This window comes from Bufo bufo, chromosome 1, assembly GCF_905171765.1.
Source record: "Bufo bufo chromosome 1, aBufBuf1.1, whole genome shotgun sequence".
Lineage (NCBI taxonomy): Eukaryota > Metazoa > Chordata > Amphibia > Anura > Bufonidae > Bufo > Bufo bufo.
Genome location: NC_053389.1, coordinates 45,484,367 through 45,628,545, shown reverse-complemented (window position 1 = coordinate 45,628,545; position 144,179 = coordinate 45,484,367). Strand labels below are relative to the sequence as shown.

Below are 144,179 nucleotides of genomic sequence, written 5' to 3'. Positions count from 1 at the left end.
AATTTTCAATAGATGGTTCCGCATACGGATATTTGTGTTCCGTTTTTTTTTGCGGACTTGAATGGAGCCACGGAACGTGATTTGCGGGCAATAATAGCACATGTTCTATCTTTCAACGGAACGGAAAAACGGAAATACAGAAACGGAATGCATACGGAGTACATTCCGTTTTTTTGCGGAACCATTGAAATGAATGGTTCCGTATACTGAACGCAAAAAACGGCCCGTAAACGAAAAAAAAAAAAAAACGGGCGCGTGAAAGAGGCCTTTGGGCTCATGCACACGACCGTTGGCTGTTTTGGGGATCCGCAAAACACGAATACCGGGCCTGTGTGTTAAGCATTTTGCGGAATTGAACGGCCAGACGGCCCCTAATAGAACAGTCCTATTGTTGTCCGTAATGTGGGGCCGCGAAACGTGAATGGGTCCGAGCCGCAAAAAATGCGGATCGGTTGCGGACGGAAAATAAGTTTGTGTGCATGAGCCCATTATGTCTGTGTGAATTGCACAGGTCCGGAGCAAAGGACGAGCCGCTGCTGTTATATGAAAGGTATCTGTACTATGCCTTTAACCCTTTAACCCCAGCGGTGTTTGGACATTTTGCACCTCTTGTAGACAAGACAATTTTTGCACTTTTGACTTTGTTCAAATAAAAATAAAATTACAATTTAACAAAAATCATATCGACCTCCACCCAAATACCCATATACTATATCTTCTGGTACATTGTAAATATGCCATCCAGCACAAGTGTCTTCATGCCTTTTTTTTTATTTTATAAAAATGGCATAAAAAGTTTATATTATTGGTTAAAAGTGGGACTTAAGCAGTACGGTATACACACCACACCTACTCCAAATAAAGAGTTCACACATACCACTTAGACCTCCATTTACATGCTTTACATATCTTCCTAACATCACTAGAACATGAAATATGAAAAGTCTGGTTTTAAAGGTGAGATTTGGAGAAAAAAAAGGAACAACGTATACAATACATGGATGACATTCCTTGAAAAGTAAGTGCATTCCTCAATCCTATATATTTCCTGAAAGCAGACAACCTGATGATTGCAGTTGCCTTGAAGGACTGTTAATAACCCCGTCTACCTTCATGTAACTTTGTGACAAACAGGAATTATTTTAAAAAAAAGAGTTTATGTATAAAGAAGTTTACCCATACAAGCAATGAAAAAAAATAATATATCAAGGTGTGAAACTTGATATACAGTGCATTCAGAAAGTCTTCAGAATTTTTTTAAAACTTTTTCACATTTCGTTATGTTGCTCCTTGTGCTAAAATAAAAAAAAGTGTTTCCCGCTATCATTCTGCTTTCAATAACCCATAATGAGGAAGTGAAAACAGAATGTTAGAAATCTTTGTTACGTTATTAAAAGGCAAAAACTACAACTTTGCGTGGGCATAAGTCTTCAGACCCTTTGATGTGACACTTGACATTTAGCTCTGGGGCCTAACCCTCCTGATCATCATTGATATGTTTCTGCACCTTGATTGGAGTCACCTGTGGTAAATTAATTGTAAAATGTGGTAAAATTATTGTGTAGAGGTACAGAGCTGGAGCCGGAAGTTCTGGCCTCCATAATTCTTAAATGGAGGAAGTTTGGAACAACCAGGACTCTTACTAGAGCTGGCCACCCCAACAAACTAAGTAATCGGGTGAGAAGAGCCTTGGTAAGAGAGGTGACGAAGAACCCAATGGTCACTCTGGCTGAGCTTCAAAGATCCTGTGTGCATATGGGAGAATCTTCCAGAAGGTCAATCATCACTGCAGAATTTCACCAATCTAGGGTTTATATAAGTGGCCAGAAAGAAGCCTCTTCTAAGTAAAAGACACATGAAAGCCACCTGGAGTTTGCAGAAGAGCATCTAAAGGACTCTCAGATTGTAAGAAACAAGATTCTCTGGTCTGATGAAACCTAGACTGAACTTTTTGGCCTCAATTCTAAATGTTATATCTGGAGGAAACCAGGCCCTGCTCATCACCTGCCCAGTACCATCCCTACAGTGAAGCGTGGTGGTGGCAGCATCGTACTGGGAGACGGGGAGACTGGTCAGAATTTGAAGAAAATTGAGAACCGCACACTACTAATATTTTGGTGCCGATCAAGGGCTGCAAGCAGCCAATATACATGAAAGTAAAATTGAGGCACACAATTTTTGGTATTTGCAATTCAGGCGATTTATTCTTAGTATCATATAGTGATATCATCCATTTGCCCAATCTGTTTCATGATAGGAACATTTTCATAAACCGGACGTTTCGGTCGCACAGGACCTTCATCTGCGGTTTTATCTATAACATAATAATCAACATGAGCTGGATCATAGCAACTGTAACGATCAAGTTAAGTGCATATATACATATATAGTTTAATAAGTCCTAAGGGTATAGCAGAAAATATAGGATAGTCATGTATTGAATTTGGGGTATACGGAGTGTATATGTAGGACTGCTTGAAATGTAGGTGCCTTATAATACACGTCTGTGGGATTACTGATGCCCAATCAAGGCAGTGCTACATACATCTGCATATGTCCCCCAACTTCACATAAAACGTATTGGGAATTCAGTGTGCCGCCACCTGGTAAAGATGAGTAACTGCATTTGATTCCAGCCACATCATAGTCCCAGTAAACATTCTGTTGGTTGCATGAGTAAAATACAGCAGAACGTCATGAAGCATATATATACTTAGTATATATGCTTCATGACGTTATAGCTTTTTTTGCAAGGTTATACCTTTTTTTATTTTCAATAAATTAGCAAAGCTTCTGTTCTCACTTTCTCATTATGGAGGACTGAGTGCAGAATGATGGGGGAAAACTTTTTTTTTTGTTTATTTCAGCACAAGGAGAAACATAAAAAGTGAAAGGGTCTGAAGACTTTCCAAATGCATCATATTATGTATTCAGTACATCAACAAGAATGTGTGCTCTTAAAAAATGGAATGAGGCCACTCAATATTTGGCAGTCATCCAAAATGTGTTAAAAATGTATACAAACAGCAGTGTACAGGAAATGTAGATTTTGTTTTACCAAAATCTACATTTTCTAAGAGCACAGACTCTACTGTGTATAAAAATACATCCTAATTGACACACACAACCACCTTCATGGAACTTTGCAGTAAGCAGCGTTATAAGCAAAAATAGCACAAAAATCTAATTTACAACTAAAATGTGTACTTCATCACAGTCCTTATGCAAAAAAAATATACTCTGTAAAAGACTGTAAGATGTGAGGAGGCCACACCTGTCTACATTCACTGCTGCATGTGTAAAGAAAAATGCAGAAATGCACCAACCAACTTTTACATGCAAATATTGGGAATTATATAGGTATATGATTTTCCATCCCTTCATGCAAACTGTAATCCTAATTAAAACTGAAAAATCCCTAGACCTAATATAATGTGCTGAAAATTCACTCTCAGGGTCCATTCACCCATCCGCAAGTGTTTTGCGGTCCGCAAATCACGGACACCGGCCATGTGCGTCCCGCATTTTGCAGACTGTACATGGCCGGCACTATGATAGAAATGACTATTCTTGTCCATGGCTGCGAACAAGAATAGGACATGCTCTATCTTTTTTGCGAGGCCGCGGAACGGACGTTCAATTTGATGCCATGATCCGGATGCTGGTAAATGTCCGGGTCGTGGCATCAATAAATGGCGTAATTAGGTGCAGAGTCGTAATTAGATGAGCAAGTCATCATCTCATTTCATTTCTGGAAAAAAGAGCAAGCATGTTCTTTGATATGGGGGAAGGTGATAACATGCATAAAAGTCCATGTTACCCCTTCCCTTGTGGTCAGTTATACAGGGAGAGGAGGATCTGTGTCTCTCCTCCCCTCCCTGCAGCCTGTCGGCACCTACCCCACTGGTCCCTTGTCTCCTGTTCCATTCTGGCTGAGATCGAAGCCAGCTAAAGGCAGGAGGGGGCTGCTTCAGCGTGTTCTATCCCATACTGTATAGCAGCTAGAGATACGAGCCAGATCTTTTTTTAAAGCTGAAAATCTATCTGTGATACAGCTGGAAGTAGCATGATGAGAAACCGGGTCAGGAGTGAGAGCTGCAGGTATATACAGCTATCACTTCACCTCGCTGTATCTCCAGCTGCATTGTAGCTAGAACCACAATCCTGGTGATTTTTTTTTAAGCCTGAGATAGAGCTATTGGTAGCCAGGATGTATCTCATAAGTCCTTGGCTACAGAAGTGCCACCCTACAAGGAAGTATGAGATACATCGCAAGCAGTGAGCATATGTATAAAAGGGTTTCATATTATGTATGGTATTATTCATACTGTATAATCTGCATATAGCCTTCTGTAAATCGTGCCCTTTCCAATATGGCCCTGGGGGCCCAAGTTGATACGTTTGATTGGGAAGTACACGGCAGTGGCCCTTTTTAGCATGAGAATGTTTAGGCTTAAGTATGCTGTGTTCCTCACATGTAGCCTAGTAGCTAAATATATAAGAGGATGTTCTTCCTCCTTTGGGAAGTCTTTTTGGACATATGCCAAGATAATTTCTTCCCCCCATTGCCAAGCTGGGAGGAGACCGTCAAGATGCTGGCAGCTGGTGCTATGGGCATGCAGTCTGTTCTGCTGGATTCATTGATGGTCTGTGTGGCAACACCTGCCAAACAGTGACTCAAACGGGAGGAAGTGCTGGTAAGAGTCTGGAATATACGGTTGAGATACTCTCTGCACGACATACCAATGAAGAACCACATGGGAACCACCAGAGGCCGGAGCAGAGCTCCTTCACGGGCCACTTGTTGACCTGCCATTCTTCATTAAAGTTGACTTTTGTCGCGGCAACCACTGCGTCTACAGCAATTATTTTGCCACTTGGCCACATCTCACCTATATATGGAGTGTATATATATATATGTACATGTACAGTATATATGAATGGAGGTGTATATGTGAATGCTTGTATTTCAGTTGTGTTACCCGTGTATATATGAGTGCATACATGTCTCCTCACCCAGGGTGTATATATAATTGATGTGTGATGTATGCTTGGTGCAGCCAGGCTGAGGCCTCATTAGCGGCTGTACGTGGCACAGCACATCCCGCTCCCTGAGCTCCTCTACATTATTTATTGCCTGTGGCGTTGAGGAGATCCTGTCATACCCAGGGGAAGGGCAGCAGCATGTACCTGCCAGCTCTGCCCGCTACTTGGACATTCATGACTCACATGTGCCATATAAAGCTTGGTGTAATGTGGGGCACTGCTGCTGCACACAGGAAACATATCATTAATGCATTTATAAAACTACTAAGAGTACTTTTACACTAGCGCTTTTCTTTTCCGGCGCTGAGTTCCGTCCTAGGGGCTCAATACCGGAAAAGAACTGATCAGTTTTATCCCCATGCATTCTGAATGGAGAGCAATCTGTTCAGGATGCATCAGGATGTCTTCAGTTCAGTCTTTTTGACTGTTCAGGACGGAGATAATACCGCAGCATGCTACGGTTTTATCTTCGGCCCAAAAAACTGAACACTTGCCTGAATGCCGGATCCGGCATTTTTTTCCATAGGAATGTATTAGTGCCGGATCCGGCATTCAAATTGCCACATTGACGGACCCGGTATACCGGTCTGCGCATGTGCAGACATTTAAAAATGTGAAAGAAAATAAATACCGGATCCGTTTTGCTGGATGACACCGGAAAAACTGATCCGGTATTGCAATGCATTTTTCTGACTTATCAGGCATTTTTCAGACTGATCAGGATCCTGATCAGTCCGAAAAATGCCTGATCAGTCAGAAAAAATGACATGCGTTTGCATAAAGTTTGCCTTATCAGGCAGGCAGTTCAGGCAACGGAACTGCCTGCCGAAATCAAACGCAAGTGTGAAAGTACCCTAAAAGCAACTAGAATGTGGAAAAGAGGTGATTAACATTCACTATAATTATCAGATGAGCAGGAAGAGGATAAAAACTGAGAATTACACCCAATATACACTACAGGAGAAGTGGTACTGTGCAGTGTCCTTATATACAGGATGAGAGCAGATACTGAGGATTACACCCAGTATACAGGACAGGAGAAGTGGTACTGTGCAGTGTCCTTATATACAGAATTGTCACCGCCAGCTCTCTGAGAAGGTCTGGTAGACGTTCTTCTGTACCTCTTGCATGATGTTCTTTGTTTTGGTTTCACTTTCTCATCTCCTTTCCTTCTCCCAGCTGTCATCTATTTACACTGATTGCCTCCCTTTATATTCCCTCCCATACTGCCTCACTTTGCGGTTTATACTACTTCCTGGATTGTGTTCACTGGTGGAGGCTGCAACTGCTGATTCCTCAGATAAGTCTTTTTCCCTTTATTTGTGTTTCCTTGCTGGCTTGATTCTAGGTGACCCTGACTCCGTCCGTATTAAGTGCAGGGAGCCGGTGGTCGTGTCCCCTCACTATTATAGGGTTTTCAGGTGTCACACAGTCTAGGTACGAGCGCATGCAATCGTCTACCATAAAGACCTTTGCATGGGCATAGCAGTCAGGGAGAGCTCTAGGGGTTTTATAGGGCTCACCCATATGTTCCTTAGTTTGGGATCAAGTCAGTCGGATGTTTATTTATAACTTCCAGTTTTCTGCAACACCATCCGTGACAAGAATAAGAGCAGATACTGAGGAACTCTTTTAATTTTATACAAAAATACAAAAACTTTTCCATAAAATTTCCAAACAAGATATAAAACAAAGGTATAAAGTATATACACTTACCCTACTGGCCCAGCTACATGCATACTATCTCATTCATACCTACTAAATAGAGAAAATGAAAAGAGAAAAAGAAACCTAGCCTAACCTAAACATCCGATCCGGCTGAACCCTGACTATATACAAATTTATACAAATAGTTTATAACCGAAAATAAATGACAACTTATCACAAAAAAAAAATAATCAACACAAATGAAATAATCATAATAGAAATCATAATAGAAATATCAAATAACTTTTTTTTTTTTTTTTATAATAATTTTTTTTTTTTTTTTTTTATATTATTATTATATTATTTTTTATTATAATTTTTTTTTTTTTTTTTTAATACACACACACACACACATTTATGAGAAAACCTATACTATCCCTACCAATCTATCTATCCCATCACCTTCACCCAGGGCCAACCTCCGCCTCATGTCCTCCTATGTCCGCATAGTCCAGGGCTGGATGCAGGTCTCCCCACACAAAAATATAAACCCCCCCACCCCATCCCACCCAACCTAACTACACCCCACTTACCCTATCATACAATATATACATCTTATAACAACCATATCAATCTATACAAACCAATATTAAAATCCACCCGAAAGCCCAAGTTCAGTCATTTGCAAACCTTTCTTCAAAAACTCATCTTAAATACAAAACAAAAACCTAATGTGAAAGCCTCAGCCCAACACCAGGAAAAGTGCTACTGAGGCTAAGGCACATCAAAGGTGAAGCCTCTCCAGAGGTAAGAGACCCCATCCGTACCTACCTTCTCGCACTCAAGAGAGCGAACCTTCGCCAGGTCACCTAGAATGTTCCTACACACCTCTTCCACAGGGAGGACTTTCTGCTGGGTTGAAACTAAACACCGTGCGTTCCATGTGAAGTACCTGATCACTATGCTAACTATAAAAGCTGTGCATGGGTCCCTTCTTCCCAAACCTTTGAATGCTCCATAAGCCCATTCCGCATAGGAGAGGTTGGCTAGCCTAGGCCAGCCAATGGATGCACCCACCCGTTTGTATACCTCTGTATTAAAGGGACACTGAAGCAGGAAGTGCTCCATACTTTCCAGTATGTCGCCACACTCCTCCCGGGGACAACCCCTTTCATCAGAGTTCCTGTACTTCAAGTTGTCCCTTACATACAGCTTCCCGTGAAAGCAGCGCCAAGCCAAGTCCCAAAACTTCAAGGGGATCCTTGCTGAATTTAACAACTGTAACCCCTTGTCTAGATCCCAGCTTGGGCAATCCTTAAGGGCCAGGGGCTTCCAGAAGTGGGTCAACAAGACCCTCTCGTCAAGGGATCTCCTTGACTGGGTCTTGATTTCCCTCACTCCCAAACCCCACTGGCGGATCACCTTCAGAATCGGGGTGACATAAGCCGGAAGATATCCGTGAGGTGTACGCAAATCCTTCACTTCCCCTCCTGTCTCCCACTCCTGGAAGAAAGGCCGAAACCAACCCCTGCAAGAGACTACCCACGGAGGAGCCCTCTCTTTCCAGAGGTTTGCCAGGTTGATCTTAACAAAGGTGTTCACAAGGAACACCACTGGGTTGACCATACCCAACCCCCCTAATCTCCTCGTACGGTATGTCACCTCTCTCTTGACTAGGTTCAGCCTATTCCCCCATAACAGTTGAAAGAACAGACTGTAAACCCGAGTCCAGAGAGGTTCTGGCAAGACACATACACTGGCCAAATAGATAAGCAAAGGGAGAAGGTAAGTCTTGATCAGGTTCACCCTTTCCCTGAGGGTCAAAGACCAACCCTTCCACTGGTCAACCTTCTGAGCGGCGATCGTGAGCCTGCTGTCCCAATTTTGGGTGGGATAATCCCCATGGCCGAATTGAACGCCTAGGACTTTGGCTGACGACTGGGGCTCTGGGAGGGTGTCCGGGAGACCGAAAGATGGATCACCCCCTCCCAGCCAGAGACTCTCACACTTATCCCGGTTAATCATGGACCCGGAGACTTCCAAGTAGCGTTCTACCTCCGACATCACGTATTCCGCCTCCCCTCCCGAGGACACGAAAACAGTGACGTCATCGGCATACGCCACCACCCTCAGAGTGGCTTCTGGCTCCTCCAGACTCATCCTGACTCCCGCTAACGGTCCCCGATCAATCCTCCTAATAAAAGGATCAATCGCAAACACGTATAAGAGCGGGCTCAATGGACAACCCTGGCGGACTCCAGACCCGACCTCAAAAGGGCTGCCAGACCAACCGTTCACCAGCGGGAAACTCTCTGCCCCTGCATACAAGATCTTTAACCAATCGACAAACCCTCCCGGCAGGCCATATTTCAGAAGGACTGCCCAGAGGTACTCGTGGTTAACCCGATCAAAAGCCTTTGCCTGATCTAAAGCCAGCATGTACCCCTTCCAGTTACCCGCCCTACTCTGCTCCACTGCCTCTCAAACTGCACCAACCGTTTAAACAGTATCTTGGCCAGGATCTTTCTGTCCGTATTGAGAAGCGCTATGGGACGCCAATTCTCAATACGGCTCGGATCTTTACCCTTTGATATAAGGATCAGAGCTGACCTCCTCATTGACTTCGGCAGAGTACCCGAGGAAAGGCACTCATTGAATACCTTAGTCAAGAGGGGAACCAAGGAGTCCTTAAAGGTCTTATAAAACTCGGATGTTAAGCCATCCGGGCCTGGCGACTTCTTTAGGGCAAGCCCTTCGATCGCCAGGCTGACTTCCTCTTCTCTGATTTCTTCTATCAAAACGCCAAGAGAGAGGTCTACTCTTGACTCAGGGATGGTTTCAGCCAGGAAAGCCGAAATCCTGTCCCGATTCAGATCCTTCTTCCTCAAGAGGCACGAGTAGAAGGACTTGACGATTTCCAAGATCCCTGATCTGGACCTATCCAGAGATCCCGTACCATCGACCAGTCCCGTCACCAACTTACTTTTCACTGACATCTTACAGTTTCTGTAAGGGTCGGGCGAGCGGTACTTCCCGAAATCCCTCTCAAAAACCAAAGATGTGTGCCTATCGTACTGGCACCTCTTAAGCAAAGATTTCACCCTGGAGATATCCTCTCGGCTACCTCCAGTCGAGACCAGTTGTTCGAGTTTCCTCCTCAGACCCTGATACAAGCGGTACCTGTCCAAGGACCTGAGGCTCGAGAGCTGGCGGAAGAATTTTGCCACCCGATCTTTGAATATCTCCCACCACTCAGACTTAGTGTCACAAAGATCCAGCAACTCTACCTGACTCTGAAGGAAGTCCTTAAAGGATTGTCTCACCTCTGCTTCCTCCAGGAGGGCCGAATTTAGCTTCCAATAGCCTTTTCCCATTTGGGGGGATTCTGCAACATTCAAAGAGAACATAATTAGACAGTGATCGGAGAATTCCACCTCTACCACCTCTAAAGGTGAAAAAGTAGTCTCCTCCTTTAAATAAAACCTGTCTATTCTAGACCTAATCTGACTACCTCTATAATAAGTGAAACCACCGTGGCCTGGGGTGTGCCTAATGTGGACATCCACCAGGCGAGCCTCGCTAGCTATGCTATTCAGGGATACACTATCATAAGCCAGCCGGTTTCTGGCGCCTCCCCGGTCTTGGGACCTTGTGACTGTATTAAAGTCCCCGCCAAAGACCACCTGCCGACTCGTAAAAAGGAAAGGTTTGATCCCCATAAAGAGACGCTTCCGATCCCACCTGGTTTGGGGACCATAGATGTTTATCAGGCGAAGCTCTTGACCCTTCATGAGGACATCTAAAATCAAACACCTCCCCATTTCTAACTCAATCACTCGTCGGCTTTCTACTGGTGCGGTAAAAAGAACCGCCACTCCGCTATACGGCTCAGCCGCAAGAGACCAATATGATGGACCGCACCTCCACTCCTTTTTTGCTTTATACACAGCCGCCAAATCTGGCAGCCTGGTCTCTTGCAAAAATAAAATGTCAGCTTCAACCCGGCTGAGAAAATCAAAGGCTGCAAACCTAGCCGCATCCGATTTAATACTGGCGACATTAATGGTCGCCAGCGTCAACGGAGTGAGTGCCGCCATACAGAGTGATTAAGTTAGACGGCCTTCTTCCTTCCCTTCCCCTTCTTGTTCTTCTTCTTACCCCTCTTGGGGCTACCCCCTAAGGTGGCACGATCTCTTTTGAGAGAGACAGTGGTGTCCATCTCATTAGTCACCACCGCCTCCCCCTTCGCACCACCCTTGTCATTCCCATTCCCAGTGTCTGGACCCGCCCCACCTCCCGAGGACCTTGCATCCTCACCGGAGGGAGGCGCGGGCCCTTCCAGAGGCTCCTTCTCTTGCCCCTCCGGCCCCCCACCTTGAACCTCCTCCCCGGAAGAAGAGGAGGCGGAGATCTCATCCAAGGTGAGGTACCGGTTGGAAAGATCCAGGGGAAGAGAGTCAGGATTAGAGAGGTCCAGGGGGGAGCTGGCTTTGCCTTCCACAGGCACTCTAGTCGGGCTAGATCTTTTTTTGGTCAGACGTTTCCTTCTTATTCTTTTAGACTCTGTCTCACTCCCCTCTGTTGCACTCTCGTAGCAAGAGGACAGAGTCACCTCGGAACGGTCTAGTCTCCTGAGTTCCTCATTCCCCTCGATATCCCCCAGGGTCTCAGCTCTAGGAGAGGCATTCTCCTGGGAGGGCTCAGGCATCACCCCAGGACGGGGTTCCACCTGCCCCCTTTCCATTTGACGCCTCTCCCTCCGTCTCTGCTGGGACGGGCCGTCTTTTCTCTTCATCGACCCCACTGCCCTGTCGCCTTCGCCAGCACTCGCCTCGGCGGTGGGGGCCTCCCGGCTCGCCTCCGCGCGTGCACGAGCCACGTTGGCGACAGAGCGAGGGCAACGACTGAACGGGTGCCCTAGCTCACCACACAGGTTGCATCTAATCTGCCCACAAGATGCAGCTAGATGGCCTTCACCCCCGCACAACGCGCACCTCTGCACTTGGCAGCTGGCGCTGAAGTGCGAAGGGCTGCCGCACTTGTAACACAGCTTAGGCTGCCCCCTGTAGAACACCATGATCCTATCCCGACCAAGGAAAGCAGATGATGGTATGTGGGAAACCGACCCCCCTGAATGTTTCAACTTAATCTGAAACGTCCAGGCACCCGACCAGATGCCAAACTCATCCAGGTTCTTGCTAGGAAGACCCTGGACGTCCCCGTACCTGCTCAACCAGGTCAAGATGTCAACACAAGAAAGTGACTCGTTACGGGTGAGAACGGTCACCTTCTTGACCTCATTCTGGCGGGTTATCGCTTGCACAAAAAACCCCTGCCAGTCCGGCTGGTCTTTTGCCAGTTCATACCCAGACCAGAAAAGTTCAAGACCCTCTGGCCGGGCAAAACTGACATCAAACTCCCGGGTGCCATGCGGATGTATCAGGGCAAAGATGTCACATGCCCTGATGCCCATCCGAAAGAGAAGCTCTGCCACCCTATTTCTGGTAGGGCACGCTTCATTGCCTCTCCACTTCAGACAGACAACATTCCGCCTGGTTGACCCGGGGCCGGTTGTGGGTGAGGACCAGGTGGTCTCGCCCCCGCCTTGCTCTCGGAAGGCACGCAGGCCATGCCTGTCTATCCAGAAGGATAGATCCACCTGCTGCCCCCCTACTGTAATGGAATTCTCCCCTCTCCTAAGAGCCTCTAGAAGTTGCCGCTGCAAGTTACCGTCACCAGACATTGGTAATGGGGAGGACAATGGGGACCGCCCCTCCCCCCCTGCGCCGGCAACCACACCAGCATAACTTCTGCCAGGCGTAACCGACGCAGGAGGGGCAGCCGGACCGGGCCCACCTCCACCCCCCCCAGACCTATCTACAGCAGGTGCCACTCCAGACCCCTCTGAAGGGGCTACATGAGGCGCACCGGCCACTTGTACAGTGGGCGGCCGACCTCCAACACTCACCCCTCCATCAGGGCCCGGGGCAACACCACTAACAAAAACTGTATTTACACTACTACAAGTGACCACTTCTTCAGTGGCCACTACCACACTCTCCCCTCCCCCCACACACACTGCTGGGCCAGAGGGGACCGAGGTCACATTATTTGTTTTGTCCAGCATCTCCTTGCTGGACACATTTTTAACAGTCTTTCCTGATTTTTCAGTCTTTCCTGATTTTTCGGGCCGGCGGGCTGTAGAACCACTGGTCCCAGCCACGCCGGCCTTATCCACTTGACGGACAGTGCAGGAGGGAGGGGCGGTGCACACCACACTCGCATCAGGACCGCCCCCTCCCTCTCTGCCTACAGACACACTGCTTTGAGTTCCTTTGTGGATATCCAAAGCCCCACCCCCGACCACTCCCACTGCGCCTCCACTCCCCGCCGCCACGACAATACCAGCGGAAGGGACTGAGGTGGAGCAGACCGGGGCAGAGGAGACCGGAACCCCGGCAGGGATTTGGGCATACAACCTGGGAGGGGCGGAGGCAGCCACCTCGCACCCTCCTCCTGCAACTCCGGATCGGGACACCGCTGTACCCGCGGCCGCACCCCCCCCCACCCACAGCCATCTCCACCACCCCCAGCCCCCCGTCCCCCACCGCCATTCCAAAACCGACAGGGGGGACTGCAGGGCGCACGGGAGCGGCAAAGCAGACCGGGGCAGAGGAGGCAGACCCCAGGACAGGGATCCCGGCAACGACCTCTGCAAGGGGGGCAGTGGCAGCCACACCGCCCCGCCGCACCTCCACCCGGCACTTGTCCAGTGCCCCAGCAGAGGCGGGCGGAGCCATCCGACCACCCACCATGCCCCCCTCACCACCCGCCCCGGGAGCCTTCCTGTCTGGCCCCTCCTGCTTCTCCTCACCGCCCCCGTTACCGCAAACAGGGACGGCGTCCTGCGCCATCTTTGCCACATCTGTCTCCCCACTCCTACACACCGATCCCACAGCAGAGACCGGGCCAGGGAGGATGGTGGGGTTCGTGCCCTGAGCTGGCTTTGCAGCTGGCCCAGGGCACGCAGGGTGGGTCACATAGACATACCTCACCTCTGGCTTTAATGTCTTTGCCTTTCTCTTTTTTCCTATTGGCTCATCTTCAGGCAATTCGTCACCAAAGCAAATGTCCTCACGAATTTTGGGGGACTCCAGGTGGCGTATTTCGGCCATAAGCTGCCCCCCAACTCCGCTGTTCTCACTGAACTTGCCTTCCTCGTCAGAACTAGTGGGGGGCAGGCATACCTGCTCTGCGGTGATGCCAGTTTCCGCAGGCTGCCCCCCCATGTCCGACTCTTCCTCCTCACTAGAGGAGTCATCTTCCTGCTGCTTTAGGTTTCCAGCCATTTCATTAAACCTTTGATCATTCATGAGCTTTTCCTTGAAGGGACCACTGTTATCCAGAATGGCCCCCATTCTTTCCTGCAGCTCTTTAATCACTTCTTTTAAGACTTTTATTTTTTTTGATACTTCTGGCCTGTTTTTTCTGGCCGCTTTGTCCACCTTCCCCCTCTCAAGCTTCAGGTTCTCCCTCACCTTCTTGAGGGTCCTATTCGCTTCCTCGTACTCCCGGAGATAGGCTGTGATCCGGGAGCTGTAAACGGCGATTAGTTCCCGGGGCTTCATGTTGCCCCAGTCAGCCTCAACCGGAACCGGCCCATCCCCAGGAGCACTCCGCGTACCTCTTGGAGGGCTACTGTCCGCCCTCCTGGAACTGCCGGCGATGGACACGGCTTCACCTCCGGGGGCTGCAGGGGCCGCTGCACCACGACTCCTGCTGGATCTTCTGACCCCCGAGGAGGGGGATGGAACTGAGGCCGGTAGCTCACCTCCCCTACCTCCCGCCGGCCTACCCCGGGAAGTAGGATCCTGGGTCTTCTGTCGCTTCATTGCCCAGGACCCCACCACCTCCCTGGGGAGAGAGGCAGGGCCTGGGCTGGGATAGATGGAAAAATCCCTGGAAGCGGCTGGACAATCAGCAGGAGCTCCTCCAAACACGACCACACCCGTCCACTGACTCCTGCACACACGACCACACCCGTCCACTGGCTCCTGCACACTGATGATTACACCCAGTATACAGGACAGGAGAAGTGGTACTGTGCAGTGTACATATATACAGGATAAGAGCAGATACTGAGGATTACACCCAGTATACAGGACAGGAGAAGTGGTACTGTGCAGTGTCCATATATACAGAATAAGAGCAAATACTGAGGATTACACCCGGTATACAGGACAGGAGAAGTGGTACTGTGCAGTGTCCATATATACAGAATAAGAGCAGATACTGAGGATTACACCCGGTATACAGGACAGGAGAAGTGGTACTGTGCAGTGTACATATATACAGGATAAGAGCAGATACTGAGGATTACACCCAGTATACAGGACAGGAGAAGTGGTACTGTGCAGTGTCCATATATACAGAATAAGAGCAAATACTGAGGATTACACCCGGTATACAGGACAGGAGAAGTGGTACTGTGCAGTGTCCATATATACAGAATAAGAGCAGATACTGAGGATTACACCCGGTATACAGGACAGGAGAAGTGGTACTGTGCAGTGTCCTTATATACAGAATAAGAGCAGATACTGAGGATTACACCCAGTATACAGGACAGGAGAAGTGGTACTGTGCAGTGTACATATATACAGGATAAGAGCAGATACTGAGGATTACACCCGGTATACAGAGGTGGTACTGTGCAGTGTACATATATACAGGATAAGAGCAGATACTGAGGATTACACCCAGTATACAGAGGTGGTACTGTGCAGTGTATTGGAGGGGATAAGCGGCGCTCTGGCAGCCTGGCTGCTGATATCACTTCACACACAGATACGCCTCATTAGCTTGCAGGCAGCAGAGGAGATCTCATCAGACACCTGGCTGCTATGGTAACCAGTGACTTGTTCATATCCTCTAACAGCTTCTTACTGGAGGGGGGGAGGGGGATGGACGGTAAATGACACCGATTCTACCACCGGCTTGCGGGAAAACACTGAAAGGCATAAGTAAAAGATATAGGCAGTTCTATGGGGGTGCCGGCCGGGTGTATTGCGGATCTGCAATTTTCGGATCCGTAATACACTATGGATGTGTGAATGGACCCTTAAAGGGGAATATGGAGTAAAAATTTTATGTGTTGCCCGTAGCAACCAATCACAGTTCCGCTTTTATTCCATATTCTGCTCTTGAAAAAGGAAAGCTGTGCTTTGATTGGCTGCTGTGGGCAACATAGGCAGTATTCATAATTCTGTCCTAATGGAGCCGGGTACAGGGAGGAGTCACCTCTCTCTTGGCTTGATGGACAGGTTTCTCCTAATTTGCATATAGTCAGAGATGTGGACCCGCCCAGTGGACTCCTCTCCCTGTGCCCAGATCTACATTTTCTATGATATACCTCAGCATTTCAGAGTAAAACATAGTTCTTTGCTACAAATGGAGTCTGTCTCTATTTCACGTTACCCCTGCATACAACAGCAGGACCCTGGTGACGGGTTTCCTTCAAATAATAAAATTATTTCTGTTCTCAGCCACCACTAGAGGGAGCTACATCACTGGGCCCACTCCGTTTGGCTTACCAACAATCCAGTAGTGATGTCATTCATTGACTCTTGTTTAATTGACAGTGCTTGAGATTTTAGAGAAGGTAGTGATGACATAGGGTACACCAGGTGCACTAAAGAGAGTGACCCCACCCACAGTGCACCTAAAACTTTATTTTCAGGAAAATTAAAGAATTCAAGAAGCATTTATCAGTATTAGAGGATGTGATTTTGACAAAGAAAGGCATGTTTATGATTCCGGGCACCCACCGTTCATCTCGGTATGCTTTACTGATTTTTGAGGTGGCAGGCCCCCTTGAAGATAGACTTACTATTGAATTCAATGGGAATTGTTTAAATCTATACTTCCTAGACCACAACAGACAAAACTATTAGCCTCCTCACCTTCTTGATTAACCCACCCTGCACCCCCAGGAATATTATTGTGACCTCTTACAAAGTTGATGTGGGTCCACTGTGACTACTGAACAGATTTGGCTTTGTGTTACCCCCTAAGAGCAATATGTAAGTGGACCGTTTGGTCTTCACCTTTCACCCTTTAACCCCTGTACAGGGATAAGGATGCTGCCGCAGGGGAAACACCAGATCGCTACCTCCTGGAGTAGTCTCTGTTCAGTTCAGACTTCTGACCCATGGGGGGGGATCTAAAGGCACTGATACAGAGCACCGACAGATGAGGCAAATCCATAGTCAGGGAAAGGCCCGGGTCAGGGCAGGCAGAGTTTGTGCAATCCAAGAGTCAGTCCAAGGGTCAGGGTCGGTATGGTGATCAGGCAGAGGTCAGGTCAGGTAGAGAAGGGTCAAATCCGAAGTCAGGCAGGAGTCGGTACAGAGGAGATTGAACCAGACAATTAGCATACCTTTGCAGGAAACTAGAGAACTAGAACCTATTACTCAAGCACCTTCCATTAGGGAGGTCTTCCATTGGCCGGAACAGATTATGATGTGTGCGTGCTGGCTCGTAAACAGCCCAGGAGACCTACAGGCAAAGGGACGCTGCTCGTCAGGAAGTAGACCGCTGCCCGAGGAGTGGACAGAGCAGCACTATTCAAGCAGTCGGGACTATCAAGCAGTAAGAGATGGATGCCAGTGGGACTCAACCGCCGGAAGGGGTGAGCATGGTGGTGGTTGTGCCCACTGAAAGGAGCAGAGTGGCGGCAGGCACAGATCGTTAACATAACAAGACCACCAGAAATCCTGGGGTGCACCTAGCCTTTCTGCTGCCTGAGGCGAAAACTGAAACAGTGCCCCCCCCCCCCCCCCCAATGCCAATTTCTTAACCTAACCCCTTTGCCACAATGAAAGCGCCCATTGCCCATGGCCCTTCCGCTGCCCCCCTCTTGCCCCTCCCTGGTGCTGCCTGAAGGCCTCACCTGGCCTCATTGGTGGTGCACCCCTGCCTGGGTGTTAAGCACTTGCACTACGCTCACATCTGCAGCCAAATTCCTGTATTCTGTACCTTAACCTCCAGAGACATAAGTTAACTGTTCACCCCTTCACTACTCTAGACCACCATCGACAATACTGTCCACCCCTTAACTACTTTAGACCGCCATAGACATTACTGTTCACCAGTGGAGTACATAGAGAAGTAAGGGCCCCATAGCAAGGATCAAGCCAGGGCCCCCACACAGGACAGAAGGGTTTCTGCCTAAACCCTTTTCAATGACCCTTGGACCATTTCCCACTACTTTATTTGCTACAAGTTGTTCCTTTGGAGCAGGAATGCCCAACCGGCGGCCCTCCAGCTGTTGCAAAAATACAACTCCCAGCATGCTCTTATAGCTGTAGGCCGTCCAGGTATGCTGGGAGATGTAGTTTTGCAACAGCTGGAGGGCCGCAGGTTGAGCATCCCTGTTTTAGAAGGTAGAGTCCTGACCAAGTTTTTACCTTTAGGAAAAGAGGAGATGATCCCAACTAAGACTGGGCCCGCTCTTGCCCTGGGCCCCATAGCAGTCGCATGGTCTGCCGCTATGGAGGTTACACCCCTGCTGTTCACCCATTCACTACTTTAAACCACCATGGACATTACTTTTCACCTTAACCTAGTTTGGACCACAATGGACATTACTATTTGCCCTCAAACATACTCTAGAGCAGGGATGGCCAACCTGCGGCCCTCCAGCTGTTGCAAAACTACAACTCCCAGCATGCAAAGACTGCCTACAGCAGGGCATGGTGGGAATTGCAGTTTTACAACAGCTGGAGGGCCGCAGGTTGGCCATCCCTGCTCTAGAGTGCTAGGGATATTGCCAATAACTCCTACACTATTCTTAACCATCTTGGATATTTCTGTTCACCCCCTAAAACTCTAGACCACCAGGTACATTACCATTAACCAGTACACTATTCCAGACCCCTAGAGATAATGTAGTGAACCCGTAAAATTCTCTAGACCTCCATGGAAAGAAGTGGGCACACTTTGAAATTATTTGGGGGTGGTAAGATCGGAAGTAATGTCAGAAAATATTATTTTACTGAAAGAGTAGTAGTTTTGAACAAACTTCCAGCAATCGTGATTTGAAAGTCTACAGTAAGTGAATGGAAATCTGCCTGGGATAAACATATAGTATATCTATGCTAAAAGAAAAATGAGGAATAAAAGTGGAATACTATAAGAGTAGAATAGATATGGCTTCAATCTTCTGTGTTTCTATGATATTTTCGTTACCCTTTTACTACTCTAGGCCACCAGGGATATTCCCATTGAACCTTTGACCACCCTGAACCACCAGAGATAGTAAGTATTAACCCTGACACTCTCCTAAGCCTCCAGAGATATCAGTTATTAACCTCAAAACTGCCCTAAACCTCCAGAGATACTAGGTCTTAAACTACTCCAGACCACCAGGGATATTGTCCTACGTAGAAGGAGTGTAGAACGTGAGTATAAGGAGCTGGGGAGATTTGTCCATCCATCCAGCCCTGGTAGCCGTGGTGGCTCCTTCGCACCCCAATCCTGAGTCATGACACCAAGTGTGTGATTGCACTGGAGGACTGAACACTCATAGGCAGCGATGATGATCTGCGGCGACAACTCCCCGCAGAGCGGATCTGCTCCCGGCTTCACCCATTTATATTCATCTGCTCCTGGATTAAAATAACTGCAGATCTGAAATGTTTACGAGGCCAGCGCTGCGCTCGTTTATCAGCACGGACTTCCCCCGTCACACTGGAAACTGATGCTGAGGAGTCCCCTGTGCTCTATGCTGAGGGTGTAAACACGGCTCCGGCCTGGTGACGTACATGTGCCCCGCAGAACATCGCAGCCGCCTCATCTCTGTAATTACGAGAAAGAAGCGGCGGTCTCACATCTGCTCCGCGCTCCCCCAGGCCGCTCGCTCGCTCGCCCATTATACCGCATAAGAGAAAGAAGGATTATCCGGAGCAGACAAAGCTCAGCCGCGACCACGCTAATGAATAGCGGACTAATTAAAGGGGCAGCAATCTGCGCGGTCTGGTCATAACCTAAACCTATAGGTGCTGGATTATTAGTCTGGATTATCAGGTGATCATAGAAAGGTTATACCAGGCATGGCGGAGTCTTGCTACAATTGTATCCAGTCCAGACAATCCATTGTGAGCTGGATGGTTTGTTACATTGTATCAGTGCAGCTGATATGTCTGGGATCCAGGCTTTCTCAGCCTTTTCTGACTATTTCTAAAACTTCCTTAAAGGGCAACTACAGTTAGGCCTCTTACACGACCGTATGGCTTTTTCAGTGTTTTGCGGGCCATTTTTTCCGGATCCGTTTTTCCGTTTTTTTTTTTCTGTTGTGTTTCCGTTCTGTTTTTCCGTATGGCATATACAGTATACAGTAATTACATAGAAAAAAATTGGTCTGGGCATGAAATTTTCAATAGATGGTTCCGCAAAAACGGAACGGATACGGAAGACATACGGATGCATTTCCGTAGGTGTTCCGTTTTTTTTTGCCGACCCATTGACTTGAATGGAGCCACGGAACTTGATTTGCGGGCAATAATAGGACATGTTCTATCTTTTAACGAAATGGAAATATGGAAACACATTCCGTTTTTTTTTTTGCGGAACCATTGAAATGAACAGAAAAAACGTCCCGTAAAACGAAAAAAAAACAAAAACGGTTGTGTGAAAGAGGCCGTAGGGCTCGTTTCACACGAACGTGTGCTGCCTGTTGCTTTATTGCGGACCGCATTTGCGGATCCGCAATGCACGGGGGAACCGTTCAGTGTGCATTCCGCATCACGGAGGCGGACCCATTCACTTCGATGGGTCTGCAAATCCGGAGATGCGGAACGGAAGCACGGAACGGAACACTGCGCAGTGCTTCCTGGGGTTCCGTTCCGTGCCTCCTCTCCGCAACAGGATAGAAGATGCTCTATCTTTTTGCGGAACGGAGGGATCGCGGACCCATTCAAGTGAATGGCTCCGCGAGCCCCACGCGGCTGCCCCACGGACGGTGCTCGTGCATTGCGGACCGGAATTTGCAGTCCACAGCACGGGCCCTTATACTGAGGCATTGCTTTCCGGATTTGTGGCGCCGGGACTTCCCACGCATGCGTTATAGGGCAGCAGTTCGTTCATACGGCTCCATTCATTGACATTGAATCACTCAGCTTTCCTAGGGCCCTGCATGGTAAATGTGTCTATTTCTGAAGTGCTAAACGGTGGCCATCATGGTGGCCACCCAGCTTTTCCAAGTACAGATTTAAGAGACGGAGGAGGACGTCTGAAGGTCCTCCGTATACTGAGGATTGTTAGGGGGAATTCACACTTGACGGGGGCTTGCAGAACAACCCCATTCAGATGAATGCAGAAAAATCCTGCAGCGAATCTGCTTCGTATGAATGAATCCCTTGCAACCCCATAGAAATGGACTCATCATACTAAGATGTCTATCCTTCCGCCGCCGCCCCCACGAGAATTCGGCATGCCGTAGATCGTCTCCGACAGGGAGAGTTGTCGTAGTCTCCTCATCTCCTTCCATTCCAAAAGCCTCGGATACGTAAGGAACTTGGATACAGCAGGTAGTTTCCATAGCAACAGGCTGGATGGTCAGATGCCCGCGATTCCACAGCGTCCTTTTCATGCTGCTTCTGATTACTCAGGGCCTGGACATGTGAGGACGGGCGCAAAGACCCCTTGATATGCGGAGGGCGGCCCCTGTAACCCTTCTGAGACCAGGTCATAAATAACATAACAAGTATGCAAATAAATGTCTAAATCACAAACGGAAACGTAATCAGATGCAATAGGCATCATTTATTAAGACCGGCGTTTTAGACGCTGGCACTGAACGCGCCAAAGTTAGGCCTCTACATAACTTTGGCGCACCCACCGCCTGTCTAAATCTACGCTAGCTTCCTTGCTGGCGTAGACTTAGATCATTTTCTGCACCTAAAACAGGCTCAGAAAATGATATATGAGACGGGCCTGCTGGCCGCCCGCTGCCCACATCACGCCTCCGTTTTTAGGCCTGGCGTGAGTGGGGAAAAATCGCGGTAACTTTGCGACAGATATAAGGCAGAAAACTGGCGTATGTCTGATAGTAAATGACCCCCAAAGCCTCTACCACATCCTGCCCTAAAGTAGTGTATAAATGCATGCTAGCGACTTTGGAGTTATTGTTGGCGCCACCTTCTGGGAATTAGTGGAACTGCAGCTCCGGTATCATAGCGGCCATAAGCTTCCCATACCTGCAGCTCTCCAGCTGTTGTGCAACTACAACTCTCAACATGCCCTGCGGTTTGATTTTTTCCGGGGAAAGACGCAGCACATCCTCACAATTATACCCAATGCTTGACAATTTTTTTTAATTTTTTTTTTAAATATATGTAATCTATAGCCTGCAGGGCAGGACAGATGGATCGTCTGGTGGGCTGAGACCCAGACAACAGGGCCTATGACGTCTAGTAGAGTTTAGAAGGCAATGAAATGGGACATGCACTTGTTCCGTAAAGCTGGGAGGTGGTCGTCCTCTGGGGGGCTCATCGTGGTCGAAATCCACTCAGATACCTTGTATATAAAGGGATAAAGCAGTATATCCATTTCTGCCCTACGTAGTATATAAATGTCACTTAGCATGGTAATAGCAGGGGTATGTATATTGCCATCTGGTGTCCATTGGTGGTATTGCAGCGCATCCTTTTTTTTTAAAGGTAGGTTTTCCGTAACTTACATACTAACTAATGACCTATCCTCAGGACAGGTCATGAATATCTGATCGGTGGGGGTCTGACTCATCTCCTTCCTTTCCAAAAGCCTCGGATACGTTAGGAACTTGGATACAGTAGGTAGTTTCCATAGCAACAGACTGGTTGGTCAGATGCCCGCGATTCCGCAGCGTCCTTTTCATGCTGCTTCTGATTACTCAGGGCCTGGACATGTGAGGGCGGGCACAAAGACCCCTTGATATGCGGAGGGCGGCCCCTGTAACCCTTCTGAGACCAGGTAATAAATAACATCAGGTATGCAAATAAATGTCTAAATCACAAACTGAAATGTAATCAGATGTAATAGACATCATTTATTAAGACCGGCGTTTTTAGACGCTGGGACTGAATGCGCCAAAGTTATGTAGAGGGACCTCTTGACTGTATACCTAACAGCGCCGTCCATTGTATAGTGGCTGCGCTTGGAATTGCAGCTCAGTCCTATTTTTATTTTTTTATGGGACTGAGATCCACAAAGACCATGACACTGTGGCCCATTCAACCAGCTGATTGGCAGGAGTCGGAGACCCCTCTGATCAGATACTGAATTCCCAGAAAACCCCACAAAAAAAAGATGTAGAGACCTGTAACCCTTTCAAAACATGTCAGTGTAAACTCTTGCAGCAAGTACATCACGGTATATGCAATCCCTGCTCTCTGTAATGCACAAATTCCCTGCAGTATTAGGTTGGCATGTGCACCGCCTGGTGGCAAGTTTAGGTATTGCAATGCTTTATTTATTTATTTATTGTGCACATTTTTTCCATAGTAGTAAATAATCCATCTCCTATCAGAGCTTTATACTGTTATTATACCATCTATGTAATATTTTACATGTTTATTGTCAGCAAGGCCTATCTCCGATCGTTCCTTGCATCTGGCTCAGTCGTTTAGGCGATTACCGCCCGTGCAGCTATTTAATCAGATGTGAATTTACGAAATCCTCATCTCTTATTCACTGCTCCATCCCGACGAGGCTCCCAGATATCGTCCTCCTTCCAGCTCGGGAGACGCGACGACGACCTTAAGAGACTCATCGGTGGCAATTAGACTTGAACACGCGTCATATGACATCCGCGGCGAGGTCACCAGCTGGGATATCGAGCCCCGGGAAATGCAGCTATTGATCCGCGTCCTGCAGGTTATGACGCAGCCCTAAGAAACGGACCATGACGACTCAAGAAACCGTGCAGGACACTGAGCGGAAATCTCAAGAGCTTCGGTCTCTCCCTCTACGTATATAGCGCAGGTACGGTGGAGAATATACCTTTTATTCTTCATGGCGACCGCCCTTTGCCGCCAGGTGAGAAGAAGGGGCTGTGGTCAGAAAAGCTGTAACCTTGTCACGTGATGGCGAGGATTTTGGCGATCAAAAACGACTGGAAAAATCTGCATGTTTAAAGATGCAATGGCGGCCATGAGCTTGCCGTCCGTACACGTTTAACTCTTCGCCGTGATCTCGGCTCAGGTATACAGCAGGTGGCTGGCACCGATCTGCTTGTTACTATGGAAACCTGCTGGGATTATTCGACTGGCATGGTGGATGTAATCTGACGCTGGAAATACCTGTGCGCCTCCCGGCCTCCGAAAGACGCTACAGTCAGTATCAGGCCGCGCGCGTAGTGAATCTGAATCTGGCATCTGCAGATCTCCTCTTACCCTCCATTGCTTTCTGTCTGGAGACAGTTAACTCGTTCATTGCCGGGTATCCGGACTCAAGTGCAGTCCTACCCTGTTGCTCTTCTCAGCCCAGAATATTGCAGAACCTCACCGTGACAGAGGGCGTCCCCTTTCTGCATCCTATTTAGCGGCCTCCTAGTTAAATCTGGAGGACAACCAATACGCCTGCTTTCCTAGAATGGGAAATCCTCTTAGATATGTTCCCTGCCTGGTAGCGTTGCGTCACTAGGCCGTTCAGGAGGCTGAAATCAAGGTGGGTCCCCTCCAGCACGGCTGTTTTACAGGACTGCGGATAGGTCATTATTATCAGATTGGTAGGGGAATTGCCGCCGGCACCCCACCGACCAAGTGTTTCGGGTAGCTGCCAGCACCGAAACGATGCCTTCTGCTTCCGGCTGCATACACTGCGAAGTGGCCCTGCTTTGTACTGCAGCGCTTCTCCCATTCCAGTGAACGGGAGCTCAGCGGCACACAGAGGGTGGAGCCTTTTATATAATTTCCGGTTCAGTGAGGATACTGGGTGTCGGACCCCAATCAATCTGATACCGATGACCTATCTTGAGGAAAGCACCATCAAGGGCTCATGCAAACGACCATATGTATTTTGTGGTCCACAAAACACGGATCCGCCCCAAAAAACGGAAGACAATGTGACGTCCGTGATACATCCGTTTTTTTTTTGCGGATTCATTGTAACAATGCCTGTCCTTGTCCGCAAAGCAGACAAGAAGAGGACATGTTCTATTTTTTTCACGGAATGGATTTGCGGACATGCACACGGAGTCATGAATGGTTCCGCATACAGGCCGCAAAAAAACAGTACAAACACGGACAAAAAATAAATTTGCGTGCATGAGCCCTAAAGGGCATCTGTCAGCAGTTTTGTACCTATGACAGTGGCTGACCTGTTACATGGGCGCTTGGCAGCTGAAGGCATCTGTGTTGGTCCCATGTTCATATCCCGCATGGCTGAGAAAAAATCATGGTTTTAATATATGCAAATGAGCCTCTAGGAGCAACGGGGGCGTTGTCATTGCACCTAGAGGCTCTGCTCTCTCTGCAATTGCTGTGCCCTCTGCACTTTGATTGGCAGGTCTAGGTGCAGAGAGAGCAGAGCCTCTAGGTGTAATGACAACGCCCCCGTTGCTCCTAGAGGCTCATTTGCATTTATTAAAACATTTCTCTCAGCAATGCGGGCACATAGGAACATGGGACCAACACAGATGCCTTCAGCTGCCAAGTGCACATGTAAGAGGTCAGCCAGTGTCATAGGTACAAAACTGCTGACAGATGCCCTTTAACTGCACCCTTGCCAGTGGGGGCTGGAGAATAGCTTGCCACACATGCCCCTCCCCCTTTATGTCCTCTAAGGCGAGATCATGTCACATGACACTGTCCCGCAGCTTGGACAGGATGAACCGATGAACAGATCCCCCGACTGGCACTTTTGGGGTCGATTAAGTGAATGTGAGCTCAGCACCCGGTACGCACGGTCTAATGGGACGGATCTTCCCCGCTGCCAGGTTTTCTTTACAGTATTCTGATAATTTAGTTATTTGCAACTTTTTTTTTTCAGTTACTAAATAAAACCAAGATGAACATTTTGTACCGCGACGCCCCCTCGCCTGCTCGGTGAGTGACAGCTCCGGTGGTAGAGGGGGTCTGCCTCATGTCTGGTACCTGAGTGACTACATTAGAGCAGCTGATCTGAACCATCTTGTGTGTTTATAACAATAGTGTAGCGCGACGGCGGCAAAATCCCAACAGAAGGGATGAGTCAGGCCGACGTCTCGGAAAAGAGCGAGAGAATAAAAATAGTCGTCACACAGCGGCCGACGCTTTGATCAGCAGATAAGTGAGATCTGTTGAATTTGCAAATCTTCACATTCCAGCAGAGATGAGAAGAGGAGCGTCAGCGGGACAATATATTGTAAGCGCTAAATGAAGGAGCCCGTCTCGCCGACTCCTGAATGGACTGAACAGTATCCAAGTATTTGGAAGCGGACGCGCAGACCGAGGTAATGTTGCCTCTCTGTAGCGATAAATTTGCCAGGATTAAAAGAGCCACATGGACAACAAGGCCGTGTTACCCATGGCAACCAATCACAGCTCAGCTTTCATGGTTCCAGGGCAGTTTAGGAGATGGAAGCCGAGCTCTGATTGGTTGCTAGGGGCCACAAGCTTGGGTCTTGACAATAAGGAGTGATCCCATAATAACAACACAGAGAGCTCAGCTCCTCCTGCTACAGGAGAAATTTACTGCAGGTCGGCCTCAGAAGACTTTCTTAGCAGGGGTGGACTGGCCATAGACTCTACAGGGAAATTTCCTGGTGGGCCGATTCCCAGGGGGCCAACCAAGCCCTCCTCATGGCCGCCAGCCAGGTAGTTGTCCCTGCCTACTTCTGTTGTCCTGCTTTCTGACAGTTTGGACCTACCTACAGCATGGGGCCACTTTTAGGTTTTTTTCCAGGACCACTTTAAGTTCCCAGTCCTGCCCTGCAGAAAGATCCCATGATCAGACTAGGACTGATTGTAGGGACCACAGACTGGAGACGTCCAGAGACCCCCACTCTGTCCTCGGATCTGGTGCCAAAAAATCTGATACAGGAAACCCCTCAAATCAGTATCCATCTATCTATTATCTATCTATCTATCTATCTATCTATCTATCTATTATCTATCTATTATCTATCTATCATCTATCTATCTCATTATCTATCTATCTATTATATATCTCATATCTATCTATCTATCTCTCATATCTATTATCTATCTATCTATCTATCTATCTATCTATCTATCTATCTATCTATCTATCTATCTAATATCTATTTATCTATTATCTATCTATCATCTATTATCTATCTTTCTATATCTCATATCTATCTATCTATCTATCTATCTCTCATATCTATTATCTATCTTTCTATATCTCATATCTATCTATCTAATATCTATCTCTCTCTCTCTCTCTCTCTCTCTCTCTCTCATATCTATTATCTATCTTTCTATATCTCATATCTATCAATCTCATATCTATCTATCTATCTCTCATATCTATCTATCTATCTATCTATCTATCTATCTATCTATCTATCTATCTATCTATCTATCTATCTATCTATCTATCTATCTATCTATCTATCTATCTATCTATCTATCTATCATATCTATCTATCTATCTATCTATCTATCTATCTATCTATCTATCTATCTATCTATCTATCTATCTATCTATCTATCTATCTATCATATCTATCTATCTATCTATCTATCTATCTATCTTTCTATATCTCATATCTATCAATCTCATATCTATCTATCTATCTATCTATCTATCTATCTATCTATCTATCTATTATCTATCTATCATATCAATCTCATATCTATCTATCTATCTATCTATCTATCTATCTATCTATCTATCATCTATCTATCTATCATCTATCTATCTATCTATCATCTATCTATCTATCTATCCAGTAAATCTTCTGTGGTGATAGGAATGAATTGATACGTCACGCAGTGTTTGTTCACAAAATATCACTTTACTGAACACAAATCTCATGATACAAGATCAATAATCTTATTTTGATGCAGACAAAAATATAATAGTTCCTGATGCCGAATCCTCTGACAGCCAAAGTAAGAACCAAGCTGAATGAACAGAAGGCACGAGGGTGCAGCCGGACGGCAGCGCAGCAGAAGATGTACCAAAGTATACAAGTCCTGGTAGACATCATGTACATGACAGGATCAGTCAACAGCACATACAGCGGATACACCTTAGTTTACATCCAGAGTATAGCAGCTCATACGAGCGGATGATGCACAGTCACTAGTGGAATTTCCAAAGGGTTTATATAAATAACGCTTAATCCTGGTATATAGACTGCATACAAGTGTAACAAAACCTCAGCTGTAAGAAGCATTAGGTCAAGGCAAGTGTTCAGCCTCAAGATGTAGTCAAGAAGGTTTTCATACACTGACCGAAAGCAGAGATTTTGAGAAAGTTTATTACAAAGTTGTGGAAGGTTTCATTAAGGATTCAACTCTATTTACATAAAAATAAGGTACCCCATATATGGTCTCACAAACCGCATCGGCTTCAATGGGAAATGATGAGAGTAGTAGTTCACAAATTGTAACCAACTGCATCTCACAGACAGCATGTCAGCAGGTAACTAATATAAATGTCTCCCGCCCAACAGATGATGCTAGGGACCCTCATTGGTAAGAACAAGAGGCGTGGCCAGTGTCACATGATCTCACTGACACATGGCAAATACAGAAAGTGGGATTCAAGCATGGGGGGATAAGAGAAAACTGAAAATGAGGTAAATCATAAATAAATAAAAAAAATCAATCGAAGAAGGAATGGGAGCTAGAGAAATTTATACAAATACAATGAAAAATCACTTATGGCACAAACCCTTTAAAGGGGTTGTCCAAGTTATATTTATTGATGACCTATCCTCAGGATAGATCCAAGGAAGATACAGGCGGCACTCCGCTGTCGGCGATGCGGTGCGCGTCTCCAGGGAAGGTCCGCAGATACTTGTATAGAAAGGAACGGCACTCGCTTTGGTTATAATTTTCAAGTGATTTTAATGGTCACATACATGTGGTAAGTGACGCGTTTCGGCTACTATGAGCCTTTGTCAAACATGTTTGACAAAGGCTCATAGTAGCCGAAACGCGTCACTTACCACATGTATGTGACCATTAAAATCACTTGAAAATTATAACCAAAGCGAGTGCCGGTCCTTTCTATACAACTATCCTCAGGATAGGTCATCAATATCAGTTCGGCGGGGGTCCGACACCCGGCACCCCTGCCGATCAGCTGTTTGAAGAGAAGGCGCGCGCCGTGCCAGCGCCGCCTCCTCTTCACTGTTTACCTTCTCGCTGTCGCCTCTGCAGCTGTGAGTAGGTGTGATTACACCCAAGCTGTCCCATTCATTTCTATAAGAAGGATCGCTCCCATACACTTGTATAAAAGCGATCCGTCCCAAAGAAATGAATGGGACAGCTTGGGTGTAATCACACCTACTCACAGCTGCAGAGGCGACAGCGAGAAGGTAAACAGTGAAGAGGAGGCGGCGCTGGCACGGCGCGCGCCTTCTCTTCAAACAGCTGATCGGCAGGGGTGCCGGGTGTCGGACCCCCGCCGAACTGATATTGATGACCTATCCTGAGTATAGGTCTTCAATAAATATAACTTGGACAACCCCTTTAAGTGATGCTGTCATATTTAAAAGGGCTAAACCAGTGCCCACTGGTCCACAGCACTCTCAGCCATTGACAGACTGGGATCTCCTCAATTGTGCTGTCCAATTGAGAAAGTGAAGTAGAGTACCCCTTAAATCTGATACGGGGGGTAGGGCTGCACCGTTCACACATTCAATTGGAACAGCTCATGGGTGGCCAGTGCTTCACAACTGGCGAAATGGTGGTGGATCTGTGAAGACCCTTTAAGATGTAAGATGGATCCTTGGATCTGAGACCTCGAAACCTTAGGATCAGGTAGAGAACTATAAACTAGTGAAACTCCTCCTTTAAAAGGAAACCCATCACCCCATGCCCAGATGCCCCAATAACACTGAATTAGAGGGTAAGATTACTTCCCATGAACTGTCTACCATAAGGGGGGCGACAAATATCTTAGGAAATAAGTGTCTGCACTGAGGGATCACATGACTCTTACTGCCCTGACTCAACAGGAAGTGTCCTCCTTCTGAGTCAAAGAGGAGGAGCTAACAGTTAATCTCAAGGTGGACAGGATGCTTCTCCGCCCTCCGGCGTGACACATATACACTCGTAAGTGAAGGCATGACAATCTATCTAGAAGACTGACCTACAGAATTGTGTACAGGAAGACAGCTGTGTAGAATCCTACGTGAAGCACGTGGGATCAGAACGTACTAAAGCGCAAAAAGAGAAGGTAGATCTGATGTGCAGCTTAAAATACCGGGCGAGGCCCAACACTGAAATCACTAAAATCAACCCCCCTCCCCACGCGCAGAACCCGCCCCTCAAAAAACCATCACCCGAAACGCACAGACAACCAAAAAGAAAATATTTAATCGAGTAACTCGACCTCAAACACAAGAAGAGCCCAGGACCCCATGCATAGAGCTGATCCCACATTCCTGCAAGGTATATCCCCCTCCCCAATAAGGACACCACAGTAACTAGAATATCACTTGGCTGTTTAGACATTCTCACAGAGAAGACAGAAGTGGGCACGACTGGGGGCCACACATGTGCCACACACAGACCATGGACAGAAAACCTCCCTATAACCCCAGAGCTCACACTCTGCCACACACATCTACAAAGCTGGAAGACCCCCATACAACCGGGGATGGAGGTAAGTCACCAGAAACGGTGGGACAGACCACCATGAGCACAAGGAAGCATGCAAGGGTTGCAGTGCAGCAGACCACACACACAGAAGTACACAAAGTGGCGTAAAAAAGGTGTCCTGCACACCCACCATGGGGCAGACGTGCAAATGGACCCCGACTACAGGCAGATCTTGGTGGACAGCTTCCATGGCCCCTGGTGGCACATTTTTGCCTTTGTCTCCTTCAGGAAGACACCTACATTGCCTAGGCTGGTGGCAGCTCTGGCACCTTTATCACCGCATATGGTGCCACCTGTAGAGACTTCTTCTCACACCTGCCCTACTGAGAGCACTGCTAAAACTCTTCACAACACAGCCATACCACAACACACAGACATCAGGGTTGAGGTCGCCCCCACCCCATGGTCCCAGCAGCTACACGCTGTTTGGGTTGTAACACAAGACATTGAACTGCAAGTTTTCATCCCAGTGTCGAAGCAAGACAAAAAGCTGCTGAGCGGCAGACTTGACCGTGGCCAGAGTGCGCCCCTCTGGGATCTTCTGCTTGCCCAACCACCGGTCAGCCTTGGCCGCTAGTAACTCCCACTCGGTGAAGTAAGAGGCGGAGTTGTTCTCCAGCCAGGCCAGGGCTACGGCTGTGGCCCAGATCATGCTTTCTGGATGTGACCTGCGTTGCTCCTCAATGCTCTCCATCCAAGACTGGACCTCGGTACCATCTGACTCAGACCCCAGTCCGCTGTCTGTGTGAATGGAGGCAGAGTCTTGAGTGCTGTCAGGAGATGAAAAGCGCCGTATGGGAAGGACGGGGAGGGTCAGTTCGTTCTCTGACTTTGAGGATCCAGAAGGACTGTCCAAAGCACTGCTGGAGAGGTGGCGTGTTCGGGGCTGCTGGCAGACATCTTCACCAAACCCATTCAGTGTGGTGTGATGGTCACTGTCAGGGGCGAGCAGGTGTCCCGTACCTGCCGAAGCAAGTCCGGGGTCCTTACGTGATGGAGAAGAGCCATGAGACATTGGGCTCAGAGTGGTACGGTGACTCGTGAATGGAGATGTCCACTTGAGTTTGTCCATCGGGATGTTGGCCTCATCTGCAAAGGCCTTGTTCAGTAGAAAGGCTCCACAAGCCAACTGCAGAGTCACCTAGAGGAAGGGGGGGGGGGGGGGGGGCAACAAAACGAGGCATCATCACACCAGTGTTCAGTAGGTAAGGGGTCAGATTTTACTGGATTTTAAAGGGGGTTTCCAGTTTTATCTACCTACAGCATCATTATTGGAAAATGAAAAGTTCTGAACTTGCTAATACACTTCAATTCTTAACCATTTTAAGACATCTGCTTGCAGTCAGAGAACTGGTGGGCGAAAACCCATACGGAGCTAGTACGACACAAATACAGCAGCTACATCTTAAATGTCTCCCCTGTTACAACAGTTTGTTACTATGTATCAGTGCAAGTAAAATGTATCAGTTGGGAGTCTGTCTACCTAACAGAAGGCTGTCTACCTAACAGAAGGATTTAGATTGGCTACAATTGTAACAAACCTTCGCCTGTGAGATGCATTAAATTAGGATGGATTTTCAGTTCCTGGATGTAAAACAGATGCTTAAAACCTTCGACAGCAAGCAGAGCTCTTGATAATGGTCAGGAATTAGAGAGCATTGCAGAACTTTTTCTTATGTACAAAGCCTACCTATATATATATATATATATATATATATATATATATATATATATATATACACACACATATATAGTTGCTCTTTTTCCACCTTAACCACCTCAGCCCCCAGTGCTTAAACACCCTGAAAGACCAGGCCACTTTTTACACTTCTGACCTACACTACTTTCACCGTTTATTGCTCGGTCATGCAACTTACCACCCAAATGAATTTTACCTCCTTTTCTTCTCACTAATAGAGCTTTCATTTGGTGGTATTTCATTGCTGCTGACATTTTTACTTTTTTTGTTATTAATCGAAATTTAACGATTTTTTTTGCAAAAAAATGACATTTTTCACTTTCAGTTGTAAAATTTTGCAAAAAAAAACGACATCCATATAGAAATTTTGCTCTAAATTTATAGTTCTACATGTCTTTGATAAAAAAAAAATGTTTGGGTAAAAAAAAAATGGTTTGGGTAAAAGTTATAGCGTTTACAAACTATGGTACAAAAATGTGAATTTCCGCTTTTTGAAGCAGCTCTGACTTTCTGAGCACCTGTCATGTTTCCTGAGGTTCTACAATGCCCAGACAGTACAAACACCCCACAAATGACCCCATTTCTGAAAGTACACACCCTAAGGTATTCGCTGATGGGCATAGTGAGTTCATAGAACTTTTTATTTTTTGTCACAAGTTAGCGGAAAATGATGATTTTTTATTTTTTTTTTTCCTTACAAAGTCTCATATTCCACTAACTTGTGACAAAAAATAAAAACTTCTATGAACTCACTATGCCCATCAGCGAATACCCTGGGGTCTCTTCTTTCCAAAATGGGGTCACTTGTGGGGTAGTTATACTGCCCTGGCATTCTAGGGGCCCAAATGTGTGGTAAGGAGTTTGAAATCAAATTCTGTAAAAAATGACCTGTGAAATCCGAAAGGTGCTCTTTGGAATATGGGCCCCTTTGCCCACCTAGGCTGCAAAAAAGTGTCACACATCTGGTATCTCCGTACTCAGGAGAAGGTGGGGAATGTGTTTTGGGGTGTCATTTTATATATACCCATGCTGGGTGAGAGAAATATCTTGGCAAAAGACAACTTTTCCCATTTTTTTATACAAAGTTGTCATTTGACCAAGATATTTATCTCACCCAGCATGGGTATATGTAAAAAGACACCCCAAAACACATTCCTCAACTTCTCCTGAGTACGGGGATACCAGATGTGTGACACTTTTTTGCAGCCTAGGTGGGCAAAGGGGCCCATATTCCAAAGAGCACCTTTCGGATTTCACTCCTCATTTTTTCCTGAATTTGATTTCAAACTCCTTACCACACATTTGGGCCCCTAGAATACCAGGGCAGTATAACTACCCCACAAGTGACCCCATTTTGGAAAGAAGACACCCCAAGGTATTCCGTGAGGGGCATGGCGAGTTCCTAGAATTTTTTATTTTTTGTCACAAGTTAGTGGAAAATGATGATTTTTTTTTTTTTTTTTTTTCATACAAAGTCTCATATTCCACAAACTTGTGACAAAAAATAAAAACTTCCATGAACTCACTATGCCCATCAGCGAATACCTTGGGGTCTCTTCTTTCCAAAATGGGGTCACTTGTGGGGTAGTTATACTGCCCTGGCATTCTAGGGGCCCAAATGTGTGGTAAGTAGGTAAATGACCTGTGAAATCCGAAAGGTGCTCTTTGGAATGTGGGCCCCTTTGCCCACCTAGGCTGCAAAAAAGTGTCACACATCTGGTATCTCTGTATTCAGGAGAAGTTGAGGAATGTGTTTTGGGGTGTCTTTTTACATATACCCATGCTGGGTGAGATAAATATCTTGGTCAAATGCCAACTTTGTATAAAAAAATGGGAAAAGTTGTCTTTTGCCAAGATATTTCTCTCACCCAGCATGGGTATATGTAAAATGACACCCCAAAACACATTCCCCAACTTCTCCCGATTACGGAGATACCAGATGTGTGACACTTTTTTGCAGCCGAGGTGGGCAAAGGGGCCCATATTCAAAAGAGCACCTTTCGGATTTCACAGGTCATTTTTTACAGAATTTGATTTCAAACTCCTTACCACACATTTGGGCCCCTAGAATGCCAGGGCAGTATAACTACCCCACAAGTGACCCCATTTTGGAAAGAAGAGACCCCAAGGTATTCGCTGATGGGCATAGTGAGTTCATGGAACTTTTTATTTTTTGTCACAAGTTAGTGGAATATGAGACTTTGTATGAAAAAAAAAAAAAAAAAAAAATAAGCATTTTCCACTAACTTGTGACAAAAAATAAAAAATTCTAGGAACTCGCCATGCCCCTCACGGAATACCTTGGGGTGTCTTCTTTCCAAAATGGGGTCACTTGTGGGGTAGTTATACTGCCCTGGCATTTTCCAGGGGCCCTAATGTGTGGTAAGTAGGTAAATGACCTGTGAAATCCTAAAGGTGCTCTTTGGAATATGGGCCCCTTTGCCCACCTAGGCTGCAAAAAAGTGTCACACATGTGGTATCGCCGTATTCAGGAGAAGTTGGGGAATGTGTTTTGGGGTGTCATTTTACATATACCCATGCTGGGTGAGAGAAATATCTTGGCAAAAGACAACTTTTCCCATTTTTTTATACAAAGTTGGCATTTGACCAAGATATTTCTCTCACCCAGCATGGGTATATGTAAAATGACACCCCAAAACACATTCCCCAACTTCTCCTGAGTACGGCGATACCAGATGTGTGACACTTTTTTGCAGCCTAGATGCGCAAAGGTGCCCAAATTCCTTTTAGGAGGGCATTTTTAGACATTTGGATACCAGACTTCTTCTCACGCTTTGGGGCCCCTAGAATGCCAGGGCAGTATAAATACCCCACATGTGACCCCATTTTGGAAAGAAGACACCCCAAGGTATTCAATGAGGGGCATGGCGAGTTCATAGAAATTTTTTTTTTTTGGCACAAGTTAGCGGAAATTGATATTTTTAATTTTTTTCTCACAAAGTCTCCCGTTCCGCTAACTTGGGACAAAAATTTCAATCTTTCATGGACTCAATATGCCCCTCACGGAATACCTGGGGGTGTCTTCTTTCCGAAATGGGGTCACATGTGGGGTATTTATACTGCCCTGGCATTCTAGGGGCCCTAAAGCGTGAGAAGAAGTCTGGAATATAAATGTCTAAAAAATTTTACGCATTTGGATTCCGTGAGGGGTATGGTGAGTTCATGTGAGATTTTATTTTTTGACACAAGTTAGTGGAATATGAGACTTTGTAAGAAAAAAAAATAATAATTCCGCTAACTTGGGCCAAAAAAATATCTGAATGGAGCCTTACAGAGGGGTGATAAATGACAGGGGGGTGATAAATGACAGGGGGGTGATCAATGACAGGGGGGTGATCAATGACAGGGGGGGTGATCAATGACAGGGGGGTGATCAATGACAGGGGGGTGATCAGGGAGTCTATATGGGGTGATAACCACAGTCATTGATCACGCCCGTGTAAGGCTTCATTCAGACGTCCGGATGCGTTTTGCGGATCCGATCCATCTATCAGTGCATCCGTAAAAATCATGCGGACATCTGAATGGAGCTTTACAGGGGGGTAATCAATGACAGGGGGGTGATCAATGACAGGGGGGTGATCAGGGAGTCTATATGGGGTGATCACCACAGTCATTGATCATGCCCCTGTAAGGCTTCATTCAGACGTCCGGATGCGTTTTGCGGATCCGATCCATCTATCAGTGCATCCGTAAAAATCATGCGGACATCTGAATGGAGCTTTACAGGGGGGTAATCAATGACAGGGGGGTGATCAATGACAGGGGGGTGATCAGGGAGTCTATATGGGGTGATCACCACAGTCATTGATCATGCCCCTGTAAGGCTTCATTCAGACGTCCGGATGCGTTTTGCGGATCCGATCCATCTATCAGTGCATCCGTAAAAATCATGCGGACATCTGAATGGAGCTTTACAGGGGGGTAATCAATGACAGGGGGGTGATCACCACAGTCATTGATCATGCCCCTGTAAGGCTTCATTCAGACGACCGGATGCGTTTTGCGGATCCGATCCATGTATCAGTGCATCCGTAAAAATCATGCGGACATCTGAATGGAGCTTTACAGGGGGGTGATCAGGGAGTCTATATGGGGTGATCACCACAGTCATTGATCATGCCCCTGTAAGGCTTCATTCAGACGTCCGGATGCGTTTTGCGGATCCGATCCATCTATCAGTGCATCCGTAAAAATCATGCGGACATCTGAATGGAGCTTTACAGGGGGGTAATCAATGACAGGGGGGTAATCAATGACAGGGGGGTGATCAGGGAGTCTATATGGGGTGATCACCACAGTCATTGATCATGCCCCTGTAAGGCTTCATTCAGACGTCCGGATGCGTTTTGCGGATCCGATCCATCTATCAGTGCATCCGTAAAAATCATGCGGACATCTGAATGGAGCTTTACAGGGGGGTAATCAATGACAGGGGGGTGATCACCACAGTCATTGATCATGCCCCTGTAAGGCTTCATTCAGACGACCGGATGCGTTTTGCGGATCCGATCCATGTATCAGTGCATCCGTAAAAATCATGCGGACATCTGAATGGAGCTTTACAGGGGGGTAATCAATGACAGGGGGGTAATCAATGACAGGGGGGTGATCAGGGAGTCTATATGGGGTGATCACCACAGTCATTGATCATGCCCCTGTAAGGCTTCATTCAGACGTCCGGATGCGCTTTGCGGATCCGATCCATCTATCAGTGGATCCGTAAAAATCATGCGGACGTCTGAATGGAGCTTTACAGGGGGTTGATCAATGACAGGGGGGTAATCAATGACAGGGGGGTGATCAGGGAGTCTATATGGGGTGATCAGGGGTGATTAGGGGTGATCAGGGGCTAATAAGGGGTTAATAAGTGATGGGGGGGGGGGTGTAGTGTAGTGTAGTGGTGCTTGGTGCTACTTTACTGAGCTACCTGTGTCCTCTGGTGGTCGATCCAAACAAAGGGGACCACCAGAGGACCAGGTAGCAGGTATATTAGACGCTGTTATCAAAACAGCGTCTAATATACCTGTTAGGGGTTAAAAAAAACACATCTCCAGCCTGCCAGCGAACGATCGCCGCTGGCAGGCTGGAGATCAACTCTCTTACCTTCCGTTCCTGTGAGCGCGCGCGCCTGTGTGCGCGCGTTCACAGGAAATCTCGCGTCTCGCGAGATGACGCGTATATGCGTGACTGTGCGCAGCGCTGCCACCTCCGGAACGCGATCCTGCGTTAGGCGGTCCGGAGGTGGTTAAAGGGGTTCTCCATAAATTAAGAAAATGAAAATACCCAAATATTACTTTATTATAAATATATTCCCAAATATCCTTCATTAGTTATGATGGCTAATTTTTGTCTTGGGAGAAATCATTAGGAGAAAAAAAATGGCCGCCGCCTATTAAGACACACAAAACCTGTCCTAATCACACAGCAGGACGCAGCCATATCCCCACCTCCTCTCTGTACTTCATGTCTCCTCATGAACTCCGTTCCTTCAGAGATTCAGCTAAAGATCATATTAAACTGTATTCAGGACCATAACTCCTGACAAGCAGAGCAGAGAGGAGGATGAGGCAGCTCTTTACCTCAGTGCTCTGAAGTAACTTGTCCTTCAGTGTGATTAGGACAGGTTTTTTGTGTACTAACAGGACAGCGGCCATTTTAGTTCTCCTAATTATTGCTCCTGAGACAAAATGAGCCATTATAATTAATGAAAAGTATTTGGGAATTTATTTATAATAAAGTAATATTTACGTATTTTCATTTTCTTAATTCCTGGAGAACCCCTTTAAGCCAACCTCTAAGGGTCTGTTCACATAGCAGAACTTGCCAGCAAAATTTTAGCATGGGCACCATGCCAAAATTCCACCAGCAGTTGCATGGCGTCTTCCTCTCATTATTTTGAATGGGAGGCAGCGCTGCAGTTTTGCAGACTGATACTTTAAAGCCAAGACCGCACCAAGAAAGGACATGTCCCAGTGTCTGTCCACTCGTGGCGTAGTTCCGTTCAGTGGAGCTAAGTCAGGAGCGGGTCCGCGGCATTCAATGTGAACAACCGCGTCAGTTTCTGCTGCAGATTTTGACATCATAAAAATCTGCCATGTGAACAGGCCCTAAGTGTTCACAAGCCTCCTTTGTCTCCAAAAATCCTCTACAGTAAGGGCTCATGTACACGGCCGTGTGCTGGCCGTGTCCGTATTGTGGCCCACAAACAGCAGGTCTGCAATATATGGGCACCGGCCGTTTTTTGCACCGCATCACAGATCCAGAAGGTCCGTTGCGGAACGGAGGCACGGAACCCCACAGAAGCACTAGGGAGTGCTTCCGTGGGGTTTCTCTCTGGGCCTCCACACCACAAAAAATAGAACATGTTCCGGAACATGGCCTGGATCCGTCTGCAAAATGTGCACGGATCTTGCCTGTGCAAATCGCGGTCCCCAATGCATGGAACGGCTGAGCAAGGGCCCTGTGCACGAGGCCTAATGCTGTATATAGCAGACAGGGGGGAGCTGCAGCTGTAGTTTGCTGTGTATGAGGCTACATGCTGTGAGAGGGGAGAAGAAGCAGGAGAAGAAACATCTTTATCTCTAGCAGTCTGCCAGGAAGATTCCCCCTATCAGCATGCCTGGAGAGAGGACTTATGTATTTTGTACAGCTGCCAAAGGAGAGAATGAAGGAGCACATTACTTAGATAAAAGTAGAGCATCCCTTTAAATCTGCAGTTGATGCAACCCCTTTAGGAAAGGAGCCAGCTGAGGGAATCCGCAACCAGATGTGAGGATCCTGGTACTCACCAGGGGCAGGTAGTCAATGTTCTTCTCGTTCTCGCTTTCCTCGCTGCCTTTTCCAGGAGATTTGATCATAAATCCTTTGGCTGCTCGGGTCAGAAGCCTCGTCTTATTGAGGGTCAACCTGCCACAAGAGGACAAATAAGGATTCCTGCAGGAGCAAGCTCGATATCAGCATCGCTGGGCTCTAGTTACCTGGCGGCAAAAAGACTTTCTATAGACCTCTGAGAATGGGACGAGGAAACCGACGGACTGCGTGGGGCGGCTGAAAGACATAAGCCATACGGGTTTTGTCAATTGAAGGGCCAATGTAAACTGCAGCCACAGACTAATGGTAATCATATCTGTCTTCCTGCATGCTCATCCCTAGCCTTCTAATTCAAGAACAGAATGGCAGAACTTCGGTAAAGACTGACACTTTTACAAGGAGAGCATCCTACTGGCACCTTCACTTGATACAACAATCAGTCTGCGGTCATTATCACCTTGTGGAAAACTGCAGCGCTCCCATCCTGAGGACACTGGCGTCGTGCAGGGGGATATGGCGCTCTCTTCAACATCTGCCATGAAGAAGAAAGACCTCATTACCACACAGCACATTTATGTATCCCGCTCCTCCCTTTGCTCTATAAATCTGCCACATTTTACTCCAGTCTATCAAATGCCAGTCTTAGTAAATTCCTGCCATTCAGTTCAATACCAGATGTATGAATCCATGTGCAGTGAGCTCCCCCTAGTGGTGGCTGCTGGTCACCAAGATAATATCTATATGCTGTGTAACCACTCTGCTGTGCATCCTGTGACCTTGAGTCAAATAAGAGCAAAGTGTCATTGACTTACCCGTCTGCGCTCCCACAGTAAGTCCAGCCTCTTTAATAGGGCACGGCCAGCGTCACTCTATTACCATGGCAACCAGCTCAGATGACAGTGGGGCTGATTGGCCTATCAGGGGGTTGTCTCTCTCCTTTGGTGAGTGACTCTCAGGTTTTGACCCGTTTTTTCTGACCACTGCTTTTATTTAGATTAGGTCCTGAGCAGTTAGACTAGGGACAGTCGCCCAGTTGAGGACCGCTATTTAGGGCAGCTCGTCCAAGTAGGTCGGGAAAGTGGTCTGTTTGGAGTATAGGGTTGCACTGTTCCCTACCTAATGTGACAACACCAGGTTATTTACAGAACTGTCTGGACATTCCCTTTAAGACATAATAACTAATATCAGTTCTTACTGAAGAATCGATCGTCTGATGAGTCGGACACGCATGTGGATTGGGATCGTCCCAGCCCGATGGAGAATCCTCGCAGCCGGCGACTTCCGGAGCTTAAGCTGCGCTGAGATCCCTGTTTGAGAGCAGCACCTAGCAGGGAATAAGGGCTTCCTCCTCAGTCAGTGGGAGAGACCTCCGGACAAAGACAGAGAGAGAAAGAGAGAGAGAAAGGGCCAGACGAGAGACTCACAGTTAACACGACAGAAGGACGGGTCTCGGGAGACGTGGGGGGGACGGGATCTGGGACACAAACGGGAAGCAAAAAAAAGGATAAAGCCAAAAACAACAGAAAGGTCAAAGAAAACCTGGAGGAGTAGAGGAAGAATGAGATGCAGCAGGTAGAGCGGCATGTTCCTGCAGAGCTTTGCGCTGTTACCTGTGTTGGCGTACTCCACCACGCTGGGCAGGTACGAGTTGCTGCTGAGATCTACAGGAACGAACGCCGTGTACTTGCTGATGACATTACAGGCCTTGCTGGCGTGAATGGTGTTCAGCTGGAACCGGCGGCCAACGCCTGCAAGGAAAGTACAAAGAAAACGGTGACAGGGACCCACGGTGACACCATCAGGAATGACAGCCGCCTCCTAGTCACATATAAAGATCATTATTAATCATATGGCCGCCATTACAGCTCCCACAGGGGAGGTCACTCAGCTTTACCAGACTCCGGAACGGAAAATCTGCCTTAATATGTAATGTATCAGGGTTATCACTGCTGACTCTTCATAGTGACCCCATAACCACAGCTACAGTGAGCACCATAAAAACCACTACCACAGTGACCCTATAACCATACCTCCAGCGACCCCATAACCACAGCAACAGTGACCCCCATAACTACAGCCACAGTGACCCCCATAACCACAGCCACAGTGAGCCCCATAACTACAGCCACAGTGAGCCCCATAACTACAGCCACAGTGACCCCCATAACTACAGCCACAGTGACCCCATAGTGACAGCCACAGTGACCCCCATAACTACAGCTACAGTGACCCCATAATGACAGCCAAAGTGACTCCATAACTACAGGCATGGTGACTCCATAATGATGGTTACAGTGAGCCCCATAACCACAGCCACAGTCACCCCCCATAACTACAGCCCTAGTGACCCCAAGAACCACAGCCACAGTGAACCCCATAACCACAGCCACAGTGACCCCCATAACCACAGCCACAGTGACCCCCATAACCACAGCAACAGTGACCCTCATAACCACAGCCACAGTGACCCTCATAATGACAGCCACAGTGACCCCCATAACCATAGCAACAGTGACCCCCATAACCACAGAAACAGTGACCCCCATAACCACAGCAACAGTGACCCCTATAACCACAGCCTCAGTGAACCCCATAACCACCGCCTCAGTGACCCCCATAACCACTGCCATGATGATTCCATAATGATAGCTACAGTAACCCTCATAACCACAGCCACAGTGACCCCCATAACCACAGCAACAGTGACCCCCATAACCACAGCAACAGTGACACTCATAACCACAGCCATGATGACTCCATAATGATAGCTACAGTGACTCCCATAACCACTGCCACATTGACCCCCATAACCACTGCCATGATGATTCCATAATGATAGCTTCAGTAACCCTCATAACCACAGCCACAGTGACCCCCATAATGACAGCCACAGTGACCTGACCCCCATAACTACAGCCATGATGACTCCATAATGATAGCTACAGTGACCCCAATAACCAAAGCCACATTGACCACCATAACTACAGCCACAGTGACCACCACAACTACAGACCCAGTGACCTCCATAACCACAGCCACAGTGACCACCATAACTACAGCCACAGTGACCACCATAACTACAGCCACAGTGATCCCCCGGAGAGCCGGATGTTGCTGATCCTTGTCCTACAGGCAGTCTCATCCCATCCAGAATGGCTGATAACAGGGGGCAATAGACTGCATTTAATGACACAGCAGATGAAGACTAGGTAGTGGTGCTGAACCTCTGAGCTCACTCCTCCTCGCTCCGTCATGCACATACAGCTCTCCCTGGAAAATTTATACATCTTATTTTCATCCCTAGAGCCATAGCACAACAGTCACAGAGTTCTAGATGTTCCTACAAAAAGGCATCTTGTTCCTCCTCGGGATGTGCTGTGTACTCCCCTGCTAATGGAGTGACTCACCTCAGCAGGACGTCCCCCTCAAGGTAAAGAAATAAAATTGTGTCTATTCAATATAAAAATCTGGCTTCCTGAGCACCAAGGATCATGAATACAATACCAGAACTACAGTGAGGACTGACACATGAAAGACGTGAAGGAGGAATAGTAGTAGTGTAGAATGCCAGCTGACAACCTCTATGTACACTGTCACTACGGCCATAAGTGGGTGTCACTCAGCACCTGTTACCTGAGACCTAATATCTGAGAAAAGCATGAATAAAAGATTACAGATTTGCACATAAGAGGACGAAGCATGGAGGTACATGTCTGAGATCTCTATGTTATGGAGAGTAACGTGTCTACAGAGATCATAGCTTATTTTCACTGACACCAACACTCCGCCTCTGGAGCCCCCCGATCTTCACTGACACCACCACTCCACCTCTGAAGCCCCCAGATCTTCACTTACACCACTGCCCCACCTCTGGAGCTCTGGGCCTTCACTCACACCACTGCTTCACTTCTGAAGAACCATGTCTTCACTAACACCACCACTCCACCTCTTGAGCTCCAAGCCTTCACTGACACCACTGCTCCACCTCTAGCACCCCAGATCTTCACTGACACCACCACTTCACTTTTGCAGCCCCAGGCCTTTACAGACACCATTGCTCTACCTCTGGAGCCCCAGGTTTTCAATGATATGAAATTCTGCCCACTTACACCACCACTCCACCTCTAAAGCCCCAGAATCTCATTGACACCACTACTCCATCTCTGGAGCCCCAGGCCTTTATTGATACCACTGGAGACCAAGACTTTTACCAACACCAAGCTCCACCTATGGAACCCCAGGCCTTTACTGACACCACCGCTCCAACCCTGGAGCCTCAGACCTTTACTGACACCACCGCTCAACCCCTGAAGCCTCAGACCTTTACCGACGCCACCGCTCAACTTCTGGAGCCACAGACCTTTACTGACAACACAGCTCCATCCCTGGAACCTAAGGCCTTTACTGACACCACTGCTCCACCCCTAGAGCCTCAGACCTTTACTGTCACTACCACTTCACCTCTAGAGCCTCAGGTCTTTACTGACGCCACTGCTTCACCCCTGGAGCCTCAGACCTTTACTAAAGACTATCACTCCACCCAAGAAGCCTCAGGCATTTGCTGATACTACCACTCCACCCGGACACTACCACTTTACCTCTGGAGCCTCAGGTCTTTACTGTCACCACCACTTTACCTCTGGAGCCTCAGGCCTTTACTGAGACCACCACTACACCCCTGGAGCCTTAGGCCTTTACTGACACTACCATTCCATCCTGACACCACCACTTCACCTCAGGAGCCTCAGGCCTTTACTTTTGCCACCACTTCACCTCTGGAGCCTCAGGCCTTTACTGACACCACCACTGCATCCCTGGAGCCTCAGGCCTTTACTGTCACTACCACTTCACCACTGGATCCTCAGGTCTTTACTGACACCTTAGTACCACCCCTAGAGCCTCAGTCTTTTTTCTGGCACCACCACTTCACCTCTGGAGCCTCAGGTCTTTACTGATACCGTAGTACCACCCCTGGAGCCTCAGGCCTTTACTGACACCACTACAACACCCCTGGAGCCTCAGGCCTTTAATGACACCAGCACCACTCCTCCCCTGGAGTGGCAGATTTTTAATAACACTGCTTTAGTTTTGTAAACCCAAGGTTAGTCAAAGGTTGGTGTTTATGAAGAGGTCAATATGGCTCACCTAATTGGACTTAATAAGGCTTACTGAAGAAAGGTCCCAAGCTCTGGAACCCTCTCTATGAACCACTAGACACTGTTGCTTCATGTAATAGAGAACAGATTGTGTGTTTTTTTAGGAAATTGCTAAAAGATAGCTTCTACAACATGTTAGTAACTTGCTTTGGTACTCTAATGAATTGGGGTTGGGTGGGCAAGAGGTCCTATTATGATTCTTTCCCACTGGTGAGGTACTTCATTCTCATTACCATGCTCGATGTCACTTTCTCTCTCAGCCAGCTGCTCAAAGTCTCGGATGATGGACTTGGCCGCCAGATGATGAAAGGTCTCGTTCCACAGGTCGCTCTCATCATCATCTCTGCTTTCTCGTTCCCTGAACAGTTTCTGGATGTCGAATGCAATTTCCCACTGCACCGGATGATTGCCCTTCAGACCCCTGACCACAGCCTTACACATGGAGGGTGTGTGAGAAGACGGACTCTTGATCCCAGAGATATGTTCTGGTGGCATCTCCTCGGACACTGCCTCGGTTTCAAAGGTGAAACATGGGTGATGGCAATCTATGAGAGGACAGATGGCAACGATGACTGTATCAACCTCTGCTTTACAACCACTTGTATAAACATCTCATATTAATACACCTTAATGCTTGGGAGATTTCTTTGGCAGTGGAGGGGCCCTGACAACAAATTATGACATGACCTAGCTAGAGCATAACAGATCATTTCCAACAAGTCATTGTGTCTTTACGGCACTATCCACACACAGAGGAGAAGACAATGGAAAGTAAAGCAACAACCCAGGTATTTATGTTTCAGAGATGTATTAGAGATGAATTATTATAATTATCACATTCTGTATTATTATTACAGCTGCAGGTAGAGAGTGTATGCTGCTTGTTTTATAAAGAACCTATGAATGAATCCCCCGAGGAGCTCGGCTCATTCATACAATCCCGCTTTTAATAATGAATGGCCACCTCTCAGCAGGGATCTCCTGTGTGCTTTGATTCAAATCCTGCATTATTCACTGGAAAATGTGCAAATACAGAAGAATAGTCACAGCAAAGTGAGATTTATTATTCTTTAACTGAACCCACACAAACCCAGCATTACTCAGGTTATACCAGCATGCTCCATATCACTATATACAAGATGTATAACTTATACCAGCTGTACATATATAATTATATACAGGAGATACCCAGGTTATACCAGCATGGTCCATATCACTATATACAAGATGTATAACTTATACCAGCTGTACATATATAATTATATACAGGAGATGCCCAGGTTATACCAGCATGGTCCATATCACTATATACAAGAAGATGTATAACTTATACCGGCTGTACATATATAATTATATACAGGAGATGCCCAGGTTATACCAGCATGCTCCATATCACTATATACAAGATGTATAACTTATACCAGCTGTACATATATAATTATTTACAGGAGATACCCAGGTTATACCAGCATGCTCCATATCACTATATACAAGAAGATGTATAACTTATACCAGCTGTACATATATAATTATATACAGGGATGCCCAGGTTATACCAGCATGGTCCATATCACTATATACAATAAGATGTATAACTTATACCAGCTGTACATATATAATTATATACAGGAAATGCCCAGGTTATACCAGCATGGTCCATATCACTATACACAAGAAGATATAATTTATACCAGCTGTACATATATAATTATATACAGGGATGCCCAGGTTATACCAGCATGGTCCATATCACTATATACAATAAGATGTATAACTTATACCAGCTGTACATATATAATTATATACAGGAGATACCCAGGTTATACCAGCATGGTCCATATCACTATACACAAGAAGATATAATTTATACCAGCTGTACATATATAATTATATACAGGAGATGCCCAGGTTATACCAGCATGGTCCATATCACTATATACAAGAAGATGTATAACTTATACCAGCTGTACATATATAATTATATACAGGAGATACCCAGGTTATACCAGCATGGTCCTTATCACTATATACAAGAAGATGTATAACTTATACCAGCTGTACATATATAATTATATACAGGAGATACCCAGGTTATACCAGCATGGTCTATATCACTATATACAAGAAGATGTATAACTTATACCAGCTGTACATATATAATTATATACAGGAGATACCCAGGTTATACCAGCATGGTTCATATCACTATATATACTACCTGTCCAAAAAAAAAGTCGCCACCAAAAAAAAGCCTTTAGCTTTGATTATGGCAGGCATTCGCTGTGGCATTGTTTCGATAAGCTTCTGCAAGGTCACAAGATTTATTTCCATCCAGTGTTGCATTCATTTTTCACCAAGATCTTGCATTGATGATGGTAGAGTCTGACTGCTGCACAAAGCCTTCTCCAGCACATCCCAAAGATTCTCAATGGGGTTAAGGTCTGGACTCTGTGGTGGCCAATCCATGTGTGACAATGATGTCTCCTGCTCCTTGATGAACCACTCTTTCACAATTTGAGGCCGATGAATCCTGGCATTGTCATCTTGGAATATGCCCGTGCTATCAGGGAAGAAAAAATCCATTGATGGAATAACCTGGTCATTCAGTATGTTCAGGTAGTCCGCTGACCTTATTCTTGGAGCACATACTGTTGCTGAACCTTGACCTGACCAACTGCAGCAACCCCAGATCATAGCGCTGCCCCCACAGGCTTGTACAGTAGGCACTAGGCATGATGGGTGCTTCACTTCATCTGCCTCTCTTCTTACCCTGATGCGCCCATCACTCTGGAACAGGGCAAATCTGGACTTATCAGACCACATCACCTTCTTCCATTGCTCCAGAGTTCAATCTTTCTGCTCCCTAGAAAATTGAAGCCTTTTTTCTGGTTTTCCTCACTGATTAGTGGTTTTCTTACGGCTACACAGCTGTTCGGTCCCAATCCCTTATATTCCCTTCGCATTGTGTGTGTGTAAATGCTCTTACTTTCACTATTAAACATAGTCCTGAGTTCCACTGTTGTTTTTCTTCGATTTGATTTTACCAAACGTTTAAGTGATCGCCGATCACGATCATTCAGGATTTTTTTCCCGCCACATTTCTTCCTCGAATACGATGGGTCCCCACTATCCTTCCAGTTTTTAATAATGCGTTGGACAGTTCTTAACCCAATTTTAGTAGTTTCTGCAATCTGCTTAGATGTTTTCTCTGCTTGATGCATGCCAATGATCTGACCCTTCTCAAACAAACATCTTTTCCACGACCACGAGATGTGTCTTTCGACATGGTTGTTTAAGAAATGAGAAGCAACTCATTGCACCAGTTGGGGTTAAATAACTTGCTGCCAGCTTAAAGATTATCGCCCATGCGGTAATTATCCAATAGGAGGCTCATAACTATTTGCTGAGTTAAATCCAGGTGGCAACTTTTTTTTGGGACAGGCAGTGTACAAGAAGATGTATAATTTATACCAGCTGTACATATATAATTATATACAGGAGATACCCAGGTCATGGTTTGTATCATTAAATACAAGAAGATGGAGTTTTATTTGTGTGTTTTGGTTGCAGTCAGCCATAATTCACCCCTATCCCACACACATCTCTACATGGACTTCCAATGGATAGCCTCACCCAGATCTCCCGGGCTGCTGAAAGGCTGACTGTCCGAGGAAGATTTCAGAGAGAGAGAAGTCTCCTGTTGGGTAGAGGGACTTCCTGTGTTTGACGCTTGTGGACCCTCATGTGTCAGTGGGGAATCCAAGTCATGGCAGAACGAGAGGCAGCTCTGCTGAAGAAGAGATGGCCGCCTGGCGCCAGCTCCCCTAATTTTTGTGGTGCTGACAAATGGGCTGATGGACAGAGATGACTGATGGAATCCGGACAATGGATATGGGGGAAAAAAAAGATGGCGGAGCATTACTACCTTATAATTACTGGTGAATTTCTGTAATAACCACACTCCAAACAGAACAATGTCCCTTCTCTTACAATGTCCCCTAGTGGGAGAGGGTAGTCTGTGAGACCTTAATTCACTCGAGTATTTACCACACCTGACAAATATCTTCCTAATACAAAATTATTAACATGACCGATCATCTGAAAGAGCCCGAAAGATCCTGTGGTGGCGGTAGTGGTCAACTATTACCTTCTTAGAGAGGGTAAATAATAGGCTTGAATTGTTTGGGGTGGTTAAAGAAACAATCACTTCAGGCCATCGGCTGTTTATTGGTGGCTTGGATTAGGAAGAACCATTTCAAGTTGTAGGCTGCCTGGAGATGGACATTATAAGCCACAGACTGTTCATTCTTGGCTGGTTAAGAGTTGCCCTCTACAAAGTCCATTGTGGTGGTTGGTTTTGGGATGGTCAGAACAAAGTAAGGGATGCAGGGTTGGTTAGAGATGGTCAGTACATGGTAAGGGGTGGTTGGTTGGTTGGTTTAGCGATGGTCTGTACAAGGTTTGTATTAGAGATGGTCATTACAATGCCTGGGTTGGTGGTTGGTTCATAGATGGTCAGTAAAAATTGTGCTTTGGTCAGCACAAGATGAAGGGTGGGTGGTTGGTTAAGGGATGGTCATTACAAGGTTTGGGTTGGTGGTTAGAGATGGTCGCAACAAGGTGTAGATGGTGGTTAGAGATAGTCTTGGTTTGTAGTTGGTTTTGAGATGGTCACCACAAGGTCTGTGGTGGTTGCTTTAGAGATGGACATTAGAAGTTCTGGCTTGGTGGTTGGTTGAGTGATGATCATGACAAGGTTTGCGTTGGTGGCTGGTTTAGATATGGTCAGTGCCAGGTATGGATTACTGGTTGCTTTTGAGTTCGTCAGTACAAGGTCTGTGTTGGTGTCTGCTTTAGTGATGTTAGCTCTGGTTTGGTTGCTTGTTTAGGAATAGTCATTATAAGGTCATTGAAAAGCTTGATTTGTTTTGGGTGGTTAGTTGGAGACACAGTCATAAATTGTAGGACTTTTGTTGGTTAGGTTAGAGATGGCCATAGGCAGTTTATGGCTTCATTGACAAACGTCTAGTACATGGCATAAATTACTTGCTGGTGGCCTAACTCCACCGCAACCATGTGAGAGAAGGGAAAAGTTTTACTTGGTAAGGGTCACAATAAACTATGGGCTATTTATTCCTGGATTTGGATCTGAAGGACCATTGCAAGTTGCAGGTTGTTGATCTAGAGATGGCCATTATAAGCCGTAAGTTGTCCATTGTTGGTTGTTTTATAGATGGTTTATAAAATGTTTGGGTTACTTATTCATATAGAGGTGGCTCATACAAGGACTGGGTTTGTAGTTGGTTTAGAGAGGATCACTACATGGTCTGAGTTGCTGGTTAGTTTAGAGATTGTCATTACAAGATCTGGCATGGTGATTGTTTTAGAGCTGCTATTGCAAGGTATGAAATGGAGGTTAATTTAAAGATGACCATTACAAGGTGTGGGGTGGTGGTTGGATTGGACATGGTCAGAGAATGGTAAGAGATGGTCATTACAAAGTCTAAGTTGGTGGATAGTTTAGAGATGGTCAATACAGGGTCTGGCATGGTGATTGTTTTAGAGCTCATATTGCAAAGTATGGAATGGAGGTTGATGTAGGGATGACCATTACAAGGTCTGGGGTGGTGGATGGATTAGAGATGGTCATTTCAAGATCTGGGCTGCTGGTTGATATAGCGATCGTCATGACAAGTCTTGGTTGGTGGTTCTTCTAAACATGGCCTGGGTTTGTGGTAGAGATGGTCATTACAAGGCCTGCGTAGTGTCTTGGTACTAAAGTTGAAAGAAGGCCCTGATAAACCACAGGTTGTTCGCTGTTAGTTGATTTATAGATGGTAATTTCAATGCATTTTTGGGGTTTCGGTTTAGTGAGGGTCGTAGTATGGCACAGATGGGTTGTTAGTAGTCCTTGCCACGGGATATTATTGCTGGTGGTTTGTTGGGATGTTTAATTATGGTTTAGCTTATAGCTGGTCATTACAGGGTACAGGTTAGCTGGTTGGTAGTTAGTGGTTCTCATTTTATCTCAGTCTACCACCATGACTGACAATTCAGAGTCATCAAAATCTTATTTCCCTAGAGTAAGATGACCACTAATAGCATCCATGGGATGATGTAGAAATATGTTGATTCAAGGAATTGACTGAAACATTTTTATGGGGTCTAGAAAGATTTCGGAACACTTATTACAGCTTATAGGATACCTACAGTCTATTACTTGTGGCTCTCTAGGTGTTGCAAAACTACGACCCCCAGCGTGCCAGGTCATGCCGGGAGTCATATCTGTGCAAGAGCTGGAGAACACCTTGAAAAATCAGGCTCAAAGTATATTTTCTTCAGGAGGATACTTCTTCAGATGTGGTAACTACCTGGTGACAATTAATGGAAGCTTGTCTAACATATGTTAACACCACAATAAAACAATATTACCACGTATAGACACCCTGCACCAGTAATTATAAAAATAATGAAGAGACCAGGGTAGGAATCTGGATTTTTTTTCTAGTGCCATAAAGAGGCCTTGAAAAAAAATCCATAATTTACACTGATTCTTGTCATTATTTCTCTATAATGTGCCAGGCAGTCACATGATTCCTAACCTGCCCGAAACCTTATAAAACCCACTGATATTGTGTAACAATGAAACATATCTGCAAACCCATGTCAAAAAACATGGAAGCACACTGCACATTAAATATTGAACATTTACATAAAAAATACACAAAAGTAATAAAAATGCAGTTAAAGGCGTTGAAACACTCACCTTGTGTATAATGGATATATTGTAGCACCGTGCCTTGTAATGATTATATGCTGTCTGCCATTTATGTGGGATGTTTACTTTTAAAGTTTTGCTACTTTTGAAATGCCAGAAACAGATTAGGTTAGGATGGGGGCGCTGTTGCATTAATTCTTATAGAAAGTATTTATCATCTGTGGTGGTGAAAGTTAGTACTGCAAGCAATTCTAAAAATAAACATCTTGCAAAAATGGCAGAGTAGTCATGAGCAAGAAAATCCATAGCATATTATATTACAATAAAAATGTTCATATAAATTTGCACATTTAGTTTAAATCCAAGTTTTGTTACTTACCTTTTGTCAATTTAATAGCTAATAAACCATACAAGACCCTGTATGTCGTGTCTAACCACACCACCACCATCTAAACCACTGGACAGCAACCTGCGGCTTTCTTGTTGTTGCAAAACTACATCTCCCAGCAGGCCCTGACAGCCACAGACACAGCTGCTGGAGAGCCACAGGTTTCTGTGACTGCACACATCACCACTGACCCACCGATTGTCCTCCTTTCCCAGCTTCCTTTCTCAGGCCTCGGACAACATTTAAAGGCTATGTAACACCTTCGGGGGCAATTTTTTTATGATTGCACTTTTCTCATTTTGGGATAAAAATCTTTTTTTCAATTGGCATTTATTACAAATATTGAGCCGTTCTGTCAGAGAGGGTTAACAGTTTTTTTTAGCTGTGTGAATGGTACTTTCACTTTGTGCAGGTCATCTAATAACTCTTATCTGTAAATTACTATAAGGTCATAAACACTTATTTAAGCCACATTCTTATCAGTAAGATAAGAATTAACCTATAATGAATGTTTGTAAGGTAAGAGATCAGAGATAAGGAGCCCATAATCTCCCCGCCTAGCTACTAGATAAACTCAAAGCTGTGCAGGGAAAACAGCTCAATATTTTTAATAAAGACTAATTGAAAAAAAAATGTGCCTATGCAAATGTGTTTGTTTTTCTCTTTGCCATCTTGTTGCTCAGAGTAGTTTAGTCAGGAGCCATCCTCAGTCTTGGCTAGTGATGAGTGGCAGGGACAATATTAGAATTCGCGATATTTTGCGTATATTTTTTAGAATATTCGTCATATATTTGCAAATTCGATAATTTGTGATTATTTTCTTGATTGCGAAAACCGGCAAAGCAATATTAGCGTAATGCGCACGCAATACAGGCATGGGTCACTTTTGCTACATTTTCCAAGCTGCTAGAAGTTTCCTGAGACTGGAGAAAATGGTTGGCACGGCAGAACATTAAAAATGGCTTTATATGCAGATAGAGTGCTCCAATATATTCGCGATTGCGCTAATCGGCACTAATGATGCGAATATTTTGCCGCAATACGTGAAACTTCACATTTTAGCAGGTCTGACTACATATTACTGATTGGTGCTCTATGTATTGTTGTGACATCACAGCACTATGTCTGTAGCATGTATGTATGGACAGCAGAACCTATCACACTACCTAACACCCTGCACTGGAACCTACAGCTACACTATATCACTATCTACCCTACACTGACTATCTCCCACTAACTATCTGTATTATATATATAAGCTATCTAACTAACTATCTAATGTAAATAAATAAATAAAATAGTCTCTGGTACAATGCCTTTTTCTGCGTCGCAGGTCCCAATCGTAAAGTGGGTACAGTTCACATAAATCTCAATCCTTTTTCCAGTTGGACTGCGCTGCTCCAGAAGGCAGGAAAAACACCACTTTAGACTCCTTCCAATAATCCGTGGATATTCGCCTCTGTCAGACACCAAAGGATAGCCACAATAGTGAAATACCATCACATAAAGGGAATAACAGTATTTATTATACTCACAAAGTGAATAGAATACAAGCAGTAAAAAAATGCATACACCCGACCCGGGTTTCGCTTCGAAAAGCTTCATCAGGGGCATCTGATCCGCCCATTCCAGTGCGGTCTTTTTAAATCACAGGAGAGCGTATGCTCCACCTCTCAAGCCACAAAATATATAAAAAAAAACAAATATGTCCAATACATACATAAAACAAGTTGATCTACATTATATCATAAGACATAAAAATTGTATAAGATCATAAAATTGTACTAAAACTCCATAGTAATTTTCATTCATATAGATCCACTCCCATAAAACGCCACAACCAATCATAGACCGCTACCTCACAGGTCCCACCTACTTTCATTCAGAACAACGATTGCATCACAAACCACATGACCCCTCCCAGCCAATCAACTCTCATTTGCCTCCTCCTCTCAAAGGTCCTAGAACCAACTCATAGAACAACGATTGCATCACAAACCAATTTTGATTGGCTGGGAGGGGTCATGTGGTTTGTGATGCAATCGTTGTTCTATGAGTTTGTTCTAGGACCTTTGAGAGGAGGAGGTAGCGGTCTATGATTGGTTGTGACGTTTTATGGGAGTGGATCTATATGAATGAAAATTACTATGGAGTTTTAGTACCATTTTATGATCTTATACTATTTTTATGTCTTATGATATAATGTAGATCAACTTGTTTTATGTATGTATTGGACTTATTTGTTTTTTTAATATATTTTGTGGCTTGAGAGGTGGAGCATACGCCCTCCTGTGATTTAAAAAGACCGCCCTGGAATGGGCGGATCAGATGCCCCTGACGAAGCTTTTCGAAGCGAAACCCGGGTCGGGTGTATGCAATTTTTTACTGCTTGTATTCTATTCACTTTTGTGAGTATAATAAATACTGTTATTCCGTTTATGTGATGGTATTTCACTATCCTTTGGTGTCTGACAGAGGCGAATGAGTGGAGACTCTTCTGTTTTCTGTGGCCTTTTGCTTCCCTATATCCACGGATTATTGGAAGGAGTCTAAAGTGGTGTTTTTCCTGCCTTCTGGAGCAGCGCGGTCCAACTAGAAAAAGGATTGAGAACTATCTAATGTAATGAGTGGAAATCACAGAGCACAGCAATGTCACTGCCGTCTCTCTCAGAACTTTAAATAACTGTAGAAAATGGCTGCTGGGGAGGTTCTTATATAGTAAGGGGTAGGAAACTTTCCTATTGGTTGCTAGGGATGTCGCTAAGCTCAGACAAAGACATTGCAGCCTTCTTATTGGCCCACAAGCAAGAAGCAGAGAGGGATCATGGGTTCAGATGAAAAAAAATCTAGAACATTCGAAAATTTGAATATATATCACTATATTCTAAATATTTGCAAATTCTCGAAGTGCCAATATTCGCGATTTGAATATTCGTGCCCAAAACTACTGATGGCGCAGAATCATTATTTGGGTACTTTGTGCCAGGCGATGCTGTGATTCCTCTGGAGAAAGTCCCTCTCGTTGCTGTAAATGGCACTTAACTAATTACAAAAGGTACTTCAATATTAGGGAGGATTCACACAGGCCCCTTTCTATCAATCACAAGAGGCCAAAATGAAGGTTCAGTCATATAGCCATGCTGGACATGGAGCCTCTTAAAAGACTAGTGGTAGAGGAGATATCTAAACTATTCCAGCCATGCATAGATGGTTGGGGGATGAAAAGAAGTCTCAATGATCGTTGGTGATGTTGGCCTTAGGGGTTGTTAACCCTAAGGCCATGGCCAAATGTGCAAAAGAGGCACAACATGTAGATGCTATGTCCCCTGGAGAGAGGGGGCCCAACCATGTTGTTTGCATCCCTTATTTATGTTGTGAGAACCCTTACAGGGACCATTTCCTGATGTGTTAAGCATTTCCTGAGATAAGCAGCAAATATTTACCATGTTCTATTGCCCTAGGTGGTGATCCAGGTGCTGGTAGATGTCTGGGTCATAGTGTCAATAAACTGAATAATTAGGCACAGAGAGGTGATTAGATGGACTCATCTTCACACTCCTTTTATGAAAAAACAAAGACCCCCATATGCATGCAACAATTAGAGAGCAAGTATGCTGGCTGATTGATGGAGGGGATTGATAACATGCACAGAAGTTCATGTTAGGCTTCGCTCACATCTGCATTGGAGCCCCTGCCAGGTACTCCAATGAAAACCAGATCTTGTTAAAGTCAATGAGGTCTGTCCCATGGCATTCGTTAGCACCTTTTCCGATATTTCCATTATTCTGCTCCTATAATGGGGTAGATCAACGGAAATAAAAATGTGTGAGTGTACCCAGCCTTCCCCTTCCCCTGTGGTCATCTACAATTACACAGGGAAAGGAGAATCTGTGCCGCTTCTCCTCTCCCTGCAGCTTGTCAGCAGTTACCCACTGGCCCTCGCCTGCTCCTGCATGCTGGTTAGCTGAGGGGGAAGGGGGTTCAACCTGGCATATCTCAGGCTGTAAAGCAGTGGCTGTATAGCAGCTAGATATAAGCCAGGTCTTCTTTTAAAGCTAAGAATCTAAGCTTTAAAACAAGACTAGGATCATGGTGGTAGCCTTCATACACCCCGGGATAGAACCTTTAGAAAATGGTTTGGGAGTGAGATGTATAGGTATCATAACTCTAGCTCCTATACAGCCTGAGATAGAGCTGTTCGTAACAATCTTATCTCTTATATATCTTATACATCCTCGGCTACTGAAATTACCAGCAAATAATAGAGCTGTTACAAATCAAATACCAGCACTGGCCTCCTACTAGTAATACTACCTAGGCAGGTGGTTTACCGGCCAGGTGGCAACCCTAGGTCACTACCATTTTAACTTTTGCTGCAGAACCCCCTTACCTTTATGTATGTCCTGGCCTGCAGCTATATTATATGTTACACTATGTACAACCCACTGTTTTCTGCTATATCCAGCCATTTTAGGCTTGAAACGACCCTGAATGTACCGCCTCCCTGCACACATAGCATACTATGGCGTTTTAGAATGTAAGTGAAGGGGTGCACATACTTTTACAGTCTATTGCAGATGTGTGGTGGCCAGCAGTCTGTCCTACAGTGCAATGTTATCAAGCATTGTTGTAACGGTGTGGATACCTCTGAGACATGATGCGCCTTCTTAAGGCGTGAAGCCACTTGGTAGTTTAGTTGGCGACATTTTTAGAACATTGCACCGTAAGTCTCATTATCCTTGCAGCAATATTTACAGCTTCATATGGAGGAAACAGTCAGACACTGACACTGTGGAGGATTACACAAGCTGTTCTGGGATTTGTGCCCTTGGCACGGTTTGGGTGCCAGGCTCCTTTCTCGTTTGGGTCTGAACGCTGCAAATAAGATGCAAGGAATTCTTTAACCTGAGCTGCGTTTCCATGACGACTCGGAAGAAGATGGTTTATATAGCGGCCCAATTTCTGGGCGACTTTGAGGGAACGTTATATACTAAGACAACTGCAAAGAGGTGTCTAGAGACAAGACGGTTAGAATTGGAGAGGCGTCCAATTAATGTAACGGCATTTCCACTAGCCTTCATGGTTTCCCATCTCTACTGGGAGGTGGTTGAAATTAAAGACAGGGCGTGGAGATTTATGAAGCGGATCATGCAGTGTTCTGTGCCTCCCGCCTGGCTCGCCAATTCTCACAGATTCGTTTCCTTACCCTTTCACTGCCAGTGTGTTATCAGCGATCATAGATATGATACAATGTTGCCTATGTCAATGGAAAATGGGGTTAAATGTCGCAGAAGTCACACCGTCCGGGGCTAAACCCTCGTCGGGGAACACGTGTTATTAAAAATGAATTATTTAGAGGGCGAGAAGTGTCTTTCTAATACATACTAAATACAGACTCATCGTCCTAGGAGAAAACGAAAATTTCAATCAAAGACGATGGTGCGAAGTGAAAAAGAGCTTCCTCTGGTATATTGAGGACCAAGATATAGTGCGGTGATATACTGTACGCCAATACATAGGAAGGATCCCGATTGATTATGTGCAAAGCTCTGTCTCTTTATTAAATTGAAGGCTCCTTTTTGGTGATGTTTCCTCCTAACTAGTGATGAGCGGCAGGGGCAATATTCGAATTTGCGATATTTCGTGAATATTTGAGCGAATATTCGTCATATATTCGTAAATTTGAGAATTCGCGATTATTTTCTTGATTGCGAAAAATCGGCAATGTAATATGCGCGTATTGCGCGCGCAATACCGGCGTGGGTCACTGTTGCTACATTTTTCAAGCTGCTAGAAGTTTCCTGATACTGGAGAAAATGGTTGGCACGGCAGAACATTACAATGGCTTTATATGCAGATAGAGTGCTCCAATATATTCGCGATTGCGCAAATCGGCAATTAATGATGCGCATATTTTTGTGCAATACGTGCAACTTCACATTTTAGCAGGTCTGACTACATATTACCGATTTAAGTATTGTTGTGACATCACAGCACTATGTCCGTAGCATGTCTGTATGGACAGCAGAACCTATCACACTACCTAACACCCTGCACTGGAATCAGCTACACTATAGACTATCTAACCTACACTGACTATTTCCCACTAACTATCTGTATTATATATATATATATATATATATATAAGCTAACTAACTAACTAACTAACTAACTAACTAACTAACTATCTAATGTGATGAGTGGAAAGCACAGAGCACAGCAATAACACTGCTCTCTTTCTCTCAGAACTGTAAAAAACTGCAGAAAATGGCTGCTGGGGAGGTTCTTATATAGTAAGGGGTAGGCAACTTTCCTATTGGTTGCTAGGGATGTTGCTAAGTTCAGACAAAGACATTGCAGCCTTCTTATTGGCCCACAAGCAAGAAGGGAGGTTACTGATGAAAAAAAAAAAAATCTAGAATATTCACGAGTACGAATATATAGCACTATATTCTAAATGTTAGCGAATTCTCGAAGTGGTGATATTCGCGATTTGAATATTCGCGCCCAACACTACTCCTAACTATCGTCAAAATTTGAGTTTAAAAACCTGCAGTGCTGCCATACTGTCATCAGTGATTGGATGGTGAGGTCACACAGTCTTCTTGGCAGGTCATTCCTGGATTGGATGATGATTGATGATGTCATAGGGTGAGAGGTGTCAGGTCACACAGTAGACGGTTAGTCTGAAACTGGATGAAAATGTCAAAGGGTGAGGGTGGTAAGGTTACAGAGTTTATGTAGCAGGTCAGCCTATGATTGGACCTGATGTCGAAAGGTAAGAGCAGGGAGGTCATATAGTCTTCGTAGCAGGCAAGTGAAGTCACGCTGTCTATGTAGCAGGTTAGTCGTGACCGGACGATGATGTCACAGTGAGGTCACACAGTCTATGTGGTAGATTAGTCTGGGGCTGAATGATGATGTCACAGTGAAGTCAATCAATCAATGTAGCGGGTTATTCTGTGATCGGATGAGGATGTTACAGTGAGGTCCCACAGAATACGTGGCAGATTAGTCTGTGATTGGACGATGATGTCACAGTGAGGTCACGCAGTCTATGTGGCAGATTAGTCTGTGATTGGACGATGATGTCACAGTGAAGTCCCACAGACTATGTAGCAAATTAGTCTGCGACTAGCGGATGATGTCACAGCGAGGTCACGCAGTGTATGTGGCAGATTAGTCTGTAACTGAAGTTACAGAGTCTATGTGGCAGATTAGTCTGTGACTGGATGATGATGTCACAGTGAAGTCGTAGAGTCTATGTGGCAGATTAGTCTGTGACTGGATGATGATGTCACGGTGAAGTCACAGAGTCTATGTGGCAGATTAGTCTGTGACTGGATGATGATGTCACAGTGAAGTCACAGAGTCTATGTGGCAGATTAGTCTGTGACTGGATGATGATGTCACAGTGAAGTCACAGAGTCTATGTGGCAGATTAGTCTGTGACTGGATGATGATGTCACGGTGAAGTCACAGAGTCTATGTGGCAGATTAGTCTGTGACTGGATGATGATGTCACAGTGAAGTCACAGAGTCTATGTGGCAGATTAGTCTGTGACTGGATGATGATGTCACAGTGAAGTCTCAGAGTCTATGTGGCAGATTAGTCTGTGACTGGATGATGATGTCACAGTGAAGTCACAGAGTCTATGTGGCAGATTAGTCTGTGACTGGATGATGATGTCACAGTGAAGTCACAGAGTCTATGTGGCAGATTAGTCTGTGACTGGATGATGATGTCACAGTGAAGTCACAGAGTCTATGTGGCAGATTAGTCTGTGACTGGATGATGATGTCACAGTGAAGTTACAGAGTCTATGTGGAAGATTAGTCTGAGACTGGATGATGATGTCACAGTGAAGTTACAGAGTCTATGTGGCAGATTAGTCTGTGACTGGATGATGATGTCACAGTGAAGTCACAGAGTCTATGTGGCAGATTAGTCTGTGACTGGATGATGATGTCACAGTGAAGTTACAGAGTCTATGTGGCAGATTAGTCTGTGACTGGATGATGATGTCACAGTGAAGTTACAGAGTCTATGTGGCAGATTAGTCTGTGACTGGATGATGATGTCACGGTGAAGTCTCAGAGTCTATGTGGCAGATTAGTCTGTGACTGGATGATGATGTCACGGTGAAGTCACAGAGTCTATGTGGCAGATTAGTCTGTGACTGGATGATGATGTCACAGTGAAGTCACAGAGTCTATGTGGCAGATTAGTCTGTGACTGGATGATGATGTCACAGTGAAGTCACAGAGTCTATGTGGCAGATTAGTCTGTGACTGGATGATGATGTCACGGTGAAGTCACAGAGTCTATGTGGCAGATTAGTCTGTGACTGGATGATGATGTCACAGTGAAGTCACAGAGTCTATGTGGCAGATTAGTCTGTGACTGGATGATGATGTCACAGTGAAGTCACAGAGTCTATGTGGCAGATTAGTCTGTGACTGGATGATGTCACAGTGAAGTCATAAAGTCTATGTGGCAGATTAGTCTGTGACTGGATGATGATGTCACAGTGAAGTCTCAGAGTCTATGTGGCAGATTAGTCTGTGACTGGATGATGATGTCACAGTGAAGTCACAGAGTCTATGTGGCAGATTAGTCTGTGACTGGATGATGATGTCACAGTGAAGTCACAGAGTCTATGTGGCAGATTAGTCTGTGACTGGATGATGATGTCACAGTGAAGTCACAGAGTCTATGTGGCAGATTAGTCTGTGACTGGATGATGATGTCACAGTGAAGTTACAGAGTCTATGTGGAAGATTAGTCTGAGACTGGATGATGATGTCACAGTGAAGTTACAGAGTCTATGTGGCAGATTAGTCTGTGACTGGATGATGATGTCACAGTGAAGTTACAGAGTCTATGTGGCAGATTAGTCTGTGACTGGATGATGATGTCACAGTGAAGTTACAGAGTCTATGTGGCAGATTAGTCTGTGACTGGATGATGATGTCACAGTGAAGTTATAGAGTCTATGTGGCAGATTAGTCTGTGACTGGATGATGATGTCACAGTGAAGTTACAGAGTCTATGTGGCAGATTAGTCTGTGACTGGATGATGATGTCACAGTGAAGTTACAGAGTCTATGTGGCAGATTAGTCTGTGACTGGATGATGATGTCACAGTGAAGTTATAGAGTCTATGTGGCAGATTAGTCTGTGACTGGATGATGATGTCACAGTGAAGTTATAGAGTCTATGTGGCAGATTAGTCTGTGACTGGATGATGATGTCACGGTGAAGTCTCAGAGTCTATGTGGCAGATTAGTCTGTGACTGGATGATGATGTCACAGTGAAGTCACAGAGTCTATGTGGCAGATTAGTCTGTGACTGGATGATGATGTCACAGTGAAGTCGTAGAGTCTATGTGGCAGATTAGTCTGTGACTGGATGATGATGTCACAGTGAAGTCACAGAGTCTATGTGGCAGATTAGTCTGTGACTGGATGATGATGTCACAGTGAAGTCACAGAGTCTATGTGGCAGATTAGTCTGTGACTGGATGATGATGTCACAGTGAAGTTACAGAGTCTATGTGGCAGATTAGTCTGTGACTGGATGGATGATGTCACAGTGAAGTTACAGAGTCTATGTGGCAGATTAGTCTGTGACTGGATGATGATGTCACGGTGAAGTTACAGAGTCTATGTGGCAGATTAGTCTGTGACTGGATGATGATGTCACGGTGAAGTCACAGAGTCTATGTGGCAGATTAGTCTGTGACTGGATGATGATGTCACAGTGAAGTCACAGAGTCTATGTGGCAGATTAGTCTGTGACTGGATGATTATGTCACAGTGAAGTTACAGAGTCTATGTGGCAGATTAGTCTGTGACTGGATGATGATGTCACAGTGAAGTCACAGAGTCTATGTGGCACATTAGTCTGAGACTGGATGATGATGTCACAGTGAAGTCACAGAGTCTATGTGGCAGATTAGTCTGTGACTGGATGATGATGTCACGGTGAAGTTACAGAGTCTATGTGGCAGATTAGTCTGTGACTGGATGATGATGTCACAGTGAAGTCACAGAGTCTATGTGGCAGATTAGTCTGTGACTGGATGATGATGTCACGGTGAAGTCACAGAGTGTGCAGGTTTGTCTGTGATTGGATAATAAATCGACTATAATGTGACCTTTCTCTTGTTTAGGTAAGTTTTCTTGTGCATAGCTCTATACTGAGATGTCACGTGGTACCTGAGAGTCATGAATGTCAGAGCTTGTGTCGTCTGTACCCTGAAGTTCTTGGATTTGGATCCTGCATACAGGACTCTTCTCCTGGGCAGTACTGGGGTCGCTGGCTGTGTGGAACCTCGGCAAAGGTTGGTGGTCGGCAATCTGACTGGTGCTGTAGGCTCTTCGTTGAAAGCCAGGATCTGCTGGAAAAGCAAACAGGAATTATGGATCTTGATCACATGGCTATTATTGCCTCTCGGCAGGGATCTTCTGTCAGGAGTCTCCAGCTCAGTCTTATTCATTGACTGAGATAAAGTTGATGACCTTCTGTCTTACTTACCAGACTCACGTTCTCCAGCCAGATCCTCTTTACTGTCCAGAAATTCTGTGCTGTGTTCCGAGGAAAGACCAGTGTCTTGTTGACCCCTCGACCCTCCACTTCCAGAAGAGTCTTGGGACTGGAAAAATACAGAGCTCCCCGACTCCTGAGAGCGCATCATACTGTATCTCCTCCTCTTATCCTGCAAGGAAGGAAAATACATAAACACATAATGACATTTAAAGGGATTTTCCATGTATAAGTAATTTTTTTTTATTATTATTATTTTACAAAAAATTGGTTAGTACAGCGATAAGAGACAGAGGAAGTTGTGCCAGACTGGTTGCTAAGGAATTGCTGTCTGACAACCCCATTGAGAAGCATGTGGTTTTTGCAATGTATCTATAGCAACCAGACCTATGCTGGAGACATCAGCAGTGGCACCATGTCCAATCCCCATCTCAGCCTCTAAAAATAGGTAGAGATCCCCTTTAAGCATGTGTTGTCCACAGTCTACAAATGAAAATTGCTTTTTACTTGTTCACAGCTCTGAATGTATTTTATTCCTTCTATGCAACCGAAGAAAAACAAAGTGCACCAGAATAGTTGCTTATTTTCGGCAGGTTGACCATCCAATTTAAATGGTACCTTTAAGAAAGGCAAAGGTTTGAAGTCGCCGTCATGTTTGATGAAGAGATCATTAATCGACTTAAAAGAATCCCTAGAAATAAAGGTTTTGAGTTCTGCCTCGTTACGACTTATCCCGTTTCCATGGTAAAAGGCGAAAAGCTGAAAAGCTTCTACAGAGAACTGAACATCTGAAGCCTCGCGGCTTAAGGAAAATTAACTAAGTCATTGCCCAATGCCCAGTGTAGACTTGTTGAAGGAGGAAGCAAGGAAAAGTAGAAATCTTGTAAATGATCGGAGGGATTACAAGTCAAAAGGAGTTAAAAACATCTGACTGTTGTTGGACGCTACAATATAGCAAACACGGTGACAACTAAAATAAATTTCCTTCCTTAACTCCTTCCTGACTTTTTTTTTTAAATTTCTGTTTTTTGTGGAACAAGTTGTACTTTCTAATGGCACCACTTAATATTTCACATAATGTAGTGAGAAGCTGGAAAAAAAATCTAAATGGGGTGCAATTTGGAAAACAACGCAATTCTGCCATTGTTTTAAGGGTTCCCTAGGCAGTAAAACTGACCTGTGAAATTCATTCTTTGGGTCAGTACGAATACATCGATACCACAGTTTTATAGTTTTTCTTATGTTTAACTTTTTTATATTTACTCATTTTTTGTTATGGTTATTTTTTAGTTTTTATTGATTGACCATTTTCTGAGTATTATAAATTTTTGATCACTTTTTCTTAATTTTTTTCTTGAAAGGTGAATAAACAAAAAACACTAATTCAGACTTTTTTTTTCTGTTATGACATTCATCATACGGGATACATAGTTTTATATTCTAATAGTTCAGGCATTTTTTATGGTTTATTTTATCTGCAAAATGGGGAAAGAGTTGACTTTCTTGTTCTTTTTTTTTTTTTTTTAAATCTTTTTTTACCTTTATTTTTAGTACCCCAAGGAGACTTGAACATGCACTCATTGCATAGATTATACCATAGACTGTAATGGTTAACCATTGCAGTCTATGGGAACTCTATGGGAAAATCAGTGTTCCTATGAGGCATTTCCACAGGCAGGGCTTCACAGGCTGTTTAGTATGGCTGGCCTGGGAACCTTCATAAGGCCCAAGGCTGCTATAGTAACTGAATGGCTCCATCAATCTCATTGTAGGGGGATCATTCGGTTACCGTGAGTGCTGCGTTTCCAGTAAATAACCGTTCAGATGCCATAGTCTCAACTGACAGCAACTGAGGGGTTAAAAGTCTGTAATCATGGTTGTCTGTGATCATAGACTCTGCCACCAGGTGTCTGCTGTATAAAGCACAAGATCCTGTGCTTGCTGCAGTCATTATTACAAAGTCCTGTGCTTCCTGCAGTCATTATTACAAGGTCCCATGCTTCCTGCAGTCATTATTACAAGGTCCCATGCTTCCTGCAGTCATTATTACAAGGTTTTGTGCTTCCTGCACTCGTTATTACAAGGTTCTGTGCTTCCTGCAGTCATTATTACAAAGTCCTGTGCTTCCTGCAGTCATTATTACAAGGTCCTGTGCTTCCTGTAGTCATTATTACAAGGTCCTGTGCTTCATGCAGTCATTATTACAAGGTCCTGTGCTTCCTGTAGTCATTATTACAAGGTCCTGTACTTCCTGCTGTTATTATTACAAGGTCTGGTACTTCCTGTAGTCATTATTACAAGGTCCCATGCTTCCTGCAGTCATTATTACAAGGTCCCATGCTTCCTGCAGTCATTATTACAAGGTCCTGTGCTTCCTGCAGTCATTATTACAAGGTCCTGTGCTTCCTGTAGTCATTATTACAAGGTCCTGTGCTTCCTGCAGTCATTATTACAAGGTCCTGTGCTTCCTGTAGTCATTATTACAAGGTCCTGTGCTTCCTGCACTCGTTATTACAAGGTCCTGTGCTTCCTGCAGTCATTATTACAAGGTTTTGTGCTTCCTGCACTCGTTATTACAAGGTTCTGTGCTTCCTGCACTCGTTATTACAAGGTCCTGTGCTTCCTGCACTCGTTATCACAAGGTCCTGTGCTTCCTGCAGTCATTATTACAAGGTCCCATGCTTCCTGAACTTGTTTTTTACAAGGTCCTGTGCTCCCTGCAGTCATTATTACAAAGTCCCAGGATTCCTGCAGTCATTATTACAAGGTCCTGTGCTTCTTGCAGTCATTATTACAAGGTCCTGTACTTCCTGCTGTGATTATTACAAGGTCCGGTGCTTCCTATAGTCATTATTACAAGGTCTGGTACTTCCTGTAGTCATTATTACAAGGTCCCATGCTTCCTGTAGTCATTATTACAAGGTCCCATGCTTCCTGCAGTCATTATTACAAGGTCCTGTGCTTCCTGCAGTCATTATTACAAGGTCCCGTGCTTCCTGCATTCATTATTACAAGGTCCTGTGCTTCCTGCAGTCATTATTGCAAGGTCCTGTGCTCCCTGCAGTCATTATTACAAGGTCCCGTGCTTCCTGTAGTCATTATTACAAGGTCCTGTGCTTCCTGCAGTCATTATTACAAGGTTCTGTGCTTCCTGCAGTCATTATTACAAGGTCCTGTACTTCCTGCAGTCATTATTACAAGGTTATGTGCTTCCTGCAGTCATAATTACAAGGTCCCTTGCTTCCTGTAGTCATTATTACAAGGTCCCATGCTTCCTGTAGTCATTATTACAAGGTCCTGTGCTTCCTGCACTCGTTATTACAAGGTCTTGTGCTTCCTGCAGTCATTATTACAAAGTCCCATGCTTCCTGCAGTCATTATTACAAGGTCTCATGCTTCTTGCAGTCATTATTACAAGGTCCTGTGTTTCCTGCAGTCATTATTACAAGGTCACATGCTTCCTGCAGTCATTATTACAAAGTTTTCTGCTTCCTGCATTCGTTATTACAAGGTTCTGTGCTTCCTGCACTCGTTATTACAAGGTCCTGTGCTTCCTGCAGTCATTATTACAAATTCCCGTGCTTCCTGCAGTCATTATTACAAGGTCCTGTGCTTCCTGCACTCGTTTTTACAAGGTCCTGTGCTTCCTGCAGTCATTATTACAAGGTCCTGTGTTCCCTGCAGTCTTTATTACAAAGTCCCAAGATTCCTGCAGTCATTATTACAAGGTCCCATGCTTCTGCAGTCATTATTACAAGGTCCTGTGCTTTCTGCACTCGTTATTACAAGGTCCTGTGCTTCCTGAAGTCATTATTACAAGGTCCCATGCTTCCTGCAGTTATTATTACAAGGTCCGGTGCTTCCTGCACTCGTTATTACAAGGTCATGTGCTTCCTGCAATCCTTATTACAAGGTCATGTGCTTCCTGCAGTCATTATTACAAGGTCCTGTGCTTCCTGTAGTCATTATTACAAGGTCCTGTGCTTCCTGCAGTCATTATTACAAGGTCCCATGCTTCCTGCAGTCATTATTACAAGGTCCCATGCTTCCTGCAGTCATTATGAAAAAGTCGTGTGCCTCCTTCACTCGTTATTACAAGGTCCTGTGCTCCCTGCAGTCATTATTACAAGGTCCCATGCTTCTTGCAGTCATTATTACAAGGTCCTGTACTTCCTGCTGTCATTATTACAAGGTCCAGTGCTTTCTATAGTCATTATTACAAGGTCCTGTGCTTCCTGCAGTCATTATTACAAGGTCTCGTGCTTCCTGCAGTCCTTATTACAAGGTCCTGTGCTTCCTGCAGTCATTATTACAAGGTCTCGTGCTTCCTGCAGTCATTATTACAAGGTCCTGTGCTTCCTGCAGTCATTATTACAAGGTCCTGTGCTTCCTGAACTCGTTTTTACAAGGTCCTGTGCTCCCTGCTGTCATTATTACAAAGTCCCATGATTCCTGCAGTCATTATTACAAGGTCCTGTGCTTCTTGCAGTCATAATTACAAGGTCCTGTGCTTCCTGAACTCGTTATTACAAGGCCCTGTGCTTCCTGCAGTCATTATTACAAGGTCCCATGCTTCCTGGAGTCATTATTACAAGGCCCTGTGCTTCCTGCAGTCATTATTACAAAGTCCCATACTTCCTGCAGTCATTATTATAAAGTCCCATGCTTCTTGCAGTTATTATTACAAGATCCTGTGCTTCCTGCAGTCATTATTACAAAGTCCTGTGCTTCCTGCACATGTTATTACAAGGTCCCATGCTTCCTGTGGTCACTGTTACAACCAGCAGTTGGACCCCCAGCGATCATATATTTATCACCGTCCTATCCTGTTTGGGAGCCAGCCCTTTAACGGTATAACATTATGTGATTACTGGAAAGTCAGAGATATTAAGGCCAGCCATTCCCCAGCCTGACATGGCTGATAAAAGAGAGCAGTAGATTTCCTCCAATTAACAGCATAAAGTAGACTGCAATGTTTCCGCTATTTTTTATAAATATACCCCAATCACTGTCTGTATAATGAAATGTTCTGCAACTTTCTAATGGACTTTGTGTTTCAATTCTGCAACGCTTTTAAGACATCTGCTTGCTGTCAGTGAATGAGAACATTTATTTTTTTATATTTACATCTGAAACCTCAGATAGACCCTCACCAGCGAGGGTTTGTTGCAACTGTGTAAATTCCAGCCAATCCCCTGTGAGCTATACACAACCGCACACATTTCTCTCCTGTCCAGTGAGTTTGTTACAATGTATTAGTGAAGATAAAATGTTTCAGGCTGGAGCCTGGGATGATTAGGCTTCATTCACATCTCCGGCAGAGAGCAGCCTGCCGGATTTCAATGGGTCCAGCATTGCCGGCTTCTATAGATCCCCGCTGGATCCCCATTGACTATAAGTGGCTACAGGTTTCGGCCAGACAAAAAACGTTGCATGCAATGGTTTATGGTCTGGCCGCCAGCCGGCATTTGTGTCGGATCAGGCAGCCGGATCAGCTTGCTGGAGACGCGATTGTCTAGGCTGGATACAAGTGTAACAGACCCCCAGCTGTGGAAAGTATTAAGTCATTACTAGTTTTCAGAGATGATAACTTTTTTTTTCTACTCACCGTACGGGGGTTGGAGAGGAAGCGGGCCGTACTGCACACAACTCCGTAACCCACCAGACGATCTCCGGGGAAGAGGAAGCTGGAGCTGATCGGGGAGATCAGGACCTCGGTGCTTTCTGGGAAAACCCACTCCACGGTGACATCACTAAGAACCGGGGCCATTGACTTTTTCAGAGATTGCAACATCTGAAAAAAAACAGTTGTCTAGAAGGATGAGCCGACTTTTTGGAGATTACAGACAATGGTCTGCTATCCGTTACACCCTTTTCCACTATGGTTCAGAACGGATTTGAGCTACTGATTTCAGCGGTCAGCTATGGCGATATAGCAGCATCCTGGGAAAGCTGGGCACGGATAGCGGGATGTCAGACTTCAGACAATGATCTCTACTCAGCCTTGTCGATTGACTGACCTTGGGTTGTAGTCTTTCTCCTTCAATTAAAAACTCTGCGCTGCCCTTGGACACGCTCGCCACTCCCTGGACCAGTCGACGGCAGGCATTTTGGCCGATCCCGAAGCTGTAACATCTGCAAAATATGAACAACGTACATAAAACATTAAAGAGTTAGTGGAAAAATCTGTTCCCTTCAAAGTGATAGAGACCTGTAAATGTAACCTCTCCATATAATGCAATGGAGCAGCGCCATCTAGTGGTCAGAATATCATAAAAACATTCCTACGAAAATAATTTTACCTACAAAGCCAAAGTACCCCATGCATTCCACACCCAGCAATGACCTAGGATCGTAATAGAGCATTCATTTCCGTATTTCATCTCGAGTCTCCCAACCAGAGCCTCATTCAAACCTTGGCTTGCTGCCCTCGGTAGCTAAGGGTGGTTTACGTGCACAACTCGTAAAAAAAAACTAAAACTGTAAATGCAGCTCTGGATGTGACTGGGGTATACGTTTTGTAACTCAACATAAGTAAAGCAATGGGTGCAGAGGTGGCAGTGTACCCAGACGAAGGTGCCTGAGGGAGGCCTATCTACCGCATAAGAAGGCCCCTCATGGGTGGTGTGGGTAGGTTGGGGAGCTTTAAGTCACCCATGTGAACCTTGTGGTAGGCCTTTGGGCAGGATTTATTAGGGGGCCCCACATACAGTCAGGGGAACGGATGAGGAGCAGGGTAGATGTTTGCTCCATCAGTCATAGGGGTCACGGATGGTTGATGCCTGGAGACTTCCCCTGTTTGTCAAGCAAACATCACCCTTCGGTCGCTCCCATGAGACGGTCGCTGGGTTCCAGTGCTGGAAACAGTGAGTGCGGCCCCCTGTGACTTTCCAGTGGCTTCTATTATTAGAGACCCCCCCCCCCCCACTCATGTTTACCGAGTGAAGGACGCGTGATGACGGATAAGCTCGATGACTTTGCCGGTGTTGCTGACAGCTCCGTCCGTGAGCAGGAAGAGGAGACGTGGGTAACCGCGGCACACCGGCTGCCGGATGATCCAGTTCAGGGGCGATAAGATGTTGGTCCCCCCCATGTCGGCTCGAAGTTTCTTGATGCTCTCACAGGCAATGGCGAGGCTTTCCTGCAAGACACAGACACAACGTGGATAAGAGCAGCTAGCTGTGTGCTCATTCTGCTTTTCTTAAGTTTATATCAGTTGCTGAGAAAGCTGGGTGACAACTTTCAGAGTAGCCATTACAACTTCCCTTTGTGGTTGTTGTCACCCAGCTTTCCTAGGCTCTATGCAAATCTACACAGTTCTAAAGCATCGGGAAGGAAGGTCTAATGCAGGTCTCTCTAACCTGTGGCTCTCCAGGTCTTGGGAAACTACTACTCCCATTATGCACAGACAACCACTAATATAGTGGTCTCCAACTGATGGTTCTCTGGCTCTTGGGAAATAACAACTCCTAGCATGCTCTTAAACCCCCTAATGCAGGTGTCGCCAACCTGCTTAGAAACTACAACTCCCAACATATGCTGACGTCCACTAATGCAGCGGTTTCCAACTGGTGGCTCAACGGCTGTTGGGGAAACCACAACTCCCATCATGAGCTGACAGCCCCTAATGCAGTTGTTTACAACTTATGGCTCTCCAGCTCTTGGAAAACTCCAACTCTCATCGTGTCTTGACATCCACTAATGCAGTGGTCTCTAACCAGTGCCTCTACAGCTCTTGGCAGACTACTACTCCCATTATGCACTGACACAGTGGTCTCTAACTGGTGGTTTTCTAGCTTTTGGGAAATTACAACTCCCAGCATGCGCTGACAGCCCCTAATGCAGGTGTCTCAAAGCTATGGTTCCACAACTACCAGCATATGCTGACAGGTTGGAGACCCACAGTGGTCTCAAACCTGTTCTCCGGCTCTTGGAAAACTACAACTCTCAGTATGTACTGCGGCTACTAATGGTCTCTAACTGGTTGCTCTCTGGCTGACAACTAAAACTCCCAGCAGATGCTGACAGCCCACAATACAGAGATCTCCAACCTGAGAAGTTGATCCCAGCTTTCCCTGACAACCAGTAATGCAGTGACCATCTACTGGTGGCAACTCCCAGCATGTTGTGTTAGCCACTTACATTATACAGTGGTCTTAAACCCACGGTTCTGGCTGTTGGGCAACTACAGATCCCAGCAGACGCTGACAGCCAGTGGTCTCCAGCTAGTGGGTCTGTGGCTCTCGGGAAATTACAACTCCCAGCATGCACAGACAAACCCTACTGCAGTTGTTTCCCACCTGTGCCTCCTGCTCTTGGCAAACTACAACTCCCAGCATGCCCTGACATGCCTGCGACTGTAAGGGCATGTTGGGAGTTGTAGTTTCCCAACAGCTGGAAATCCAGAGGTTGGGAACCACTGCTCTAATACAATATATTACAGACCGGCCAGACAGACAGACAGACAGGTCCAGAGTGGCCGGATGGATGGAACAGCCTGTAAATTTCCTGAAAACCGCCGCCGCCAGTTTTTACGTTACTAGGCCGAGGGCGCTCGGTGGCACCAGGCACAGACTGGCACAACAGATTGTAACCTAATTATGGCAGGAATTCCCTTCCCATAATCCCCACTGTACGGATAATACCGCCGGAGATTAAACCTGGCTTTAAATAGAACAACGCGGCTTTCCTTAATATTCTGCACCAGACCAGAGATCTGCGATGACCTGGGGGGGGGGGGGTCAGGAAAGTTAACGAGTTGCCCTCATTAACTACCATTAAGAACGAGGCAATCTCATTAACTGCTCAGTGTCAGTGTCAGTCTTCACTGCAGCTCCGGCATCACTTGCCTGAATCATTCATTCTGTGCTTATGGGTAATTTAGGGAGATCTGCATTGATCCTGGAACAATGATGTCAGCGCCTGACAGGTGACATCACTGATATAATCCGGAGATGGGTGACTCAGGATTACTAAGGAGGAGGATCTCTTAAAGTGATGCACAAGTCCCATGAAAATATGTCCTTACGATACCAGATTAATGGCTATCACAGGAAAACTCAGCAAGTAAAGTACCTGAACACAACCTATGTGTGCGTCATATAACAGCATGGACAAAATGAGGTATTGCACGAGGGTCTCCACCAGCCCCCACAACCCAGTATGTAAGGCCTACTCCAAACTTGCTTCCTCTCGGCATATTAAATATGAATTTGGGCACTGTATGTCTATATGGTGGTATTATGCATGTACTGTATTATGTAGGCACTGTGCTGTAATATTTCTCCAACGTATAGCAGTACCAGGTATCCAATTTGTGGTAGTTTGTATATAAGGTATGGCAGTATTATCTAGGCCCTGTGCAGTGATATGATGTATGTATACATAGGTGGTATTATTTTTGTACTGTATGGTTGTATGACACAGATACTTTGTGGCGGCATTATTTATGCAACGTATGGCATTATTATGTAAGCATGACGTGGTGGTATTATTTCTGCACTGTATGGCAGTACCATGTCGGCACAGTGTGAAGATATTATTTCTGCACTGTATGGCAGTACCATGTAGGCACAGTGTGAAGATATTATTTCTGCACTGTATGGCAGTACCATGTCGGCACAGTGTGAAGATATTATTTCTGCACAGTATGGCAGACTATAACTCTATGGACATAAACACTCAACCCTATTTACTAGATAGAGCCCGACATGACTTCTAGAAAATAAAAAGCAGATTTTTCCTTCTAATGCTGTGCTGCCCCAATAATCTACTGTGAAATACAGTCAAACCAAGAATTAAATAAATCCTGCAGCCATTGTACAGTGAAATGATTGTACAGCGAGGGATTACTGTATGACTGCAGCCATTGTACAGTGAAATGATTGTACAGCGAGGGATTACTGTAAACTGCCACCATTGTATGGTGAAATGACTGTACAGCGAGGAATTACCGTATGAGTGCCCCATTGTATGGTGAAATGACTGTACAGTGAGGGGTTACTGTATGACTACCGCCATTGTATGGTGAAATGATTGTACAGAGAGGGATTACTGTATGACTGCCCCCATTATATTGTGAGAAGATTGTACAGCGAGGGATTACTGTATGACTACCGCCATTGTATAGTGAAATGATTGTACAGCGAGGGATTACTGTATGTCAGTGATGACAGACCATGTCTGACCAGCAGATGGCGATCTTCCTCGGCTCTGACTGCTGACATATAACATGTCACTGATACAATGTATATATGTATAGATACACTGTATATAATCTCTCAGAGAACAGGCAAACTTTCCTGTGAGAAGTAAAACTCTGATTCCTGTTTATTACTTCCAGAACAAAAATTATCAGCAAGAGCCAAAACCTGCAGCCATCAGCCCGGAGCCAGGATCCTCCTGCATGTGAAAACAGTGGAGCCGACCGTGGTGACCAATCAGATTGAGGCTCTGAAGGTTAACCAAATAGAAGCAGCGATATGATTGGCTACAGTGCACTCACCTCATTGTAGCTCTGGCTGCAGGGGAACAAGGACTTGAAGGTTGAACCAAAACCGATGATATTGAAGAGTGACGTCGGCATGAGACTTTTCAAAATGACAAGCATGGCATCCTGTGGGCACAAGAATAAAAGAGGGAACATAACTACCAGCATTTATGACTCGCAAAGTGAAAATGTCATATAAAACTCACATAGGAATACACATCTGATAAAAATCCGACTGCTAATGGGTATGTTCACCTTTGAGCAACCAAATGTATGTGATCTATAAAAATAGCCCCAAATAAAAGCCTGTATTATACTCCAGAGCTGCACTCACTATTCTGCTAGTTGTCATTTGAAGAACAGTGACTCCATCACCAGAACAGGGAGTGCAGCTCTGGAGTATAATACAGAATGTAACTCAGGATCAGTACAGGATAAGTAATGTATGTACACAGTGACTCCACCAGCAGAATAGTGAGTGCAGCTCTGGACTATAATACAGAATGTAACTCAGGATCAGTACAGGATAAGTAATGTAATGTATGTACACAGTGACTGCACCAGCAGAATAGTGAGTGCAGCTCTGGAGTATATTACAGGATGTAACTCAGGATCAGTACAGGATAAGTAATGTAATGTATGTACACAGTGACTCCACCAGCAGAATAGTGAGTGCAGCTCTGGAGTATAATACAGAATGTAACTCAGGATCAGTACAGGATAAGTAATGTAATGTATGTACACAGTGACTGCACCAGCAGAATAGTGAGTGCAGCTCTGGAGTATAATACAGGATGTAACTCAGGATCAGTACAGGATAAGTAATGTAATGTATGTACACAGTGACTGCACCAGCAGAATAGTGAGTGCAGCTCTGGAGTATAATACAGGATGTAACTCAGGATCAGTACAGGATAAGTAATGTAATGTATGTACACAGTGACTGCACCAGCAGAATAGTGAGTGCAGCTCTGGAGTATAATACAAGATGTAACTAAGGATCAGTACAGGATAAGTAATGTATGTACACAGTGACTGCACCAGCAGAATAGTGAGTGCAGCTCTGGAGTATAATACAGGATGTAACCCAGGATCAGTAATGTATGTACAAAATTAAAACGGTGAAGAGAAGTGGACATGGCCTTTAAGAACAATGCAGCTGTTGCCCCCCTCTGGCGGGTTGTTGCCATACTTCCACTTAACCCCTTTTCTTGCTGACTGGATAACAGCTGTGACAACATTTGTTTAAATGGCTGCATTGGGGATTCTTGGGTAAAACTAGGCCGATTTCTTTATGAATTATTTTCCCTTCTGTCACATTCGATTTTCCTGGTAACCGCGGCTGCAGCGATGGGAGACTCTTTAATGCTATGCAAATGAATAAAAACTGATGGATTATAAGTCCCTCTCGACAAAGCAATTAAAGAGAAGAAGCATTAATATGAGCAGAAGATAATGAGGCTGACGGGGACGATGGAGATTGGAGATCCCGGCAATCCTCGGCCCTATCTACTTTCCCTACCCATATGGAAATGGGCACATAGAAAACAGTGGGACCTGTCTGGTTCCTCGGTGATGGCACTATGCCATTATCTTCACATGAAGGGGGTTATTGATCTCCTTACTCATCTTTTGCAGAACAAAAGGCCCTTGTGGGATTTGGGCTGCTTTCCCTTTCCCATATATCTCCTGGTGGAGTGCAAAGAGTGTTACCTATGGAGTAGTATGGGCCATTTGGACTTGGGCCCCCTCCCTTAATGGGCCCTATAGCAGCTGCCATGTCTGTCAGATTCCCAATGGAGGGGTTACTGACCATGATTTTCACTTACCAGTCTGTCCTTCTGTTCACAGACAGACATGGTTGGTATCACCGATCCCCACAAGGGGGCGCTATTTCTCCATTCGGAGGCCCCTATGTACACTATGAATAAATATTCTGTGCAAGCAGTGAAGGGTTAATCCGCCTCACTATAGGGGGGGTCTGCGTTCTATTTCCGCAGACGCCTCTAACCTCCTACTTGCTCATTAATTGATTCCCCTGATTCCGCCGCCGCTTCAATAGTTGGTTACAGGAAGCGACACTGGGTGTTAATTATATTTTAGGCTTTGAATATAATTATACATTTAGTTATTGCCTGTATAATAAAGGCTGGGTGCAGACGATGAGGGGGTACGGGCGATGCCACGTTGCTGGGGGGGGATCTTTGTGTCTGACTCCTTACACGAATCTTCAGTCCTCGGCTCAATCAGGAGCGTCAGGCTGTCACCATGTATCTGCCTCGCCATCTCTCTCTCTCTCCTCGTATTCTTCTCCTGTCTTTTGATGTCTCTTTCTCATCCTGCGCTCCGTGTTTGCTCCACTTCCTAAGGCCTCATGCACACGACCATATGTATTTTGCGGTCTGCAAAAAACGGATCCGCGAAAAATACAGAACGGAAAGAAAATACGTTCGTGTTTATGAGCCCTAACAATGTCTCTGTACACATTGCAGTGGCGGTCAGATAGAAGAATGTAAATGACCCCCCACCGCCACCACCCCACCCCGGTTGGGTCCCTGAAAGTAAAAAATATTTAATGGAGCAGTAGGAAATGGAAAAAACAAAAACAAAAAAAACCTTTCTTAACCCCTTGGATACCTGAAGTTTTTTTGGTTTTTACGTTTTCAAGTTTTCTTCCCGGAGTCGTAACCTTTTTATTTTTCCGTTCACATAGCCGTATAAGGGCTTGTCTTTTTGTGGGACAAGTTGGACTTTCTAATGCCAGCCTTTTAATATTGCATAGGATGTAGTGGGAAGCGAGAACAAAATTCCAAATGGGGTGGAATCGAAAAAAAAATAAAATGCTATTTCGCCACAGTCTTTTGGGTGTTTCTTTTACGGCATCATTCACTATGCGGTAAAATTGACTTGTGCTCTTCATTCTCCAGGTCAGTACGAATCTGGCGATACCAGTTATGTATAGTTTTTCTTGCGTTTTATTACTGAAAAAAAAATTAAAACTTCGGGGGGAAAAAGTTTAAATTATTATATTTTTTTTTTAATTGCTATATTCTGACCCCCATAACTTTTAAATAGATATGTCTACTGAGCTGTGTGGGGGCTTATTTTTTTATTGATACCATCTTGGAGTATGTATGACTTTTTGTTCACATTTTATTCAATTATTTTTTGGAGTAAGAGAAGGGATGAAAAAAAGTCGAATCAGACATATTGATATTTTTTTCCATTATGCCATTCGCCATATGGGATGTTTTTATGTTTTAATAGTACAGGAGTTTTCTGATGCGGCAATGCCCATGATGTTTATAATTTTTATAATGTATTTATTTATTTTTATTTTAGAGAAAGGTGGGTGATTAAAATTTTTATATATATATATATTTTTTTTTTTAACTTTTTTGTAGCCCCTCTAGGAGACTACAATATGCAGTTTATACTGGATTTCCATAGAACTACAGTATAAGCGCCAATTGCTGTTGTCCTATGTTGGCATGCCACCTGCTGGCCAACAGAGAAAATGCAGCTCTAATACGCTGGGTCTCTTCAGAGAGACTTAGCATATTAGAATTATTGACCGGCTTCCCTGATGGCCGCACCGGGGAGGCGGTCTTAATCTGGAAGTACGTGTGTCCGAGGTTTTTCACCATTTAGATGCTGTGGTCAAGAACTTGACCACAGCATCAAGTGCTTGACCCCGGCATCTAAAGGCATTATTGCCGAGCGCAGACATCTGCTATTAGCTATGGCGCCCGCTGCACGCAGGAGTGGGTGCCATGTTTAAAGACCCTCCGCTGGGTGCCTAAGGGTCAAAAGGATTTGCCAGGGGTTGGATATTGATGACCTATTTTCAGGATATCAGATTAGTGGGGGTCCGACACCTAGCTCCCCCGCTAAACAGCTGTTTGAAGAGGCTGCACCGCTCCGATGAGATACCTCTTGGCCAAACGTTTATTTGGCCGTCTACATGTATGCTTGGCTTGGTCGAGCATGCATCTTTTCTGAATGAGGAGAGGGAAGAAAGTCACTAGCAGAGATCTCTGTTAGCGGCTTATCTGTCTGAAAACAAAAGGATTGGTCATCTCGGAATCCAACTGCCCGATCCTTATCGGAGTCGGGGGGCCCCCATACACAGTAGATAGCCAACAGTCCCGTCGGTGGGTTCATGCACATGGTCAGGGCTTATTAACAGCTCCGGGATCCAACAATTCCCCTAAAAGTACTACCTTCAATGTCATGCAGGCTTTAGGAAAGCTGTGTGGAAGCTGTAACGATGACCAGTCTGGATGACCCAGCTTTCCCAGACACCGATATACACGAGCAGGGCTTGTATTTACTAAGGAAATATTCATGTATCCACTGTATGGCCTCAGATGTATGCAACAAGCCAGACAAGGTGCGATCACACATCTCAGGAGAGCTTTCCAGTAATAATAGAGAAACGGAGCCGTGTCTCCATGGAAAAGCTGGGCTACAGCAGAGGGGACGCCCCCAACCGTCACGGGAAATGGTGTCACAACGACTGGAGCTGCGGTTACCCACAGGGATAGATGAATAGCTGCTCCTGTAGTATAAGGTCTGATCGCCCCCTTAACAGTGACCTCCACAGAGTCCGCCCCTTTAACAGTGACCTCCACAGAGTCCGCCCCTTTAACATTGACCTCCACAGAGTCCGCCCCTTTAACAGTGACCTCCACAGTGCCCGCCCCTTTAACAGTGACCTCCACAGTGCCCACCCCTTTAACAGTGACTTCCACAGCGCCCTGCCCCTTTAATGCTAGGGCTACACGACGACATGTGTCGCGCGACATTTTGTCTCAACAATTTTTATAATGATAGTCTGCACATGTGACATGCTGCGACTGCGACACGACAGTTGTAGAAAATCCATCCAAGATGGATTCTTCTGCGACTGTCGCATCGCAGTGGCAGCATGTCACATATCGCTGAGCAACACCATAGACTGCCATTATAAAAATTGTTGCGCAACATTGGTGCGACATCAATGTCGCGCGACACATGTATCAGTGTAGTTGTGCCCTATGTGTCTTGTGACTTATTGTCGTCCTGTAGCCCTAGCCTAAGGCCTCATGCACACGACCGTAGTTATGGTCCGCATTTGAGCCGCAGTTTTTGTGCTGTCCGCATCTGTTGCTCCGTTCCGAGGCCTGTCTACACTGGGCCGCCCATTCCGTTCTGCAAAATGCAGATTCGCGGTTTGCGGACTGCAAAAAACGGCACGGTCGTGTGCATGAGGCCTAAAGCTGACCTACAGCAGTGAAGAAAACTGGCTGGGTTGTTATGGAAACCTGTAGCAAAACTGTGTATGTGTTTACTGAGGGCCTGCGAGCTTCTATTGGCTGATAAGGGTCATGTGACCGTGTGTATGGCAGTTGGGATATGAAGAGAAAGACTTGCAGGCTTGTATTGGCTAATGCAGGTCATTTTTGGGGAATATCTCGGGAACGGTACGTCCTAGCCACCTCCGGACCGCCTAACGCAGGATCGCGTTCCGGAGGTGGCAGCCCTGCGCACAGTCACGCATATACGCGTCATCTCGCGAGACGCGAGACTTCCTGTGAACGCGCGCACACAGGCGCGCGCGCTCACAGGAACGGAAGGTAAGAGAGTTGATCTCCAGCCTGCCAGCGGCGATCGTTCGCTGGCAGGCTGGAGATGTGTTTTTTTTAACCCCTAACAGGTATATTAGACGCTGTTTTGATAACAGCGTCTAATATACCTGCTACCTGGTCCTCTGGTGGTCCCCTTTGTTTGGATCGACCACCAGAGGACACAGGTAGCTCAGTAAAGTAGCACCAAGCACCACTACACTACACTACACCCCCCCCCCCCGTCACTTATTAACCCCTTATTAGCCCCTGATCACCCCTAATCACCCCTGATCACCCCTGATCACCCCATATAGACTCCCTGATCACCCCCCTGTCATTGATTACCCCCCTGTCATTGATCAACCCCCTGTAAAGCTCCATTCAGACGTCCGCATGATTTTTACGGATCCACTGATAGATGGATCGGATCCGCAAAACGCATCCGGACGTCTGAATGAAGCCTTACAGGGGCATGATCAATGACTGTGGTGATCACCCCCCTGTCATTGATTACCCCCCTGTAAAGCTCCATTCAGATGTCCGCATGATTTTTACGGATGCACTGATAGATGGATCGGATCCGCAAAACGCATCCGGACGTCTGAATGAAGCCTTACACGGGCATGATCAATGACTGTGGTGATCACCCCATATAGACTCCCTGATCACCCCCCTGTCATTGATTACCCCCCTGTCATTGATTACCCCCCTGTAAAGCTCCATTCAGACGTCCGCATGATTTTTACGGATGCACTGATAGATGGATCGGATCCGCAAAACGCATCCGGACGTCTGAATGAAGCCTTACAGGGGCGTGATCAATGACTGTGGTGATCACCCCATATAGACTCCCTGATCACCCCCCTGTCATTGATTACCCCCCTGTAAAGCTCCATTCAGACGTCCGCATGATTTTTACGGATGCACTGATAGATGGATCGGATCCGCAAAACGCATCCGGACGTCTGAATGAAGCCTTACAGGGGCATGATCAATGACTGTGGTGATCACCCCATATAGACTCCCTGATTACCCCCCTGTCATTGATTACCCCCCTGTAAAGCTCCATTCAGACGTCCGCATGATTTTTACGGATGCACTGATAGATGGATCGGATCCGCAAAACGCATCCGGACGTCTGAATGAAGCCTTACACGGGCGTGATCAATGACTGTGGTTATCACCCCATATAGACTCCCTGATCACCCCCCTGTCATTGATCACCCCCCCTGTCATTGATCACCCCCCTGTCATTGATCACCCCTCTGTAAGGCTCCATTCAGATATTTTTTTGGCCCAAGTTAGCGGAATTTTTTTTTTTTTTTCTTACAAAGTCTCATATTCCACTAACTTGTGTCAAAAAATAAAATCTCACATGAACTCACCATACCCCTCACGGAATCCAAATGCGTAAAATTTTTTAGACATTTATATTCCAGACTTCTTCTCACGCTTTAGGGCCCCTAGAATGCCAGGGCAGTATAAATACCCCACATGTGACCCCATTTCGGAAAGAAGACACCCCCAGGTATTCCGTGAGGGGCATATTGAGTCCATGAAAGATTGAAATTTTTGTCCCAAGTTAGCGGAACGGGAGACTTTGTGAGAAAAAAATTAAAAATATCAATTTCCGCTAACTTGTGCCAAAAAAAAAAAATTTCTATGAACTCGCCATGCCCCTCATTGAATACCTTGGGGTGTCTTCTTTCCAAAATGGGGTCACATGTGGGGTATTTATACTGCCCTGGCATTCTAGGGGCCCCAAAGCGTGAGAAGAAGTCTGGTATCCAAATGTCTAAAAATGCCCTCCTAAAAGGAATTTGGGCACCTTTGCGCATCTAGGCTGCAAAAAAGTGTCACACATTTGGTATCGCCGTACTCAGGAGAAGTTGGGCAATGTGTTTTGGGGTGTCATTTTACATATACCCATGCTGGGTGAGAGAAATATCTTGGTCAAATGCCAACTTTGTATAAAAAAATGGGAAAAGTTGTCTTTTGCCAAGATATTTCTCTCACCCAGCATGGGTATATGTAAAATGACACCCCAAAACACATTCCCCAACTTCTCCTGAATACGGCGATACCACATGTGTGACACTTTTTTGCAGCCTAGGTGGGCAAAGGGGCCCATATTCCAAAGAGCACCTTTAGGATTTCACAGGTCATTTACCTACTTACCACACATTAGGGCCCCTGGAAAATGCCAGGGCAGTATAACTACCCCACAAGTGACCCCATTTTGGAAAGAAGACACCCCAAGGTATTCCGTGAGGGGCATGGCGAGTTCCTAGAATTTTTTATTTTTTGTCACAAGTTAGTGGAAAATGCTTATTTTTTTTTTTTTCATACAAAGTCTCATATTCCACTAACTTGTGACAAAAAATAAAAACTTCCATGAACTCACTATGCCCATCAGCGAATACCTTGGGGTCTCTTCTTTCCAAAATGGGGTCACTTGTGGGGTAGTTATACTGCCCTGGCATTCTAGGGGCCCAAATGTGTGGTAAGGAGTTTGAAATCAAATTCTGTAAAAAATGACCTGTGAAATCCGAAAGGTGCTCTTTTGAATATGGGCCCCTTTGCCCACCTCGGCTGCAAAAAAGTGTCACACATCTGGTATCTCCGTAATCGGGAGAAGTTGGGGAATGTGTTTTGGGGTGTCATTTTACATATACCCATGCTGGGTGAGAGAAATATCTTGGCAAAAGACAACTTTTCCCATTTTTTTATACAAAGTTGGCATTTGACCAAGCTATTTATCTCACCCAGCATGGGTATATGTAAAAAGACACCCCAAAACACATTCCTCAACTTCTCCTGAATACAGAGATACCAGATGTGTGACACTTTTTTGCAGCCTAGGTGGGCAAAGGGGCCCACATTCCAAAGAGCACCTTTCGGATTTCACAGGTCATTTACCTACTTACCACACATTTGGGCCCCTAGAATGCCAGGGCAGTATAACTACCCCACAAGTGACCCCATTTTGGAAAGAAGAGACCCCAAGGTATTCGCTGATGGGCATAGTGAGTTCATGGAAGTTTTTATTTTTTGTCACAAGTTTGTGGAATATGAGACTTTGTATGAAAAAAAAAAAATCATCATTTTCCACTAACTTGTGACAAAAAAAAAAAAATTCTAGGAACTCGCCATGCCCCTCACGGAATACCTTGGGGTGTCTTCTTTCCAAAATGGGGTCACTTGTGGGGTAGTTATACTGCCCTGGTATTCTAGGGGCCCAAATGTGTGGTAAGGAGTTTGAAATCAAATTCAGTAAAAAATGACCTGTGAAATCCGAAAGGTGCTCTTTGGAATATGGGCCCCTTTGCCCACCTAGGCTGCAAAAAAGTGTCACACATCTGGTATCCCCGTACTCAGGAGAAGTTGAGGAATGTGTTTTGGGGTGTCTTTTTACATATACCCATGCTGGGTGAGATAAATATCTTGGTCAAATGACAACTTTGTATAAAAAAATGGGGAAAGTTGTCTTTTGCCAAGATATTTCTCTCACCCAGCATGGGTATATATAAAATGACACCCCAAAACACATCCCCCACCTTCTCCTGAGTACGGAGATACCAGATGTGTGACACTTTTTTGCAGCCTAGGTGGGCAAAGGGGCCCATATTCCAAAGAGCACCTTTCGGATTTCACAGGTCATTTTTTACAGAATTTGATTTCAAACTCCTTACCACACATTTGGGCCCCTAGAATGCCAGGGCAGTATAACTACCCCACAAGTGACCCCATTTTGGAAAGAAGAGACCCCAAGGTATTCGCTGATGGGCATAGTGAGTTCATAGAACTTTTTATTTTTTGTCACAAGTTAGTGGAATATGAGACTTTGTAAGAAAAAAAAAAAATCATCATTTTCCGCTAACTTGTGACAAAAAATAAAAAGTTCTATGAACTCACTATGCCCATCAGCGAATACCTTAGGGTTTCTACTTTCAGAAATGGGGTCATTTGTGGGGTGTTTGTACTGTCTGGCCATTGTAGAACCTCAGGAAACATGACAGGTGCTCAGAAAGTCCGAGCTGCTTCAAAAAGCGGAAATTCACATTTTTGTACCATAGTTTGTAAACGCTATAACTTTTACCCAAACCATTTTTTTTTTACCCAAACATTTTTTTTTTATCAAAGACATGTAGAACTATAAATTTAGAGCAAAATTTCTATATGGATGTCGTTTTTTTTGCAAAATTTTACAACTGAAAGTGAAAAATGTCATTTTTTTGCAAAAAAATCGTTAAATTTCGATTAATAACAAAAAAAGTAAAAATGTCAGCAGCAATGAAATACCACCAAATGAAAGCTCTATTAGTGAGAAGAAAAGGAGGTAAAATTCATTTGGGTGGTAAGTTGCATGACCGAGCAATAAACGGTGAAAGTAGTGTAGGTCAGAAGTGTAAAAAGTGGCCTGGTCTTTCAGGGTGTTTAAGCACTGGGGGCTGAGGTGGCTAGAGAGCTGAGACCCCCACAAGATTTCATTTCCAGGTAGCAAGGGATGTGTACACCAAGTTTAGTTGAAATCGATGGTTGCGTTTTTGAGTGATCGCGGAACATACATACGTATATACGTCCTTCTTATATATATATATATATATATAGATATCAGTGATGTCAGTGACAGGGGGCGGGGCTGTGACAACCTCTCAGACATGATATACAGGCAGGTTGTCAGCAGTAATGGATGAGTAGCTGCTCCTGTAGTATAAGGTGTGAGGATCTCATGTCTGATCACAATGTAATGATATTATATCAGTGATGTCAGTGACAGGGGGCGGGGCTGTGACAACCTCTCAGACATGATATACAGGCAGGTTGTCAGCAGTAATAGATGAATAGCTGCTCCTGTAGTATAAGGTGTGAGGATCTCATGTCTGATCACAATGTAATTATATTATATCAGTGATGTCAGTAACAGGGGGCGGGGCTGTGACAACCTCTCAGACATGATATACAGGCAGGTTGTCAGCAGTAATAGATGAATAGCTGCTCCTGTAGTATAAGGTGTGAGGATCTCATGTCTGATCACAATGTAATTATATTATATCAGTGATGTCAGTGACAGGGGGCGGGGCTGTGACAACCTCTCAGACATGATATACAGGCAGGTTGTCAGCAGTAATAGATGAATAGCTGCTCCTGTAGTATAAGGTGTGAGGATCTCATGTCTGATCACAATGTAATTATATTATATCAGTGATGTCAGTAACAGGGGGCGGGGCTGTGACAACCTCTCAGACATGATATACAGGCAGGTTGTCAGCAGTAATAGATGAATAGCTGCTCCTGTAGTATAAGGTGTGAGGATCTCATGTCTGATCACAATGTAATGATATTATATTATATCAGTGATGTCAGTAACAGGGGGCGGGGCTGTGACAACCTCTCAGACATGATATACAGGCAGGTTGTCAGCAGTAATAGATGAATAGCTGCTCCTGTAGTATAAGGTGTGAGGATCTCATGTCTGATCACAATGTAATGATATTATATCAGTGATGTCAGTGACAGGGGGCGGGGCTGTGACAACCTCTCAGACATGATATACAGGCAGGTTGTCAGCAGTAATAGATGAATAGCTGCTCCTGTAGTATAAGGTGTGAGGATCTCATGTCTGATCACAATGTAATGATATTATATCAGTGATGTCAGTGACAGGGGGCGGGGCTGTGACAACCTCTCAGACATGATATACAGGCAGGTTGTCAGCAGTATTAGATGAATAGCTGCTCCTGTAGTATAAGGTGTGAGGATCTCATGTCTGATCACAATGTAATTATATTATATCAGTGATGTCAGTGACAGGGGGCGGGGCTGTGACAACCTCTCAGACATGATATACAGACTGGTTGTCAGCAGTAATGGATGAGTAGCTGTTCCTGTAGTATAAGGTGTGAGGATCTCATGTCTGATCACAATGTAATTATATTATATCAGTGATGTCAGTGACAGGGGGCGGGGCTGTGACAACCTCTCAGACATGATATACAGGCAGGTTGTCAGCGGTAATAGATGAATAGCTGCTCCTGTAGTATAAGGTGTGAGGATCTCATGTCTGATCACAATGTAATTATATTATATCAGTGATGTCAGTGACAGGGGGCGGGGCTGTGACAACCTCTCAGACATGATATACAGGCTGGTTGTCAGCAGTAATAGATGAGTAGCTGCTCCTGTAGTATAAGGTGTGAGGATCTCATGTCTGATCACAATGTAATGATATTATATCAGTGATGTCAGTGACAGGGGGCGGGGCTGTGACAACCTCTCAGACATGATATACAGGCTGGTTGTCAGCAGTAATGGATGAATAGCTGCTCCTGTAGTATAAGGTGTGAGGATCTCATGTCTGATCACAATGTAATGATATTATATCAGTGATGTCAGTGACAGGGGGCGGGGCTGTGACAACCTCTCAGACATGATATACAGGCTGGTTGTCAGCAGTAATAGATGAATAGCTGCTCCTGTAGTATAAGGTGTGAGGATCTCATGTCTGATCACAATGTAATGATATTATATCAGTGATGTCACTGACAGGGGGCGGGGCTGTGACAACCTCTGTGATTTAGAGGACATTACCCGCACTCTGGTGATGCTGACTCCGCTCATGCTTCCGCTGCGGTCGATGAGGAAGATGAATTCTCCTTGGGTCTTGCTGAGGTCGGTCTGCGCAGACTTCAGGTCCGGGCAGAAGTTCAGCATCACCACCGGGTTGTGACAGATGTCCTTAATGAGGCGCTTGCGGATTATCTCCGTCTATTAATAAGGAGGAAAACGGGCTGAGAGGCGTGAAAAGTAATTACCCCCCAGAGATACAACGAATGAAGTCTCGTCATAGACAAGTCACTGACGACTCATCTGCTCACTGTATAATGAAAGCTGCTGCTTGCTGTCAGTGACTGCAATCATTCGTCTTTACATTCAGAGGCTGAGAGGCCATCCTGATCTAATTCTGCTTACACAGCTGAGGGTTTGTGACAATGTATCAGTGTAGATCAACATTCCCCAACATGTGGCACTGCAGCTGTTACAAAACCACGACTCCCAGCATGCCCTGACAGCCGAAGGCACTTATTCCCACTGACACGTTGCAGCAAACAGCAGCTTGAGCTGTCTTTCAACCTTTCAATGTAAAAAAAATGAATGTTTCCATTCACTGACAGCAAGCATATAACAAAAATAAATGAAATTAAAATTGCATCATTTCCTTTATATATGAATGCTTTATTTTTCTTGCAAAGACCTTTACCCTCCTTGTGTCTTATACTCCAGTCACATCCAGAGCTGCACTGACAATGCTGATGGCGCACTGCGCCAGGTCTACCATCTCTGCTTGCAAGGAAAAGTTTGAACGCAGCTTTGGATGAGACTGGAGCATGAGGCGGAACGCATCTGACAATCGGTACATGATAAGCAAAGCAAAGCGTAAGCAAAAGTCCTATAAAACCGCCATAACTCGTCAGTATAGTTCCCGGAGCAGTCCTTTTGATAACCTCTGTGCTAATCTGGTCTCATATGGGGGAAGGGGGGGGGGGCTGTGACCTCCTAGAATCCGCTCTCACCTTTTTCTCTGGGCTTGGGTCTTTCTTGGTCCCTCGGATGAAGTCGCTCTTTCCTCTTAAGAACTGTTCATATTCGTAGGGGCTCATATCGCCTTCCTCCATGAGAATGTGTGGCAGATGAGGCTCTGTCCATACAACCGAGGATGTAGCGGGATGGAAACACAGAGAGGATGATGTTCGATTTTCATCATTACCAGGCCTAATTCACACACGTACACCCTTCCCCTTGGACTCTCATTCACACGACCATATGGCCGCGGTGCCCGTATTGTGGACCGCAAACAGCAGGTCCGCAATATACTGTGACCCACTGCTTTTTTTTTCCAATGGAAGAGGTCCACACAGGAAGTGACATCGCGGGGGGGGGGGGGAATACAGTCTTATAAACGCCTAGCTTGCTATAAAATACCTAAAACAAGATAATGTGGTAAAATACACTATTTGCAAGAAAAAAAGTTTTTCCACCATATACAGTACAGACAAAATGTTTGGACACACCTTCTCATTTAAAGAGTTTTCTTTATTTTCATGACTATGAAAATTGTAGATTCACACTGAAGGCATCAAAACTATGAATTAACACATGTGGAATTATATACATAACAAACAAGTGTGAAACAACTGAAAATATGTCATATTCTAGGTTCTTCAAAGTAGCCACCTTTTGCTTTGATTACTGCTTTGCACACTCTTGGCATTCTCTTGATGAGCTTCAAGAGGTAGTCCCCTGAAATGGTTTTCACTTCACAGGTGTGCCCTGTCAGGTTTAATAAGTGGGATTTCTTGCCTTATAAATGGGGTTGGGACCATCAGTGGCGTTGAGGAGAAGTCAGGTGGATACCCAGCTGATAGTCCTACTGAATAGACTGTTAGAATTTGTATTATGGCAAGAAAAAAGCAGCTAAGTAAAGAAAAACGAGTGGCCATCATTACTTTAAGAAATGAAGGTCAGTCAGTCAGCCGAAAAACTGGGAAAACTTTGAAAGTAAGGGCTATTTGACCATGAAGGAGAGTGATGGGGTGCTGCGCCAGATGACCTGGCCTCCACAGTCACCGGACCTGAACCCAATCGAGATGGTTTGGGGTGAGCTGGACCGCAGAGTGAAGGCAAAAGGGCCAACAAGTGCTAAGCATCTCTGGGAACTCCTTCAAGACTGTTGGAAGACCATTTCACGGGACTACCTCTTGAAGCTCATCAAGAGAATGCCAAGAGTGTGCAAAGCAGTGATCAAAGCAAAAGGTGGCTACTTTGAAGGACCTAGAATATGACATATTTTCAGTTGTTTCACACTTGTTTGTTATGTATATAATTCCACATGTGTTAATTCATAGTTTTGATGCCTTCATAGTCATGAAAATAATGAAAACTCTTTGAATGAGAAGGTGTGTCCAAACTTTTGGTCTGTACTGTACATGAAACAAAAGCCAAAAATACGAAGTGAAAGTACAGTGCCATCAGCCCTTCATAGATCTGGTGACACATTGTAACGAAATCTGGTGACAATGTGGCCACTGAGACTATGATTAACCAATTTTATGTCATCAGTGAGTCATCTAATGAACCATCTGCTCCATCCACGAAGCACTGAGATATTGATAGTTCTTCACGAGGTCCCCTTTCCTCCTCACACATCCACATCCATTCCTTCTCTGACTGTAGCATCCAGAAGCTCCTTACCGCTGGGGTGGATGAGGATCTCCACCGGACGGTCATACGTGTGCTTGTTGGCCAGTGTGATCATGATGCTCTTGGCAGAAGGAGCTGAGGGATCGGCGTCAGCTCGGATCTCATGGGTGGGACTCTCCACACCTGAAACGAGGAGGTGTGGTCCACATGACACCAGGTCACCATCTGTGGTCGCTCCCTTCTCACTGTTCAGTCTGATTTATGCTGCATCTTTGGCTTGTTGAATTGTTTGTTAACCACTGACTAGGGTACTGGCTCGAAGGGCGCATATACTTTTGCAACTATTTCTTCATCCCTACATTGGGAATGAAGCAACTGTGCCAACAGTCTTGGTTAAAAAAATCTCCTACTGTTTGAGGTCATATGCAGAGCTATGTATCTCCATGGTTACAGACTACAAACATATCATGTGTAGTCTGATTTTGCATTCATGTCCATGTCTTGAGCAAGACAATTGGCAGGAGTTGGTTTAACAAGAACTTCAGGATCCCACTACTCAAGCTTTCCATTGTATAATCAACCACTGAGATGCCCTGGTCTGCATAGGAGCTGTGCACACAGATTAGGAATATTTGCAATGATAGGTATATTGAGGCTCTAAAAATCGGTTGTAAAGGTGGACCTCCCCTTTAAGGCCTCTTGCACACAACTGTATGTATTTTGCGGTTCGCAAAAAACAAATCCACAAAAAATACGGATGACGTCCGTGTGCATTCCGTATTTTGCGGAACGGAACAGCCGGCCCCTAATAGAACAGTCCTATCCTTGTCCGTTATGTGAACAATAGGACAAGTTCTATCCTTTCGCGGAACGGAAATATGGAAACGGAATGCACACGGAATACATTCCGTTTTTTTTGCGGAACCTTCGAAATGAATGGTTCCGCATAAGGACCGCAAACGGAAACCACAAAAACGGAACAGAAATGGGAAAAAAAAACATTTGTGTGCAAGAGGCCTAAGTCTACCTACGGCTCGGTCTATCTGAGGCTGCCTAAGTCTACCTACAGCTCGGTCTGTCTGAGGCTGCCTAAGTCTACCTACGGCTCGGTCTATCTGAGGCTGCCTAAGTCTACCTACGGCTCGGTCTATCTGAGGCTGCCTAAGTCTACCTACGGCTCGGTCTATCTGAGGCTGCCTAAGTCTACCTACGGCTCGGTCTATCTGAGGCTTAGTCCACAGTTGTAGCTTGATTTTCCTTCACATGGGTCAAAGACTCGGCTCATTGCGCTAGCTCTGTATCTAAATATCATGGTCGATGCAGAACGGCTTGTTGGCACCCCTGGTAATCAGTATATGCTCCACCAGGCCCAGCCATGCCTCTGTCTTAGCCTCTCTCTACCAGTTGCTCCATCTATAACATAAGCTTCACTTTTTCAAAACTGAAATTTCACATATCTATATAATCCCCATAAATATAGTCCTTCCTGTGATGTAGACGGATTTAGTAGGAAAGGTCAGCGTTACCTCCTAACTCATCAGCTTCACTTATCTGAGTCCGAAAAATAAACCCTTTGCCCCCTTATATGAATGTCCCTGTGCCGCCTTCATTTGGCACTTACCTGCTAACAGGTAGGGTGCCCGGATCTCCAGGTGGAAAGTCAGTTCGTACTCTGTGGCATTTACAGCCTCTGTTTCCAGTAAGGTCGCCAGGCAGAGCTTTTTGGTGCCACCGCACAATCCAGCCTCTCTTCTATGAGGACACAATGACAGCAAGTGAGAAGGACACTCAGATGGCGGGGTTCTCATTGTAATTATTGGTCGTATTGGGGCTCAGTCTCTCTCTCTCTACCTGTGCCCTGTCTCTCTCTAACTATGGCTCAGTCTCTCTCTCTACCTGTGCCCGGTCTCTCTCTAACTATGGATCAGTCTCTTTCTCTACCTGTGCCCGGTCTCTCTCTAACTATGGCTCAGTCTCTCTCTCTACCTGTGCTTCAGTCTTTCTCTAACTATGGCTCAGTCTCTGTATATCTGTGCTTCAGTCTCTCTCTAACTATGGCTCAGTCTCTGTATATCTGTGCTTTAGCCTCTTTCTATCCGTGCCTCAGTTTTTCTCTATCAGTGGCTCAGTCTCTCTCTACCTGTGGTTCTGTCTCTTTCTACCTGTGGCTCTGTCTCTTTCTACCCGTAGCTGTCTCTCTACGTGTAGCTCTGTCTCTATCTACCTGTGGCTCAATCTCTTTCTACTTGTGGTTCAGTCTCTCTCTAACTGTGGTTCAGTCTCTCTTTACCTGTGCCTCAGTCTGTCTCTAACTGTGCCTTAGCCTCTCTCTATCCATGGCTCAGTCTCTCTCTAACTGTGCCTCTCTCTCTACCTGTGTCTCAGTCTCTCTCTATCCGTGGTTCAGTCTCTCTTTACCTGTTGCTCTGTCTTTTTCTACCTGTGCCTCAGCCTCTCTGTACCTGTGCCTCAGTCTTTCTCTACCTCTGCTTCAGTCTCTCTCTTACTGTGCCTCAGTCTCTGTCTACCCCGTGCCTCAACCTCTCTCTATCCGTGGCTCAGTCTCTCTCTACCTGTAGCTCTCTCTCTACTTGTGGTTCAGTCTCTCTTTACCTGTGCCTCAGTCTCTCTCTACCTGTGCCTCAGTCTCCCTCTACCTGTGCCTCAGTCTCTCTCTACCTGTGCCTCAGTCTCTCTCTACCTGTGCCTCAGTCTCTCTCTACCTGTGCCTCAGCCTCTCTCTACCTGTGCCTCAGCCTCTCTCTACCTGTGCCTCAACCTCTCTCTACCTGTGCCTCAACCTCTCTCTATCCGTGGCTCAGTCTATCTTCACTTGTTTCTGTCTCTACCTGTGACTCAGTCTTTCTACCTGTGCCTCAGCCTCTCTCTACCTGTGGCTCTCTCTCTACTTGTAACTCTGTCTCTCTCTACCTGTGCCTCAGTCTCCCTCTACCTGTGCCTCAGTCTCTCTCTACCTGTGTCTCAGTCTCTCTCTACCTGTGCCTTAGTCTCTCTCTACCTGTGCCTCAACCTCTCTCTATCCGTGGCTCAGTCTATCTTTACTTGTTTCTCTGTCTCTACCTGTGACTCAGTCTTTCTACCTGTGCCTCAGCCTCTCTCTATCCGTGGCTCAGTCTCTCTCTACCTGTGGCTCTCTCTCTACTTGTAACTCTGTCTCTCTCTACCTGTGGCTCAATCTCTTTCTACTTGTGGTTCAGTCTCTCTTTACCTGTGCCTCAGTCTCATTCTACCTGTTGCTGTCTCTCTCTACTTGTGGCTCAGTCTCTCTCTCTCTCTCTCTCTCTCTATCTGTGCCTCCGTCTCTCCCTACCTGTGCTTCAATCTCTCTCTTACTGTGCCTCTCTCTACCTGTGGCTCATTCTCTCTTGCTCAGTTTATTCAGACAGTGCTTCAATTCAATAAAATAGATTGCCAGATAATTCTTACAATCTCAGAGGAGTGACAGAGTATAAGTTGCTGTCCGTGGAGGTGTGTGACACTCGAGGGACACAGACTGGTGGCACGAGGACTCGGACGGCCCCACTGGAAAGTGTTGGGAGCTCAGAGGATGTACTGATAAGCACTGACACACTTTCCTGGGCCGGCACTGCTCCAAGGTTGGCCACAAAAATAATTCTTTCTAAATCTTCATCGAGAAGAATCCTTCCTGTGTAATGAGAACAATGGATGTCATGAAAAAAGAAACATTCATAAGTATCATATGGAAATGATATGTGTCAAAATGATTGTTACTGATTACATTTTCTAAGTGTAGTACTCACATTTACCACTAGATGTCAGGTCCAAGACTTAGTCACAAACTAAAACCCAACAATTTGGGTAACAGTGCCACCTGCTGGCTGTATGAGTCCCATACCTCTAAATGTAACTTTTAGGGATGAGCGAATAGACTTCAGATGAAACATCCGAAGTCGATTCGCATAAAACTTCGTTCTAATACTGTACGGAGCGAGACTTCGCATAATAACTACATAAATCAAGTGGTACCTTGGAACCGAACCCGAGTTCGGGAAATGGTTTTTTACAGTATAAATCAATTTCTGAAGTTATTATGCGAAGTCTCGTGAGACTTGGCGAAGTAATAACTTCTGCTCATCTGAGCCAATACATTCTAATACTGTACAGTATTGAAACTAAGTTTTATGAGAATCAACTTCGGATGTTTCATCTGAAGTCAATTCCCTCATCCCTAGTAACTTTGTGCGCACGTGAACCTCCCCATATGTCAGGAATGTAACTTCCTAAGATTTACCAACACTATGTCAGAGTTTGGCCTCATGCACACGACTGTTGTGTGTTTTGCGGTCCGCAAATTGCGGATCTGCAAAACACGGATGGCATCCATGTGCGTTCCGCAATTTGCAGAACGGCACGGACAGCCATTGATATAACTGCCTATTCTTGTCCGCAAAACGGACAAGAATAGGACAGTTTATATATTTTTTGCTTACCACGGAATAGAGCAAGTGAATGGGTCCCGCATCCAAGCCGCAAAAACTGCAGCTCGGATGCGGACCGAAACAACGGTCGTGTAGAATAAGGCCTTTAGTAGCTGAGGAGAGTAACCTCATAGAAAGGTACCAATTTACTACTAATATCTTTATGTATCTGATCCTATCATGTGTGATACTATGCTGAGCCTCCGTATCTAAGCCTGTGTGAAACTGATGAGCCAATGTTCCCAAGCCTATAATGTGTAATACTGTCTACTGAGTCTCTGTATCTAAGCATTTTATGTGTGATACTCTAATCCTGTTGTGTGCCATGCTGTCTGCTGAGCAGCAGTATCTAATTCTATCATGTGTGATACTGTCTACTGAGCTATGTATCTAAGTATGTCATGTGTGATACTGTCTGCTGAGCTGCTGTATCTAATCCTATCATATGTGATTCTGTCTGCTGAGTTGTGTATCTAAACCTATAATGTGTGATAATGTCTGCTGAGTTGGTGTATCTAAGCCTACAATGTGTGATACTGCCTACTTAACTGCTGTATCTAATCCTGCCAGGTGTGATACTGTCTGCTGAGCTGTTGTATCTAATCCAGTCATGTGTGATACCGTCTGCTGAGCCGTGTATCTAATCCTATCATGTGTGATACTGTCTGCTGAGCTGCTGTATCTAATCCTATCATTTGTGATACTGTCTGCTGAGCTGCTGTATCTAACCCTATCATGTGTGATACTGTCTGCTGAGCTGTGTATCTAATCCTATCATGTGTGATACTGTCTGCTGAGCTGCTGTATCTAATCCTATCATGTGTGATTCTGTCTGCTGAGCTGCTGTATCTAATCCTATCATGTGTGATACTGTCTGCTGAGCCGTTGTATCTAATCCTATCATGTGTGATACTGTCTGCTGAGCTGCTGTATCTAACCCTATCATGTGTGATACTGTCTGCTGAGCTGCTGTATCTAATCCTATCATGTGTGATACTGTCTGCTGAGCTGCTGTATCTAATCCTATCATGTGTGATACTGTCTGCTGAGCTGCTGTATCTAATCCTCTCCTGTTTAATACTGTCTGCTGAGTTGTGTATCTAATCCTAGTATGTGGGATACTGTCTGCTGAGTTGTGTATCTAATCCTATACTGTGTGATACTGTCTGCCATAGGCGTTGCTACAGGAGGGCAAGGGGGGGAAATTGCCCCCCCCAGGTTATTCCCCTTTAAATTGCCCCCCCCCCCCCCCCCCGCTGATTCCCCTTTAAAGCGCTGGCCGCCGCCGCTAGTACAGCCAGGGTCGTCTTTAACGCGGGCCAAAAGGGGCAGCTGCCTTGGCCACTGGTGATGTGGGGGGCGTCGGCAGGGCACAGGGAGATGAGCGCTTCCATTGTAGAAGCGCTCATCTCCATAGTCATCTGTACCGCCTGAACCGTACAGCGCAGGACACAGACCAGAAGAGGCCTGCATCGCATCGCTGCCAGCCTGATGGAGGTAAGTATAAGTGTTTATTTTTTTATGGTACTACTGCTGGCACATGATTGGGGGGCATCTATGGGGGCACCTGTTACTGGCACATGATTGGGAGGCATCTATGGGGGCACTTGTTACTGGCACATGATTGGGGGGCATCTATGGGGGCACTTGTTACTGGCACATGATTGGGGGGCATCTATAGGGCACTTGTTACTGGCACATGATTTGGGGCATATATGGGGCCACTTGTTACTGGCACATGATTGGGGGCATCTATAGGGGCACTTGTTACTGGCACATGATTGGGGGACATCTATGGGGCACTTGTTACTGGCACATTATTGGGGGCATCTATGGGGGCACATCTTACTGGCACCTTATTGGGGGGCACTGTGGGGGCATCTATGGGGTACTTCTTACTGGCACATTATTGATGGCACTTTTTACTGGCACATTATTAGGTAGCACTATGGGGGCACTTCTTACTGGCACATTATTGGGGGCACTATGGGGGCTTCTACTGAGGCCACAAAAAAGGGGTATTTTATATGGGGGGCTCTGTATAGGGGTATTTTATACTGGGGAACATTATGGTGGGTACTATGAAGAGGGGGAGAGGAGTACTATGGAGTCATCTATGAGGGGCATTAAGAAGGGGTATTTTATTCTTGCAAATTATGGGGGACAGTAAGGGCATCTACTGGGGCACGATATATGGGGCATTTTATACTGGTACATTATGGTGGACACTAGGAAGAAGGGGGAGAGGAGCACTATGGGGCATTTACTGGGGGCATTATATAGGGGTATTTTATACTGGCACATTATGGGGGCACTATGGGGACATTAGCTCAACTGGGGCATTAAAAGGGGTTATTTTTTGCACTGGCACATTATAAGGAGAATTATTACTACTGGGGGGCATTATGATGGTCTTTATTACTACTGGGGGTCTATGGGGAACATGATTACTAGTATAGGCACTATGGGAGCATTATTACTTCTGGGGCACAGTGGGGACATGTTGGGGGCACTGTAGAAGCACTATTACTACCATGTGTGCTCTAGCAGAGAATAATTCCTATTGGTGGGACTTTTGGGAGCACTATTACTGTGGGGGCACCTTGGCACAGTATCAGCTTACCACAATTATTTTTGGGGGACGTTATGTTTACACTATTAGTGTCAGGGGCACTATTTGCTGGGCGCAGGTATTTTAGGGCACTGTGTGCCAATAATTATTGAAGGGCACTATCTGCATGGTACTACTATTATCAGGGGTTTTATCTGTTTCTGCAGTATAGTATTGGGGAGCACAGCGGTACAGTATTGGGGGTGGTAGGATGATTTGTCCAGAAGATGGGAGGATGATGGAAAAGTAGTAAACTACGATTTTGTTTGCCAAACTGCAGAGACGAGAAATGGCTGAAAAATGGTGTCTGGTCTGAAGGTCTGAAAGGAGAAGATGAGGAAAGAGAACATCTACATCAAAGAGAAGTCACTGGATGTAAGAGGTATGTGCCGCTGTATTACCCTGTATGTAAGGGTGGATGGAGGGGTTAGTAGTACAGTACTATCTGCACATTGTAAAAAAAAAAAAGTAATCTGCAAAATACTATATATTTGTGTCAGAAGTTGTGCTTTTTTAATTTTTAGAATAATGATGCAGCCATTTTATTTGATACTTTTGTGCTGATTCTTTTCCCCCTCTATATTAATGGACACTATAGTCACCAGAACCACAACAGCTAAACGTCGTAGTTCCGGTGTCTATAGCATGTCTCTGCAAGCTTTGTAATGTAAACACTGGCTTTTCAAGAAAAAAAGGTAGTATTACTGCCAAGGAACCCCTCTAGTGGCCACTCATCATTATTAAAGTTTACTACTTTACGAGGTGTGTGGATATTTTTTGTGTGTGTTGTGGTGGAGGGCGTGATTGCCTGCTAGGGTGTGGGAAGGCGGGATCCAGGCGGCCCAAGTAAATTCTTGCCCAGGGTCCAATCAATATTAAAGACGGCCCTGACCACAGCAGCGATCTGTCAGTTTTGCCAAACTAAAAGTACTGCCCATGCTGCCCACCCGCTTCACTACGGGCTCCTCGGCAGTCGGCAGCCAAGTGAATCTTCCCCCGCCCACCTCAGCTGCTATTGGCTGGGAGAGAGAGGGCAGAACTGCCATTGGCTGCCTGTGTATTTCAGCCTAGCAGGGCCTGCAGAGGCAGAAAAGAATGCGGCTTGGGGATTTAACTTCAGGAAACATCGTTGCGCTCCGCTCCCCCTGCCACCACGCCTAGAGGAAGAAGGCACGAGGACAGAGCACATCAGAACTGTAAGTACCTTTTCTATCTGCGATGTACCCCTGACCAGCGCCCCCTGAGTTACATGCACCCCTGACCAGCACCCCCTGAGCTACAAGCACCCCTGACTAGTGCTCCCTGAGTTGCAAGCACCTCTGACCAGCGCTCCCTGAGTTACAAGCACCCCTGACCAGCGCTCCCTGAGTTACAAGCACCCCTGACCAGCGCTCCCTGAGTTACAAGCACCCCTGACCAGCGCTCCCTGAGTTACAAGCACCCCTGACCAGCGCTCCCTGAGTTACAAGCACCCCTGACCAGCGCTCCCTGAGTTACAAGCACCCCTGACCAGCGCTCCCTGAGTTACACGCACCCCTGACCAGCGCTCCCTGAGTTACAAGCACCCCTGACCAGCGCTCCCTGAGTTACAAGCACCCCTGACCAGCGCTCCCTGAGTTACAAGCACCCCTGACCAGCGCTCCCTGAGTTACAAGCACCCCTGACCAGCGCTCCCTGAGTTACACGCACCCCTGACCAGCGTTCCCTGAGTTACAAGCACCCCTGACCAGCGCTCCCTGAGTTACAAGCACCCCTGACCAGCGCTCCCTGAGTTACAAGCACCCCTGACCAGCGCTCCCTGAGTTACACGCACCCCTGACCAGCGCTCCCTGAGTTACACGCACCCCTGACCAGCGCTCCCTGAGTTACAAGCACCCCTGACCAGCGCTCCCTGAGTTACACGCACCCCTGACCGCCGCACTCTGCGTTACAAGCAGAATAAGTAGTATTAGTTGCACACACCAACAACACCCACAGGATTATTTCACAAAAGGGTGAAGAGTTTGGAGAAGTCAGAAGAAGTGAACAATATAGGACAACATGGCTGATTTGAAAAATATTCTCCAATCCAGCAAACTTTCCTATTCAGTTATGTTCCCTTCTCCAAACTCTTCACCTTCTGTGAATAAGCCTGTGAGCGTCTGTTCGTTGGTCTTCTTTAGTGACATGTTTAACATATGGGATTATTTACACAGCCCTGGTGTTTGCTGAAACTGCTTTAAACTATAAAGAAAAGTTTTCTAGAGCGTTTCTCTCTTTCTCAGGTCTGAAGCAAAACCGGGGAAGAAAGGAAAACTCTTGAAAGCGAAGTATTAGGTTAGTACAATAAGAAGCTATCCCTGCATACCGCAATACTCTCGTATCTTGTAATCTTATTTATATATACTTATTTCGTTTTTTTCAGTAGTATGATTAGGTGGTGAAAATTATTAGTGCGCCCCCCCCCCCATTTTTGACTGTGGTATCTTATGTGCCCCCCACCTATATATTGCTCCAGAGTCACCACTGCTGTCTGCTGTATCTAATCCTATCATGTGTGATACTGACTGCTGTCTGCTGTATCTAATCCTATCATGTGGGATACTGACTGCTGTCTGCTGTATCTAATCCTATCATGTGTGATACTGTCTGCTGAGCTGCTGTATCTAATCCTATCATGTGTGATACTGTCTGCTGAGCTGTGTATCTAATCCTATCATGTGTGATACACACAGGAATGAGATGGGAGACCAGGATTTTTCCTCCATTTAATCTAAGCATACATTATACACATCGGCCGCTCTTCTTCTCCGCGGTATCTCAGCTCCGCAATGTTTTCCGGTTCTCGCTGTTCAGGCGCAAACGATTTAGTCTCTGACCCTAATTATCTTCTATGGATCTGATGCAGACGATTTCCTGGCGGCTTGGGCGCAGGGCCGCGCTAATGGTTTCATCAGCACGATCGCCCTGCAGCCGGGGAGAGGGACTTACATCCCCCCGCTGTGTCGCTAGGTGAACAGAAATCCGAGCACTCCATCTAATGACCCGGGATCTGCGGCAGCAGCGAGACCTGCATATAATGACTGCACATCTAACTCTAGGATAACACGGCTGAGAGGAGAAGCGGCACGTAGATAACTGAGCACCAGACGCGTCCCGGCCTTCTCCTAGGCCAGTATGTTCTTATATACTCATCAGTGCCACCTACAGGTCACAGAAGGGCACTGCACCCGCAGCATTCCTTTAGTCCGACTTCTGATGGGCTGGGAATCTCACACATCAACCACAATCCGAAATTACTCAGAATTTGTGAAAGAAGGCAGAAGCCACCAAGAGTCTGCCCGCACCTCATTACTTGCACTCTCAGCCGAACCGAGCATGCATGTGTATGAATGCTGCACCCAAAAGGAAGCGTCCACTAAGGTGTGTGGGAGGCTTCAAAGGTACACGTTCCTGCATCTTGATTGGTTGTGTGATATCATGTAAAACACAGCTCAGCAGACAGTATCACACATGATAGGATTAGATACAGCAGCTCAGCAGACAGTATCACACATGATAGGATTAGATACAGCAGCTCAGCAGACAGTATCACGCATGATAGGATTAGATACAGCAGCTCAGCAGACAGTATCACACATGATAGGATTAGATACAGCAGCTCAGCAGACAGTATCACACATGATAGGATTAGATACAGCAGCTCAGCAGACAGTATCACACAGGATAGGATTAGATACAGCAGCTCAGCAGACAGTATCACACAGGATAGGATTAGATACAGCAGCTCAGCACAGTATCACACATGATGGGATTAGATACAGCAGCTCAGCAGACAGTATCACACATGATGGGATTAGATACAGCAGCTCAGCAGACAGTATCACACATGATAGGATTAGATACAGCAGCTCAGCACAGTATCACACATGATGGGATTAGATACAGCAGCTCAGCAGACAGTATCACACATGATGGGATTAGATACACAGCTCAGCAGACAGTATCACACATGATAGGATTAGATACAGCAGCTCAGCAGACAGTATCACACATGATGGGATTAGATACATCAGCTCAGCAGACAGTATCACACGATAGGATTAGATACAGCAGCTCAGCAGACAGTATCACACATGATGGGATTAGATACATAGCTCAGCAGACAGTATCACACATGATAGGATTAGATACATGGCTCAGAAGACAGTATCGCACATCATGGGATAAGATACATCAGCTCAGCAGACAGTATCACACATGATGGGATTAGATACATCAGCTCAGCAGACAGTATCACACATGATGGGATTAGATACAGCAGCTTAGCAGACAGTATCACACATGATAGGATTAGATACAGCAGCTCAGCAGACAGTATCACACATGATAGAATTAGATACAACAGCTCAGCAGACAGTATCACACATGATAGGATTAGATACATCAGCTCAGCAGACAGTATCACACATGATAGCATTAGATACAGAAGCTCAGCAGACAGTATCACACATGATAGGAATAGATACACAGCTCAGCAGACAGTATCACACATGATAGGATTAGATACAGCAGCTCAGCAGACAGTATCACACATGATAGGATTAGATACACAGCTCAGCAGACAGTATCACACATGATAGGATTAGATACAGAAGCTAAGCAGACAGTATCACACATGATAGCATTAGATACAGAAGCTCAGCAGACAGTATCACACATGATAGGATTAGATACACAGCTCAGCAGACAGTATCACACATGATAGGATTAGATACAGCAGCTCAGCAGACAGTATCACACATGATAGGATTAGATACAGCAGCTCAGCAGACAGTATCACACATGATAGGAATAGATACACAGCTCAGCAGACAGTATCACACATGATAGGATTAGATACAGCAGCTCAGCAGACAGTATCACACATGATAGGATTAGATACACAGCTCAGCAGACAGTATCACACATGATAGGATTAGATACAGAAGCTAAGCAGTCAGTATCACACATGATAGAAATAGATACACAGCTCAGAAGACAGTATCACAGATTATGGGATTACATATACAAGCAGAGCCCTTGTAGCACTCGGTGGATATTTCTGCTGGAGTAGGGTTCCCACCCCTTTTACAATAGATACAAAGTAACATGCGGAAGTACCGCTGAGAGGTGTAGGCGCCTACACCTTTCAGCGGTACTTCCGCATGTTACTCCTATTGCGTCCACATCTATGTGACTTCTCCCTCCACCAGCGGCACTAGTCTGATGAAGGCACGGAGGCACCGCCACAGCAACTATCTTCTGTACGCAAATAAAAAAAGTTGCATCAAAATACGACTTGGCTGGAGTCTTTGTATCTACATTATGGGATTAGTTATAGAGGCTCAGCAGACAGTATCACACATGAAAGAATTAGATACACAGCTTAGAATACAGTATCACATATGATGGGCTGAGATACAGAAGCTCAGCAGACAGTATCACACATGATAGGATTAGATACACAGCTCAGCAGACAGTATCACAAGCTAGGCTTAGATACATGGCCACTGTCCATCAGGTGATGCTGCCTCTCTCACCGTTCCCGTCGGGCAGTCTTCCGCTGGACATGCTGCAGTAGTCGTAGTAGGATTCGTCCATTTTGGCCTTGTCTTTAATCTGGACGGTGACGATACGTCTGCAGATAACGGCCTCGAAGCCGACCACCACCGTGTGCTCATTGAGCGGGAATACGAAGAGGGCTACGGGGGAAGGAGCCACAGTCACTGAGACACAAGGACACACCCACAGGCATGTACACTTACCCGGTGTAATACCACCTCCCACCTGTAGGAGCGCTGTAGCCTGTTTTACCCATGTATATTTTTCTGCTACAGCTAGAGTTCTGCTTTATTTTAAATAGGCCTAAGAGGTATAGTATTGCTGTAGAGGCAGGAGGTTTAGTTTATAGCATGTATCTATAGTAGCACTTACCTCAATGTGAGGGGCGTACAGTCCTATCAATTCCTGAGCTTCGTGGTACAGGAATAGAGTGCCAGAACTGTAGTGAAGACTGACACAGGGTCAGAGCAGAACAAAGTAGAATATAACTCTGCCGCTTTATATGTTATTTAATCTTTGGATTTTCATTTTAGGGGGCGTGCTCCTTGATATAAAGCAGGGGGTGATATAATGGACAATTTACCGTCAGGAGCGATTGCGCTGCGCTAGATGGAAATCATGTCCTAGTTCCTATGGATATGAGAATTTATCTTCCTCCCGGAGGACTCGCCGCCGGATCCATCACAGTCTAACCTTGTGGCTCCTGCTCCAATATCAAGCATTTTATAGCTGAGCGGAGAGCCGACACTGATCCGCTCTGCTATGGCGGTGGAATTTATAATAGACGCGCCGGGGACGATCTGTATGTACAGAATATAGCGATCTGTATATGGGGGGCGGGGGCATCACATAAATGATCGCACTTTCTAAGAAAAATGGGGATAAATCACTGATCAGCCAGATGTGCTATTCGGGAGCCCCCCTTAAAGGGACATTCTCATCTCAGACATGCCGTATAGCTGTCATGGGGCCCATATTGGTTGTCACCCAGCTTTCCCTCTTCTGGGTTTCGGACACTTGCTGGTGACGACGTTGCGGTGGCTACTCACGTGCAGTGTGATTTATGTATATTAGTATATCAATCTGTCCAGAGGGTAAGTGCTCAGGCTGACCATTTGTTCCCCAGGTGGCGGGGCGTTGCGTCTCATGCCGTCCGCTGACGTCGCACGTGGCAATGCAATGCCCCAGAAACGCGTTAGTTTAATACTAACACTGGAGAGCGCCGGTCTTAAAGGGCGTATTCTCATCTCAGACATTTATGGCGTATCCACAGGAACTCACCTCTGGAACCCACCTCCTCCCCGTCCGGCTTACTGAGCTACGCCGTTTCCGTAATTCCAGGCGCCACTCGCAGTCTGGATGTGGTGGCCAGTGGGACGCGGTTGGGTAACCGCCCCCCATTTTAGAGATGGGCGTGGGTCCCAGATGTATCAGACAGATATAGCATATCCTGTGGAGTATCATTTGGATGGTGCATATTATTTGGGCACTATATGGCAATAATATGTGGCTAGTGGCCACCATAGGGCAGCATTATCTGGGCACTATATAGCAGTATTATTCAGGCGTATTATTAGGATTGCGCATTTTATTTGGGTACTACATGACAATATTATGTGGCTAGCGACATATATGACAGTATTATTTAGGTTCTTCAATAAAGTTTTACTTGGATAGTGCATATTATTTGTGCACTATATAGTAATATTATGTGGCTAGCGGCCTGTATATTGCAGTATTATTCTGTCTCTTTAGTTATTATTATGATAGTGCATTATATTTGGGTACTACATAGCAGTATTATGTGGCTAGTGGCTTATATACAGTATAATGAAGTATTATTTGAATAGTGCATATTATTTGTGCACTATATGGCAATGTTATGTGGATAGTGGCCTATACAGGGCAGCATTATCATGGTAATACATGTCAATATCATGGAGTATTATTTGGATTGTGCATATTATTTGGGCACTATACGGTGATATTATATGGATAGTGGCCTTTATATGGCAGCATTATCTTGGTACTATCTGTCAGTATTACTTATGCTCTGTAATTTAATGGAATATTATTTGGATAGTGCATATTATCTGTGCACCATAAGGCAGTATTATGTGAATAATGGAGTATACATGGCAGCATTTTCTTGGTTTCATATGGCCGTGCCATTTAATGGAGTATTATTTGGATAGTGCATATTATCTCAGCACTATATGGCGATATAATTTTCATCCGCACTCTGGCTTTTGCTCTAGGCCCCCCCTAGGCCCCCCCCCCCTCACTCTGTGATGGCCACCACGTCCTCGGCAGTACAGGACATCTGGTCATTATTACTACAAGGAGACTTACCTTCCACAGGCTGAGCCTCCGGGTTGCTGTAGGTGAGTGAGGCGGTCATCCCCAGGGCGTAGCCGCTGACACAGGCGCTTATCTCAGCTGATGTGAGGGGCAGGGGGGCACCCGTGAATCGATTCATCAGCCCGGGCATCTTGGCTCCTGGTGAAAAAGATATAATAGTATGAGGAACACCGCCGACCTTAACAAACGGATTTGTGGAGCCTACAGCTCTATTGTTTAGGACATGATTGGAGTTGTAGTTGTAATAATGCGGGCTGGATATTCTCCATGTCTTGTTATGTCCTTAAAGGGGAAGTCTAACCCCGGCGGCGTCCATGACTATAGCTTGAATTTCCAAAATCAGGGGCAAATCTCAGGGGCTTAGTGTATCTGGGGAACTGGAGGACCGACAACCAATTTTGTGAAGTAGAAATATGCTGAAAGCAGTTGTCACTTCCCTTAACCCACTCCTCTTAGCAGTTTGTAAAAAAAATGCACTAGTCAATAGGGGGCGACACTGAGCACAGGAGAAAAATCCTCCCAGGATATGAAGGATGTGTGCTGCGTCCTCCGGCATGAAATGGGATGTTCACCGGTCACCACATGTTGGATTTTGCCGACTTCCACATATATGTACAATGCAGCGGAGGACACAACTGCTGCAGTGCCCTCCATGAGCGAGCGAGATGGGGGGTGGAAGGGAAGATGGAGGCGGCAGCACAGGGAGGGCGATGCAGACCGGAGACATTAGGGTCTTCTCATCTCCTCTCAGCTGCCTGATAAATCAGCCTCCCTGCCAGCTGCCACCGAGCAGCATCCACTGAGACTCATCGCCGGCTGCTGCTTCTTTCTGGGAAGTGTCAGAATAATATCAACAAGCAGCAGAAAAACACCGACAGGTGATAACGATACGATCCCCGAATGGGTTTTTCCAAAATGGAACAGCATAAAGTATAAAAGGGGCTACAAATATGAATATTGAGTGCAGCTCTGAAGGACTGAATGTAACTCAGGATCAGTACAGGATAAGTAATGTATGTATACAGAGACTCCACCAGCAGAATAGTGAGTGCAGCTATGGAGTATAATACAGGATGTAACTCAGGATCAGTACAGGATAAGTAATGTAATGTATGTACACAGTGACTCCACCAGCAGAATAGTGAGTGAAGCTCTGGAGTATAATACAGGATGTAACTCAGGATCAGTACAGGATAAGTAATGTAATGTATGTGCACAGTGACTCCACCAGCAGAATAGTGAGTGCAGCTCTGGGGTATAATACAGGATGTAACTCAGGATCAGTACAGGATACGTAATGTAATGTATGTACACAGTGACTGCACCAGCAGAATAGTGAGTGCAGCTCTGGAGTATAATACAGGATGTAACTCAGGATCAGTACAGGATAAGTAATGTAATGTATGTACACAGTGACTGCACCAGCAGAATAGTGAGTGCAGCTCTAGAGTATAATACAGGATGTAACTCAGGATTAGTACAGGATAAGTAATGTATGTACACAGTGACTCCACCAGCAGAATAGTGAGTGCAGCTCTGGAGTATAATACAGGATGTAACTCAGGATCAGTACAGGATAAGTAATGTATGTATACAGAGACTCCACCAGCAGAACAGTGAATGCAGCTCTGGAGTATAATTGTCATGCCCCACTCTGACAATGTGCGGAGGTCGGCCAGGATAGCAGCACGAGTTTAGTATTTGTTTTGGTGTTGTGCTGGATCCGCCTCTCATCAGGTGCACTGGGTGGAGTCATTAGTTTAAATGGCCTCCAGCTAAGTGCTCTGAGCGGATTATACTGATCATTTTGGTCTGGGAAGTTTGGAGGAAAGGTTGGCTGTCAGTTCCTGCTCTCAGAGATAAGTGGCATTTCTAGTTTGGTTGTTTGTGTCATCTAGCCCATCCAGGTTCTGTGCGAGCAGGCTGCTCCTTTCTCCCCACTTCACCATCTCAGGGAGTTCAGGGTTTTGTTAGTCTAGGCTGGAGGACACAGCACACCTACCTTTAAGGTCTGCCTGTGGGCTGAGCAGTGCAGGGAAAGAGGTCAGGGATTTACTAGGAGGTGACCCTTCCCCTGCCTCTCGTCCAGAGCCTGGTTGGTGTGTTATCGTTTATACTGAGTGCACGTCCATCGTGACATTATAATCCGCCATACTGTGACTGTCATTGCTCAGCGCTTTTGTGATGGCGTCAATTGATGCACTGGTTGACCGCATGCAGGGTTTATCCCTAGAGGATGCGGATCTGCGTAGTTCGGTCACACAGTGTCAGAGGGTTCTGGCATCAGGTACAGGTCAAATTGGTGGGGAGCCTAAAGTCGCTCTTCCTAAGAAATTTACAGGGGGTACTGATGATTTTTTCCGTTTCAAAGAGTCAGGTAATTTGTACTTTCGATTGTGCCCTTTTTCATCAGGTAATGGGGATCAGAGGGTGGGTATCATCATGTCTTTGCTTAAAGGGGACGCGCAATCCTGGGCTTTTTCTCTGCCACCCGGTTCTCTGGCCCTCCGGTCGGTGGAGGAATTTTTTAAAGCCCTGGGATTGATTTATGATGACCCAGATCGAGTTTCGATGGCTGAATCAAAATTTACGTAACTTACTACAGGGTAAACATACTGCAGATGGTTACTGCACAGAGTTTAGGAGGTGGACTACTGAGTCGGGGTGGAACGACCCCGCGTTACGTAGTCAGTTTTGTCAGGGGTTATCTGAAAGGTTGAAAGATGCCCTGGCTTTTCATGAATACCCAGATACTTTTGGAGAACGCAATGTCTTTGGCTATACGTTTGGATAGACGTATCAGAGAGAGGTGTAAGGGTCCCTCCGTGCAGGGGATTCCTCCCGCGTGTGGTTTTATTTCACCAGCTGACCAGGGTGATATTGCTTGTTACTCTGGGGTAGGGGAGGAACCCATGCAGTTAGGTCAGGTATCTTGCCATTCGGATAGCAGAGACTTTCGAAAAGTGCACAATCTATGTTTCTATTGCGGGAAGAGGGGTCATTTTGTTTTTTTCTTGTCCTTATGTTAAACCACAGGGGGAAGAGATAAAGAAAAAAGAAAAAAAAACTCCCCTCACACTTGGTTGTATGAATGGTGTGGTGGAGCAGACTGGTATGCAAGTTCCCTGCAGTTCTCGTTTTCTCCTTTCAGCTATGGTGGCGCTAGAGTCTAGAAATGTGTCTGTTGATGTTTTTCTTGATTGTGGTGCTGGGGTAAATTTAATTGACTTTCTGTTTCTTCAGGGCTTGGGACTAAGTACTTGCACGTTAGAGAACGAGATTCCTGTTTTTGCAATTGATTCTTCCCCTCTTTCTCAAAGGAGCCTTACTCACATTGTTCATGGTATTCATTTAAGGGTGGGTGATTCACATGCTGAGATTATTTCTTGTTTTGTTATGAAGGATTTGCCAGCTCCAATAGTTTTGGGGTTGCCATGGTTGTCTAGACATAACCCAATTATAGACTGGCAAGCGAGACAAACCATTGGTTGGAGCAAGTTTTGTTCGGATAATTGTCTTGTCACATCTATTTCTGAAGTGTCCATTTCAGCCTTGCCTCAGTATCTCTCGGATTTTTCGGATGTTTTTTCGGAGGGTGGGGCTCAGGAATTGCCCCCTCATCGTGACTATGAATGTCCAGTTAATCTCATCCCAGGGGCTAAGTTGCCTAAGTCTCGGCTTTACAACCTCTCTCAACCCGAGAGAGAGGTCATGCGAAAGTATGTCGCCGAGAGTTTGGCAAAGGGTCATATTAGACCATCCAAGTCTCCAGTGGCTGTAGGTTTGTTCTTCGTGAAGAAGAAAGATGGATCACTGAGACCGTGTTTGGATTTCCGGGAGCTGAACTGCATTACAGTCCGGGATCCATATCCCCTGCCTTTGATCTCTGATCTTTTTGATCAGATTGTTGGAGCCAAGGTGTTCTCCAAGTTGGATTTGAGAGGAGCATACAATCTGATCAGGATCAAGGAGGGGGATGAGTGGAAAACGGCCTTCAATACGCACGAGGGTCATTTTGAGAACCTGGTGATGCCTTTTGGGTTGACGAATGCGCCAGCGGTATTTCAGCGATTCGTCAATGATATTTTTCCTCACTTGGTGGGGAGGTTCGTAGTAGTCTACCTAGATGACATTTTAATTTATTCTCCTGATCTGAAGACCCATCAGGATCATGTGAGACAGGTTTTGACGATCCTTCGGGAGAATAAGTTATATGCCAAATTGGAGAAATGTTTGTTTGCGGTGCAAGAGCTTCCATTCTTGGGATACATGCTTTCTGATTCCGGTTTTCGTATGGACCTTGAAAAGGTCCGGGCGGTTCTGGAGTGGGACCGACCGGAGAATCAGAAAGCTTTGATGCACTTCTTGGGGTTTACTAATTATTATAGAAAATTTATTTCGAATTATTCCACTCTAGTCAAACCTCTTACTGATATGACCAAGAAGGGCGCTGATGTCTCTGTCTGGTCGGATGAGGCATTGCAGGCCTTTTCGGCTATTAAGGAGCGTTTTGCATCTGCTCCCATTCTGGTGCAGCCGGATGTATCTCAGCCATTCGTGGTGGAGGTTGATGCATCAGAGGTGGGGGTTCGGGCGGTGCTTTCGCAGGGTCCTTCTCCTGGCAAGTGGGTCCCGTGTGCCTTCTTCTCCAGGAAGCTCTCGGTCGCCGAGAGGAATTATGATGTTGGAGATAGGGAGTTGTTGGCTATCAAGTTGGCCTTTGAGGAATGGCGTCACTGGTTAGAGGGGGCGTCTCACCCCGTTACTGTGTATACAGACCATAAGAATTTGGCTTACCTGCAATCTGCCAAGCGTCTGAACCCTAGACAGGCCAGATGGTCATTGTTTTTTACCAGGTTCAATTTCGTGGTTACCTTTCGCCCAGGGGTCAAGAACGTCAAGGCAGATGCCTTGTCTCGCAGCTTCCCTGGGGGAGGTGATTCTGAAGATCCAGCGCCGATTTTGGCGGATGGGGTGGTGGTCTCCGCTCTGTACCCTGAATTGGAGATGGAGGTGTTGGGAGCTCAGGAGGAGGCTCCTGGTTCGTGTCCCCCAAGGAGGTTGTTTATTCCTGAGGGCCTGCGATACAAGGTGTTCAAGGAACATCACGATACTGTTCTCGCTGGACATCCTGGTGGTAAGTCCACCTGTGATCTGGTGTCCCGGAGGTTCTGGTGGCCAGGGTTACGTAAGAGTATTGAGAATTACGTGACAGCTTGTGAAACCTGCGCTCGGTCAAAGGTTGCTCATACTCGACCGCCTGGTTCACTTCTTCCATTGTCTATTCCATCTCATCCTTGGACGCATTTGTCCATGGGCTTTATTACGGACCTGCCGAGTTCCTCCGGGAGAACAGTGATTTTGGTGGTGGTCGACCGTTTCAGTAAGATGGCTCACTTTATACCACTAACGAGTCTGCCTAACGCTAAGACTCTTGCGCAGATTTTTGTGGATAATATTGTGAAATTGCACGGTATTCCTTCGGATGTGGTCTCTGATAAGGGCACGCAGTTTGTCTCCAGGTTTTGGAGGGCGTTCTGCTCTCGGCTTGGTATTCAACTTTTTCTCGTCGGCTTTTCATCCGCAGTCGAATGGTCAGACGGAGCGTACCAATCAAAACCTGGAGACCTACTTGAGGTGCTTTGTGGCTGAGAATCAGGAGGACTGGTCCTCATTCTTGTCCTTAGCAGAATTTGCATTGAATAACCGTAGGCAGGAGTCCACGGGTAAGTCACCATTTTTTGGCGCATACGGTTTCCATCCTCAGTTTGGTACCTTTTCTGGGTCTGGTTCCTCCGGGATGCCAGAGGAGGAGAGATTCTCTTCTGCCTTGTCCTCTATCTGGCGGAGGATTCAAGGGAATTTGGAGAGGATGGGTGAGAGGTATAAACGAATGGCTGACAGGTGACGTGTGACTGGTCCGGACCTGTGTGTGGGTGATCTGGTGTGGCTGTCCACTAAGAATATCAGGTTGAGAGTGCCATCTTGGAAACTGGGTCCAAGATTTGTTGGTCCGTATAAAATTTCTGCGGTGATCAATCCTGTGGCGTTTTGGCTGGATCTTCCGCAGACTTGGAGGATCCATGATGTCTTCCACAGGTCATTACTAAAAAAATATGTTAAACCGGTGGTACCATCGCCATTGCCTCCTCCTCCTGTTCTAGTCGAGGGAAACTTGGAGTTCGAGATCTCCAGGATTCTCGACTCGAGAGTTCTGCGGGGTTCCCTCCAGTACCTGGTGCACTGGAGGGTATACGGTCCTGAGGAGAGGATGTGGGTTCCGGCGTCAGATGTCAACGCCAGCCGACTGGTGAGGGCCTTTCATAGGTCCCATCCGGATAAGGTTGGTCCAGGGTGTCCGGAGGTCACCCGTAGAAGGGGGGGTACTGTCATGCCCCACTCTGATGATGTGCGGAGGTCGGCCAGGATAGCAGCACGAGTTTAGTATTTGTTTTGGTGTCGTGCTGGATCCGCCTCTCATCAGGTCCACTGGGTGGAGTCATTAGTTTAAATGGCCTCCAGCTAAGTGCTCTGAGCGGATTATACTGATCATTTTGGTCTGGGAAGTTTGGAGGAAAGGTTGGCTGTCAGTTCCTGCTCTCAGAGATAAGTGGCATTTCTAGTTTGGTTGTTTGTGTCATCTAGCCCATCCAGGTTCTGTGCGAGCAGGCTGCTCCTTTCTCCCCACTTCACCATCTCAGGGAGTTCAGGGTTTTGCTAGTCCAGGCTGGTGGACACAGCACACCTACATTTAAGGTCTGCCTGTGGGCTGAGCAGTGCAGGGAAAGAGGTCAGGGATTTACTAGGAGGTGACCCTTCCCCTGTCTCTCGTCCAGAGCCTGGTTGGTGTGTTATCGTTTATACTGAGTGCACGTCCGTCTTGACAATAATACAGGATGTAACTCAGGATCAGTACAGGATAAGTAATGTAATGTATGTATACAGAGACTCCACCAGCAGAACAGTGAGTGCAGCTCTGGAGTATAATACAGGATGTAACTCTGGATCAGTATAGGATAAGTAATGTAATTCACCTTTTACGTACAGTAAATTAATCCTAATACTATATACTGTAAGGCTTCCCATTCTCTGTGGTTGTCAGGCATCACCAATGTTTTTGTATACGGATAAAAGTCCCATACTCACTACCAAGGATGATGGTGGCCGGGTCTCGGCGTTTCATCATAAAAATTTTTTTAACCATTTATTTTACTACAGCAGGTCAGGATGGTAACCAGCGAGGGACGTGATGAGGGACAAATACTGGTGCAAAAGAAATGTGGAGCAGTTGCCCATAGCAACCAATCAAATCTCAGCTCCAAAAGGTGAAAGCAGCAACGTAATTGGTTGCTATGGGCAAATAATGCTCCACTTTTCCTTTGCACCAGTTGTGAGAAATATTCCCACCTTCTTCATGTTGGTTCAGTGAAATCAAAGATTTTATGGGAAAATGTGCATATATTAAAAAAAGAAGCGCGGTTTGTAGATTAGTTAAAGGATGGTGGTGAGTCCCATAGGGGCTGCAGAATAACTCTCTCCCAGCATGTAAAACAAGCATCTACATGAGGCGTCGCTGCTGCTCCTTGTCATGAATATTAATTATAAAGTTGTAAGACAAAAATGAATTGCATTTAATTAAAAAACAGCTAAAATGCAGCAGTTTGTCTGGTATAAAAGATCAGCGCAGGCAGAGAGGGGGCGGCCCACCCATAGTAACCAATCAGAGCCCTGCAGGTGAAAGCAGATATTACTATTATATTCTAGGTTTAGTTTATTGGATAAAAAACACATCTGCCTGGAAATTGTGTCAGAAGGAAACTCATTTCATATAATTTACAGCTGAGAGCGATTTTCTCGGAAGAAACGGAGGAAGTTGTGATTATATACAAAAGCCAACCTGTCACTGGGTATTATTTATACTGCACAAAGCTTCGTGCTGACAAAAAGCAAAGGCGCCAAGCTGATAGCACGGATCTGTCTTCATCTTCCTCATACTTTATACATCTCTTACTGCGCAGTCTAGATAAGTCATAGCTTTCCTAAACTGATTTTCTATCCGTTTTATATTAACAATTAAGAATATATAGGGTCATTTATCTAAATGGTGTAAAGTAGAACTGGCTTAGTTGCCCATAGCAACCAATCAGATTCCTCCTTTCATTTTTGACAGCTCCATTGGAAAATGAAAGGTGGAATCTGATTGGTTGCTATGGGCAACTAAGCCAGTTCTACTTTTACCAGTTTGATAAATGACCCCCATAATTACTATAATACTGCCCCTATGTACAAGAATATAACTACTATAATACTGCGCCTATGTACAAGAATATAACTACTATAATACTGCCTCCTATGTACAAGAATATAACTACTATAATACTGCTCCTATGTAAAAGAATATAACTACTATAATACTGCCTCCTATGTACAAGAATATAACTACTATAATACTGCTTCCTATGTACAAGAATATAACTACTATAATACCGCTCCTATGTACAGGAATATAACTACTATAATACCGCTCCTATATACAAGAATATAACTACTATAATACTGCTCTTATGTACAAGAATATAACTACTATAATACTGCGCCTATGTACAAGAATATAACTACTATAATACTGCGCCTATGTACAAGAATATAACTACTATAATACTGCCTCCTATGTACAAGAATATAACTACTATAATACTGCCTCCTATGTACAATAATATAACTACTATAATACTGCCTCCTATGTACAAGTTTATAACTACTATAATACTGCCCCTATGTACAAGAATATAACTACTATAATACTGCTCCTATGTACAAGAATATAACTACTAGAATACTACCTCCTATGTGCAAGAATATCACTACTATAATATTGCCTCCTATGTACAAGAATATAACTACTATAATACTGCTCTTATGTACAAGAATATAACTACTATAATACTGCTCCTGTGTATAAGAATATAACTACTATAATACTGCTCTTATGTACAAGAATATAACTACTATAATACTGCTCCTATGTACAAGAATACAACTACTATAATACTGCTCCTATGTACAAGAATATAACTACTATAATACTGCTCCTATGTACAAGAATATAACTACTATAATACTGCTCCTATGTGCAAAAATATAACTAATATAATACTGCTCTTATGTACAAGAATATAACTACTATAATACTGCCTCCTATGTGCAAAAATATAACTAATATAATACTGCTCTTATGTACAAGAATATAACTAATATAATACTGCTCTTATGTACAAGAATATAACTACTATAGTACTGCTCCTGTGTATAAGAATATAACTACTATAGTACTGCTCTTATGTACAAGAATATAACTACTATAATACTGCCTCCTATGTACAAGAATATAACTACTATAATACTGCTCCTATATACAAGAATATAACTACTATAATACTGCTCCTATGTACAAGAATACAACTACTATAATACTGCCTCCTATGTACAAGAATACAACTACTATAATACTGCCCCTATGTACAAGGATATAACTACTATAATACTGCCTCCTATGTACAAGAATATAACTACTATAATACTGCTCCTATGTACAAGAATATAACTACTATAATACTGCTCCTATGTACAAGAATATAACTAGTATAATGCGCCTATGTACAAGACTATAACTACTATAATACCGCCTCTTATGTACAAGAATATAACTACTATAATACTGCCTCCTATATACAAGAATATAACTACTATAATACTGCGCCTATGTACAAGAATATAACTACTATAATATTGCCTCCTATGTACAAGAATATAACTACTATAATACTGCTCCTATGTACAAGAATATAACTACTATAATACTGCCTCCTATGTACAAGAATATAACTACTATAATACTGCTCCTGTGTACAAGAATATAACTACTATAATACTGCCTCCTATGTACAAGAATATAACTACTATAATACTGCTCCTATGTACAGGAATATAACTACTATAATACTGCCTCCTATGTACAAGAATATAACTACTATAATACTGCTCCTGTGTACAAGAATATAACTACTATAATACTGCTCCTATGTACAAGAATATAACTACTATAATACTGCCTCCTATGTACAAGAATATAACTACTATAATACTGCCTCCTATGTACAAGAATATAACTACTATAATACTGCCTCCTATGTACAAGAATATAACTACTATAATACTGCTCCTATGTACAAGAATACAACTACTATAATACTGCTCCTATGTACAAGAATATAACTACTATAATACTGCTCCTATGTACAAGAATATAACTACTATAATACTGTTCTTATGTACAAGAATATAACTACTATAATACTGCTCCTATGTACAAGAATATAACTACTATAATACTGTTCTTATGTACAAGAATATAACTACTATAATACTGCCTCCTATGTACAAGAATATAACTACTATAATACTGCCTCCTATGTACAAGAATATAACTACTATAATACTGCCTCCTATGTACAAGAATATAACTACTATAATACTGCCTCCTATGTACAAGAATATAACTACTATAATACTGCTCCTATGTACAAGAATATAACTACTATAATACTGCCTCCTATGTACAAGAATATAACTACTGTACAAGAATATAACTATAACTACTGTACAAGAATATAACTACTATAATACTGCTCCTATGTACAAGAATATAACTACTATAATACTGCCTCCTATGTACAAGAATATAACTACTATAATACTGCTCCTATGTACAAGAATATAACTACTATAATACTGCTCCTATTTACAAGAATATAACTTCTATAATACTGCTCCTATGTACAAGAATATAACTACTATAATACTGCTCCTATATACAAGAATATAACTACTATAATACTGCTCCTATGTACAATAATATAACTACTATAATACTGCTCCTATGTACAAGAATATAACTACTATAGGGGCGGAGCCGAGCCACGCTGCTGAATGGCCGCACGAGCTTGAGCTCCTCCAGCAGACCGGCTCATTTACCCTAATTAAGCACATAAATTCGCCTTATTATGGGGAAACCTGGCAAAGACAAAGTTAGAGGAAGTTCAGAGACGACTCCGCGACACACTAAACAGCCAGAGATGGATAAATTCCTCCGGAAAACACAGAGGCTTGTGGCTCAGAAAGGCCCTAACATGGCGGAATCTGCCGCTCAAGACTCCGATATAGGAGACCTCTCCGACGCATGCAGCGGCTCCGATGTCTCAGATAGGAGACCCAGAGATCCCCCTATTTCGGAGAGGACTCTTCGGCGTGTACTGGAATCTGCTCTCTCGCCTATCAAACAAGATCTATCCGATTTAAAAGATGACCTGAGACATCTGGGTCAAAGAGTAGTGGCATTAGAAACAGCACAAGACTCGATGATGGCGTATGAAGAAAAAGCATCGGAGGTGCTGGCTACTCACAAGACCTTACTAAATGAGGCTTTTTTAAAACTTGAAGATCAAGAAAACCGCAGTCGCAGGCGGAATATCCGCATACGCGGCCTACCGGAATCGATTGCGGCTGAGGCCCTACCGACAGTGGCGCGCGAAATCTTCTCCATGTTGCTGGAGCCTGATAGAGCAGCAGGAATAGTGGTAGAACGGATACACAGGGCGCTGCGCCCCAGGCCTAAGCCACAGGAACCTCCACGAGATGTCATCTGCGGCCTGTTAAGTTATGTGGACACTGCGGCCCTCCTGAAGAAACAGAGAGAGATGGAGGTACTGGAGTATGAAGGCACACCATTTCAGATGTACCAAGATTTGGCGCCATCCACCCTGGCGAAGCGACGCTTGCTGAAACCCCTCCTGGACGCCCTGAGGAAAACGTCCACGCCATTTCGGTGGCTATACCCATTTGGGCTCGCTGTCTCCAGAAACGGTAAACTGCTTACCATACGTTCTCCTGCGGATCTCGCTTCAGTCTGGAGCTCACTAGATGTCCCTCCTGTGGATATCCCCTCATGGCTGCCGGCAGATCAAGATGGCCCCCTACCTGTTCCACCTCGTGTCTCGGCCTGGCAGAAGGTCTCATCAGGCAAGCCAGAGCGCCCGGGAAAAGGCAAGATGGAGAGAGCTCCCACCTGATTTATGGGACTTATGTTATTTTCAGCTAAGTATGTAAGCTCCTGATACCGCTACCCTATATAAGCTGGAGTTAGATGTTTTTCAACCTTCAGCTTATAGTTTAGCTAAAGACAGACCTAGCTTCTTTTCCTGTTTGTTTTGAGCTGGTATGATCTTTACATGCTCACTATTTGAACTTGGCGTCACATAGAAGTGCATCGCTTCTTTATCCTGTACTGGACGCTGTCTCTGAACTGAGAATTTAGTTCCTCACCCGAAGGGTAATGACTGGTTGATTATTGGAGCTGGTTGTATTTGTTCCTTTTTTTGTTATTGGTCTTATTGTTGTAGACCATAGAGGTGTTTTACTTGCCCCCTCACCAGCCCAATCCTGACTTGGATGGTGATAGGTGAAGCACCCACTTTTCAGATGAATAACATGTCTGAACTGGGTTACTACCGGTTTAACATGTCAAATGTTACTCCCCTTATTTTACTTTGTATGTTTCCTTCTCCCTCTTTCCTCATTTTCCCCATCCTGCTCATATATACTATATGCTCTCTAGCATTCTCACGGGTACTTCAGGCCGCCTCTCCCCTGAGTATATATTAAGATGTCTTCAATTGTAGTTGCTTCGCTAAATGCGCATGGGCTGAACGAGCCATGCAAAAGGTCTCAAATCATTTCTCTTCTCCTGAGGGATAAAGTCTCAGTGGCCTTCTTACAGGAGACTCATTTTAGAACGGGCAAAATTCCCAAACTTCCTCCTAAAAAATTTGTCCAGTGGTTTCATAGTACACATGATTCAACTAGTAGAGGGGTTAGTATAGCTGTACATAAATGCCTCCCCTTTAAACACTCAGCTATATCAACAGACCCAGAGGGCAGGTACATCTTTGTAAGGGGCTTATTGGGTGAGTCCCCAGTGACCTTTGCTAACTTGTACGCTCCCAATAAAGGCCAAGTACCATGGCTCGTTCAGACCTTTGCTGCATTATCCTCCTTCTCAGAGGGCTTATTAGTATTAGGGGGTGACTTCAATGTTGCTCTGGAGCCAGCGGTGGACACCTCGGCGGGTAAACCCTCTATATCCTACAGGCTCTTGAAAAGAGTAAAAATTTCCTTGAGGAAACTTAAAGTATTAGATGTCTGGCGGGCCTTGAACCCCAATGGCCGTGATTACACCTTTTACTCACATGCTAAATTATCTTTCCACAGATTGGATTATATTTTCCTGTCTGGTTCGCATATACGTAATGTCTCTGGAGCCCGGATAGGTAATATAACGTTATCCGACCATGCCCCTGTCATTGTTAACTTTTCCCTGTCTGAACCACAGAGAAAGGAGCGCTTGTGGCGTCTCAATGACACCCTGATTCTAGATCCTAGACATGCAGATAAACTCAGGGCCTCAATATCTGAATTTTTTGAGATCAATGATACCCCAGAGTCGCCTCCTTCTCCTTCTATACTATGGGAATCCCACAAGGTGGTCCTAAGGGGGGAACTTATAGCTTTAGGAGCTTTTGTGAAAAAACAAAGGACATTAGCTCTGGACGCCTTACTGGCGACCATAACCCGTCTAGAATCTTCCCACAAAGAATCTCGGGCTATAAGCACCCTAGCAGAACTAACTGAAGCCAGAACAAAACTAAAAAATCTATTGAATGTCACCTCAGCAAAGTTGATACTTCGTGCCCGATTTAAGGCCTATGCACATGGGGATAGAGGAAACAGACTGATGTCGGCAATTGCCAAGAAGCAGTTTTCTGATTCCTTTGTTTCCTCTATTAAAGACTCTAAGGGCAAAATACATAAGTCAACCCCAGATGTTGCTAAGGCATTTTGCGCCTTCTATGAAGCCTTATATAATTTACCACCCCCTAATGGGACTACCCCGGGAGATCTAAGCGAGGCTACTGATAAATTCTTACAGTCTCTAGACCTTCCCTCTGTATCCCCATCAAAAACTTCCCTCCTGACTAAGCCTATTTCTGATTCAGAGGTTCGCAAGGTACTTATGTCTATTCCATCAGGTAAAAGTCCCGGCCCTGATGGATTTTCCATTGCATACTATAAATCCTTTCAGGATGTGTTAATCCCACGTTTCAGGAACTTGTGCAACTACCTTCTGACAGGGGGGTCTCTTGCTCCTCATTCCTTAATGGCGCACATCACTGTCCTCCATAAGGAAAACAAGGATCCAACATGCTGCAGTAACTATAGGCCTATATCTTTACTCAATAATGATGTGAAGTGGTGGGCGAAGATTCTGGCTACCAGGCTTCAGGATGTTCTCCCTGACATTGTACATGAGGAACAAGTAGGCTTTGTCCATGGCAGACAGGGGTCTGAGAACACGGTGCGACTTCTACATCTTGTGAATTGGGCCAAGAGATCCTCTAAGCCTCTGGTCCTGGTGAGCACGGATGCGGAAAAAGCCTTCGACAGGGTCAGCTGGCTCTTTATGTCGCGGACCCTGTCGAAGTTTGGCCTCCCAGACCAGTTTATTAGTGCTGTCAACACCCTTTACTCGGCCCCCTCTGCCATGGTCAAGGTCAATGGAGCTTTGTCCCCACCATTTCGCATCACCAATGGAACAAGACAGGGGTGCCCCCTCTCCCCGGCTTTATTTGTGCTGGTCATGGAAACCCTTTTGTGTAAAATTAGATCGGACCCTGTTATTAAAGGCCTCCAGATTGGTCAACAAACACATGTTACTGCAGCATTCGCGGATGACCTTTTAGTCATGACCTCCAACCCTGCAGAGGCCTTGCCCAAGTTGTTGAATACTTTTGAGGTCTTTGGATTTGTATCCAATTTCAAAATAAATTATGGGAAATCTATGGCACTTAACATCTCTTGCCCTCAAACTGTAATTAATAATCTAAAACGCTCCACCCCATTCGCCTGGGCCTCCAGAGACATTACATTCTTGGGAACACATGTTTCGGCCAATATTCAGGACCTAGCCTCCCTTAACTTCGCTCCACTCCTGCAAGAGGTTCGCACTCACTTACAGAATTTGAAACTCCCTTTTGTTTCTTGGATAGGGAGAAAAAACTATCTGAAAACTTTTATTCTTCCCAAATTTCTTTACTTGCTGCAAGCCATCCCCATATGGCTGCCAAACTCTTACTTTTCAGAGGTCCGCCGAGTGTTCACACGCTTCCTCTGGAATGGCAAGTCGCCACGCATTGCATATTCTGTTCTCACAAGAGATAAGAAATTTGGAGGCTTTGGGATGCCTGATGTAAAGTTATATTATACTGCTGTCCAGTTATGTAGGTGTATAGCTGTCATGACCAGTAAATCTAATTCCCTTTGCTCACGGCTTGAATCTATACTACTCACCAACCAGGATCTGCTCACTCTATGGGGTATTAGACCCTTTTCAGCCAATCATTACGCCTCATCCCCGGTTTGGAAAGGAATGCTAGTAGAATGGTCTAAAATGGTTAAGTCCCAACAGTTTGGCTTTCCTAATCTCTGTATGCCTCTTAAATTGTTGCAGAGCTATATTCATCCTTCTGTGTCAAACCCCTCTGGAATTTGGTCTAGGCTCGCTGGCTTGTCTATGCGGGATGTCCTTCTTCCAGATGGTAGTTTGCATTGGGATTTAATTATGGACCGCCCTGAAATTAAGACTGCTCCATTCTTCCACCTGGCAGATTTTAGGAGAGATACTAAGTTATGCGTTGGAACCTTTGCTAGTAATAACTCCCCCTCCTGGCTTGAGAAGAAAATCCTGGCTCCTAGGCCTCCTCTTAGGCCATTATCCCAGATGTATAAGGAAATGCTTTCCTCCTTGCCACCAGAGCTGGGGTACTTGACTTCATGGGAGCGAGAGCTTTCTATGACCCTGACGGAACCGGAGAGGGCCTTTGTGTTAGCTCATTCTCACGGCTTCAGTCGTTGCGTAAGAGTTCAGGAGAATTCTTTTAAGCTGCTAAGTAGATGGTATAAAACTCCTGAATTCTTGCACAAACTTAATCCTGAGGTACTTGAGATGTGCTGGAGATGTGGCATAGAAACCGGTTCACTATCACATATCTGGTGGCTCTGTCATAAGATCCAACCGTTCTGGAAATTGATAGAATCAATGATCAATAGCATCTGCAAAACTAAAGTCGTTTTGGATGCTAAACTTATCTTACTATGGTGCCCTAATACCACGCTAACTCCCGCTAAAAACAACCTCCCTACAATGCTGATCACAGCAGCTAGATTACTGGTTCCCTTTCTGTGGAAGACAGACTCCCCCCCAAATCATAGTATGTGGACGGATAAGGTAGACCAAATTTACCGCTTTGAGGAATTGGCGCACTGGGAGACAAACTCTCGCCACTGTTTCCTGAAGTTATGGTCCCCGTGGAAATCACACAGGAATTTCACATGATAGAGCAGGAACCCTCCCCTTCTTGTCCCCCTACCCCTCCCTTTTCCCTTCCTTTTCTTTTCTTTTTTGTCCCTTGTGATGTATATCTCTGATGATGATGATAACAGCTGGTACTGTTTACACATGACATGTATGCCGAATAACTATGGTGACTTTTAATGTTATTGTACTGATGTCCTGTGTGGGCGTGTGGCCTTATCTTCTTACCTCAATAAAAAGAAATATGGTTAAGAATATAACTACTATAATACTGCCTCCTATGTACAAGAATATAACTACTATAATACTGCTCCTATATATAAGAATATAACTACTATAATAGTGCCTCCTATGTACAAGAATATAACTACTATAATACTGCCTCCTATGTACAAGAATATAACTACTATAATACTGCCTCCTATGTACAAGAATATAACTACTATAATACTGCCTCCTATGTACAAGAATATAACTACTATAATACTGCCTCCTATGTACAAGAATATAACTACTATAATACTGCTCCTATGTACAAGAATATAACTACTATAATACTGCCTACTATGTACAAGAATATAACTACTATAATACTGCCTCCTATGTACAAGAATATAACTACTATAATAGTGCCTCCTATGTACAAGAATATAACTACTATAATACTGCTCCTATGTACAAGAATATAACTACTATAATACTGCCTCCTATGTACAAGAATATAACTACTATAATACTGCTCCTATGTACAAGAATATAACTACTATAATACTGCTCCTATATATAAGAATATAACTACTATAATACTGCTCCTATGTACAAGAATATAACTACTATAATACTGCCTCCTATGTACAAGAATATAACTACTATAATACTGCCTCCTATGTACAAGAATATAACTACTATAATACTGCCTCCTATGTACAAGAATATAACTACTATAATACTGCCTCCTATGTACAAGAATATAACTACTATAATACTGCTCCTATGTACAAGAATATAACTACTATAATACTGCCTACTATGTACAAGAATATAACTACTATAATACTGCCTCCTATGTACAAGAATATAACTACTATAATAGTGCCTCCTATGTACAAGAATATAACTACTATAATACTGCTCCTATGTACAAGAATATAACTACTATAATACTGCCTCCTATGTACAAGAATATAACTACTATAATACTGCTCCTATGTACAAGAATATAACTACTATAATACTGCTCCTATATATAAGAATATAACTACTGTAATACTGCTCCTATATATAAGAATATAACTACTATATTACTGCCTCCTATGTACAAGAATATAACTACTATAATACTGCCTCCTATGTAGAAGAATGAGTTACTGCCCCCTACAGAGGAGATTATCACAGAAGAAAGCTCCGAAATAGGACCTATAGGATATTTCAGCTAAATATTTGTATACAGCATGGTTTGAATTAAGAACATGATTGAATACTGCAATGCTAATTAGTTTTCATGCAGAAATGATATATGTTTTTGCAGTAACATCTTGATTTTGTATATGTTTTTAACCCTTTGCTGTTTGTGTATCTGCATATCGTGTGATACCAGTTGTTTTTAGTAAGTGTTCTCACCTGTGACCACGGGCATGGTCTTTGTACAGCTACATATATTCCTGATTTATGGTACAGAGCTTAGTTATGAGTAAGGACCCGTATTTATAGATCCGAACAAGTAGATGCTCTGCTGTCCTGTTTTACTGGATTTGAGACGCTTGAATAAAGACCTCCATTTTATTGGATGCTGGATTTCTCGTTCTTCAGTATTTCTGTGTGTTTCCTCCATGCTTCCGTGCATCCTAGCAGGTGAGCTGCTCCACTGTAGTGCGTCGATCAGTCCTCACGCACTTTCTTGGCCGAGGTTCCCCTCTCACATTATGTCTCTTATTCACAATGATGCCATTTGTCTACTCATGATACACTTTCACCACAGCAACAGAGAACAGTTCACACTGCACAGTTTCAGAAATATCGCCACCCATGGCCTGAAAAGCCAATAATCATTACGCCTCTTATACCCATGACAAGGGAAATGTGTGGAGACTTCCTATCACACACCTTATATACCCACCGAGCCAGCTCAGCACACCTTATATACTGTACCCACTGAGCCAGCTCAGCACACCGAGTAACTTGGTTCATATATATATATTTATATATATATATAATTCCTTCATGAGCTACGCGCTGCCGACATCGAAAGGAGGAGGTGGTCAGATGGGACTTGACCTCACCTCCTGCCAGAAGAGGGAGTCTTAGCTAGACTAGTGACGAGAAAGGAAGCACATGCTAGAGCTCCTACTCCAAGGTTCTTGTTCCACTTCTTCTTTGAGACCACTACTCCAGAGATACTGTAGGAATACCAAAATGCCAAATATCAGAAATACTACATGTGAGGGACTACAGCTCAGACACCTATCATCTTTGAGTTCATTCAGGCTAGGCCAACTGAAAGCCTGTATTACACAGTGGACACCTACAACCACAAGTACCAGCTTTCAGGTGTCAGACAGAATTTCAAGAGAGAAAGTTCAGCAAGATAGCATGCCATAGTGGTGCCATTATCTGCCCCTTTGCCAGCCACCATACCTCATCATCTAGGAAAAGAAATTGCACGGTATACATCTATTGCCCTTTTTTCTCTCTATGGAATGATTAAAGATTCAGACACCATTGGTAGTCCAGTACATTCCTCCAAGATGGCATGTGGACACCAGTAGTTCTTCCATTACTGTGATTGGAAGATTGCAGTAGTGCTGACCATGGTAGTCACTATTATATCATGGGGAGGGGTCTTGCAATTCATTACAGAAGAATCAGAGAAGGCTTCAACTTCATGTTTTACTACACCCAATCTAACATACTCTTTCTGAACCACCCAAAAGATCTTTTTGTTAAACAGTTTCTGGAAGAATTTTTTTAAGATGGGCTCATCAGTTGAGAAAGGACACAGACCCTTTCTCCTGTGTACTTGTTGCCCGACTCGGATGTGTTATACTTCTCTTTATCCGTAATATTGGTGATGAATAATATCCATCTCCTGGTACTTGCATCCCTGGATCCGATGAAAGCTGTAATGGCACCGGACGGGGTTAAAAGCAGAGTGTGCTTGGCTTGCATGCTGACCTGCATTCCCTGGACTTTGTGTGGCTGTCATGGCCCATAAACAGGTAGTTACTAGTGTTAGGGACCACTCAAATGAGACGACCTTGACGCGGTGAGTGGCTTATTACGCTTTGGCCAAAATGTACACCAATGTCTCATCCAGCATGGGGGCAGGGCAGAGTGCTGGATGTAGAGTGCTATCACATTTGCATTTTCCGTTTGTATATGTATTTCGCCATAGTGATATGCACCTACATACGGGTTGTGCTGACTCAACCCCCCACATTTTTTCTTTGTAGTTTATATTGGAGGCGTGGCGATCTCCTTTGAGTCATGCATGATTCCATTTGGTCTTCCTTGAACTGCCCTTGCATCTACCTGCTGTGTCTTGAAGGGAAAATATTGGACGGTTCTTCAACATAGATCTAATGTTGCAGACAAAGTTTTTGTCTATCTTAGGCCACTTTCACACTAGCAGCAGGGTCCGTTACGCGTCCGTCCATCTGCATCCGTTATGAACGGATCCGGTTGTATTATCTTTAAAATTGCCAAGATGGATCCATCATGAACTCCAGTGAAAGTCAATGGGGGACAGATCCGTTTTCTATTGTGTCAGAGAAAACGGATGCGTCCACATTGACTTGCATTGCGGGTCATGACTGATCAGTCTTGCTCGGCATCCCCGGACGAAAAGCATTCCGGTATGAGAATGGAACGGAATGCATTTTGGAGCACTCCGTTCTGTTTAGTTACGTTTTATCCCCATTGACAATGAATGGGGACAAAACGTTAGAGTTTGTCTCCGGTATTGAGATCCTATGACGGAACTTAATACCGGGAAATATTAACGCTAGTGTGAAAGTAGCCTTATAATCTGCTCGCTCTACAGAATATCAGCGGTGATTCGTGTAATAGTGTCACACCCGAGTGTGGGAGGAAAACACCACACGGAGCATAGGAGGGAAAGGGGATACTAGAATAAGGCCCGGAAACTAGGGAAGGAAGATGGACACCTCCTAGAGAAAACCCTAACTCCAGTACTGACAGACTACCAGTATGAACAGGCCCCAAAGGTAGGCAAGTTCATACACCAGATACCTGGAATCCTATCTCACCCTATAGGACCCTGGAACTAATGTCAGGACTGAGACAACCTGTTCTTCCAAAGGGAAGGACGAACAGGAGTCTCCCTCAGGCCTAATGACAAACAGGGAAAGGCAACGCACACATATATATATAAACAAAATACAAAAGGCAACGGAAACACCTTTCTTCAATGAAGATTTGGTAGCACCAGGAACTCAACCGAGAACCAAACACAAGCTAACCACAAGTCCAACAGAAGCTATAAACCGCACAGCATAGTGGGAGAAACAACTATAAATGGAGAAGGTTAAATGACTATAATAGCCACACCTGGGGAAAGAAGTTGTGGCAAGCACCAGAAACATCACAGACGTCATTAGATCCAAAAGGAAAACATGTCAGATCAAACCACGTGTTGCCAGTCTCACAGATCTCCTGCCACCTGTCGCGAGAACGTCCGTGACAGATAGATGCCAATTTTATAAAACTATGTGTCACCTGATTCTTTACAGATCAAAAAATAAGACCTGATTTTTCTTTACATTGTTTTCATGAGGGTCGGTGAAGCACAAATCTATTCCTCCATCCCTGCCTGAGCATGTCGTTAGATAGGCTTTACTGTAAACTTGATTACAGTTAGTCCTAAAGGAACCCTTCCACGCACAACATAAACAGGAATCCATTTCTACCTGCCATCTATCTACTGTATATCCAGAAGATGTTCACAAGCAATCGTCATCTGCTCGGGCGTCCAGAGGGCAACTGGGAATTATGGTTCAGATTGAACCTGTTTGTCATCTGACCTTATAGAGTTTTAAGATGGAACTGTGACAGGATGGGAAATTCCGCTGTCTCCATTACGTATACAGAAGGGATCTTCGCTTCTGTCATTTAGGGTCCCTGCTGTCCATTCAGCCGTTTTTTATTTATTTTAGAGCTGTATTGTAAGACAACCCATTTCCTTGTTTTGATTTCTGCTTGCTAATTCCCTATAGTGCTGCCTTCAGATAAAGAAGAAAGGGAACATTTTTCTTACCCCATAATTTTATTTTCCTCAAGACTGAAGACAGTACAGATTTCCTTAATGGGTAGCAGTATAATAGAAGTTATATTCTTGTACATAGAAGCAGTATTATAGTAGTTATATTCCTGTACATAGGAGGCAGTATTATAGTAGTTATATTCTTGTACATAGGAGCAGTATTATAGTAGTTATATTCTTGTACACAGGAGGCAGTATTATAGTAGTTATATTCTTGTACATAGGAGCAGTATTATAGTAGTTATATTCTTGTACATAGGAGCAGTATTATAGTAGTTATATTCTTGTACATAGGAGGCAGTATTATAGTAGTTATATTCTTGTACATAGGAGCAGTATTATAGTAGTTATATTCTTGTACATAGGAGGCAGTATTATAGTAGTTATATTCTTGTACATAGGAGGTAGTATTATAGTAGTTATATTCTTGTACATAGGGGCAATATTATAGTAGTTATATTCTTGTACATAGGAGCAGTATTAAAGTAGTTATATTCTTGTACATAGGAGGCAGTATTATAGTAGTTATATTCTTGTACATAGGAGCAGTATTATAGTAGTTATATTCTTATATATAGGAGCAGTATTATAGTAGTTATATTCTTGTACATAGGAGCAGTATTATAGTAGTTATATTCTTGTACATAGGAGCAGTATTATAGTAGTTATATTCTTGTACATAGGAGCAGTATTATAGTAGTTATATTCTTGTACATAGGAGCAGTATTATAGTAGTTATATTCTTGTACATAGGAGGCAGTATTATAGTAGTTATATTCTTGTACATAGGAGGCAGTATTATAGTAGTTATATTCTTAACCATATTTCTTTTTATTGAGTTAAGAAAACAAGGCCACATGCCCACACATGACAATTGTTTCATAACATTAAGAGTCACAATAGTTATCCAGCGTACAAGTCATGTGTAAACAATACCAGCTATTATCATTTTCATCAGAAACATACATCAAAAGAAACAAAAAGAAGGGAAAAGGAGGTAGGGAGGAGAAGTGAGGGGATCCTGCTCTATCATGTGAAATTCCTGTGTGATTTCCACGGGGACCATATCTTTAGGAAGCAGTGACGTGAGTTTGTTTCCCAATGCGCCAGTTCCTCAAGGCGGTAGATTTGATCTACCTTGTCCGTCCACATATCGAGACTCGGAGGGGAATCGGTTTTCCACAAAAAGGGAACTAGTAATCTAGCAGCTGTGATCAGCATTGTAGGGAGATTATTTTTAGCAGGGGTTATCGTACTATTAGGGCACCACAGTAAGATAAGTTTAGCATCTAGTATGACTTTAGTTTTGCAAACACTATTGATCATTGATTCTATCAGTTTCCAAAACGGTTGAATCTTATGGCAGAGCCACCAGATATGTGATAATGAACCGGTTTCTATGCCACATCTCCAGCACACCTCGGGTACCTCAGGGTTAAGTTTGTGCAAGAATTCAGGAGTTTTGTACCATCTACTTAGTAGCTTAAAAGAATTCTCCTGAACTCTCACACAGCGACTGAAGCCATGAGAGTGGGCTAAAACAAAGGCTCTCTCTGGTTCCGTTAGGGTCATAGAAAGCTCTCGCTCCCATGAAGTCAAATACCCAAGCTCTGGTGGTAAGAAGGAAAGCATTTCTTTATACGTCTGGGATAATGGTCTAGGAGGAGGCTTAGGGGCCAAGACTTTCTTCTCAAGCCAAGAGGGGGAGCTATTACTAACAAAGGTTCCAACGCATAACTTGGTATCTCTCTTAAAATCTGCCAAATGGAAAAAGGGGGCTGTCTTGATTTCGGGGCGATCCGTTATAAAATCCCACTGCAAACTACCATCTGGGAGAAGGACATCCCGCAGGGACAAGCCGGCGAGCCTAGACCAAATCCCAGAGGGGCTTGACACAGAAGGATGGATATAGCTCTGTAACAATTTAAGAGGCATACAGGGATTGGGAAAACTAAACTGCTGGGATTTGACCATTTTAGACCATTCTACTAGCATTCCTTTCCAAACCGGGGATGAGGCGTAATGGTTAGCTGAAAAGGGCCTAACACCCCACAGAGTGAGCTGATCTTGGTTGGTGAGTAGTACAGATTCGAGCCGTGAGCAAAGGGAGTTAGATTTACATGTTAGGGTAGATACACATCTGCATAACTGAACAGCAGTATAATATGACTTTACATCAGGCATCCCAAAGCCTCCAAACTTCTTATCTCTTGTAAGGACAGAATAGGCAATGCGTGGCGACTTGCCATTCCAGAGAAAGCGTGTGAACATTCGGCGGACCTCTGAAAAGTATGAGTTTGGCAACCATATAGGTATGGCTTGTAGCAAATAAAGAAATTTGGGGAGAATGAAAGTTTTCAGATAGTTTTTCCTCCCTATCCATGAAACAAAAGGGAGTTTCAAATTTTGTAAGTGGGTGCGAACCTCTTGCAGGAGTGGGGCATAGTTAAGGGATGTTAGGTCTTGAATATTGGCCGAAACATGCGTTCCTAAAAATGTAATGTCTCTGGAGGCCCAGGTAAATGGGGTGGAACGTTTTAGACTGTTGACTACAGATTGGTGGCAAGAAATATTAAGTAGATTGGTGGTTGGCTCACACTCAGGTGATTACGGGCAGGTGCTGCAAACTCACAACTTGGGTGCCCGAACCCAAAAAATGGTAAACAATATAACAAAAAGAAAGGAGTGAGCACTCACACTATCTGGACCATGGGGAATGAATGGTATTTAATAATTCGTATCAACACTCAATTACAGTAAAATCACATAAAATAATAAATGGTACCAACATAAAATCACACTGGCGGGTAATAGTTGTGCAAACCTTGTGTAATGATTGGTCACAATTCACACTTGTCACCACCTAAGATTATATGGTGACAATGAAACCGCAGGCCGCAACTTAGCAGCTGTAGTATCCCGGTACAAATTCGTATGGCTCCGGATTAAAGTGTCCACGTGCATAAAAATGTCTCTCAATAGAGCAGTCTCTCCACAGTTATTCCGGTGTATCTACACAGGGCTATAGATAATATGTGCACAGTTCAGGTTCCTACCTCATTCCAAGATTCACCAAACTGTTCTCCGCTGGGCCGTCCTGCCACGAGCAGCAAGTGATGCCGGCCGCTTCGGCGTCTCACGTCACAGATCTCGAGTCGCTGACGTCACAGTATCGCGGGAACAGAAAATTTGGCTGATGTGGATGGTAGGCAATTGTTGGAACCTGTATTCAGCTCCTGTGTCCTAGTAAAGTGTTAGTAAGATTCCTTATCGCATGGCCATGCAATGTATTCCATCCGAATCCAGTGGGTTAGGTGGGCGCTTCTTCCAGTCACCAGACGCGTTTCGGGGCGTTCTACACCCCTTCCTCACTGAGGAAGGGGTGTAGAACGCCCCGAAACGCGTCTGGTAACTGGAAGAAGCGCCCACCTAACCCACTGGATTCGGATGGAATACATTGCATGGCCATGCGATAAGGAATCTTACTAACACTTTACTAGGACACAGGAGCTGAATACAGGTTCCAACAATTGCCTACCATCCACATCAGCCAAATTTTCTGTTCCCGCGATACTGTGACGTCAGCGACTCGAGATCTGTGACGTGAGACGCCGAAGCGGCCGGCATCACTTGCTGCTCGTGGCAGGACGGCCCAGCGGAGAACAGTTTGGTGAATCTTGGAATGAGGTAGGAACCTGAACTGTGCACATATTATCTATAGCCCTGTGTAGATACACCGGAATAACTGTGGAGAGACTGCTCTATTGAGAGACATTTTTATGCACGTGGACACTTTAATCCGGAGCCATACGAATTTGTACCGGGATACTACAGCTGCTAAGTTGCGGCCTGCGGTTTCATTGTCACCATATAATCTTAGGTGGTGACAAGTGTGAATTGTGACCAATCATTACACAAGGTTTGCACAACTATTACCCGCCAGTGTGATTTTATGTTGGTACCATTTATTATTTTATGTGATTTTACTGTAATTGAGTGTTGATACGAATTACAGGGAGTGCAGAATTATTAGGCAAGTTGTATTTTTGAGGAATCATTTTATTATTGAACAACAACCATGTTCTCAATGAACCCAAAAAACTCATTAATATCAAAGCTGAATATTTTTGGAAGTAGTTTTTAGTTTGTTTTTAGTTTTAGCTATTTTAGGGGGATATCTGTGTGTGCAGGTGACTATTACTGTGCATAATTATTAGGCAACTTAACAAAAAACTAATATATACCCATTTCAATTATTTATTTTTACCAGTGAAACCAATATAACATCTCAACATTCACAAATATCCATTTCTGACATTCAAAAACAAAACAAAAACAAATGAGTGACCAATATAGCCACCTTTCTTTGCAAGGACACTCAAAAGCCTGCCATCCATGGATTCTGTCAGTGTTTTGATCTGTTCACCATCAACATTGCGTGCAGCAGCAACCACAGCCTCCCAGACACTGTTCAGAGAGGTGTACTGTTTTCCCTCCTTGTAAATCTCACATTTGATGATGGACCACAGGTTCTCAATGGGGTTCAGATCAGTTGAACAAGGAGGCCATGTCATTAGATTTTCTTCTTTTATACCCTTTCTTGCCAGCCACGCTGTGGAGTACTTGGACGCGTGTGATGGAGCATTGTCCTGCATGAAAATCATGTTTTTCTTGAAGGATGCAGACTTCTTCCTGTACCACTGCTTGAAGAAGGTGTCTTCCAGAAACTGGCAGTAGGACTGGGAGTTGAGCTTGACTCCATCCTCAACCCGAAAAGGCCCCACAAGCTCATCTTTGATGATACCAGCCCAAACCAGTACTCCACCTCCACCTTGCTGGCGTCTGAGTCGGACTGGAGCTCTCTGCCCTTTACCAATCCAGCCACGGGCCCATCCATCTGGCCCATCAAGACTCACTCTCATTTCATCAGTCCATAAAACCTTAGAAAAATCAGTCTTGAGATATTTCTTGGCCCAGTCTTGACGTTTCAGCTTGTGTGTCTTGTTCAGTGGTGGTCGTCTTTCAGCCTTTCTTACCTTGGCCATGTCTCTGAGTATTGCACACCTTGTGCTTTTGGGCACTCCAGTGATGTTGCAGCTCTGAAATATGGCCAAACTGGTGGCAAGTGGCATCTTGGCAGCTGCACGCTTGACTTTTCTCAGTTCATGGGCAGTTATTTTGCTCCTTGGTTTTTCCACACGCTTCTTGCGACCCTGTTGACTATTTTGAATGAAACGCTTGATTGTTCGATGATCACGCTTCAGAAGCTTTGCAATTTTAAGAGTGCTGCATCCCGCTGCAAGATATCTCACTATTTTTGACTTTTCTGAGCCTGTCAAGTCCTTCTTTTGACCCATTTTGCCAAAGGAAAGGAAGTTGCCTAATAATTATGCACACCTAATATAGGGTGTTGATGTCATTAGACCACACCCCTTCTCATTACAGAGATGCACATCACCTAATATGCTTAATTGGTAGTAGGCTTTCGAGCCTATACAGCTTGGAGTAAGACAACATGCATAAAGAGGATGATGTGGTCAAAATACTCATTTGCCTAATAATTCTGCACGCAGTGTATTAAATACCATTCATTCCCCATGGTCCAGATAGTGTGAGTGCTCACTCCTTTCTTTTTGTTATAAGAAATATTAAGTGCCATGGATTTCCCATAATTTATTTTAAAATTGGATACAAATCCAAAGTCCTCAAAAGTATTCAACAACTTGGGCAAGGCTTCTGCAGGGTTGGAGGTCATGACTAAAAGGTCATCCGCGAATGCTGCAGTAACATGGGTTTGTGAGCCAATCTGAAGGCCTCTAATAACAGGGTCTGATCTAATTTTACACAGAAGGGTTTCCATGACCAGTACAAATAGTGCCGGGGAAAGGGGGCACCCCTGTCTTGTCCCGTTGGTGATGCGAAATGGTGGGGATAATGCTCCATTGACTTTGACCATGGCAGAGGGGGCCGAATAAAGGGTGTTGACAGCACTGATAAACTGGTCCGGGAGGCCAAACTTCGACAGGGTCCGCGACATAAAAAGCCAGCTGACCCTGTCGAAGGCTTTTTCCGCATCTGTACTCACTAGGACTAAAGGCCTAGAAGATTTCTTAGCCCAATTCACCAGATGTAGAAGCCGTACCGTGTTCTCCGACCCCTGTCTGCCATGGACAAAACCTACTTGTTCCTCATGTACAATGTCGGGAAGAACATCCTGAAGCCTGGTAGCCAGAATTTTCGCCCACCACTTCACATCATTATTAAGTAAAGATATTGGCCTATAGTTACTGCAGCATGTTGGATCTTTGTTTTCCTTATGGAGGACAGTAATGTGCGCCATTAAGGAATGAGGGGCGAGAGAACCCCCTGTCAGAAGGTAGTTGCACAAGTTCCTGAAACGTGGGATTAACACATCCTGAAAGGATTTATAGTATGCAATGGAAAATCCATCAGGGCCGGGGCTTTTGCCCGATGGGATAGACATAAGGACCTTGCGAACCTCTGAATCGGAAATAGGCTTAGTCAGGAGGGAAATTTTTGATGGGGAAACAGAGGGAAGGTCTAGAGACTGCAAGAATTTATCAGTGGCCTCAGATAGATCTCCAGGGGTAGTCCCATTAGGGGATGGCAAATTATATAAGGCCTCATAGAAGGCGCAAAATGCCTTAGCGACATCTGGGGTAGACTTATGTACTTTGCCCTTGGAGTCCTTAATAGAGGAAACAAAGGAGTCAGAAAACTGCTTCTTGGCAATTGCTGACATCAGTCTGTTTCCTCTATCCCCATGAGCATAGGCCTTGAATCGGGAACGAAGTACCAACTTTGCTGAGGTGACATTCAATAAATTTTTTAGTTTTGTTCTGGCTTCAGTTAGTTCTGCTAGGGTGCTTATAGCCCGAGATTCCTTGTGGGAAGATTCTAGACGAGATATGGTCGCCAATAAGGCGTCCAGGGCTAGTGTCCTTTGTTTTTTCACAAAAGCTCCCAAAGCTATAAGTTCCCCCCTTAGGACCACCTTATGAGATTCCCATAGTATAGAAGGAGAAGGAGGTGAATCTGGGGTGTCATTAAGTGTGAAAAATTCAGATATTGAGGCCTTAAGTTTGTCTGCGTGTCTAGGGTCTAGAATCAGGGTATCATTGAGACGCCACAAGCGCTCCCTTCTCTGCGGGCCAGACAGGGAAAAATTTACAATGACAGGGGCATGGTCGGATAATGTTATATTACCTATCCGGGCTCCAGAGACATTACGCATATGTGAACTGGACAGGAAAATGTAATCCAATCTGTGGAAAGATAGTTTGGCATGTGAGTAAAAAGTATAATCTCGGCCATTGGGGTTTAGGGCCCGCCAGACATCTAATACTTTAAGTTTCCTCAGGGAAGTTTTTAATCTTTTCAAAAGCTTATAAGAAACAGAAGGTCTGCCCACCGAGGTGTCCACCGCTGGCTCCAGGGCAACATTGAAGTCGCCCCCCAGTACTAATAAGCCCTCTGAGAAGGAGGATAACGCAGCAAGGGTCTGAACGAGCCATGGCACTTGACCTTTATTGGGAGCGTACAAGTTAGCAAAGGTCACTGGAGATTCACCCAGTAAACCCTTTATAAAAATGTACCTACCCTCTGGGTCTGCTGAGATAGCTGAGTGTTTAAAGGGGAGGCATTTATGAATAGCAATACTAACCCCCCTACTGGTGGAATCGTGAGTACTATGAAACCACTGGACAAATTTCTTAGGGGGAAGCCTAGGAATCTTGCCCGTTCTGAAATGGGTCTCTTGCAAAAAGGCCACAGAGACCTTATCTTTCAGAAGGAGAGATAGTGTTTGTGACCTTTTACATGGCTCGTTCAGCCCGTGCGCGTTTAGTGAGGCGACTACTATAGAGGACATTACTGCGTACATTCAGGTGAGCAAATGCATAATACATCCGTGGAATTATGGAAGAGCACATAGATGATATGAGCAGGAGAAGGGAAAGAAGGTAAGGGAAGTGTAAAGGAACAAAAAATTAACAAGAGAACATTAAACATGTCAAGTTGACAAATAAGTGACTCAGACAAGACACCTGTCCGAGGAAGGTTGGTACTCTACCTATCACCAGCCAAGACAGGATTGGACTGGCGAGGGGGCAAGTAAAGCACCTGTGGTCTGAACAAAAGAGACCAAAACAGAAAATGTGTCCAGCATCTTAATCCGTCCGGACATCACCCTGCAATGAGGAACAGAATGCGTTATCCTAGAGGTAGCGTCCCGCGGCAGCAATAATACGGTACAGAACCGTTTAAACATAGCATTAAGCCAAAATAAAAGGTAGGCCACAAAAATAAACACTAAAAATGTAAAAAACACTGAAAATGTAGAAAGGCCAAGTCCGCCTTTAGTAACCCGTATAACATGGAGGTGAACAACAGTCATCCCCTATTCTGGGGAGATAAAGATATCAGCAAGGTATGCTTACAAGCACCTCTAATCAGGTGGGATCTCTGTCCATCCTGCTGCGTCCCGAACGATCCGACTTGCCTGCGGACGCTGTCTGCCATGCGGTCACACGAGGTGGTATGGGAAGGGCGCCATCTTGGTCAGCCGGTAACCATGAGGGGATTTCCATCGGAGGAACGTCCAGGGACCGCCAGACAGATTCCAGGTCAGCAGGAGAGCGTACGGTGAGTAGCTTGCCATTTCTGGAAATCGCCAACCCAAAGGGGTATAACCAGCGGAATGGGGTCGAGGTTTTCCTCAGGATATCCAGGAGAGGCTTGAGAAGGCGCCGCTTGGCCAGGGTGGATGGAGCTATGTCTTGGAACATCTGAATCGGGGTATTTTCGTACTCCAGTACCTCCATTTCTCTTTGGCTTTTCAGGATGGCTGCGGTATCAATGTAGCTCAATAAGTCACATATTACATCGCGTGGCGGTTCTTGCGGTTTAGGCCTAGGGCGCAGCGCCCTGTGTATGCGTTCCACCACGATTCCCGCCGCTCTGTCAGGATCCAGAAGCTTAGAGAACAATTCCCGTGCCACTGTCGGTAAGGCCTCCGCTGCAAATGACTCAGGTAGGCCGCGGATGCGGATATTGCGCCGGCGGCTGCGGTTTTCTTGGTCTTCCAATTTCAGGAAGGCATCGTTTAGCAAGGCCTTGTGAGACGCCAGCACCTCCGACGCTTTACTTTCATATGTCATGATGGCCTCCTGAGTGGCTTCTAACGCCACCACTCTCTGCCCCAGATGCTTCATGTCGTCCTTAATATCAGACAGGTCTTGTTTCAGGGGCGAGAGGGCAGGTTCAAGGACCCGGCGCAGGGTTCGCTCTGAGAGAGGTGGGTCTCTGGGCCTCTTATCCGAGATATCGGAGCCGCTGCCTGCGTCTGACAATTCCCCGGCATCAGAGTCCTGTGCAGCAGACGTCGCCATATTGGGGCCTTTCTGCGCCGTGAACCTCGACGTTTTCCGGAGAAACTTCTCCATCTCTGGCTGTTTGGAGCGCAGTGGGGTGGACTCTGAGCTTCCTCTGTTCTTTTCTCTGCCAGGTTTCCCCATAATCAGGCAAATTATGAGCATTTATAGGGCAAATGAGCCGGAATGCTGGAGGAGCTCAAGCTCGTGCGGCCATTCAGCAGCGTGGCTAGGCTCCGCCCCTATAGTAGTTATATTCTTGTACATAGGAGCAGTATTATAGTAGTTATATTCTTGTACATAGGAGCAGTATTATAGTAGTTATATTCTTGTACATAGGAGCAGTATTATAGTAGTTATATTCTTGTACATAGGAGCAGTATTATAGTAGTTATATGCTTGTATATAGAAGCAGTATTATAGTAGTTATATTCTTGTACATAGGAGCAGTATTATAGTAGTTATATTCTTGTACATAGGAGCAGTATTATAGTAGTTATATTCTTGTACATAGGAGCAGTATTATAGTAGTTATATTCTTGTAGATAGTAGAAGTATTATAGTAGTTATATTCTTGTACATAGGAGCAGTATTATAGTAGTTATATTCTTGTACATAGGAGCAGTATTATAGTAGTTATATTCTTGTACATAGGAGCAGTATTATAGTAGTTATATTCTTGTACATAGGAGCAGTATTATAGTAGTTATATTCTTGTACATAGGAGGCAGTATTATAGTAGTTATATTCTTGTACATAGGAGCAGTATTATAGTAGTTATATTCTTGTACATAGGAGGCAGTATTATAGTAGCTATATTCTTGTATATAGGAGCAGTATTATAGTAGTTATATTCTTGTACATAGGAGGCAGTATTATAGTAGTTATATTCTTGTACATAGGAGCAGTATTATAGTAGTTATATTCTTGTACATAGGAGGCAGGATTATAGTAGTTATATTCTTGTACATAGGAGCAGTATTATAGTAGTTATATTCTTGTACATAGGAGGCAGTATTATAGTAGTTATATTCTTGTACATAGGAGGCAGTATTATAGTAGTTATATTCTTGTACATAGGAGCAGGATTATAGTAGTTATATTCCTGTACATAGGAGCAGTATTATAGTAGTTATATTCTTGTACATAGGAGAAGTATTATAATAGTTATATTCTTGTACATAGGAGCAGTATTATAGTAGTTATATTCTTGTACATAGGAGCAGTATTATAGTAGTTATATTCTTGTAGATAGTAGAAGTATTATAGTAGTTATATTCTTGTACATAGGAGCAGTATTATAGTAGTTATATTCTTGTACATAAGAGCAGTATTATAGTAGTTATATTCTTGTACATAGGAGCAGTATTATAGTAGTTATATTCTTGTACATAGGAGCAGTATTATAGTAGTTATATTCTTGTACATAGGAGGCAGTATTATAATAGTTATATTCTTGTACATAGGAGCAGTATTATAGTAGTTATATTCTTGTACATAGGAGCAGTATTATAGTAGTTATATTCTTGTACATAGGAGCAGTATTATAGTAGTTATATTCTTGTACATAGGAGCAGTATTATAGTAGTTATATTCTTGTACATAGGAGCAGTATTATAGTAGTTATATTCTTGTACATAGGAGCAGTATTATAGTAGTTATATTCTTGTACATAGGAGGCAGTATTATAGTAGTTATATTCTTGTACATAGGAGCAGTATTATAGTAGTTATATTCTTGTACATAGGAGGCAGTGTTATAGTAGTTATATTCTTGTACATAGGAGCAGTATTATAGTAGTTATATTCTTGTATATAGGAGCAGTATTATAGTAGTTATATTCTTGTACATAGGAGGCAGTATTATAGTAGTTATATTCTTGTACATAGGAGCAGTATTATAGTAGTTATATTCTTGTACATAGGAGGCAGTATTATAGTAGTTATATTCTTGTTCATAGGAGCAGTATTATAGTAGTTATATTCTTGTACATAGGAGACAGTATTATAGTAGTTATATTCTTGTACATAGGAGGCAGTATTATAGTAGTTATATTCTTGTACATAGGAGCAGGATTATAGTAGTTATATTCTTGTACATAGGAGGTAGTATTATAGTAGTTATATTCTTGTACATAGGAGCAGTATTATAGTAGTTATATTCTTGTACATAGGAGCAGTATTATAGTAGTTATATTCTTGTACATAGGAGCAGTATTATAGTAGTTATATTCTTGTACATAGGGGCAGTATTATAGTAGTTATATTCTTGTACATAGGAGGCAGTATTATAGTAGTTATATTCCTGTACATAGGAGGCAGTATTATAGTAGTTATATTCTTGTACATAGGAGCAGTATTATAGTAGTTATATTCTTGTACATAGGAAGCAGTATTATAGTAGTTATATTCTTGTACATAGGAGAAGTATTATAATAGTTATATTCTTGTACATAGGAGCAGTATTATAGTAGTTATATTCTTGTACTTAGGAGCAGTATTATAGTAGTTATATTCCTGTACATAGGAGGCAGTATTATAGTAGTTATATTCTTAACCATATTTCTTTTTATTGAAAGAAAGCAAAAGATCAGGGCCAAGACCCATACATGACATTACAATGGCAACAATAAGGTTTCACATGGTCATCAAGCATACACGTCAAGTGTAAACAATACAGATAATCTTGCCATAATTAGTAACACATGTTAAAGAAAAAAGGGGGAAAAAGAAGGAAGAGGGGAGGGACAGCCAGGAGGGAGGGGAAGTAGGAAGGGAGACAAGGAAGTAAGATAACTTCTGCTCTATCATATAAAGTTTCTATAAGCTTTCCATGGGGACCACAATTTTAAGAAGCGAGCACGAGAGTTAGTCTCCCAATGCGCTAGCTCCTCGAAGCGGTAAATCTGTTCCACCTTGTCAGACCACATAAGGAGAGTCGGTGGGGAGTCATTCTTCCACAGAAAGGGGATGAGTAACTTAGCCGCTGTAAGCAGCATTGTCGGAAGATCATGTTTAGAGGGAGTAAGAGATCCGTTAGGGCACCATAATAGCACTAGCTTAGCATCTATTGTTATCTTAGTGTTGCACATTTGGTTAACCAATGTCTCAATTGACTTCCAAAACGGTTGAATCTTGTGACAAAGCCACCAAATATGCGACAGAGACCCAGTACCTATGCCACACCTCCAGCACAATTCAGGGACCTCTGGATTTAGTTTATGCAAGAACTCAGGTGTCTTGTACCACCTAATGAGAAGCTTAAAGGAATTCTCCTGGATCCTAACACATCGACTGAAGCCATGTGAATGAGCCAGGATGAACGCCTTCTCCGGCTCCATAAGGGACAGGGAGAGCTCCCGTTCCCAGGAAGTCACATAATTTAGCTCCGGGGGTAATGAGGAAAGTATTTCTTTATACATCTGAGATAATGGTCTAAGGGGAGGCTTGGCAGCTAAGACCTTCTTTTCAAGCCAAGAAGGGGAACTATTGCTTGCAAAAGGTCCAATACATTTTTTAGTGTCCCTTTTAAAATTTGCTAAGTGGAAAAAAGGTGCAGCTTTAACCTCAGGAAGGTCCACCACTGATTCCCAATTCAAACTGCCATCCGGAAGAAGGACATCCCGCAGATGAATGTCGGCGAGCTTAGACCAAATCCCGGAGGGGTTTAACACCGAGGGGTGGATATGGCTTTGTAGTAAGTTAAGTGGCATGCCAGGATTGGGGAAATTAAAAATGCGAGACTGAACCATTTTGGACCACTCAACCAACATACCTTTCCAAATCGGGGAGGAGTAGTAGTGATTGGCCGAAATAAGCCTAATACCCCACAAGGTAAGTAGCTCTTGGTTCGTAAATAGTACATTCTCAAGACGGGAGCAAAGGGAGTTTGATTGTCGAGACATAATAGCTACACCTCTACAGAGCTGTACAGCATTATAATATAACTTCACATCTGGCATCCCAAAACCTCCAAATTTCCTATCCCTTGTGAGAACAGAATAAGCGATACGCGGAGATTTGCCGTTCCACAGGAAGCGCGTGAACACTCTCCGTATTTCAGTAAAATATGAGTTTGGCAACCAATAGGGAGTGCTTGTAGCAAATACAGAAACTTGGGTAGAATAAAGGTCTTAACATAGTTCTTTCTCCCTACCCAGGAGACAAACGGAAGTTTCAAGTTTTGTAGATGAGTGCGAACAGTTTTCAGGAGCGGCATATAGTTAAGGGAGGCCAAATCTTGAGCATTAGCCGAAATATGGGTCCCCAAATACGCAATGTCTCTGGAAGCCCATGTGAATGGCGTTGCACGCTTAAGAGCATTAATTACAGCCTGTGGGCAGGAAATATTAAGTGCCATGGATTTCCAGTAGTTAATTTTAAAATTAGATACAAACCCAAAGTCTTCAAATATGTTCAGAAGCTTGGGCAAAGCCTCTTTGGGGTTAGAGGTCATGACTAAAAGATCATCCGCGAATGCTGCAGTAACATGTGTGCCAGAACTCACCTGAAGGCCTTTGATATCCGGATCTGCTCTGATTCTACATAAGAGTGCCTCCATCACTAAAATAAATAGTGCAGGAGAGAGGGGGCACCCTTGCCTCGTCCCATTAGTGATGCAAAATGGCGGTGACAAAGTGCCGTTGACTTTGACCCTGGCAGAGGGAGCCGAATATAGAGTATGAATAGCTGTAATGAATTGGTCCGGGAGGCCAAACCTCGACAGGGTCCGCGACATAAAATGCCAGCTGACCCTGTCGAAGGCCTTTTCCGCATCGGTGCTCACCAACACCAAGGGCTTGGAGGATCTTTTAGCCCAATTTACAAGATGTAGAAGCCGTACAGTATTTTCCGACCCCTGTCTGCCATGGACAAAGCCCACTTGTTCTTCATGCACAATGTCAGGTAGAACATCCTGAAGCCTAGTGGCCAAGATCTTTGCCCACCACTTTACATCATTATTAAGCAAGGAGATCGGCCTATAGTTACTGCAGCATGTCGGATCTTTATTCTCCTTATGTAGGACCGTGATGTGCGCCAATAGGGAGTGTGGAGCCAGGGAGCCTCCATTAAAGGGTTTCTATCACTTCGTTTCACCTATTTAGCTTTCAGACACTAGCGATCCGCTAGTGTCTGCTTTATCTAACCATCCTAATATAAGAGCTTATTGTCCTGCCGTTTAGCTAAAAAAATAACTTATATAGATATGCAAATGAGCCTCTAGGTGCTATGGGGGCGTGATTAGCACCTAGAGGCTCCGTCTACCTTAACAAACTGCCGCCGCCCAGCGCGTCCCTCCAGCCCGCCCATCTCCTCCGGAATGCGATGCTCCTCGTATTCGGCGCATGCGCAGTGAATGTCTGATCGCTTCCCTGCTCAGACATCTCCACTGCGCCTGCGCCGATGACGTCATAGTGCTCCGAGGAACAGGCGCAGTGGAGATGTCTGAGCAGGGAAGCGATCAGACATTCACTGCGCATGCGCAGAACAGAGACGCGCACGGAGAGGATCGCTTCAGCTGGAGATGGGCGGGCTGGAGGGACGCGCTGGGCGGCGGCAGTTTGTTAAGGTAGACGGAGCCTCTAGGTGCTAATGACGCCCCCATAGCAACTAGAGGCTCATTAGCATATCTATATAAGTTATTTTTTTAGCTAAACGGCAGGACAATAAGCTCTTATATTAGGATGGTTAGATAAAGCAGACACTAGCGGATCGCTAGTGTCTGAAAGCTAAATAGGTGAAACAAAGTGATAGAAACCCTTTAAGAAGGTAATTGCACAGGTTTCTGAAGCGGGGAATTAAAACGTCCTTAAAGGACTTGTAATACGTAATAGAAAAGCCGTCCGGCCCCGGGCTTTTGCCTGTGGGGATGGACATGAGCACCTTATGAATCTCAGAGTCAGTTATGGGTCTAGTCAGCTGAGATGTCTTGACTGGGGACACTGAGGGAAGATCCAGAGTCCGCAAAAACTTATCTGTGGCCTCTGAAAGATCTCCAGCAGTAGCCCCCCCAGGAGGAGGTAGGTTGTATAAAGCTTCATAAAAGGCGCAGAATGCCTTAGCAATGTCTGGAGTAGTTTTGTGTACTTTACCTTTGGGGTCCTTAATAGAGGAAACAAAGGAGTCAGAGAACTGCTTCTTGGCAATCGCCGACATCAGTCTGTTTCCTCTATCCCCATGTGCATATGCTTTAAATCGTGATCTAAGGACCAGTTTAGCAGAAGTTACATTTAATAGGTTTTTTAAGCGTACTCTAGCTTCAGTAAGCTCCGTCAGGATGCGTTTAGCCTGTGACTCCTTGTGAGAGGATTCAAGGCGAGAAATTTCTGCAAGTAAACCATCTAAGGCCTGCATCCTCTGCTTCTTCACATGTGCCCCTAATGCTATAAGTTCCCCCCTTATTACTACCTTATGGGATTCCCATAGTATGGAGGGAGAGGGCGGGGACTCTGGGGTGTCATTAAGCTCAAAAAATTCGGAGATCGAGGCCCTGATTTTACAAACATGAGTGGGATCCAAAATCAAGGTGTCGTTTAGACGCCACAGGCGTTCTTTTTTCTGTGGGCCAGACAGGGAGAAGCTTATAATAACAGGAGCATGGTCTGATAGCGTGATACTACCGATCCGGGCCCCAGAGACAATACGTATGTGTGAGTTAGACAGAAACAAATAATCTAACCTGTGAAAGGACATCTTGGCATGTGAATAAAATGTATAATCTCGGCCATTAGGATTCAAAGTACGCCATACGTCAAGAACCTTCAATTTCCTCAGGGAGGTTTTCAGCCTTTTCAGAAGCCTATAAGAAACAGACGGTCTACCTTCTGAGGTGTCCACTGCCGGCTCTAGGGCCACATTGAAGTCGCCCCCTAAAACCAACAATCCTTCAGAGAAAGATGCTAATAAGACAAGGGTCTGAACGAGCCATGGTACTTGGCCTCTATTAGGTGCATATAAATTAGCAAATGTGACTGGGGAATCACCAATTGCCCCCTTTACAAAAATGTACCTGCCCTCAGGATCCGCTAAAATAGCGGAGTGCTTGAAGGGAAGGTTTTTATGTATAGCCACACTTACTCCCCTACTAGCCGAGTCATGTGTACTATGAAACCACTGGACAAACTTCTTAGGAGGAAGATTGGGGATTTTATTTGTTCTAAAATGTGTCTCTTGGAGGAAGACTACCGAGACTTTATCCCTCAGCAGAAGGGAAATAATTTGAGACCTTTTGCATGGCTCGTTCAGCCCGTGTGCGTTCAGAGAGGCGACTACAATTGATGACATGACAATATATGTACTAGTGAGAAATGGTACATATTACCCATGAAAATGTCTAAGAGAGCATAACATATATGAGCAGGATGAGGGAAGGAGGGAAAAGGGGAACATATAACACAAAATAAATTAATAAAATTAATAAAGATAACCATCAACATGTTAGGCTGGCAAAAAACCAGCTCAGATAAAATATTCATCTAGAAAAAAGTAGGTGTTTACTTATCACCAACCAAGACAGAATTGGATTGGCGAGGGGGCAAGTAAAGCACCTTGGTCTACTACAAAAAGGGAGACCAATAACATAAAATGCTTCCAGCACCGGAATCTATCCGGACATTCCCCTGCAATTGGGGAGAGAAAAAATCGCCTACTTGGAGGCAGAGTTCCGAAACATCAGAAAAGTGTCCCGATTAAAGCGTGGCTTCTTGTAAAAAACTCTAGGCCATATATGTAAAATATGCCCACAACAGGACGATCAGAAAAAAGGCCATTACTTTCTACGCAAACAATAAACACTGAACTGAAGAGACAGTCATCCCCAGGCTCGGACTGGCTCACCGGGAAGCCGGTGAAATGCCCGGTGGGCCCCTTGCCTGTCTGCTTATACTGCAGCCAGAGCCACCAGCAGGGGCAGGGGAGTTACTATACTTTCAGTTTCAGGCGCCTGGCTGTTATCAGGGGCTGGACTGCAGCACTGGCACACATATCATTTTACTTTGGTGAAAGGGACAGCACAATACTTTGCAGCGCTTGTCCCTTTCTCCAAAGTAAACTTCACCGACCCGACATGAGCAGACAGCTCCCCCCCTCCTCTCTGCAGTGTGAGATTCCATCCTGTGTGAGGAGGGGGCGGAGCCAGAGGAGCCGACAGCCGAGGCAGCAGCAGGAGATGGAGACGCTGCTCTCTCTGAGTCACTCTGCCTACCTCCAGTATAAAGTTCTCTTCTCTCACTGGTCCCACTACTCCACACAGCAGCACTGGGGTAAGTTACTGTGGGAGGGAAGTGGGAAGAGAGTCCTGAAGCTGCTGCCCCTGCACATCTTGTGTCCCTGTTGTTCCAGCCTCTCACAGACCTTTCCCACCAACTATCTCACCTATACTTTATACAGGGCAAGAAGTCATGTCTCCCAGTGTCCCCCTCTTCCCTCTCATCAGTGGCATTTCACACTTTCCCAGCCCCTCACCCCCACATAATATGTAATGTCACATAATATGTAATGTCTCTGGAGCACACAATCCATGGGGCCCCGGTGTAAAACTGAACCATGGGGCCCCCTTCCCGTCGCCGCCCCCCCCCCCCCCCAACCTCCCTCCACCAGCAGCAGAGTTAGGCTCCATTTACACGTCCGCAAAATGGGTCCGCATCCTTTCCGCAATTTTGCGGAATAGGTGCGGACCCATTCATTCTCTATGGGGACGGAATGGATGCGGACAGCACACAGTGTGCTGTCTGCAGCCGCAATTGCGGAGTGCGGCCCTGATTTTGGGTCCGCAGCTCCACAAGAAGATAGAGCATGTCCTATTCTTGTCCGCAGCTTGCGGACAAGAATAGGCATTTCTATGGGGGCGCCGGGCTGGTGTGTTGCGGATTCGGGTCCGCAACACACCACAGACGTGTGAATGCAGCCTTAGGCTACTTTCACACCTGCGTTAGGTGCGGATCCGTCTGGTATCTGCACAGACGGATCCGCACCGATAATGCAAATGCTTGTATCCGTTCAGAAGGCATCTGTTTGCATTACCATGAACAAAAAAAAAAAGATAATGCAAACGGATCCATTTTGACTTACACTGAAAGTCAATGGGAGGCGGATCCGTTTTCAATTGCACCATATTGTGTCAGTGAAAACGGATCCGTCCTCATTGACTTACATTGTAAGTCAGGACGGATCCGTTTGGCTCCGCATCGCCAGGCGGACACCAAAACAAATCTGCACAGACGGATCTGCACCTATAATGCAAATGCTTGTATCCGTTCAGAACAGATCCGTTTGGCTGCAAGCAGCGTTTTGGTGTCCGCCTCCGGAGCGGAATGGAGGCTGAACGGAGGCAAACTGATGCATTCTGAGCGGATCCGCATCCATTCAGAATGCATTGGGGCTGAACTGATCCGTTTTGGGTCGCTTGTGAGAGCCCTGAAACGGATCTCACAGGCGGACCTAGAAACACCAGTGTGACAGTAGCCTAACTCTGCTATATTTCTGTAGCCTGCAACCTCTGACTGCCCAGTTGGGCTGAAACTACTACACCCAGCATATTCTGGCAGTAATAGTAAATGGATATTGGTGCAATTCTGAGCTACTATATAATATTATATAGACTAGTAGCTCAGAATTGCACCAATATCCATTTACTATTACTGCCAGAACATGCTGGGTGTAGTAGTTTCAGCCCAACTGGGCAGTCAGAGGTTGCAGGCTACAGAAATATAGCAGAGCTAGTTATAAAGCCAGCCCCTCTCAGCCCCCATCAGACCCTACTCTGAGTGTACTCTGAACTCACTCACCATAAATGAGGTGAGCAATTATGAAGACCTTTTTTTTTTTTTTTTTTTACAAATCTTATCTTCACTTCCGAACCGGCACCGGCTTCTTCACGCTCTCCGGTGCCTTCTTCCTGCTGCGTCTCGGCGTTGTTGTGCGCCTGCGCAGCCTAGGGAAACGTTGTGTCCGGTGCGGCCGCCCAACAGGAAATGACTAGGCACGCCGCACCTGCACGGGGAGGAGAATCAGGGGGAGGAGACTCTCACTCAAGGAGGGTAGGGCTGGCCTGGCCTGGCACTGCAGCGCAGAAACGCAACACTGGGTGGCGGGCCCCGGGTCGGCCGCCCGGGTTAAGGCTGTTTCACACGAGCGAGTCCATTGCGGGAATCACGCTCCGTGTGTGAGTGTGATCCTCCGCTCTGGACTTGCAGGAGCGCACGGCATTATCATGGTTTATAATACTATGTGTCTCTGCATGGCCTTTTTTCCACAGAATCATAGTGACCGCTTTATGTCACTATGTCCAGAGCGGAGGTTCACACTCACACACGGAGCGTGATTCCCGCAATCGACTCGCTCGTGTGAAACAGCCCTCATACAGGCAGGCACAGCACTACTGCAGGGCGGGGCCAGGGGTCCACAGGCGGCCGGGCCCCCTGGAGTGCCGGGCCCAGCCGCGACCCCTGTATGTACGCCCCTGCTCTGGAGGTTATCTCAGTACTGGAGCGATATAAGAAGAGCGGCTGATATCAGTCACATAGGATGTAATGTCTCTGAAGGTTATATCAGCGTTGGAGCGTTATAAGAGGAGCGGCTGATATCAGTCACATATGATGTAATGTCTCTGGAGGTTACCGTATTTTTCGCCCTATAAAACGCACTTTTTTCCCCCAAAAAATGGGAAAATGCCCCTGCGTCTTATGGGGTGAATGCTGACATTTTTACAGGCTGCGATGTATACGAGAGCGGGGAGGGACTGGGTGCAGTCACTGTACTCCGGCCCCGCCGCTCCGGTGCTGCAATATTCAAATATAAAATGTCTCATTCAATTAAAAGTGATTAAACATGCCCCCCCCCCCACTTTTAAT

General features: G+C 44.9%; 1 protein-coding gene across 1 annotated transcript; it reads right to left on the bottom strand.

The window, feature by feature from the left end:
* Positions 1-30,930: 30,930 nt before the first annotated feature.
* Positions 30,931-102,304, bottom strand: VWA5B1 (von Willebrand factor A domain containing 5B1). Its single transcript, XM_040422522.1, has 21 exons — positions 102,166-102,304; positions 99,792-99,953; positions 90,607-90,826; positions 88,781-88,911; positions 87,211-87,342; positions 85,533-85,657; positions 84,550-84,726; positions 72,365-72,475; positions 68,799-69,001; positions 67,881-67,995; positions 67,469-67,654; positions 61,852-62,032; positions 61,533-61,711; positions 47,838-48,072; positions 44,438-44,749; positions 40,659-40,796; positions 40,244-40,372; positions 39,506-39,580; positions 39,216-39,285; positions 39,027-39,144; positions 30,931-31,656 (listed from the first exon to the last, which is right to left on the bottom strand). Exons 1-21 carry the CDS (start codon positions 102,302-102,304, stop codon positions 30,931-30,933), a joined length of 3,864 nt encoding a protein of 1,287 aa, XP_040278456.1.
* Positions 102,305-144,179: the final 41,875 nt, after the last annotated feature.

Excerpts from the sequence above, each read along its gene's own strand:
- VWA5B1 (XM_040422522.1), bottom strand. The coding sequence starts at position 102,304 with ATGCCCGGGCTGATGAATCGATTCACGGGTGCCCCCCTGCCCCTCACA. Across the intron at positions 69,002-72,364 it reads GCAGCCAGAGCTACAATGAG|GAAAGCCTCGCCATTGCCTG; the intron begins GTGAGTGCACTG and ends TGTGTCTTGCAG. Across the intron at positions 39,286-39,505 it reads GCGCTGCAGTTTTCCACAAG|CCGCCCCACGCAGTCCGTCG; the intron begins GTGATAATGACC and ends TATGTCTTTCAG.